General features: G+C 42.0%; 1 protein-coding gene across 2 annotated transcripts; it reads left to right on the top strand.

Annotated features, from left to right (window-relative positions):
- Positions 1 to 19191: 19191 nt before the first annotated feature.
- On the top strand, positions 19192 to 83367 carry LOC116431886 (uncharacterized). 2 transcript variants are annotated; one of them, XM_076372598.1, is made up of 19 exons: positions 19192 to 19958; positions 37103 to 37163; positions 38222 to 38339; positions 39703 to 40196; positions 44088 to 44381; positions 45863 to 46227; positions 47693 to 47817; positions 53036 to 53162; positions 57921 to 58072; positions 60735 to 60933; positions 61536 to 61688; positions 69909 to 70196; positions 70870 to 71011; positions 71517 to 71668; positions 72112 to 72301; positions 72426 to 72579; positions 72989 to 73112; positions 73174 to 73322; positions 74157 to 83367. In XM_076372598.1, the coding sequence occupies exons 2-19, from the start codon at positions 37111 to 37113 to the stop codon at positions 74343 to 74345; spliced, it is 3468 nt and encodes a 1155-aa protein (XP_076228713.1). In that variant the 5' UTR covers positions 19192 to 19958; positions 37103 to 37110; the 3' UTR covers positions 74346 to 83367. The 2 variants fall into 2 exon arrangements, with proteins under 2 accessions (XP_076228713.1, XP_076228712.1); XM_076372597.1 differs by having other exon boundaries at positions 45863 to 46272.
- The last annotated feature ends 38529 nt before the right edge of the window (positions 83368 to 121896 follow it).

Below are 121896 nucleotides of genomic sequence, written 5' to 3'. Positions count from 1 at the left end.
GTCGAGTACTCGAAATCAATATTTCCATGAAATCGGTCGAGTCAACATTTTTATCTATAGATAAATACTTATTCGCGCAGTTTCCAAGAAACAAGCACGGCGCGACGAGCAGAACTATTCCATCGTTTTTATGGTACGAGATGCCTGACAAAAGGGGATTCCGAGGACAGTCCGAGGCACAGTTGAACAACCCGACGGAACGCCGACGTTCGGTGGTCGTTTTTTATCCGCGCGTCTGATGGCCGGAATTTTTAGATCCAGTTTGTCGGCACGTACCACTTAAAGGGATAAATTTCGCGGAGTCGGTGCCGCGAATCGGAAGGAAAAGACAGGAGCCGGATCCCCGCGAACGACACGCTTAAAATCCACGCCACGTGCGACCCTTCGAGGTCGTCCGAGGTGGCGGCAGACGGGGCGGAGAATAAAACAGAGAGAGATGAAGGAGAGAGAGCGCGGGAGAATCGATCGAGCGTATTTTTCAGTAGTCGTTTACTTATTTATTTCAGTTAATTTAACACTCGAACCACCGAGCACTCGAACCTTTTAAAAATTCCTTTGTAACAGCTAAAAGCGAATTTATCGAGTTTTTTATTACTAAACTTCTTTAACCCCTTGTCCTAGCAACGAGTTAGACTCGTGGTGAAGATTTTCAACATGATTCAACAAATATATGTATTACTGAGTTCATTCGAAATCAAAGTAAATATTATTCCTCTGAAATCAACTATTACACTTAAAAGGAAATATAGGCATGACATACGCTTAGAATTTTTCTCTTTTTACAATATATTATTAATGAGAAAGTAGCCGTATCGACCAGAGTTGAGAAATATATCATAGGCCAAGGGGTTAATTATTATTAACATATTGCGCACCGGTAATTTTCGAAAAACTGAGTTGTGCGGATGGCGATTTTCAGTGAGATCAATTTATATCTTATATGTTGTGTATATATTTTAAATAGATAATGAATTTGAATCAAATTTAATATTTTTTTAAATACTGTGGTAATTAGCAAAGTTGTATGTTGATGTTATCTTATATAAAAACGGAGTGTCTGTGCCTTGGTAAAAGAAGACATTAGGAATTGATCATTTTGACACACTTGACAGTTCTAGTGTCAACATGGTAACAGTAACGATAATGTTATCATTGGTAAACAGTTAGGTACATAATTAATTCCTCCATAATAACATGATTGCTACATAATTAATAATTAAATAATTCTGACGAGATATTAGAATCAATTGCAGTGAATTTAAGTTCGTCGTAGTGATACACGTCAGAGTATGGTCAGACACGATGTATCTTACAGTACAGAGATCTTCTGATAGATTTTGGTGATTTTTCAAGGGTTTCTAGAGTACATTAGAATGCTGGGGAAATTTTAAAGATTTTTAGAATCTATTAATACACTCTGAGATCTTTTTAAAGTCTTTAAGGTGCATTTATGGATTTTGAGGGACTTTTCAAAGGTCTTGAATAACTTCTGTCGCTCATTTCTGGACTTTCGCTCCTCGAAGAATTAAAAGAACTTTTCAAATTTCTACTGTCATTTATAGACTATAGATTTCCTAAAAATGTCTCATAATTGAATATTATTAAAAAATAACATCCGAGAGGTGTGTGACCAAAGGATTCAGGCCAAATTATCTTGAAATTCATCACAGAAATAAGGCTAACCGATTTTTGACATTATTAATAGCTCAACGGACACTTGACGCCAGCTTAATTAATAATGGCCAACGAAGACAGTGTCCGATGGTAGCAAATTAAAATTAATATCCTCGCGTTGCTCTGGATTAACGAGGAAGAACTCCGGAGACCCGCGCCGCGTCCTCTCACAGTCGTGTATACAGGCATCGTAATTGCCAATGAGACTTACGATTAAAAGTTTCGGCGAAATCAATGGGAAAAGTTGGAGATCGTTCCCGAACGATTCGGATACCCCGTCGACGGGCGAAGGGGACAAACGATCGGAATTCATTATACGGAGTTCCCGGGAGATGTTCTTACGGATCGATCTAAAGCTGCAGACACACCGGCAAGAAGCTTGCGATATTTTCTTCAGCTCGACATTAACACTGAAACCATCGAGCAGTTCAATTAACTTTCCGAAATTTCTCTATAGAAACTCCAAGACTGCATCCATCGAGATCTCCATTGATTTACAATTCAGTTTGCGTATTGTTGAATCAATTTCTTGAATTTCTCAAAGATACATATGTTATTCTTTTAATAATTGCAAAAAGAAATCAGGAATGGGTCATTTTGACCCGTCTGGTAGGTTTAGTGTTAAAATACTAATTATTCAACTTTGTAGTTCTACTGTATCAAAGTGGCGATTGAGAATCACCTTTCGAGTGCAAAAGGTTAATATTCCGAAACAATTTACGAGAATCTCAGAGTAAACTGTTTATTATTTATCTATTCTTCCGAGAAATTTTATTTTAGTATCATATAATAATTATCTACTAATGACACGGAGAACTGTGAAGATTAATAATATCTAATACCGTGTCCTACAAATACAGAGGAACAATTTCTCAAAGAAACATCTATTATCTTCTTAATAATTTCAAAATGAGGACACCAGGAATTAATCGTTTTGACCTGTCTCGTAGTCTTACTGTAAAAAATCTAACGAATCTCTCGATAATCAACGCTGGGACTACCACATGATACTAAACACTTCACATTCATCCCTCTCTACAGTCCGAAAACACGAGAGAAATCTTCAAAGAATTATCAAAGCTAGAATCAGTGAAATCTCGACGAATCCACGCTTAAAATTCGTTGCCATTCGAAATCCGAATACTCCCCGACAATCCAGAAGCCTCTGGTTCCCTTGTCGTTCTGTGGCATCGTTTCTGGTCCCCTTTTCCCTTGTCGCGCTCGTTCCTCGCGATATTTGCATATCAAAGCGCCCGATCGGCGGATAGAGGGCGGAGGGCGGAGTCGGCCGACGGAAGAATAGGAAAAAGAAAATCGTAGAGAATCCTCGAACGAGCCGGCCCGGCGTTTTTCCGTTCGCCGCGTGTAAATTATGCCGGCGTCGGTGGTTTTACGCGGGACAGGCCGGAAATTAGAGAAATATCGCGATAGAAATTAAAAGCTGAGCGGGAGTGGGTCGGCGGGGGAAACGATCGTCGATTCCCAACCTCCCGCGACGGGTTTTCCAATAAACGGCCGCCGGTCCGGGCATCGATAACACGAACGGGCCGCGTGCTAATGAACCGTCCTCGCACGTGCGCAAACACACAGGCCCGTTCAGCTTCCGATTATTTTTTCCGCGACGGTTCTCGCCGCTGAACGCTCGAATTCGATTTTAACCGTTCGCGTTATAATTGTTTCCCTTACTCCAACTCTGATTTATTTCTTTCTGCTTCCGATACTTCGTGTCCGGCACGGAGAAGTGTATTTAACGCTACCGCGAGCAGTCAAATGACTGTTTTTAAAATTTCGATTAGAATTTTCTATAGAGAACGTAATTGAATCGCCTTTATACTTCACGACTTTTCCCTAAATATATGTGTAAAACATTTTTCAATATTCACACACTCGTATCGAACAATAATATTAATTTAATATTATATTATAACATTAATAATATTAATTTAATATTATATTACACTATTAATAATATTAATTTAATATTATATTATACTGCTAATAATATTAATTTAATATTATATTATATTAATAATATTATATTAATATTATTGTTCGATATGAGTGTGTAATATGAAAAAGTGCGAACGTTTAGTTTGCTAATGCTGTTGTAAATCTGAAGAGTTAGTACTGTGCTCCAGTAGCTTCTGACATAAATTGTATTACTAATTTTTTATTGTTACATTAATTTATTTTGTTCTGTAAACTATTCGCAGAGATTTTGATTCATCCAGTTGTATATGAGTTGCTCAGAAGCCAATGCGGTTTCCAGAAAAGGAAGATCGAGAGAATTAACGATTCGGCTTCTGATATTACGCAATATATTCAGAAGTTATAGAAAAGGGGCTTTCTGAACAAAAAAGGAACGAAGTGTAAATTCTTAATAACTAAAAAGAATATTATTAATTCCATTAAAATTTACAGAAATCAGAATGCATCAAAAAATCGACTTAACATTGGCTTCCGAATCTATCTTCAAACCTCTAATTTCCAGGATCTAAATGAAAGAACACCAAGTTTCGTAGGAACTGATAGAATTTAGTAGCCAATGAAATATCCCGCACAGGCAGGAAAATATTTCATAGGCAACGGAGATCGCGATCAGCGACGTGCGTCGACGCGACGATTTACGAGGGACGCTTTTTCGAGAGCAATAAGTTCCTTCGGGCTTATTAGACGCGCGGCGGTTCGCTCGATATCGGTTTAGGCTTGTAATTCTCGACGATCGGAAACGTTGGGAATAAATTGCGTTAGCTTAACGAGGTACGTTACACCGTCGGCCCCTGGGGAGCGGCGGGAACGGGTATCCGTTTCTCCTGGCGGGCTCGTATTTTACGTCGGCGTGTCCTGCGACCAGTCCTCAACGATCTGTTCGCGCGACTTTTCTCGTTTCTTCAGCTTTCTTCGCCCTTCGTGGCTCACGAAAATGTACCAATAAGGTAACTGATCAAATTGCTGCTGTCGATAGGCTTTAATGAAGACAGAGACCTTTATAACATCGGAATTAACCATCATCTGTAAAATTTTAGAATTTCTTCGTTTCTTACTTTGCACTCCAAGAGTTTCTCAGAAGAACAAATATAGTTTCTAATGAAACAGTCAACATTTGCTGAAATTAATTTAAACCCTTACAATATCGTGACGAGGCGAAGATTTCTAATATGGTTCAACAAACATAAATGTCGAGTTGCGTTAAGTTTAAATGAAACATTATTGTTGTTGTTAGCAGTTTCTATGGTTTATACTAAATCTAGACATAGAAAGGGAAGAGAATGTTCTCTTTTACTAGAGAATTATTAACGATAAATAGTTCTAACAAATGCTCTTACGAAATGAAATCATATGGCCTGCACTTAACGAGTATACACTTCATTATTTGATTTTATTGCGCGCACAATGAGAGATTTTTCAAATTAAACTCCACACTTGACTGGTTAATATAAGATGCTCGAGATTCTCGTGGCGGTGGACGTGTTAACACAAGAAAGAAAGAAAAGAAAGCAAGAATGGCGAGGGTGGCGAAGAATGGGAGGAAATATCGAAAGGGAGGAAATTCGAGCCGAATTAACCTGAGGTCACGAGGGGACAGGGATTGTTCTTGCATCGCAAGGGATGAGATTCGGCCCTTGGGGCGGTTAGGCGGCGGTGCGAGTGACTTTTGATTGTTTTCCGATATCACGGCTAACCGACTTCGAATGTCGAGCCCCGGGGCTCGAAGCGAAAAATAACGAGCAGCCAATTAACGTTCGTGGCGCGGCGTGGCCGGGGATTTAACGCTCGTTCGCGGTGCGGCGACGCCGGCCTTCCGATCCCTCGCATGATCGATACGATCGTACTTGGTCGTCTTTGATAATTATCCTTTGGCTCCTTTCGTTCGATGCTTCAGGATTCATTTTTAATAATAATATAGCGAGTGGTTGGGGTCGGAGTTGAAAATTGTGTGCTTGGTATATTTCGTTAATATAATATAAATATAATATAAATATAATATAAAGATAGTAATATATAAAAATAAAACAAGAACAGTAATTATTTGCACTCGAAAGTCTTTCACTGGAAATACTCAACATTTTTCGAAGAGATACAGACGACATTGTTTGAAACTAATTTAACTATATAAACTAATATAAAACTATATAAAACTATCCAGAACTGTATGAAACCATATAAAAAGGTGTAATACTATATAAAACTATATAAAACTATCCAGAACTGTATGAAACCATATAAAAAGGTGTAATACTATATAAAACTATATAAAACTGTATAAAATTGTACAAAGCTGTAAAAACTATATAAAACTATATAAAATGGTGTAATACTATATAAACCTATACAAAAAGGTGTAATGCTATACTATCTAATGCGAAAATTGTTACTACCTTCGAAACCAGTTAGAAATCCTGACATTGTTCAGCCAGCCGAGAATATTCGGCGAAAAATTTTCCAGGGTGGATTTTAAAGCGCCCACGAAGATGGCCGGTTCCCTGGGAGGAGATCGGTGTGATGTATGCTTGCCAGATATCCTCGCGAGTGTGTAGACATCGTAATTTCCGGGGCTCAGGGTGGATTCGCTGCTGTAATAACAGGACCTTTCTCGGCCGTCCACTCGGCCGGGCACCGCAACTTTATCCCCCGTGTTTGCGGAACGTTCGCGGTAATGGATTATATTCTACAGATGACAGTGCAATTATCGTAATTAAATATCTGCACTCGAGACGGCAGCAGAGAGTCCCTCGCGAGAAGAATTAAAAGAATCTTGAATCAGGAACGAAAGATTTTTCTTTGGAGTATTAAAGCCTGACAGCTGCATTATTTCAGTTGAATAATTATTGTATCTTAACCCTTTCGGTAAGACAGTCATTATTCTGGCGAGATCAAGGTTTTATATTGGGAATACTGCGAATAGATAATTGAATTATTCAAATAGCAAGATAGCACTCTTTTTCTCTAGCATATAAAGGTTCAATGTACATTCCAGGTTTATTGCGAAGGGTTCAGTGTTCAAAGGGTTAATATCATTAATCTCTTCAAAATAGTATATCACGAGAAAAGTAGACTGAAAGCTCAACCCTTAGCACTCCACATAGTTTTGTGATGTGTCAGCAACTCCTACTAATTTTGATAGTAGTCCTACTGAAAATTAGCAATGTTATAACATTTCTTAGACCTTTAATTCCCTTCTCAGTAGAAACTTTGTATATTTGGAAGATCTGATAATCTTAAGGTAGTTTTCTTAAAATTCATTAAAATATTTAATATTAGAACTGGTGCAATATTGGAGCCTACAGATTTGAAAGGGTTAAATGAAAAATTTTCGTGAAACCACTGTGAATGCCAAAATAGAAAATTTTCTATGTTTATCTTATAGTGTACAATTGAAATAAAATTTTTCTTCTGTAAATAGTCGAAAACAGCAGTCACTGTTACGCTGATAGTACTGAAAGACATCATTGAAACATAACGTTAGATAACTTAATTCTTCCTCTGAGAAATTGTCACTTATAACCGTTCCTACAAGTATTCTATAAATTTTCCACATTACGCTATCATTCTACGTATATTATTTCATTAATAATCGTTAAACGTCGCTTTTGGCGTTACTTCAAAGCAAACGCCTGCGCCATAAAAGGGAAGCGCCTTATTCCCACTCTTACTTTCAACGGTTTCCAGAAAAACGAACTCAAGGGGTTGAATTTAGATGTAGATTTAATTCGCTAACGGAAGCGGCACGTGGCGCGAACGGTTTCTTTAGCGGGATGCGCAGCGCCGGCGGCCGTATCGTTCAGTTTTATGCTGTTAAGTTAACCCGGCCGGCTGGCCCCCGTTGATCTCGTAAGCGTCGGCGTATCCATTCGAAATTTGCATTTCAAGTCGCGAGCTCCTTATCCCTCGGCCGCCAGGCCGCAACTTGATGAAATAAACCGGCGGGTTGCTTTCCCGCATACCGCTCGCGTCTTCGAATTCCTTGTACACCGGGTGGCTGTCGCAAAACTCTTAGCACGCCTCGATGAGCACGGGAACATTTGTCGATGCAGGATTAACGTTGGCTTTAACCTCTTGTCTTACACTCGTGACTAAGATGTCGAGCAGAATTCGGTAGACATACGTGCCACTCGATTTCCCGTGAATTCGAATTAATGGGAGTTAATAGAGTTGAATACATGTGTTAATTTATTTTGAACTGAAATTTAATTAATAGAATTTCATGAGTATGTAGTGCTTGATTCTTTTGAGGACAAGTTGGAGTAGGGAATACGAAGGAATATTGACAGGAAAACTACCAGTTCGGTCAAAATTAGACATTCCTGATGTCTTGTAATTATTAAAAAGATAGATGCTTCTCTGAGAAATTATTAGACACTATTCAGCAATGCGCAGTGTGAATTATAAATTAGGTAAAGTTTTGATAGACACAGTTTTGAAGTTTTTATAGAGGAATTTTAAGAAGTCAGTTTAGCTGCTCATAGTTTTAGTGTTAATTTCTTTGAATGTTTGATTGATATGAATGGATCATGTATTGTGTAAATAATACGTTTCCGAGTTACTAACTTTTGAAGCGCTCGGTTTATCATTGCGCCACGCAGACAGAAGCAGTTTGCATTCTGTTTGCAGAATTAAATTGAATTCGAGCGTAATCCGGCCACCGGTGATCATCGTTATTCCTAACGACCGAGGATATCAGTTCGAAACCAGGTCGCGGCAAGTAAATATCCCGAGTTTTCCGGCTTCGGGCCTTAATTGTGCCTCCCGTTATGCTTCCACCGATTTATCTTGAGATTAAGTTGTCTCCAGACGAAGAGGCGATCGCTGTTTTGGACGGAAGTCCCCCGGGTCCGCGAGTTTATCGAGCTATCGAGCGATCGGGGATACTGGGAACGCTCAAACGAGTTTTCTAACTCGATCTCCGGCTTGCTTCGACCGATAGCCACCTGTTGCGCAAAAATGTGCGTGCACCGCGCATTTGCATGGCGCCTTTGTCTCGTCCGCTGCACCGTTGCTGTTAGTCGGTTGCTTTTTATCGACTGCGCCGCCAGCGAAACGCGAATTCCGTCGATATTTTTAACGCATCGGTGGTCTTTGAATTTTAGATCTTCGCGGATCCAAGGTGCTTCGATGTTTGAATTAAGATTTTAGTGTATGGCCGGGTAGCTCAGGTTTTCTTATTAAAGTGAATTTGATTTGGAGATTTGAAGGTTTGAAGGTTTGAAGGTTTGAAGGTTTGAAGGTTTGGAGGTTTGGAATTTGGAGGTTTGAAGGTTTGAAAGTTTGAAAGTCTGAAGATTTGAAGATTTGAAGATTTGAAAATTTGAAGATTTGAAAGTTTGAAAGCTTGAAAGTTTGAAGGTTTGTAGATTTGAAGATTTGAAGATTAGAAGATTTGAAGATTAGAAGATTTGAAGATTTGAAGATTAGAAGATTTGAAGATTTGAAGATTTCAAGATTTCAAGATTTCAAGATTTCAAGATTTCAAGATTTCAAGATTTTAAGATTTGAAGATTTGAAGATTTGAAGATTTGAAGATTTGAAGATTTGAAGATTTCAAGATTTGAAGATTTCAAGATTTCAAGATTTCAAGATTTCAAGGTTTGTAGGTTTGCAGATTTGAAGATTTGAAGATTTGAAAGTTTGAAGGTTTGAATATTTGAAGACTGGAAGATTCGAGAATCTGAACATATAAAATCTCTATCGTCTCAATTAGAATTCCATCACTTCCACTATAAACCTTAATGTTTTTGGGAACTAATAGACTTCGAAATGACATAATTCAAGGCGCAAAAGACGAAAGTAGGCTACAGAACTTTGAAAGATGAAACTTTCTCTAGAGAGCCGACCAACGCCAGTTCTCCTTTGAAGGCAACGAACAAATTTTCAAGTTCATCCAAGTAAACCGAAATGGCAGTTTTTCCCCGACTGTATCCTCAATTTCCTTATTCCTTTCATTGAAATGAGTCCTCTAAGGGTTAACCAGCCACAAGCGGACTGTCGCGCGTTGTCCTCGGGGTTTAATCTCGCGTGTAATGCCGTCTCTAATTAGTGCACCACAGAATGACTAATCCCGGGAATCGCGCAGGGTATTGAGAGAGCGTGTGCGACGTGTCGGCGAAGGACGGCCGAGTTCACGGTCCTGCTCTCGAAATTCTCCGGACGAGCTTGCGACTCTATAGACGAACGACGAGTAATTTCCCGACGAATCGAAGACCTTGGCCGTACCTCCCAGTCATTTTCCAATAGAGAATTTCATCTCAGATCTTTAAAAACTGGCGAAACGTTCTTAATAACGTGCAAAAATTCCTCATCGAATATCGGAAAATGTAGAAGGAAGAATTTAAATCTACTCATTAATTCTTACCACTCGAACAATTCTTATGCTTCGAGTAATGAAACTTTCACCAATTATCTGGAAACAATTGAAACCAATCGCAATAGTATTTAACAATAAAATTCGAATTAATTTTTCTTAATAGCGATCGAGATTTGTTCAAACTACTACAAACTTTTTCAGAGGTTGGATTATTCATCAGTAAATACTAGGAAAGAAGGAATATGTATTAATCTATTATTATTCGAATAATTAAGTTATCCATTAACAGCTTTCCAGTTTAGATATTACTATTAAAGTGACGTTTGATGGTAAAGGATTAATTGTTGCTCAATATTATGTCAGATACGTTTCTCCTTCTGTCAGCAGTTTTTTCATCGAACATTCGAAAGAAAGGTTCGTTTCCACTGTGGTATATTGCGCCGTTGTCGATGGCGAACGTATCGACCCTCGAGCCCTCGCGAAAATTTATAATTCCACGGGGATGGCCCTCCTCCCGTGACGTTTATTAAATCCTTTATCGGGAACGTTGGCCCCTCACCCTCCGGCAACCGCGTTCGTTCCGTTATATTATTTTATGTGTCTGGAAAAGTGACGTAACTTTGTTGGTACATTGTGCTCCACCTAGCGCGCGGGCCATTTGTTAGAGGACACGCTCGAGTTGGGAATCGTGGGAATGTTCGTGAGACATTCCACGTTCGAATGACGGGGAAACGTTTGCGGGAAACCTGATACGATATATTTTCGATATTTTCATTCTTCGAGCTCTGGTTTCCCAGCGTTCGATGTACCACCGAGTGATTTACAATGTTTTGGGCTGTGTAATGTTCCTGGTTTAATAATTCTTCTTTAAAGAAAATTATATATTTTGGAAACTTTCAATGTTAATTATAATGTTTTGGTGAGTGCGATATTTATGATTTAAGGACAATTTCATTGAATTTTTTGGAACCAAGTTTCTATTTCAAATAGGAATTTCTAATTGATAATCTGAAGTTGAAATCCGCAGATGGGAAGCACTGTCTTCAAGAATTCCAGAAGTACAACATTGAAAATTGCAATCGAAGAAATTAGTTAGATCTTTGCTGCTCGAAAGTGCTTCGATGTTTGAATTAGGATTTTAAGGTGTGCGGGATAGTTCAGGTTTTCTTATTAAAGTGAATTCCATTCGGAGATTTGGAGATTTGAAGGTTTCGAGGCCCGAAGGTTTGAAGATTTGAAGATTTGAAGATTTGAAGACTTGACGATTTGAAGATTTGAAAGTTTGAAAGCTTGAAAGTTTGAAGGTTTGAAGGTTTGCAAATTTGAAAATTTGAAAATTTGAAAATTTGAATATTTGAAAGTTTTAAAGCTTGAAAGCTTAAAAGCTTGAAAGTTTGAAAGTTCGCAGATTTGAAGATTTGAAGATTTGAAGGTTTGAAGATTTGAAGATTTGAAGATTTGAAGGTTTGCAGATTTGAAGATTTGAAGAATTTCTAATTGATAATCTGAAGTTGAAAGATAAATCCACAGATGGGAAGCACAGTCTTCAAGAATTCCAGAAATACAACATTGAAAATTGCAATTGAAGAAATTAGTTACCTAACCAATGGAACATCGATACTTAGGTTTTCTATTTTCCAGCTTTCGGAAATCTAATATCTAGTTCACTTTCTCAAAAGAATTCCAACGCTCCAAAAAATCCTCGTTCGTGAAGGATTAATATACATAAACGCCATTTGCTCGATCCGCGCAGTGTCCCGAAGCGTCCGTCGCGCGATGGCGAGGAACATGCTCGCCGATCGGATCGAATCAACGAATCAATTAACGAGACCAGCGGGGGAAACTCGTTAAGCGATCGCGGCGAAACACGCACGCTCAATTAACCAACTTAATGGGGTTGACGTAAAATTATCATCCCAGCCGGATCGCGAACAAACGGACGAAAGTTCGTTCCTTGTTTATCGATCACGCGTGCCGCTGACACGAGCGCGGCCCTTAAATTACCGGTCGCCCGATAGTTCTGCGGACGATCGCGTTCCCCGAAAACTTTTCCGCAGCTCCGCGTCTGCGGGAACGATCGTCGCCGCATTCAGAGTCAAAACTAAAACCAATTTCCATCGGGCGACCCTTTTTCCGCCAATTGCAGCATAACCTCCGAACCTTTTTCATCGTCTTTGACGTTTCTGACGGGAAATTCTAGAAACTCGGATTACGATATGCTTTCGTGGGAACTTTCTTGTACCAGAAGATCGAATATATTGAAATTAAAGAACGAATGTTGGGAAAATTGAAAATAGTACTGTCTGACCAATGACTCTTGATTCTACTTGTGACCACGAATCCATACTAAACATCCTCTCTCACATATTCCAGCTTTAATTCGTTAAAGTGATTGTTTGGTCATTGATATTCACGTGAATATAATATAATATTTAATAATTAAATTAAGTTAATAGTATCTACAGCAAACAGATGAGATTTCTAATGAATAATCTATGTTCATAGAAACTAAGAGAATCTAGATCTTTGTCTTCGATTGTTATAACCAGAATGTTTCAGTAAAGAACAACCTTCTCTCTGATTACACAATACGATCACCGTGTTCCGGTGATTTTCAATAAACTATTCGGAACTCGGTAACTGCGAGACAAAGGGAACGGAAAATGAAATCAAGCGATAATCCATCGATGGACGGCTGACCGAGCGCGGACATAAGGACGGCAAGAGGAAATTGTCTTTAATCCGCGCGGATGTTTCCCGAAAGCGGTCACGTAGAGGATGGGAGACAATAAGGAATAGAATTAAAGGGAATGGGAGCGGGTTTCGCTGGTGATTTTCGGCGAGAGCCGGTGCTCCGCGCATCGATCCGCGAACGGGGGGAATTCCCTTTTCCGATAGGTTGGCTCAATTTATAGCGATTCGAGGCACAAAAGCATCGTCGAATTATCTCTCCCGTTGGAAACTGCGACAGCCTCGATATATACCTATCCGTTCCGGTCGAGGCTGTGGATGTATCCAGGCTTCCGTCTGGATGCGAGGCTCGCGAGAAAAATCGCCTCGTGTTTGTTCGCGCTCTAATCCGCCGACAAAGGAGAACGGCGCCTTTGAGAACGATCTCTGAGGATCTCTGAGAGCATAAAGTCGATTCAACTGATTTGTAATTTTATAGATCACGATATTTCATTCGTTTTGATAGATGCGATATTCAAATGATTTCTTCAACCTTTGCACTCACGACTTGGTTTCATACAGAACTATAAAATATATTTAATTTTATACTGCGTACATCAATTTGTAAAATATTGAAATAAAATAGCTTTGTTCCTCGATGTACGTTCTTCGAGTTAATTTCACGAAGCAACATTTTTATCTCACCATCGAATATTAAAATCTTTCTCTTGAAAAACTGTCGAGTGCAAAGGATTAATATTCTCCATGAGTCGAAACTGAGGAATATTTATGGAGTCAACAAATTTTACTCAATAAGATACATCATTCTAATTTCGTGTGAATACAAAGTTTCTTTAATTACATTACTACAGCATTATTTACTTACATTCTTATCTACCTGTTCAACCATTTCTTCATTCATTCAGTAACATCACTATTAAACCCGCACAATCGAGCAACAAATTTATTAAAAAATCATACTCAGAGAAGATCGTCCCTTTCTCCACTGAACAGAAACGACGAATATATCATTTCGAATTCGAATCCAAAAGGGACCTGAATTCTTTTAATGAATTTTAAAATACTCGACCACGACTACCTCTGCACTTGTTCGTCAGTGTGAACGAAGCCTAAGCTCGAGTCAGGCCTGACACGACGATGCGTCGCGGAATACGCTCGGCCACGCGTTGTCGAGCCGTAAAACGGAGTGTTATTGAAAACGTACGACGGGAACGAGCCGTCGCGTCGCGTATTCGGCAACAATACGCGAAACCCGGAACGGTTCTGCGCGCTCGCGGGTTCCGCGAGCGAGCGGAACGGCTCCGGCCATTTGTCATCGGGCCATCCTCGCTAATCCGTTCCGGACAGCATGACATCGAGCCCCCGCCGTTTCTGTTCGTTTTAAACGAGCGTTCCCTCGTCGATGCGCCGCCGCTCGGTACACGGGACGCCGTTTAACGTCGGCCCCGGCCCTTGGACTCCAATGAAATACACGCCCGGGCTGGTCCAGGCGTTATGTAACACCGTAAAGGCCCCTACACATTATGACGCATGTTGCCGATACTGCGGAGCCTCGATTATCCCACGCTAATTGCGTTTAGAAGTGTTGTGATGATCGAATTTCCCTGATAATCGAATGGCTTGTGTTGTAAGCGCATTATACGTGAATAATTCGAGTTTGCCACGGTATATGAACGCGTATTGCGTACGCATTTATCGGGGTTCGTATTATCAACGTTTCTGTAATGCCAGACCACGTATTTTTGATAGTTCTGTGCGAGTTCTATAGGTTTGAACTGTGTGCAGTGTAACTGTAGATGTTTTTTAAAGGTGAGTGTTTTAAAATTCTGTTTGGCGAACGTTAGGTGTTTTTACATTTTACGTTGTATAGTATTACGATAATGTTTTTAGGATAGTTTTTGGTGTATTGGCCTCCGTGGCATTGAGTTGTACTTTTTACGTGTTGTCCGTGTTGTTTCCATATTTTATTAAAATCATATATTTATTTCTAGTTCTCGATTACTCAAGATTCACTGTTTCATTATCTATAATATAGTAACACTACAATATATTTAACCCCTTGCCCTATAATAACGAGTGACACTCGTGGTGAAGATTTTCAACACGATTCAACAAATATATATATATTGCTCGGTTTATTCGAATTCAAAGTAAATATTATTCCTCTCTAAACAACCATTATACTTGAAAGGAAACATAGGCATAACACATGCTTAGGATTTTTCTCTTTTTCCAATAAATTATTAATGACAAAGTAGCCGTATCGATAAGAGTTGAGAAAGAAATCATATGCCCGTTTAAAGTTGTACGTGTTGTGTACGCGTTTTCTATTCGAAAATCTTATAGTGAAACCCGTACGTCGCACGCCGACTTAACTTTGTGCGAACTGTTTGGAAAGTGGACTGTATCTAATTACTTCAGTGAAAAATACTTTAGTGTTTATTTTTGGTTAGTTCAATAATAATCGTCAGCGGCGAGAGTATACAACGACGTCTACGTTCCGTCTCGTGTCTAGTTCAAAATTTTTCTTGTGTCTCTGTACCTTGCGTGGGTTTTATAAACCTTTTTTGGTAGGGGAGTACAAAATTTGTCCGAGTGGGACTCAACCGGTGATCCTGGAGGGGGTTGCCGATTGCAGCCCCCGGGTGACCCACGCAAGGGTCTTGAACGTTCTTGACACTGACCATAGCGAGTAATAAAACCAAGGATCGCCTCGACTTCTGGCAAACAGATGTAAGTTAAAGTTACGGTAAATCTAGAAACTGGCAAAACGTGCCGAAGCAGATACGACTAAATTATTGAAGTAATGGTACCTTGGGCTTTTATTTCTGCTATGGTAAAAAATATTCAGGGCTCCGATGTGCCTCGCAGAAGGTGTCGTCAATAACCCTCCTAAAGAGATTTAGTGACGCAACAGTACGTTTTCCGGAAACGCAGTGCTCGAAGCGTTGACGGTCACCGTGAATCAGAGAATAGTCCCTAGACTCGCGATGCTCCTCACTGATCGAGGTAGTCGAACGGCAGTTTCCCGGTTGCCGGAGACCAGACGTCGGCAGCGAAGTTTTATTTGGCTAGACTGGATGGCGCCCCGGCGCTCCGGCTTTTGGCCGTTATCGCGGAAGGGAGACGCTCTCTCGGCGAGCAACCGACAGAATTATTGGCAGCGTCGAGAGAGGGTGGCGGTTGGAAACATCGACGGAAGCAGCCGAGAAGGGATCAAGTCGGACAGATAAAACATTTATTGTTCAAAGGGGACGCGAAAGCGGCGAGCGACAGGGAAACGTCCTGCCAAGTATAATTGGACTCGAGGATTAAATCCATGATTGCCGAAGATTGAAACTGTCCTCGCGAACCGAGACGCCGATGCCTCCGAGAGGAGGGAACGAAGAAATGTTATTACACGAACGTCGGTTATGAATAATGAGTTATTCTTTCTTGGCACTCGAGTGTCAACACTTGGGCAACGGCTTAAAATGAACTAGTAAAACTGTAGCATGTTTCATTGACTCTGATTAATCATTTAATCGATTTCGTTGAAAACTTTGCTTTATGGAAGCAAGAAAAGTATTTGATGAATTGCGAATGAGTGTATTTTAACACTAGGTTTACGGAACGCGTCGAATTGACGCATATTGGATTTTAGAAATATTATTTTTTAAATGTTTACGCCGATTTTGATCAAATCTCCAGTTTCCACAATCTAAATAAACGAGCATCAATTCTTTTAGGAATAATAGAATGAAGTGTACAATAAATGCCCGTAAACCTAGTGTTAAGACTTGTTAAATAAGAATAGAAAACATTAATAAGATAGAAAGTTTCTGAGAGGAAAGTGGTAAGTCTCAATCAGTTCGCTAAATCAAGAGGAAATTCAAGTTTCGCCTCAGGTTTCAATTGTCGAGACTCGGCAAACTCGAAATTGATAAATCGGAATAATTAGCTAAGCATCTGCGATATAAGTAGTTCTCTACAAGTATTACATTATAGTCGCAACACCCTTCATAAGTGTTTCTCGAAAAGCAGTAATCTCACGGAAGGAGACAAAGAGGCGAGGGACAAAAAAGAATTACCCGCCCCACGGTTTCGTTCTGTCGCGTTTCAATGCGAGCGCCGCATCGTCGAGTGGTTCGCTGGAAATAGTGGCAAAGTGATTTCGCAGCGGCCAAACAAGGTCTATTTGACACCGGAAGGAGGACAGACTGACTGCGGAACAGAGGCAGGGAAAGAGAGACGCGAAAGACTTCCGTAAACTTGAACAATTTCTCAGCGCGTCCCAGTTTTCGCGTCTTCGTTTGTATTCGGGAACCCGCCGCGGAACTTGCGCCCGTTTTCAATGGGATTTCGATTGGTAGGTTCGTTTGCGAAAATCGATCCCCCTTCGAATTACCCCGCAGCATCGTACCTGATTTTTGTTCCTCGAAGTGTCGCGGATTCGTTCGATCGAACCTCGCGCCAGACGAATCGCCGACCGGTTTCGCCGGGAAAATCTTCCCGCGGGACGTTTCGTCTGCCGAGGAAAAGCGATCCATAATTCTGGTATATTTATCGCCGGATAATATTTATCATTCTCCCGCTCCGCAGACCGCGATCGTTTGTCCGCGTCCCTCCGTCCTCCCGCTACGCTCGTTTATCTTAACATTCGGTCCTCGACTTTCACCGCCGCGAGACTTCATTTTTCTCTCCTAATTTTCCTCCATTGTACCGGGACTTATCGCTGGGAGCCAACGGGACTTTCCACGGTGCTCCTCGTCTCCGGGGATTATTGTAGTTTTTCATCGGCTGGGAGGACCGATCGGGCTCTTTGACACTGGGTTTATTTATTGGAACTTTGTCAAGAACGTGCAACGTCGAAGGAATATTTAGCTTAAGACGTTCGCTGGCGTCGTTTATTTCGGCGACGGTCTCCTCGATTGCATCTTCGATCGAATAAATCTAAAGAAAATATTAGAAAAATGGAACTGAAACGAGTCGTTGAGTTCCTAAGTAGAATGTCGTAGTTTGTAATTTCGAATGACAATATCTATAGGATGAATTACGTTTCTATTATGTAAAATATAGTGACGCTGGTAGAGAATGTGTTAACTTCATGCAGTCTGATTTTTAATATGACCTTTCAGTGACTGATTCAGTTTCACTTAAATTTTTCAAATCGGAGCCAGTTTAGAATCGTCGAAACGAAACGGAGACCATTCGAAATCCAACTGAATTCGTCGAGGACTCTGTGATTTATTCTTCTGTTCGATAAGCTTATCGACGACCGATCTTACCGATGAATCGAAGGGGGCGAGAAGTGGCTGGAGGACACGGACGATTGATTCGAGAAAGGACCTCGTTAAGGGAGAGCCTCGAACCTCCTCGGGAAGGGATTTCCCGGCTAAGAACCGAGGAGTTTCCCGGATACACGGGGAAAGATTGTCGGAGAGAATCTCTCGGAGCATCGGGAACCAAAAACTGTCGCTGGAAGCAACAATTTGATCCGCGAGGGATTGTAGACGCGACTCCGAGCGGCGACAAGAAAAGAACGCTTTCGAAAGATGGGGGAGAGAAATCTCTGGAAGCAAAGATCTTTGTAGCATTCCACTTCATGTTGATGAGAAAAGAGAGATCGTCGATGAACCACTTTAGTTCTATTGACAGTTGAAGGAACAGAAGTGAACGGGGTAGTGATTATTAGATTTATAGATCACAAGTGCATCTCTGGACTAAAATAAATAAAGCAATTTTTCAGAGACAAAAGGATGAAACGCATGAAACCAACGATGATACTCTAAAGCAAAAACGTTTCCTTATGTTCTTCCTCCATCGTTATTTTTAAAATAAAAAACAGAAAAACTAAAGATTGCCTCGCTAGTTTCTTTCTATCCTCTCGATTCTGGAAACACAAAGACGATCTCCGTCTCAAACCAGATAAAAATCTCAGTCACTCAATCGAGGAGCAAACCTGGAAGCAAGGATGCTACCTGCGTCCTCTCAATGAAAACCAAAAAATGAAGAACAAAGAACCAATCGCCGAGAGCAAAAATCAGACGCCCGGAACATCGCGAAACTGTCGCGCATCGGCCGACAAGAAACTCGGTCCGCCCGGCAAGAAGTAAGAGCAGGATCCCAATAGAAAAAAAGGAGTCAGTCTAAATTCCGCGGATGCTCCCGAAACTCGAAACACAGGGACGATCGTCGAGAGCGTTAGCTGTTGGACGGAATCGTCGTCGTGTGGGTGCCGCGAGGAACACATCGTAGGAAATCAGGGAAAGAAAGCGTCGCCGAGGGTTGGCGACGGGCGGACAGGGTGGAAGGGTAGGCGGAGAGGGGCAGAGCGGAGCCGTTGGCGAAAGTCTGGCAGGAGCGCAAACTCGTTTTGAGGAGAGGAGGAAGAGAGAGGGAGAGACGGCGCCTCGATCCAGCTGGAAGAGGAAGAGGGGTGGACAGGCTAGGGGCTGGAAGGAGGCTCGGATGCGTCGCGAGTGGGGGTGGAATCGGGATTGGCTTTTCGCGAGCGTGAAACTCAGTAGTACGCTACCACCCACGCACGTAGTACGCACGTTCGCTCCACGTGTGCTCCGAGCCGACCGCCGATTTTCGATTTCCCAGCGAACGCAGTGGAGGAGGGGGCGAGAGAAGATCAAGGAGGATCTAGGCTAGTCCTGGTGCCAGGTGTCCTGTCGAGGCGAGGCGAGCTTCGGCGCGGATCCTCTTCGGAAAGTGACACTTCGAGTGTCTGAGTATCGTTTGAAGAGATCTGGAGATCTGGAGATCGCGACTGGATTCTGCAGGATCGGAAGACAACATCATAAGATACGATATTCCTTCGAGATCTATTTTTCGTCGCCCTTTTGCCGAGTGGGTTGCTATCCCCGGTGAGATCTGGTTGGTCGGTGGCCATTTCCGGTGGATGATCGATGGGCGACGCGAGGATCGACAGGGTGGCGCGGTAGATCTCTCGCGGCGATACGCCGCTGGGCCGTCGACGGAGGATCATCGCCTGGCACCAGGACGATCACCCGTGATCGAGGGGACAGGACGCGCGAGGCCCGCGCTCGATGAAGATCGAACCTGCGCCGTGCCGCGCCGGGCGAATGGATCGACGGGCTGCTCTCGATTAGTCCGCTCGCCGATACGACGCGCGTTTCGTCGACGGGATCGAAAATGAAGGTACAGTCCGGACGGGAAGCTTCGTGGACCGCGCTGGCGACGCTTGGTCGAGGGATCATCGCGACCGCGTGCTCCCGTGACTTCTGGCTGCTGTAAGGGCCACAGCCGGTGGATCCAGGTTCGGGACGTCTTCGACGAACACGTGAGTTCATTTCAATTCAAGCCTCTTCATTCGTGTACGCCGATTTGACGATGGTCTTTGCGGTTCGAAGGTTGCGCATTGAAATTTTGTAAGGACGCTTGGATGGTGGAGGGAGAATGTTAGATCTGTGTTTGAAGTAAATATTTTACAATTGCGAATATATACTTGTTTGAATATTACTTCCATAGTAACTCGTTTGTTACAATTTAGAATTGAAAGAATTAAGGGTAATGATAAACGCGTGTATACTGAATCAGTAGAACTTCGATGAGCTCTACTTTCATTTACTAACAATCGTAATAGCCGAATCGATTGTTCAAAAATTCATTGAATTTAATTAAATACGTCTAAACATGATTTAACTAAACGCAAGGTAGAAGATCTCGATGCAGTAATCACCAAGAACCCACGAGCGACGAGTTAACTCGTCTCCCCGGTTTACGGGTCAATAGGTCACCGCGTTTTAGTCGGCACGTTTCGATCGCGCGAATCAACGCGATTGTCCGTCAGCCGTGGAACCATCGAAAACCGTTGGCAGCTGGCAGCGGAGATTCCCCGGTTTATCTCCGGGCAGCGTTCAGCCCATTGAAAACGGGAAATTATGTATCGCGGTGCGTTGGATCGGCCCTCGACGCCGGATCGACCACTTTTGTTCGGTTAACGAGCGATTTTACGTGTAACCCGCCGCTCGGACGGATCGAGCACAAGCAGATTAACGGTATCGCGTTCGGCAACAATGGCGATTGAAGCATGCCCGCTAAATATGTCGAAGCGGAAGATGCTCGGCCGCGCAACAACAAATACGCTCGTTTCCCTCGTGTTTCCAAGCTGATAACCGATCCCGCGTGAACGCGGCTAATTAAATTAGCGATTTCAATTCGGTCGGATCAGTTATTCATCGTTGCTTCTCTCGCGTTTTTATATTCGCAACGCGGAAACATCGAATCGATCCCGAACGAACGGTGAAATGTAGATTTCGTGTTCCGCCGTTCGAAGAAAGAGGATTCGCGCGGATTCGGAGCATCTTCCCCTCGATCTCTCCTGCGCTTCCCTTCCGTACGCTGACCGTCGAAGCGGAAACGCGAGGAACTTCTCTTTCGGACACGTTTCACCGAGTGTTCCGGGCAAACTCGAGATACAAATGCGTTTTTAAACGGTACCTTCGACGTTTCGAGATCCCTCAGACGAACGGCACTTCCGCGAATCCCGGCTGAACGGAAGATAAACGGAACGCGAGCGTTTGTTACGTAAATCGAGCGAGTGTTGCTTGTTTTATCCACGAGTTAACTGCATATTGATGTTTAAACAGAACCGAGGGGAAGCACTCGAGGCTGCGAACGGATATTATTGAAACAGCTCGCGTCTTCGGTTTGCTTTTGAAATAAACTGTCGATGATAAATCGAGGAGTGTTTGTGTTTATTTATTACAGTTGGAATATTTGCTTTCATTTGCTGTTTTAATGTTTTATTAGAGTTCTTTGGGAAGGCGAAAAATCTGATGGAAACGCCGAGGCGAAGATCGGGATGATAGGATTCTAATAGTTCTCGGCAGTAGTCGTTACTGCGATTGCAACCGGAGAAAGCTCGCGTCTCCGCTCGAGAATTAATCTTATTATTACGTTCGCAGCACGACTAGACGGTATCCGACATAATCTATCGGTAACGAGAGAAACGTTGTGTGCGCGGCTCTCGCATCCTGCGAGTTCCGCAAACCTACCGATTAATTAATTCGCGGGCTTTGATATCGGCCAGAGATTGCTCCGGAGAAGCTCTCTAACTCCGCGCAAATAGCCTTTCGTCTAATGCGAAGTAGGGAAACGGCTCTAGTTTATCCTCGTTTATCCTTAAAATCAGGAAACGTTTCTCGATTGCTGGACCGGAAATTGTTTCTTCTATAATTGCTAAATTTATCTCTCAAACAGAATTCGATCGACTCTGAAACGAATATTTTTCAGATAATTAAAGAGGTTTTTCTTATCTTGCTATCGAAATGACGACGTTAATCTTTGATTTATATATTTGTTTCATTTATGTTGATCACCAATGTTTAAAATTGATCGACACGTTTCGTTAGAACAGAATTCGTTAGAATTCTTCGTTATATTCGCGTGTTCAATAGAATTTATTGCAATCTTCTACTATATTCGGATATCCAATAATTCATTGCAATTTTCCACTACATTCGCGTAATCAATAATTCATTACAATTTCCCAGTGCTCAGCCGTTCCTCCTAACGAACAAAAAATAGGTTAAGGCTCGAGCCGTATGAATATCGTGCCGCCTGAAAGTCGCTGGGAATTATGTAATACCCGCGGCTGGCAGGGATTCACGAACAATCGGAGCAAGGAACATCCGAGGACCCAGCGTTTCACTCTTCAGGAATGTAATCGAACGGAACGGCCGGAATGTCAGGTGCAAGACCGACACGGCCGGATATCGTGCGGTCGGGATGACGGGACGATTTTTGATAATTTTTCTTCGGTCGACGGAGACGTCGATCACGCAACACGAATAATGAAAAATGAGAGAGGGAAAGGAAGTGTCCGATTATCAATTCCCTTTCTATAGTCAACGTTTCTGTATCACTCTACAAATCAATTTTGCAATCATTTTTTAAATATTTTAGAAAACATTTTAGTATTTCCCTTGTGTATATAGTAAACATAATAAAGTCTAAATATAATGACTATGTACTACATTGCAAAATTAAGGAATCAGTGGATTAAAAGATTTCATTAAAAAATGTTTGATCTTAGAAACTGTAGAACTTTGTATTAAAAAGTTCCACAACTTTCTGTCTAGACTCATTGTAAAGCGTGAAGCTTCCACTTTCGTCATTTGTAAGTCATTTTTTCCTACGATGTTTGTCTTGTGTAACAACTGTAAAAGTGAGGATACTGTTTCATTGTCTAGATTACGTTCTACGTTTGACACTGAAAGTGTTAATTTTCATTCGAAACGAACGTCTCGAGACGAGAGGTCCGATTCAAAGGGCGATCCCTTCTCTCCTTTCAATCTTATCGCGTTTAATTGCGTTACGTTTCCGAGAGGCACGCTTCGAGTCGTTATTTCGTTACTCGAGAAGCAGAAACTTCTACGGAACCATCTGGTGAGCTACCTTCAAGGGTTGAAGTTGAAGTTACGGATCCGTAGAGCGCTCGAGTTCCTTTTAGAAATTAACTTCGGGCATAATATTGTCAATCTTCGGGTTTCCCGGTACGTACACCGTCGCCCTGAAGTTTCGAGACGGCACGGTATAATCGTGGAAAGACTTGCTGGCTGCTGAAGGAAGTGTGTTCCTCTGTCTGACCAATGCGCGGTATTTCCACTTACATTACTCTGGAAAGTTCATCCCTAAATTGCCATTATTAGAATTAGATCAAAGTTTGTGGGAGCTTACGTGCATTGTTTTCTGATGATGTTACCGTTGTTGATAGTTGAACTAATAATCCAATAATATATTGTTATCGCTGAAAGGTTATGTTATCTAAGATGACAAATGATTACTAGATTCTTGCTTCATATAAGTCGGATGCGGGTAGTATGTTTTGAAGTTAACACGTTGACTGCCACGAGAATCTAAAGTGTTTCGTATGTTACTTATCGTATTATGACAGAGCCTTTCATTATTTATACTACAGTAACACTATACAAACATTTCGTAACCAGTTTCGTTTCCTTCACCCGATTCCCGCGCGACAGTGCAAAAACTGAAGCAACCTAAGGGAAGAACGTTGTTCGAACCCTCGTCGGTGTGACGCGAAATCACGCGGACAGCGGGTTCCGTCGTTTCCTCGACAGCGTGAAACGACGGGAGTCAAAGGAGAGAAGGGTCGCGCGTTTTAAAGGGACGCCGCGAGTTCCGAAGCTCGACGGTTCGCCTTCTTCGGGGCTTTCTATCGAGAAATGTCGGTCGAACGGGGCTGAAAAGGTTGGCGGCGGCTGGGCTGATGTGGGTCGCATTATAAAACGGCCGCGGCCAGATACGGGCGACGGATATTACAGGCTTTCTGAGGGATGCGCGCCCTCTTCCCTCTCCTTTTTTCGATCGGACTCGATCGAATGTATCGGACGCACCCTTTTCGCGCCGATCGGTTGAATCACAGATGCATTCGAGGCGACATTAGCGTCATTTGTATTACGAACACGGTGACGTGCAATGTGTCAACCCTCTTCGTAGTACAAAATTCTCGAAATGGGAAATCTATAAGATTAACCCCTTGCACTTCAGAGGCGCCTCTAAGTTACCTAATGATTTGACACAGCAAAACTGTAAACTTTGATATTTAATAAACTTTGTATAATGCATCAATGTACGAAATATTGAAAGAATAGTTCTCGATGCATGTGAGATTTCTTAATTCAATCTAAGAAAATCTCTCTATCTCATTAGAAAATATTGAATGTTTCCGGTGAAAAATTTCTGGAGTGCAAAGGATGAAAATATTTCATTGAATTGCATTGTTATTATTGCACGTTCATAATCATGATTTAACCCTTTAAGATCTGCACATTTTTCTGGTGACAGTACTAGTTATAGAGCTATAGAGCAAAATACACCGAATGGATGAAAAACAATTTATTGAATCGTTTGATTGGATCATTTGATGTCACCGCATTGGTACGATAGTTTGTAAATTGTTAACAGAAGAGCATCTTGACCTTGAAAATGAGCTAGAATCCACATACGAATCACGAGCATCCATTAAAGACGCTTCCTCCTCAATGACGACGTCCGAAATCAAGTAAATAACGCCACTGCACGCGAACTCGCAAGGTCGTCGATGCAAATTTCCGCAATATTCAGGCTGGGTGGCGAAAATAGGCTGTCAGGGAACACGGGCCGCCCACGTGTCGCGATATCTACGCATGGCCGATCGCTAAGCGCGAAATAAATATGAAAGTTGTAGCCTGATTTATGACCGCCGAATTTCTTCGGTGATTTATGATCGGTCGGTCGGGCGAGGTTTATTCTCTATCTGGCGCGCGGCATGACGCGCGCACAGTGGTCGAGATTGTCGGAATAGGAAAAAGGAATCCGAAAATCATTCTTTTCCATTCATCGCGATACCATTTCCCAGATATAACTGTTTTCGAAACTGATATCGAATCGAAACGATAACGGTTATCAAAGTGATATGTAGGCGATGCAAGAACCACAATTGGAATTTATACGATTTAAATGTCTATTCTTCACGTTAAACGAGAATAAAATCGAATTGTTACAGTTGGATATTGAAATATTCCGGAATTTACATACAGAATAATCGTGGATTGTTCGTACGTAAGTTTCGATTTAATTTCGATTTATTCCGTTCTCGATTAATCCGATGTCAGGGGTCACCGTGCATTCGAGCAGAGCGCATTCGTTAATACCCGTATCCTTTTACCTTTAATCTTCGAGTTTTTCCACCTAATTGCGCAATCCGCGCCACTGTGTGACGCGGCGCGGCCCCTGTGTCCAGCTCCCGATGAAATTGTCAGTCGCGAACGGGGAATGGGGCTCGCTCGGATTAAATTTCTGCGAGCGATCTGCTACGGCCTTTTCCATCGGGATGGCCGCGCGTGGCTGCCCTCTCCGAGCTGAGTAAATATTTTGCAGGGCGTTCCGCGAAATGTCACGTTGAAATATCCATAAATGATTCCTCGAGTCGGCACGTGGCACGAATAATTCCTTCCATTGTTTCCCCTCGATGCTCGTTAATAGGTATTTATGATAATGTAATCGATATTTTCGTGCGCTCTCTATTACCCCCGTGACTATGCAAATTTATAGAGAAAACTGTCTGGCGAACGTTCGAATATTCGTGGCAAGTCGAAGGTATCGAACAATGGCCGGATGATTGTTACCGTTCTAATTAAAAATACCTATAATTCAAATTACATTCGCATATGTTTAAGCTGAATTCTAATTACATTTTATTTGACAATTTCTTCCACAATTTTATTATTAATACCAACCTTCAATATTATCAATTTTTAATCTTCAGTATTATTCATTTTCAATCATCAATATTTATATTCGATCTTCACTGTTAATAATTTTCAATCTTTGATAATATTAATTATGATCAATGATATTATTTCATCAAATATCGTCAGTATTGTCAATTTTCAATCTTCAGTGTTAATAATTTTCAGTGTTCGATATTAATTTTAAGAAATGAAATTACTTCATCGAGTCTCATGTATGAAACTGTAATATAAGTTCATAGTTTATTGCTTCCCAGTGAATTATTTACGGAAGAAAACGCATCGCGACGATGTTTATTCCTTCCAGCGGTGGAAACAATTTCCGCCGTGCCACGCTAGACATTGTTAAGTAGCTTGATTACCGTCCCGCCAGCCATTGTCAAGAAGCTCGATCCGTGTTCCCGACAATGCTTGGCGCAGCACCCGACGAAACGTCGGAAACTGTTCCCAGAGCAAATAAACTCGCGAGCTGCGTCGATAGGGGGAACAGGCGAACTCCAGAGCAACCTCGTCCACCCTTACGCGGGGGTTATTAACCGAATTACCGGCTATTTTCGTAATAAACAACCTCTGCTCGTTCGCTCGGTCCTAATTGGTGCTTGCAGAGATGGAGATCATTATGTATATGAGATTACCCTTGAAAAAACTGCATCTACTATCCGGCGATTCATAATTTCAATTTCGGATAAACGTTTACTGAGGCTTAAATCGTGGAGTACTTCACAATTAGATTATAGTGATTCCAAAATAAAACAATTTCAGGTTAAACGATAATCCACTCGCTTCATTAGGGGTACAATAAGTCTTCAAATTAACTAATTCGAGTTTCTCGTCTTTTCTCGGTGATTTTTATACTTGGTGTCTATAAATCCAAGATGGTAGAAGCTATACTTTTCAGTAATTACTACAGAAACAAACATATTCACATACAATATCATTTCACATACAAACTACCCTTAACAAGGCCATATAAAACGATGTAAAAGTATATAAAACAAGATATAGCGCCAAATAAAATCATGTAAATATAGACGAAACTGTACAAAACTATTCAAAACTGTATGCAACTATCTGAAACAATGTATAAAACCAAATGGAACCACATTCCCCTATTCAATATAAACAACCACAATTTTCCATCAACTCTATAACAAAACTGCTCGAAATTATACATAACTATCTAAAACAATGTATAAAACCAAATGGAACCACATTCCCCCATTCAATATCAAACAACCACAATTTTCCACCAACTCTATAACAAAATTGCTCGAAACTATACATAATTATCTAAAACGATGAATAAACCAAATGGAACCACATTCCCCCATTCAATATCAAACAACCACAATTTTCCATCAACTCTATAATAAATCTGCTCGAAACTATGCGCAACTATCTAAAACAATGTATAAAACCAAATGGAACCACATTCCCCAATTAAACATTAAACGACAATTTCCCATCGTCAACTCTACAACAAAACTGCTAGAAACTATACACAACTATCTAAAACAATGTATAAAACCAAATAGAACCACATTCCCCCATTCAATATCAAACACCCACAATTTTCCATCGACTCTATAACAAAACTGCTCGAAACTATACGCAACTATCTAACTATCTATCTATCTAAAACAATATATAAAACCAAATGGAACCACATTCCCCATTCAATATCAAACGGCAATTTCCCATCGTCAGCTCCATCAAATCCACTTCCCAGGATCGATATCCGAAAAGATAAATCTCCAAAGATCCATCGTGATCGGGATCTCGATTAAACAACAGCCCCCGCGTCCCCGGCCGATCGATATTTCCCATTTTACCGATTCGCCACGGTTATCCATTGTAGTTCCCCGAATACTGGCGTGGCTAGGAGGATTTACAGGATATCCACCGGTACACCGTTACGCGGACTCTATACAGCTCGCGCGGGGATTTGTGTTCGGTGGATAGTAGGTTGAAGGAAAGCCGGCCGAAGAAAAGCCGCCGGGAAAATGGCGAAAGCAGCCTCTCCGAGTGTGTGTGCGCGCGCGTGAATGCGAGCGTGTGTGCGATTCGACCGGCGCTACGGATAAGATCGAAGGAGCAGGATCGGCCGGCTCGGCCCCGATACGCTCTATATGCCTAATCGTATGCAAATCGCGGACTTTACGCTGTCGGCCCGCGGCCAGGATGCAGATAACGTCGATCCCACGGCCGGATAGAATCTGTCTGCGGATGGAAACGGGGTAAACAAGTCGGCGAAACGGAGGCGGACAGTGAATTTCCATGAAAATAGCCGGGAACGTCTTGATCCGACACGAGAACCTCGTCACGATTCGCTGAGACCGAGTCTCCTCGAAATTCGAGGCGCCTCCGAGATCCAGATCGAGATCTGGGAATAGACCCCGCTAATCGAAATTTGAATAACGTTGATACCTAACTTTAGGATACCGATTTTGTTGCTTCTTTCATGGGAGATGGAAATTTCTGCGGGTGAGATTGACATGAATTGGGTATGATGTTGTTTATTATTTTATGTTTGATATTTAATATATTATTTAGTATAACGTTTAGTATGTTTAGATCGAGATCTGGGAATAGACCCCGCTAATCGAAATTTAAATAACGTTGATACCTAACTTTAGGATACCGATTTTGTTGCTTCTTTCATGAGAAATGGAAGTTTCTGCGGGTAAGATTGAAATGAATTGGGATATGGTATTGTTTATTATTTTATGTTTGATATTTACTTTTGTTTAACGTAGTATTTAATGTGTTATTTAATATAACGTTTAGTATGTTTAGTGTTCGATATTATTTAATATTATTCAATACAAGTTTGCACGATTAAATTCATCGGAGCCAACGGAGATTGCAATGTAAATGTACACTGTAGGGTTTTTTTTTTATTTTTACACGTTTTAAACATGAAATCGGTAATCCGTCGAATTAACGGGCTCCGTGAATCCGGCAACGATTACTCTTTTCCATTCGGGACATTTGAATAGCCCTTTGAACGATTTAACGAATCGAATATTCCCCGTGGGATGCGTTCAGAGAAAGCTGGCTGTTCAATCGGGGAAAATCGCGGAACGATCCGCGATGCGTCTAATTAAGAGGAAGACGAGCATTTTGAAGCGGCGCGGAGTGGGTCGGGATCGATTGCGCAAACGTTGAACCTGCGGCGCGGCGCAAATACGAATATTATACAGAGGCGGAGTGGAGTTTAATATTGAAAGAGGAAGATTCGCTTGCCGGACACGTACCGGGTTTAGCGTCTGAGAATTTTCATGGGTGCCAGAGTGCCGCGATAAACGGCGGATTTTATTATCTGAGTCGGCGGCCCTCGATGTTATTGAAACTTTAATCAGATTCGGCTAATTAACGGCGACTGTCCCGTTAAATACGTTCAACAGGTACGCCGGACGATTCTTCTCCTCGTTGTTTAAGCCGGTTTTCTTTCACGGGAATATTCAAAAGGTGTGCCTTTATCAGGAATTGGCACGAACAAAATCTTTCGTTAACATTCATTTAGTCAACGCTATTTACGTTCAATGCAAAGCATTAGTATTAACACTTTCGCTGATATGGTTCAATGGACTGGAGTTTCGAAATGACTTGATTCTGGTTTTCTGTCATCGGCAAGGAGGTCGTTACACGAAACACACGCCTCCAACGTAACGGTCATCTTTAGTCGTGGCGTGATTCGGGAATTCCAAAAGATCCTGTTTTTGGCGCTGTTTTAAAATTATTACAATAAACTAAGACTACACCTATACCTGTCTGCACGTTAAGGTTTACAATTTTGAACGGTTGTATTTATTACAGCAATTTACCTGCCACAATCCGACTAGCAGTAAACCCCTAAATAAAGTCTAAACACACGGCAAAGGGTTAAAGAACGATCCTGTCACTAACAAGCTGTCGGTAGATTCGACAATCGAATCGACAGAATCCTATGGAATCGAAGCTCTTCCTGTCTAGGGTCGAGGACACTCAGGGTTCGAAAGGGCGAAATCGCCATGGGGGACTACCGGCTTCTTCCGACCCTTGTCTCCGAGATTTCACCGGTGAGATACGCCAATTATCAGACAATGGGATTCTGAAGCGTCTTTTCGGGATCCCCCTTCGACATTCCTGTTGCCATACGCGTGCCTGCGGTCGGTATTTGTCGGCCGAATCGACGAGACTCCGAAACCTCGACTCCCGAGATATTTCCAACCTGTCCTCGACGATACATATCGCGAATGAACGAAATTACGGCTCGACGTTTGCGTATCGTTTGCAGGGCCACGTTCGACCTTGAAATTCTCGGCTAGATAGTCGAAATTGTCGATTGATTATCAATATCGAGCTAATACACCTTCGTTACATTCACTGGAAAGTTCTATTGTTTTATTATAGGACAGTTTTTTTTTAACTATTGGTTGATTAGTATTTAGTGTAAAGTATGTTATTACCTTCTATTCGACATTATTACTCACGTTCGTATTAATATTTAGAGAAATTATTCTGTTAGGAATATTCTATCAATTTTTTGTGGTTTATATTTGGAAGCTTTGGATTAGTATTCGTTAACACTAAAACTACCAGACGGGTCAAAATGCTTTTTCTTGCAATTATTAAAAAGATAGACGTTTCTCTAAGAAATTATTAGAGAATTGAGTTGTAAATCGATTGATGTCTCGATATATGGAGATTCTATAGAGGAATTTCAAAAAGTCGATTTAACTGCTCGGTAGTTTCAGTGTTAACGAGTAATTATTCGTTTAATAATTTGCCGTAGCTCAGAAGCGAAGAAATAAACGACCGTTCGAGTTACACGATTCTTTTGTCGTTTGTTTCTCTGTTTTATCTCACCTTTAAATATTCGAGGGACCGTTCGACGCGCCAGAATTTGATTACATCGATAAACGAGCCAGGCCATCGCCACGTAAAATCGAGCGCGTTGTCGATCGACAGCGTATTTTCCGGGCCATCGATATTTCCTTCGGGACTCGGTCGATCGATCGACCGCAACGATGAGAGGCGTAACCGGCCGATACACCGAAGTTTCGCCCGGATATCTAATCCGAAAACTGTTTCGGCGGCGCGACGCTGATAATCCAAGTTCGACGAGCTGACAATCGAGCGTCGTGCCAACCGTGTTTCGATGTAACGCGGGATTTCTGTTCGACAACAGTGTCCCTGGGAATTAACTCTAAGTACACCCCTCCGGGGGAATTAAAGAATTCAAATCGTTAGTGTGACGTCGAATTAGATCGCATAGAAATTCTTTATCAAATCCCTTTTTGACCCTTTGCGGACGAATGTCGACATCTCCGCGAGATGAAAATTTCATATTTGAAAAACTAAGTCGCGGGCGAATGACTTGATTACTCGAACAAGAGATCAGTACGTAATTACCTTTTTTTTGTATATTAATCAAGCAATTGATAGGTAATTCAACTTCATCTGATGAAGGTTTCGTATATTTTATAGAATCTTTATAGAAAAGAAATTAGAAGAATCTTTATTTTTCTAAAGACAGTAAATTGGAAGACTTAGAACGGAAGTTCCTGCGTTAACTTTATGAAAATACTTTTTGTACCTTAATTTTTAAATAGATATATATTATGATATTTCTTTGTAACTGTAGATATGTTTACAAATTTGAATCTGTATGACATTTTGACAATAACGAAGCACTGTTTCATGCGGAATATCACATTAGTGACTTACACCACTGATTCTCAGTTCTCCAATTGACCATCGCCGAGCCCATAGTACTCTGCGGTCAGTTTTCAGTTTCAGGGCAGAGGGTGGCGGTCAAGCTGGCAGTGTACCCCTTCCTTCGCGATACATTAATACGCGAAAAGGGAAAGCATGCTCGGTCGCCGCTCTCTCTCCAGACCGCAAATTATATGATTTACCTCGAACTTCTAATTGGAGAGTTATTAACGAATAGTACAGTACGAGAACGTTGCTGCACCTGCTCGCGGAGGAATTTCTATCGGAGAGATAATTAATGAGTCTAACGGAATTTTCCTAATAGTTACAAACAAAATTTACAGATTCACGATCTAAATAAAAATCTTAATGAATCTATAATACGGTGGAAAAAGAAAAATAATGATAAAACTCGAGAAGCACTGATAATTAAATATACAACGTTATTTATTCAACTTATCGCTTAATAAAAGCCTTAACACATCGCGTATCGGCTACTTTTCAGAAAACTGAATTGCTTGGATGGAAATTTTCAGTGAGATCAACTTATATTGCTATACATACAAAAACTCAAATATCATATTGTTATGTAATGAATTTGTAATAGACAATCAATTTGAATTAAATTTCATATTCTTCTAAGTACTATAATAATTAGCAAAATTGCATAGCTATGTGTCTTTACCCTTTGTACTCGAAAGTTTTTCACTAGAGATATATTCAATATTCTCCGATAAGAATTCAATATTTCATATATTGATGCATCATACAAAGTTCAATATTATACAATATATAAGACTTTATAATTTTTCAAATAAAATCAAGTGGTGACTGAGTCTCCTGAGAGACTTTGAAACTAATTAATGGAAATCATGTATAAATTAAGGAAAGTTATTTTATTTCAATATTCCATGTACCGATGCATCATACAAAGCTTAATATTATATATAAGACTATAATTTTGCAAGTCAAATCAAGTGGTGACTGAGAGTCATCTCTCGAGTGCAAAGAGTGAACAATCATAACTTACCTATCCAAAAACTGTCGAATAAACCAATCACATTTTCGGAGAGTCCTCCCACTAAATTCACGATGCCTATATTTCATGCAAATCCGCAGCCATCTTCAACCGCTAAGAAATTTCATTTCGCCGCTCCGCCGTTGGAATAATATCGCTTTATTCCTTTGCCATTGAAATTCGCGTTTTTTATTCTTACCGACTCAGCCCCGTGGAATTTCGTCCAAGCTGTTCGCGGGAATTATTAGAATTCGATATCACGAATGGCGAGGGTCGCGGGGGCGGGGGTGGAATTTACATTTCATCCTCGCCGGTGTATTTTCGCCGAGAAAAGTGTCGCCCGCTCGGCCAGACGTCGCGTCGGCCCGGCATTAATTGAGTTTGCGGCGTCGGTACACGGGGACTTTCGCGTAACGCTCGCAGCAATATAAATTGATTCAATTTGCGTGCCACCACGGCTTCTCCCATTGCCGAAGAAAACGGCCGTCGAGCGTAATTTCGCGGCGGCCCCCGTGTATTTCCCCTCGAGGCTTTCCCGTGATTCCCCCTTCCGCTTCCCACGACGCGGACGCGTGGCCGAGCTTCGGTTACCAGCGAGTAAACCTCCGATCGTACGATTCTTGCCGGATGCAACGGCGTTTCCTGTAAATTACGCTCGATATCGCGGTTTTTCTAATTGGCACTATCTACCCTTTGCACTTGGATGTTTTTCATTAGAAATATTTTAACACTAGGTTCACGGAACGCGTCGAATTGACGCATATTGGATTTTAGAAATATTATTTTGTAAATGTTTACGCCGATTTTGATTGATGCGATCACACTGACGTGTACCCCAATCACCTACTATCGAATCTCCAGTTTCCACAATCTAAATAAACGAGCATCAATTCTTTTAGGAATAATAGAACGAAGTGTACAATAAATGCACGTAAATCTAATGTTTGTTAAGGCCACTTACAGCCTTAACGTTTCGTCCGACCCCTTAAAACCATCGTACCTTTTAGTTTGTATACACTTTTTATGTTTTCTAAGGCTTATTGTACATTTGCTAGTTTTTTCGGAATAATAGGAGTCTTCGTCCCGTTCACAACTTGCAATCGTCCTTACGGTATTACGAGAAGGGACCGTGGCAGCCATAAATCCCTGAACCCATAAGGCCCGCGATTATTGCTGTAGATTTTCTTTGCCTATTGTTTACATCTGGTGTCCAGTCACCAGTATTTTTAACTCTCTTGCCCGTCCGTTAGCATGTGTTTCTAAGGCCAAGCGTTTCTTGCTTTTTACCTGCCACGGTCGGCGATTGCAAACGGGACGAATTAGTTATTAACTTTAGCAACTAGGAAGACTAGAAGGGAAGGGACTGTGTCTCCCTTCCACAACCATTTCAGATCGAAAAGGGCCAACCAGAACGTCTTCACCCCCGCGAAGACGACATTGCGGAGGTGTCGTCGAAGACGATTCTGGGAGGCCCAGCGAGTGGAGAATAGCGAGTGGAGAATAGGGAGTCGAGAATAGCGAGTCGAGAATAGCGAGTCGAGAATAGCGAGTCGAGAATAGCGAGTCGAGAACAGCGAGTCGAGAATAGCGAGTCGAGAACAGCGAGTCGAGAATAGCGAGTCGAGAATAGCGAGTCGAGAATCATAGTTGAAAACAAATAGTCAACCAAGCAAATAGAAACATCGAACATATTTCGAGTCACTACACTGATTTTCACAAGTAAATACAGTCCACTTCACAAACCTAAAAATTCGCACAAAGTTAATTCGGCGTGCGAAGTACTAGTTTAACTACCGAACATAGTCGGTGGAAAACAAGGTACACGACAATGTTAACGTCTTCCGATGAGGTAGAGAGGATATTTTGTGAAACTAACACGATGAGAAATCACACTTAAATTGAGGGATAAAGCTATTTTGTTTAAATATTTCTCAAATTGATGCACTATACGAAGTTTAATATTAACCATTTGCACTCGAGAGGTGATTCTCGGTCACCATTTGATTTGATACAGCAAAACTATGAAGTTAAATATTTAGTATTTTAAATTAAACTTTGTATTGTTACGTGAAATATTCAAGTAAAATATATTTGTTGCTTAATTTATCTGTTAGATTAGGTTCAAACAACGTCGTCTGTATCTCGTCGGAAAATCTTGAATATTTTTAGTAAAAAACTTTCGAGTGCGAAGGGTTAAGTATCAAATTTTAGTTTTGCAATCTGTGAAACTATAAAATTTGATATTTAATATTGAACTGTGTATAATGCGGTGTATCAAATATTAGGATAGAAAAGCTTTGTTCCTCAATTTACTCGCGATTTCTCTTTGAGTTCGTTTAAAAGAATATCGTCTGTGTCCAGTTAGAAAATGTGGAATATTTCGTACGAAATACTTCCGGGAGCAACGGGTTAACAGACCGCACGATTTCATAGAGCAAAGTACACGAAATGGAGGAAACATAATATTGAATCGTTTGATTGGATCATTTAATGTCACCGCATTAGATAGTAGTATATATAATATAGAAATGTTTTCGGATAATCATCGATTAACCGAATGAACTATAGTAATTCGATTTGATTGGGAATCACCGGTGACCTCTATGGCAATCAACCTGTTAACCTTCGTATCACGCCTTCGTTCGTATAATGAACTGATGATAATTATTTATACAATCTTCGCATTCTTCAATTATCGAATACATTCTTCATAATAAAATAAGTAAAATAAAACGTAAGTTTGAAACTTTTATTCGACAAACCTGTTCTGCATAGATGCTAGAATTTCAAGTAGAGTTAGGATTAAAGTTCAGCATGATCTAAGTATTGTACTTATACTTTCTTGGAGAAGTTCAAGGATTTCACTGAATTATCACAAAAGAAATTCCAAAAGCATTGCATGGAATCGATGAGGCTTCCGTCGATCGCAGATGAATGTTCATAACTCGTTGCTCATTTGGTCGTTGGATCGACGGGAAAATTACGATGATGCTAGACGCCGCAACAAAAGAAAGTTCAACATGATCTAAGTATTGTATTTATACTTTCTTGGAGAAGTTCAAGGATTTCACTGAATTATCACAAAAGAAATTCCAAAAGAATTGCATGGAATCGATGAGGCTTCCGTCGATCGTAGATGAATGTTCATAACTCGTTGCTCATTTAGTCGTTGGATGGGCGGAAAAATTACGATGACTGGTGCTAGACGCCGGAACAAAAGGAGAACAGGAATATGGCGGGTATTTAAAACGGAAGTGTTAGAGAGAGGCGCCGAGTGCTTTTGTCGAGTACAGCGGGGGCGGTTGCCGGCACATCGATCCTCCGGTTGCAGTCTGGTAGGGCCGACCCTCGTGGTAGGGTGCACGCCGATGAGATAGCAGGAAATTGAATAGTGCTTTCACTTGATAGTGAGCCGAAGTGGCACTGTCACTACTATGCGCGAACGGTCCGTTCGGTTAAACGTCACGGGCCTCGCCGCGTCTGTGAACGATCTCCCACGTCGTTTGATCTTCATTTCCCTTCGCGCGATTCGCGCGACGCATTTCCGCCTCTTCTCCCTCGTGAATCGGAGAGTTCTCGTAGAAAACACTGTAAGTGCCAAATCTCACAAATGTTCTGCTAAACGTTGTATTGTAGCATTCGATTTAACGTTTTCTTTTCTAATGTATCGATGATACATGGAAATTGTGTTGCTGATAATTAGATTGTGGACCTTTATGCACATTGAAGTCTTTGAATAGACGATTGAGAAAGCAGAGAATTGTGATTGGAAATAATCTTTTCTATTGTGTACTACAGATACTACACATTGGAGATTTTATGTATGTCTTCGTGTTGCGTGGGATCTGTAACTGAGAATACTTGTATCGATAGTATTGGAGAATGACATGGTTACGACATAACCTTCAATTAAGTTAGGTAACCTTCTCCGTTCCGGAAAATTTGATGGCACTTATAAGGTTCTCTACGAACACCGTTCAACTATTTCACACGTGAAACGTTTCGTAATTTGTAAATAGGTAGTTTTAATATTCGATATTATGTACACGCGCTGCAATAAATGACGGTGTAAAGTTCCGTAGTTTGGTTAGCAATTTTTCAGCTAGTTAAATAGATATCAACATCACTGAATAAACCATCAAGTAACTTCAAGAACAGCGAAACAGCACTTATCTAAAAAAATGCCCAAAAATTCAAGTGCGCAACGTTCGAATCGCAAATTCTTCGCTCGCGAGCCGCGCACGAAACGATTCGAAAGCGGCTCCATTGGGCGCAATTACTCGGCGTAATTAACTCGCGCGTAGCGGCGAGTGTTTGCCGAAACTACTTTGTCAGGTCTGTTTCAACTGGCTCTCACTCGAGCCTCGTTGCAGTCGTTTCAAGCAACGCCATTAACCAGACTGCTTATCAACGGCGAACGAATCGCTTCTTTTTGCCTGTTATTGATTGCAGAGGTTAAAATGTCCGGGACGGAGGCTCATGGCGGCGATACGAGTCCCACGCGTCAGCCGAGGTAATTAAAAATTAATCCCTTTCAATTTACGCGTAGCTGGTCGTGCTTCTCGACGAGAAAAAAAAACGGAAACAAATTTTTAATTCTATCTCCCGCGAAATGTACACCGGCCGCGCACACCGGTAACTTCCCTCCGAACTTTCCGCGTTTCTTAATCCGTTTAGCACCTCTCGCTTTACCCCAGCGTCCGCCATTTTTCCTTCTCCGCTTCTCCTTTTTCGCGTTAACGCAGCGGGATATTTAATCGCGGCTAGACGTCTCTCTCGAGTTTCCCTGTTGCGCGTTCGCGCGGTTGACAAAGGACCGCGTTAATTAGAGTAACGAGATTGCCCGATGAAGCTTCGCTCTCGTTTCTTCTTCCCGATGTCGCGTTCCAGTTGTAATTCACGTCGGTGCCAAGTGAAACGGAAGTTGAAGAGTATTCGTGGGAAAGATTGTGAGTGCTAGTATCAGTATATTACGTTGAACGTTAAGTAATTATGTTATTTCTCAATGTTATCTGCATTATGGATGACTGCTGTTAATGACTATTTGCAAGAGAAAAAGTGCAATTGAATTGTATCTTATAGAATGAAACTAGAAACAGGTTTCTCAGTTTTGGCACTTAGTGTTAGGTGCTTGTGGACTATCTTTGAAGCAGAATATTATATATAATAAATAATACATTGTAATATTAAGTAAATACTAACATATTTGCGAGAAGAAAGTTGCATTTGAATTATATACTGCAGGAATGGGAAAAGGAAATTTCTCAGTTTTGGCACTGACAGCGTTTCCTGTGGAAGCTATTCAATTATCCAGGATTCGCGGAGACGATCTCTGCTCTGAAAGAACGCGCTAGTTGAATCGAGCTATTTAATTGGACAGCCAGATCCCTCAGAGACTCGGGGATATTAAGCAATCGACGCATGCTCGCCAATTATCGGCAATCCCGCTATTCAAAAACTACTTTTCGCGACGGAAACGACGCTCGCGACGATTTCTTTTTGCTTTCGAGCGAGCGACGAGTCGTTCTCTCGGCGATTTATCTTTGCATACCCTTTTAACTGCGATTCCAGGCAGACCAGAATTCACAGCGTCGGGTTGCCCGCACGAACGTCCCTGCTTCCGGAACCACCACCCACCGGAAGCGGCGCTCCGCCGCCGATACCGCGACGCCATTCCGCCGCACCTGCGGTAAGTCAACTCGATACAGCTTTTTCCTTGAACAAGGAATTTCTGTCGTCGAGGGAAAAGTGGGAACTTTCTGCGCCTTCTAATTTAATCAGAGTAATATAATAGAAAAATTGTAGTTCACCTGTGCGATGAAATTAGCGTTGTCTCGAATCGTCGCTGGAAAATTGAGTTATCTTCGTGATTCGTTTCGCAAATGTGATATCTTTAGTTTCTTGTACCAAACGATTTTATTTCTTTAAAATTGGCCTTTCGAATTACTGTTAGCGGCAAGTTGAAACTTTGCTAATCTATTTCCTTCGGCAGATTCTTTTGTCTTCTCTTATCGAGCGGTTCGGAAGTATTTGAAAAGCACAGCACCGTGATCCTTCAACCGTAGAACGTTGTTGATTTATTGTTACGCTGGATTATTGTGTATTAGATTAGCTTGGAAATTGTTCGCGACGGAACCGATAGTTCGCGCGGCGGAAGTTGCAAAGTATTCTCAGTGAAAGGGCACTCGGGTATCTCTTTGAGCCGCTCTCCTTCAGAAGCTGGTTTCTTTGGGAAGTTCGAGTAATCTCTGGCGTCTAAATCATAGGATGGTAAGGTCGGCCGGTGGTTAGCGGCGAACGGCGACACATCGCGAATTAACAACGACAGAGCGAGAAGCGATGGCGTAATCCTGGCAGGCACACTATTCATGGCTGCGAACGCGAGTAGATATTAAATCGAGCAGAAGCGACGAAATATGCTCATACGTGGACTCGGTCTAGTACGCGCGTAATTATCGAATAAATGAGGATCTAATTGGTCAACCGGTTGATTTTTAAAATACTGAACGCGTTCCGAGGACAAAGTGATTTTATAGAGAAGAAATTAACGTTGAAAGAGAACTATGTGATAAACAATATTTATATAACTACAATAAGGAAGAAAGTTTGCGATTGTAACAGAAGAGAATCAGCCTATAGAATTTGATTACTAATAAATTAGTAATTAGTAGTATTCAACTTAATAGATGTTAGCAACAGTACAGTAATATGGAAATATTGATGGACTATCCATTACCGTATATTACTATTCATTACTATAGAAACAAGAAAGTTTGCGATTGTAACAGGAGAGAATCAGCCTATAGAATTTGATTACTAATAAATTAGTAATTAGTAATATTCAACTTAATAGATGTTAGTAACAGTACAGTAATATGGAAATATCGATGGACTATCCATTACCGTATATTACTATTCATTGCTATAGAAACATCATAATAATAACATGCCATTATTAGATTATTCATTGTAATTCATTATTATTCATTCATAACAGCAACATCATCACACCACATCAACGCACTGAATCAAGGACTAACTTGTTGATGTAGGTAGCTCCTCCGCCAATCCCGCTGCGCCCCCCAGCGATCCCTAAGAGGCGGAAGAACGAGAAACCGATACCGATACAGCTGCCAGCGACACGCCAAGAGAGCCAATCGAACGGCGAACAGAAATCGACCGAGCCGAAGCCGATCAATTCTTCCTCGATCGGCGGCTGGGCCGACGACAACGAGAAGCTGGTCGACCTGGGTCCGTTCCGGTCTCAAGATCATCAGCGCACCCCCGATTACTCGCTGAGCTTCACCGGAAAGGAGGATACAGGCGAGTCGAGTGATTTCGTCGCGGACTTCGACAAGGCGAACTTCGAGGAGGGCTGCAAGCTCAGCCAGAAGTCGAGCTTCGAGGAGCTACAGAAGGCTTCCCGCGACCTCGAGAAGAGGCTGCACGAGAGGATCGTGAAGAGCGCCGAGACGAAGTTCAAAGATCATCAGGCCGCCAGGGACGAGCGTCAGAGGCAGGCCGAAACTGTGCACAGCGACACGAGGTAAGGGCGCGTTTATAATCCGACGGCGAAATTCGGTCAATATTTGGTCGACGCGGGCTTCCCGGCGGCACTCGATTCTCGATGATTCCTACCGAGTTGTCCGAGTCGGAACCGTGCGACGGCAGTCGCAAATTAACCCTGTTGTGTTGTAACGGCGAAGCCGTAACGGAGACTTCGCGCTGAGGTCGATTAACGATTGTTTGCTTCGTGATTGCAGATGTTGTTGGTTGTATATACAATTTAGCTTTTCTCTTGGGAATCTATCGAGGATAATGATTCTTGAGTTAATCTTAAGATGTTGAATGCCATGGTGACCCGAATCAGATCGGTATAATTCACTCGATTAAACGGTGATTATTTGGAAACATTTATATAAATAATATTACCTAGTGCAGTGATGTTCAATAAGATAAACGTGCAGTAATAATTGCATATCTCAATCCAATACTTTAAAATTGTATCTTCTATCATTTAGTGGAGTTTGCTCCGTGAAATCGTGCGGCATTCAACGTATTAAGAACAATGGACTGTCGAGATTTATGAAACTTGTTACTTTATATTGATTATTCGTGTGTCCTCGATTTCTGGATAGATGAGAGATTATAAGTGAAACTATAGGTGAATAAGCAACAAGATATTAGAGTTCCTGAAACTCATGTCTCTGTCGCTCGACAGAGATTCTATAGACAACATCAGCGGATATTAGGGCTATTCTGGAACATCCAGATGGCAAAGCAATCTCCTCGATGTCGTTGCAGGTTTAAAGTACTCCGGGAATAATTGATAAAAGCTGAAAGGCTGCGAGGTGCGCTGGCAGTTATCAATTCGGCGGCGAGTGAATTGATAAAGGGGGAAAGGGACCGACGGAGGGCGAGAAAGAAGTGAGATAAAAGAGCGATAGCGCGAACCTCGTCGACGTCAAAGCGCGCGGCACAGATTTCGCGCGTATTACCTAGCTCGCAGCCATTCATCGATCGTTGGCACTTTTTTTGACAGAGCCAAGGAGAGGAAGGGAGAAAAATCGACCGTGCGTCGATCGCCCGTAAAATGCATCCACGTCGCCGCTCGGCGGACCGAGCATTTTTTATTCGACCCTCGACCGCGTGTAATATTGTTCCTCTCCGGGGCCATTATACGTGACGAGGTTACGTCATCGGACCGTTGCTGGTAATTTCATTCCAGGCTCGCGGAACGACGCGGCAGCCGGAAATTTTTCCCATGAAAATCTGTCGTGTGAATCACGAGGGAATGCCAGGGAATCTTCGTTTTCTATTTCGATGCTCGTTTCCGGAATGTCGAGACATTTTTCATTGACTTTCCAGTGTTCTGGACCTTTTTGATTTCGACGATTAGAATCTTTTGTTTTGTAGATTGAAGGGGAAAGGAGAAACGCGTACGTTTAGGAGAAATATTATTCTCGCCTTTTCGAAGTACTTTGTTGAATATTTAAGGACTGAAGTCATTGATTGAGATTTGAACTACAAATAGATCAATAGAACATCACTAATAGTAATTTAAATAGAGTAAACCTCCACTTTCTTCGGCGACGAATAAATCTCGAATAAAATGGCCCGCGAAGAACAAAGATAAAATGGATTCTGAAGTAGGACAGAATTTGCATCGCATGTTTCTTTCGACAAAACGAAATTTCGGGTGAAATGATTCCATGGGAAGCTGAAGATAGAAAAGAGTCAGAATTGGTAGAACGAATTTCGTTCGCAGGGTAATTTGTTAAAACGCGTTCCCCGAGGAAATTAGCGTCGAGTTGAAGATCCTCGGGTAGTCGGAGGGTGCTTGAGCGCAGGTCGCGAGCGTGTTCCACGCTTGCCTCGAATTAGTAGCGTGATGCTGTTAGCTTGTTAAACGAAGCGTGAGTTTCGACTTTATCTAGACCGCTCGGCCGGGGGCGCGCCGTTCCGCTCTCGAAGTGGCCTGGCCCGGCAACCTGTTTTAATTCCCCGACGTTTACGTGCCCGTGTGCTTTAGTGCACGCCGAAGAAAGCGCCGAGATAAAAGCTCGTCTTCCGCGCGACGCGGGACTCCTGGGACTCTTTGCGAATCAGCGAAGCGGACGCGGAAACGTCGCGTCGCTTAGAAGCCGTCGAAATTATCGACGCATCAATCCGTGGGAAATTTATTTCAGTGGATATTTGGCACGGGAATTCTGTTGAACAGCGAAAATCGCAGTTGGGTTTGTTGTAGATTGATTAAATAATATTTTAACGCGCCGTTGAAGGGAAATGACAATTGTCTCGGGAATTGGTCGCTATTATTGAATATCATGAAACTCTTTCAGAATAATTCATAAGCGAAATTCTATCGAAATGATTCATGTATCAAATTCCTTCAAATGATAATTCATATGTGAAATTCTGCCGAAACGATAATTCATGTAACTAATTAAATTCTTCCAAATAATTTATATAATCAGTCAAATTCTTTTGAAGTGATTATTTCGGTACGAAATCTCACGAGAGATTTCGTTTAGTAATGCAGTTATATTCTTCTGTGTATGTTGATATAAACGAAAATATTTCTTCAGGTTCCAATGGAATTCCCGTTACCCTGTTTATCGAAGAGCCGACGAAACCATTCGGACCGTGAATCCACGGTCTAAAGATAATGTAATTTCGATCGCGGAGCAGGCTTCCAATCTCTTTGACAATTACCTCGATCAGTCCCCAGTACCAAAGAACACAAGAATCCGTTCGAGACCTTTATACAGAAGTTTCTGCTCTATTTCGTATGCAATTACCGGTGCCTGGCAAAAGTTCCCGGTAATGGAGAATATCAGGAGGGTAAAGGTAATTTAGTTACCGGGATTCTTCAGTCTCGTGTTATGTCGAAGTAACGTGCCTCCGGAATTCGAGACGCGTTCGGCGTTCTTCGTGCCCACGGAATTTATTCGCCGGAGGAATATTTCAAGAGAGCGGCATGGCTACGGGCTCCTCATCTTCCGACAATATTACAAAACCGTATTACACGTCTGCTGAAACTGTTGAAACAATCTCCGAGAAGATTAGGATCGCTCAACTGAGACACCAAGAACGTTACGATAAAATCGTACCATTTAAAGCTAAACCTAGCAGTTCAATCGACTTTCTGGAATTTTTCAATAGCAACTTCAAGAGCATCTATCGAGACTTCAATCGATTTATAATTCAGTGTACTGCTAAATCAATTTCTTCAATTCTCCGACAAACATCCGTTATCTTGTTAACGCAGTGAGTACCTTGAGAATTTCTAACGGAGAGATAATTAATGAACCTAACGGAATTTCCCTAACAGTTACAAATAAAATTCACAAATTCATGATCTAAATAAAAATCTTAATGAATCTATAACATGGTGAAAGAAGAAAAAGAATGATAAAACTCGAGAAGCACTAATAATTAAATATACGACCATGTACTCGAAACAGTTCTCTCCATTAACCAGAAACTGAGAAATCAAGATTCTTCTTAATAATTGCTCCACTATCTTTCTTATATCTCGTACATCCAACAAAATTCGGTTCGTTGGAAACGTCATGAAAGAAATCCACGTTTCTATAAAAAATAATGTCACCCGAGTTCGGATGACGTGGCAGTCGAAATGTTAATAAACACTTACTCCTTCCCTTAGATACCAATGCCACTTACGAAATAATTTCAAGAAAACTAGGCCATCTGCGATGTGCCCTATCAACGAAACTTCCAGCAATTTGGTAGCGCCGTCTCCTCTCGGTGGATACTTTTTTAATAAATCAGCTGACGCGGCGAGAGACGAACGGGGTTGTCAGGAGGTTAATTCGATCTGTGCGTCGTTCTTCCTCCGTTTCCCCTTCCCTCCGCCCCCGCTTCTTCCAAACTTCTTTTATCTGTCGTTACGACACCTGGCCCCGTTCGACAGGCTTCCATCGTCGAAGCTCGGCAAGCAGCAGCAGCAGCAGCAGCAGCAGCGAGACGGGTCGGAGGGCAATGAGGAGGCTGCGGACGGCGGAAAGTCTCGGGAAAAATTAGCCCCGTCCCGGAGGGAGGCCACGCACGAGGACGAGACGAAGTTCGCGGCGCTGCTGAGGTCGCGCCGCGAGGCGGAGAGGAGGTGCAAGTTTGAGGAGCTGCAGGCGGCCTCGAGGAAACTCGAGAGAAGGCTGCACGAGGAGGACGACAATAACCGGGCGATCAAGGAGAGGCCAGCTACCAGGTAGACGATTCACCGATAAGCGAGATAACGGCCCTTCAGACGATGAACCGGCGTAATTGAGCGCCGCATCGACGACGCTCCGCCGCGATCGTTATTTTCGATATTAACCCTTTGCGCGACGGCTATCAGTGCTCCCGGCGCAGCCGGCGAAAGGGTGCTTCAACTAGTTACACTGTCAACGGATTATCTCCTTTTGCTTTAGAGCAATCAATGTAGAGCTGACGCTTTCTATTACTATCATTATCGTGTAGATTATCTGATAGTCGACGCATTGTACGCCGGATAAATTTCAGCTACTAGACACGTGAAATATTGACACTTTCATCGATCAAACCGAAATTTGTAAGCTACGAGAAGGAATTTGATTTTGTAATTTCAGTTTGGATTGTGTTATTCATATATAATATGTTGCATTCATGAGAATTAGCAATTAAACGATAGAAAAATCCTGGATTATCGCAGGTCGGTGTGTTAACCCCACTCGAAAGTTTTTTGCTGGAAATATTCAAAATTTTTCGACGAGATACAGACGACGTTGTTTGAACCTAATCTAACGATTCACAGATAAATTAAGCAATAAAGATATTTTATTTGAATATTTCACGTAACAATGCAAAGTTTAATTTAATGTACTGATTATTTAACTTCATAGCTTTGCTGTATCAAATCAAATGGTGACTGAGAGTTACCTGTCGAGTGCAAAGGGTTAATATTATTGCCTTTTTAATAGAAAATGGTTTTCGTGGAGTATTGAGATTTATAAAGCATCGAAGATTCTTGGAGTAGACTACTGTTGCCAAAAATGCATACAGCGCAGAGGGTTATCCTCGTCCATCCCCGTTTCCGTAATGAGTTCGTCTAATAGATACAATACTAAAGTAATTAGCAAGAAGTAATTTTAAAGAACAACTTCTCTTCACGTGTTACCCGACTTGTCTTAGAAAGTATCTTGAAGCTCAAAGTCAGCAATCTCTATCGAAGAACATACCCTAACCTAACTTGCTACCGCAAACATGTTCCAAGTTAGAAGTACAATATCGGACAAAAGAAAGAACTTATACAGGTTGGAAATTATAAAGCGTTACAATCGAATATCTCCAAAAATATTGGAGATATATATAACTTTCATTTTTCCTGGTGAACACTCCAAGGTGAGGTGAAGGTCAACTTTCTGTTTTCAAATAGAATGATACCTTTTTTTATCCACAATCAAATAGTGCGTTTTAAGACGAATTCAACGACTATGACTCAAGGTGATGCAAGGTCGAACTTGCCGGGAAATGAAGAAAAGGTGTGATCGTTTTATTTGTACTTTAATTCGTGCCTTCGAACATTCACACCAAAACATAACATGTGTCAATGTATAATCAATATTTTCGGAGATATTCGACTGTAACGCTTTATAATCTCCACTCTGTACAACTATTTACTCCAGTTCGCGACGTTTGCGAGCGAGATAAGGGATATTTTCGATGATTCAGATATGAGGAGCTGCAGAGAGCCTCCCAGGATCTCGAAAGACGACTGCACGCGGATCACAAGTCCCAGGAGGCTGCGTCCCGCGGCAAATACGAGGCGGAGATGGACCGAGCGAGGTGCATTCTGCAGCACAACTTCAGGAAAGAGAAGAACTGCGCCGAGAAACTGGAGAAACTGCCGAAGGCAACGCAGACGAACCTTCCGCCGCCGCTCTGCGCGATCGCGCAGAGCCCCGTGCCGAAGCCGATCAGCGTCAGGCAGGACAGCAACGTGTCCTCGGACAGCTTCAGCCAGACCAGCTCGCCCAGCTACACCAGCAAGACAATGGAGGCACCCCTGTTGCCCCATAAATACGGCAAGGTTCCAGGTAAACGGTACTTCGGGAATTATCGATCAACGATCGACTCTCGTGGTAATTGCGAATACTCTCCTTTGTCAATTCGTAGCGTTTACTCTTCTTATTTGACTTTTCGTTTCGTTCGTGTAATACTTAGAAGAGATTAGACACTGCTTGAGTCTTGCTGCTGGTAGAGGTATAGACTGTTTCTCTTCGATGATCTTTGATATCGGAACGTTCGAATGTCTCGCGACGATATTGTACTTTGCATGTAGAACGCTGAATTGCTAGAGATCTTTAGATCTTATTTCGTAGAGACGATGTAGATTGTTGATTTAACACGTTGAGTGCCAACTAAATCGAATTACTATAGTTCGCTGAAACTATGATACGATGAAACGATGATTATTTGAAAGAATTTCTATATTATAAATAATGCTAACGCGGTGACGTTCAGCTAGAACGTGCGGTAATAATGAAGTGATTAAATATTCTTTTTCCATTTCGTGTAGTTTGCTATATGAAACCGCGCGGCATTTAACGTGTTAATGAGATAGTAGATTATTAGAGTAGCTTGTGAGAAGTAGATGATTTCAAGGATCGATCGATGGGAATAGTGACTGCACTAAAGGCTTGAGTTGATGGCTCTACGAAGAATAATGCAATGCGATGTTTGATGCTGTTTGAATCTCGATTTCACTGTAATATTAGGTGGAACCTTTGAGTTTGTTAACAAGCTGAATTTCGTTCGATATTCAGTTAGAATTTCCAAAGTGTGCCGATACTTCTCATAGTCATTGGAATATTCGGATCGTATTCAGTCCTGCTCTTCGATTATTCCCGTCGCCGAGGCGCGAGGCCGGTATCCATCAAAGATCGAATCGCGCCGCGTGAAAAGGAGCAAAGATTAAACTGGTTCCGCGAGAAATTGACACGTCAGCGGGCGATTAATCATCGCCCACGGCTATTCAGATTAATACGTTCCATTTAAAATCGACCGGGTTCATTACATGAACGAGAACGGCGCGAGAACTAGCGCGACGCAGATACCCAGGCGAATTTGTTTAAACCGTCGTCCGCTGTTCGTTTTACAAACGGTCAGCCGTCGGTGTTTATTTTCTTCGAGCTGCGAGCATTGTGATTGATGGATCCCCTTTTTTACTGAGCGTCCGGAAATAATCAGAAATAACAGAAACGTTTATGAAAGAGAGAAAAGGAACACTGTTAAAATTGAAGTCAAATATCTGATAATTTATTAACTGATAATATTAGAACGCTTTCAAAGTGATTGCATGAAATCGATTTTAAACGATTTCCTTCGGGATCAAACAATATCAGAAATCGCGCACGTTTGACAATGCACAGAGGTGAAATGCATGTTCTTTAATCTTAATTTTAATCCACCTCTGATCTTCGTGGGGCGTATAATTTTCGCGTGCCAGCTGCCAATCTAGTTGGGAGAACGTCTAATGAAATTCTTGGCGTGAATTATCAGACAGGGCGCTGGTGTCCGAGCCAGAGACGTCTGGCAGAACGATAACGAAGTCGACCAGCACGCCGGCCAGTCTTCAAGCCATCGTCAGGGTTCACGGGGGCAACAATGGCTCTCTGCATCATAAGGTAAATAGGAACGACCACTTAACCCTTTTGTACGTTACGTCGTTTACGCTTGATGTGCAACTGTTCAGGCTATGGTCACAACCTGTAGCTCCTTTGTGAATGCAATTAGGAAATAATATTAGGTAGATAGTAGATCTGATAATTTGAAACTGAAAATAAATTAAATAAACAAATGTTTAAATTGAAAATATTCATAGATTTATAGTAGATAGTATAGATGTACATTTAACCCTTAGCACTCCAGATGATTTTGTAATCTACTAACAACTCCAAGCCGTTTTTATAGTATCTCTAGCACAAATGAAAAATGTTATATTGTAACATCTCTTAGATTTCTTTATTTTCCTTCTTAGTACAAAATTTGGATGTGTAGAAGATCCAGCAATTTTAGGGGAGTTCTAAATTTATTCGTTAAAATATTTAATAGTATAAATGGTGTCATAATGGAGCCTACAGAGTGCAAAGGGTTAATATGCTGAAGATCTCTAAAGATCAAATTTATATTTATTAATTATAGCTTCAATATCTACAGATAATTGTAGATCTAATAATTTGGAACTGAAAATAAACTAAATAAGCAAATGTTTAAATTGAAAATATTTATAGATGCATAGTAGATAGTAGATATGTAGATTTAATATGCTGAAGATCTCTAAAGATCAAATTAATATTTACTAATTATAGCTTCTATATCTATTGATAATTGTAGATCTAATAATTTGGAACTGAAAATAAACTAAATAAACAAATGTTTAAATTGAAAATATTTATATATTCATAGTAGATAGTAGATGTGTAGATTTAATATGCTGAAGACTTCTAAAGACCAAATTTATATTTATTAATTGTAGCTTCAATATCTATTAATAATTAAAAATCTATGATCCAATAGATATTCATCTAAAGTTCTTCTCGAGATATTCACAGAACTGCATATTATTTGCAACTACAATAATGTGTCTGCATTTATCGATTATAAGTTTTCTCTTTTATTAACAAATACCCTTACGGTTAGAACGATCGAAAAGCTGTTCGTTCGCGGAATATCCGAAGTAAATGCCAGCAACAAAACGGAGGATACAGTATATAATCGCTGACTTCGACTTTATATCTCGATGATTCGTACCGGGTCCGATATTTTCGTTCTCCGAATCGCGACGACTATTCGCCGTTGCGGGACGGATTACGCGAACGCGCGCGTAAACACGGACGACGATTAATTCTTCTCGTTCGCCGGTATCGATTCCCCGTTCCTTTCTTCCGGCCACGTGGTTACGTAACACCGGTGCTGGCGGTATACAGGGCGTGTGCTGAACAAAGATTAACCCTTTGCGGACGAGAATTTCTAGAATCATTAAAAGTCTTTCTTACAGAACACTGAATTAAACGTCGAAATCTTATTAACCAGTTAACTGTGGAATTTAGTTGGAAGAATCTCTCGTTCTGCGCGCAATAAAATAAAAAAATTATGTCTTTCACACATTGACGATCTTGCTGCATTACGCCTATTAGATTGTTTCAAAATGTATCACTCTATACAGAACGATTAACAAACAAAATTGATGTACGTGTCAGCGTAAAATAGGTAAAAACAAAATTCATCGCGTGAGACATTGCCAAATCTCTGAATTCATTTCCAGCGCAAGTGGTTAAATGAACGAAGGAAAACGCAGAATTTTAACCAGTTAACTGTGGAATTTAGTTGGAAAAATCTCTCGTTCCGCGCGCAATAAAATGAAAAAACGGAGCGTGTACTCGTCGAACGCAGGACGAATGCGCGTAGAGTATATTTTAATGAAAGATCAAAGCGAGACAAAGAAGAATTACATGTTTATGTGAAAAAAATAAAGAATTCATCGCTGAAAGAATCAGTATCGTGTCAAGCTTTACGATGACGTGTATACTCGTCAAACACAGTTGACTGGTTAAAGTATATATAAAGTGTACATTATACTATCAAATAAGAACATTACATGCTTATTTAACACTAACCATACCGGCACTTTTCCCACCGCAACCAGTCAAATAACTTGCTACAGAATAAATAAATTGCTACATAATGAATACTTCAGGTGATCAATCATTTTTAGTGGAAATAGAAGCAAAAGGGAAGACAAATATTGAAATATAGGTTTATAGGATAATATAGAATTTGATATATAATTAAATGAACGAAAGGAAACGTATAATACTTCATAACTCGAACTACCGAGCACTGAAATTAATTTTGATACTTCTCTATAGAAACTTCAAGAGTGCATCTATTAAAACTTTAATTGATTCATTATTCAATTTGCATATTACCAAATCAATTTCTTTAATAACCCCCCGAGAATCTGCTATTTTTTTAATAATCGCGAAAAGAAGAAATCAGGAGTGGATCATTTTGTCAACACATTGCGTACCGTCTAATTTTCAGAAAACTGAATTGTCCGGCAATTTTCACTGAGGTCAACTTATATCACTGTACATAGAAAAACTCAGATATCATATTGTTATGTAATATATTTTAAATAGACAATCAATTGGAATTAAATTTTATATTTCTTCAATGTGGTAATTAACGAAGTTGCATAGCTAAGTGTCCTTATATAAAAACGAGATTTCTCGTTAGCGGTACGCAACGTGTTAAATGACTCACCCTGTACATGGACCTCGCGAGAAACGAGGATCAAGCGGTTTCCGCAAGGCTCGCATGCTCGGCCGAGCGGGGACGATTCCGAAGGCCAACATTGGCCGCGGAGCTTGTTGACACACGGCACACCGGGTTGAAACGAGATCCTCCGGCCGCCCACGAAATCACACGGAAGCCTTCGTTTATGCTTCCAGCTCTCGTACACATGGTCCGATGCTGGGACGATTGGGTTCCTCGTCGTGAACACTTCGGGCAACAATTAACTCTTCGAGGACGAATGTCGCAATATGGGCGGCACCAAAATAACATCCCTGGAATAGAGATTTTCAAGTAAATAGTCTGACCATGTGAACAACAACAGATCAGTGTAATTTTCCTGCGCACAGATTCAAAACTTCAATCATATTTATGGAAAATCTTAAAAATACTTTGAAAGATCTTCGTTCCAATAACAATTTTAAAATAAATATTCTAATCGTTTCAATCATGAAATATTGTTACAATTTTGTCTATATTTAAGACTTCAATTGAAAATTCAGATATCCAGGGAAAATATTCAAAATATTTTGAACAACCTTCGCCCGAATGAGAATTTTAAAATAAATATTCTAATCATTTCAATCATGAAATATTATTACAAACTTGTCTATGTTTAAGACTTTAATTGATAATTCAGATATCCAGGGAAAATATTCAAAATATTTTGAACAATCCCCGTCCGAATGAGAATTTAAAAAAATAAATAAAGTAATCATTTCAATAATAAAATATTATTACACACTTGAAAATTCAGATCTCTAGGAAAAATGTTCAAAATACTTTAAAAAATCTGTTCAATCGTTGGCAGTTTAAACCAGGAACCATCGAATCGATGGAAGTGTTCCTATTTCCTTATCGATACAGCCATGAACACGTTACGATTATGTTGTCGATTCCCCGGCATTCCTGGCGTATGAAAATATTTTCACGACGAATGAACTATAAATCCGCCGTTGTCAATGAAATATACAGTAGTCTCGTTTCGTTTGCAGTTTATTGAAAGCGTTCTGGCAACGATGGGGATAAAATTCCACTCGGTTTTCATTTCCACCGTGGAAACATGAATTTCCAAGCTGCCGCGAGCGCGCAGCCCCCTTAGCTGCTATCGCGGCTCCGTTGTAAACGTGCCTTTACGCGCTCGATATCAGCTCGACAACGGGAGCCCGTGTCGACCGATATCGTTGCGCCCGCGAACGCGTCCCGTTATTAACGTTAAAAATAGACCGCGATAATACGGAACGCCGGCCGGATGTAAACGGTTATGTCTCCCCGTTCGTTTAATTGCACCGCTTTTCCACGTTCCAGGCCGATTGCCCCGCGTCATTCGGAACGACTCTACCGTGCGATCGAACTAATTTATCCCGTATCACGGACCCGATTGTTCGGATATGTTTATTTGTTTTTTTTTTTTAAATAAATGCCGTGTATTTTCAGTGTATTAACACGTTGAACGCCATGAGGGTCACCGGTGACTTCCAACCAAATCGAGTTACTATGGTACATTCAACCGAACGATGATTATTTGAAAAGATTTTTATATTATAAATAATACTGCATAATACGGTGACGTTCGGCTAGATGAACGTGCAATAATAAGAATGCAATGCAATCGTAATGATTTAATATTGTATTTTTCCATTTTGTGTATTTTGCTTTGTGAAAAGGTGGCATTCAACGTGTTAACCCTTTGCACTTGAATGTTTTTCAGTGGAAATATTCAATATTTCGCGATGAGATGTAGACGATGTTCTTTGAAATTAATTAGTGAGGGAAGATATGTAAATTAAGGAGGAAAGTTATTTTATTTCAATATTCCACATATTGATGCATCGTACAAAGTTCAATATTATACAATATATAAGACTTGATGGAGTAATAATAATAGTAAAATTATTATATTAATGAAGATGCTAGAGGTAATGATTGATATCAATCATGTTTCTCGATTTTAATGATAAGACTGTTTAATAATCGGGTTGAAGCTGTTGCAAGTTGACGTCGAACGAAAATACGAGAAGTCGGTCTGATTAATCGTTGATTATTCTACTTGAAGTTTATGGGAGTTACGTTTTATGGAAATACGATGAGAACTTGATGTAATAAATCAGACGCTTGTTTTATTTTGTGAGAATATGTATGTTTTCGTGTTGATTTTCATCTCGTCTGACCAATCGTTGACTATTCTACTTGCACTTTGCTTTTATACTTACAAGAGACATGCAATCAGTTAATTTCCCTGGTGTACATCATGGAAACTAGTAAGATCAAACGATTTACTATACTGAAGTTTCACGTGAAGAATTATCGTCGCGTCTGATCAGTCGTTGGCTATTCTACTCGCAGTCTCGAGTTTTGTCTTGCAGGGAACACGTCGGAACATCAGTCGATTTTGATGGTACTTCGGTGAAAAGCAATTCTTACAAGAATATTTGTCACGTACTTGCTTAATAGGTTGTCGTTCATATTAGAGAGAATTGCTCTCGAAATTGAGAGATGGAAACATATGTATTTAATATCTCACGAGATTCTTAATATGATTTTCAGATCATCAGGGACATGACCGGCAGCCATTACGTTACCAATGGCAGACTGAGGTTCAGGTTCGTCCAGCTGTTCTTCAACGCGGTCGCGCTGTTGATCATTGCTGGTGGTCTCGCAGTGTACTTCAAATGTGAGTGGAAATTTTCTTCGAACAGTAAAGTCGTTTGAATCTATAGCTCCATCTGGAACCTGGCGTCTTACATAATCAAGACGATTTAACTTAACTTATAACTCATATCAGTCGTAACTCAAATTGAAGAAACAACTTTAACTACAACATTTCAAATTTCCTATTTCTGTAATCCTGCGTTCATCAAAACCACAATCTGTTCTAGTACAATCAATTTTCACAATTGTCTCGAATAAATTACAAATTCTTATCCACTAGAAATTTTTTGCTTCTTTATTTTCAAACTTGAAACTTGAAACCAGTAACTAGAACATTTCAAAGTTCCAATTTCCCATTTCTATAAATCTGCGTTCATCAAAACCACAATCTGTTCCATTACAATCAATCTTCACAATAGTCTCGAATAAATTCTCGCATAAATTACAAACTCTAGTTCACTAGAAACTCTTCCCTTCTTTATTTTCAACCTTATAACTTGAAACTAGTAACTAGAACATTTCAATTTTCCCATTTCCATAAACCTGTGTCCATGAAAAATCACAATCCATTCCAGGACAATTAATCTTCACAGTAGTCTCGAATAAATTCTCGAATAAAGTGCAAACTCTAGTCCACTAGAAATTCTTCCCTTCTTTATTTTCAAACTTGGAACTTGCAACCAGTAACTAGAACATTTTGAATTTCCCATTTCTATAAACCTGTGTCCATGAAAAACCACAATCTGTCCCAGTACAATTAATCTTCACAGCAGTCTCGAATAAATTCTCGAATAAATCAGAAATTCTTTCCGTCTTCGTTTTCAATATCCAAAAGCAAAGCGCGAATTAACCAAAATCATAGCAGAATTCATACTGTAAACACGAGTACTACAAACGACTGAATAACACTCGACGGAACTGAGACGTGACCGATACCGCGTACCCGTCTACAGCTATTCATTTTTGCCGCACGCGGTATTACTCGTCACCGAGGAAACGTGAACGCCGGTGACGTTAGGCGATGAGCAATGCACGAGCACGTAGAACCAGGAGCTTTGTGGTAGCGAAAGATCAATAGAGCTCCCCGGTGGTGGCCCGTGTGCTACTCGGTTTCAAACATCAACACCGACTTCGCGGCGATACGCGACACTCGTTGCCAGCAACTTCTCTCTCTTCAGGTTGCACTTTCGCGGCGGATCACCGTCGGATACACGTCGACCGATATAATTGCTTTCGTGATCGCGTTTTAATCGGTTTCGCTGCTCGTACTTATCGATAATTGCTACTCGACGGATCATTATTATCAGAGAAACGGACGACGCGACGGGAACCGGGAAGAGATCGGTCGCGAGAGATTACTGGTAATCATGGATTTTCGAAGATGATCTGGAAATTAATTTAATCGGTCCTGCAAATGTATCAGAACTGATGTAGACGCTGGAGGATAACAGTTACAGTGTTAATATGCAAAGTGATACAGGAACCTCAAATCTTATACTATTAATCTATTTTTTATTTCAATTTCAGACAAAATTGGATATAGTGTATAACAGAAAATACTAATTAGACGTAAATTGTAACGAGACACTCAAATGGTAGAATTGTCTTCATCCCTGAACCAAATGACTAATTTATTTTGTAAATTAGATTTCAAACTGATGAAATAGAGAACTATTTTTTATTTCAATTTCAGACGAAATTGAATATAGTGTATAACAGAAAATAATAATTAGACGTAAATTGTAACGAGACACTCAAATGGTAGAATTGTCTTCATCCCTGAACCAAATGACTAATTTATTTTGTAAATTAGATTTCAAACTGATGAAATAGAGAACTATTTTTTATTTCAATTTCAGACGAAATTGAATATAGTGTATAACAGAAAATAATAATTAGACGTAAATTGTAACGAGACACTCAAATGGTAGAATTGTCTTCATCCCTGAACCAAATGACTAATTTATTGTATAAATTAGATCTGGAACTAATGAAATGGACAACGATGCAATTCTACATAATGATAATGATTAATTTATATGATATGAAGTTTCGTATTTTCATGATAGTTACTGAGAATACAAATTTTGTACAATTATTATACTCCAGACAATAGGAAGGAGTCGTAGGCTCAGGATGAATTGGTAGCACCGGCAACGCGCAACCCTGTCGACAGGGGCTCGCCCGCAGAATTATTATTCGCGGCGCGGCGCGATCGTTAAGAGAGAAAATGTGGCTCGTTCGGTTGATTTAATGCCGGCGAATCGTTTTCACTCGGCGCTGCTCTACAGACCGTATTAGATAATCCGTGGACTAATTCTCGGACCATGGCCGACGTGTGTGCCCGTGTTACATAGTTGCACTGTAATTTATAGGTGTGAGTTGACCCCTTACATTACGAGGTCACCACTGGCGCGACTGTTTACAACGTTATTTTTAAACTAAATATTCGCACTTTAGTATTGTATACTTTTTACGAGCAGTCGTTTTATTAACACGCTCAAAATATTACAATTTTATTCGGTCCAATGAGTTTTCTAAGCGAAGTATCGAAAAAACTGGAACAAGTCATTAAGTTCCTAAATATAGCGTCGAAGCTTGTAACTTTAAATAACAATATCTATTAATAAGAATAAGATTAACCCTTTACACTCGAAAGTTTCTCACTAAAAGTATTCAACATTCTCCGATGAGAGACGATGTGCTTTGAAACTAATTAATGAGAAAACATATATAAATTAAGAACGAAAGTTACTTTATTTCAATATTTCATATATTGATGCATCATACAAAGTTCAGTATTATATAATATATGACTTTATAATTTTGCAAATCAAATCAAGTGGTGACTCAGAGTCACCTGAGAGACTTTGAAACTAATTAATGAGAAAACATATGAATTAAGAACGAAAGTTATTTTATTTCAATATTTCATATATTGATACACCATGTAAAGTTCAATATTATGTAATATATAAGATTTTATAATTTTTTAAATCAAATCTCTCGAGTGCAAAGGGTTAATTTAATTCGCTTTATGGAAAATATAATATTAATAGCGAACGTGTTAATAAAAGTGTAAACAACAAGTTCAATGAACCGCAAGTGATTCGTTTAAATTCAACGTAGTTTAAGATATCGAGGCATCGGTAGAAAAATCCAATCGAAGAACTGAGAAAACAATTATACCGCGAAGGGTTAATAGCCGAAGAAATCGTCGACAAGGAATTTTCCGAGCTTTCTCTTTCCTCATTCAATTGCTATTCTCGATTTCCAACGCTCGACCTTATTGCAGGACCGTTTAATTCCACTGCACCGTTGGAACAATTGTTACGATATTAACCCTTTGACTTATAACCTCGGAAGCCGGGCTCGGCGTTACACGTGGAGGTTTCAAATTGAATTTAATAGATATGAGAATGTAACTCGGCTCGCATCGATCGGTGGCAAATAGTATTTTGTAGTTACGAACGTCCCAACGTTTGCGCTGTGCGTATCCACGGTGAACAAGGAATTTACGATGCTGGGGAATTATTAGAAATAAAAGTATTGTAGTTCTTACTGGGAGAAGGAAACGCTGAGGTTCGTAAGAAAGATTTCACAATGTATTAAGCAAATAAAATCATTTTGTTCTCGGTTGAAATAAAGTACCTCTTGCTTATTAATTATACTTCAGTTCCATAATGAACCTAAACTGAGAGACAGATGGAATTTAATTTTCTAGCTAAATACAATTAAGTATTTTCTATGAGCATGATTGTGAAAGAGATAATTAGACAAGAGACTAATTTATTTATAGGAATTTTTGGTAGACAGTTTGGTACATTTAAAATCTTCAAGTAATTACATTAAAATAAGTTAAAATACATTAAAAGAGGCCTTGATCTTTTTATATAAAGGAAGGAAAGGAAATGAGGATTTTTAGTCCATACGTAAATTAAAAAACAAAGCTATTTTATATAAATGTTTCACATATTGATGCATTATACGAAACTTAATATTATATACAACACTTTGTAATTTTGTTATATCGAATCAAATCGTGACTGATAGTCACCTCCCGAGTGCAAAGGATTAAATATTTGTAGTGAGAAACTTCCGAGTGCAAAGGGTTAATAGGAACCTCAATCGGTTCGCAACGAAACGCGAGCACCGCTGCTCAGCTAAACGACAATTCCTTAATCGTGACCGCGAAACGACACCGAAAACGTTGAATAATTGGTCGCCGTGTATCCGAGGAGTCGCACCTGCGGCTGACACGTGGATTTCGAAAACACGTAGCGACAATGTCAAGCGCAGGTGGATGTTTCGCGCGTCTGAATCGCTCGAGGTCGGTCGCGCGCTTCTTGGGGACTGGTTATCTAATTGATCGGGTTATCTATTGTTATCTAAGTGACTCAGCGGATTAAATTTCCAATAATTCAGAAATAGATAGGACGCTTCGGGAACCCGTGCCTCGGAGTCTGATTTATCGCGCAGTATTCTACTTTCAATGATTTTTATTTAGATCATGAATTTCTGAATTTTGTTTGTAATTGTTAGGGAAATTCCGTTAGGTTAACTATCTCTCCGATAGAAATTCTCAAGGTATTCACTGTGTTAACAAGATAACGGATATTTGTCTGAGAATCGAAGAAATTGATTCAGTACACTGAATTACAAATCGATTGAAGTCTCGATAGATGCACTCTCGAAGTTGCTACGGAGAAATTTCGGAAAGTCTGTTAGGTTCAGTGTTAAATGGTACGATTTCATTGTAACGTTCACATTCTGAATGCAGCGTATCCGGTGACGGTGATACGGCTGGAGAACAAAACGATCTACACGAACATGATCACGATGACTGAACGTGCCCCTCGGGTGATCGAGGAGAAGAACCCGGCGCCTGGTGTCTGTCTGCCTATCATAGTAACCTTTTGCAAGTACCACAAGGTAAACTCCTCCCCCGCTTTCTATCGTAGTTCGGCTCCTTCGGAGCGATTCCCAATAAACTTGCGAGGAATTCGTTCACGAGATTCCCGAGATTCGTCGAATCGGGTTAAAACAGTTCCCGCGTCGCGGTTGTCGATGCTCTAAGAGTCGGACCGTCGCATACCAGACGGAGAACGTATATCGGTGAGCAATCCGTGGATTTAATATAATAAAACTGTACCTCGAAACTTTTGTCATCCTCGATCGCTTCTCGCGGTACTCGCGTTATCCGGTGTAATGTCACTCGATGGTGCTGTCTCGAAATAGATTAGTAATCTCCATTTAATCGATAATTTTAGAGTTTCGAATTTTTAATCATTGGTTCCGGAAAATTATTAACATGTTCTGTGCTACGGAAATTCTTGTTGTATTTTCTTTATGAACTGTATTGATTTTTTAACACGTTAAGCGCCAAAATCTTGATCGTTTTTCTATGGAGTTATTCTTTTGTAGTAAAAGGAACAGTTAATTATTTGGCGTTACAATCCTTGCATTAGACTATTATCAACTTAGTTTCGTTATTAACCATTTTCATTCGATATTAGTTATCTTGAATGTTACGATTGTTATCAAGTAATTTGGACATGTCAGTCATTGATGACATGGTCCTTAACGTGTTAAGTAAAATATTAATTTAAATATTAATTTTTATATATTTTGATATAGTTTCTTTGCTTTCGATGCTTTGTAACGTATACCGGTATTCTTGAGCATGTGTCTCTTGAAAATATTTTCTTACAATAATTGGTGTGTACCATATATGGCACACGTGACATTCAATGTTTTAAATAATTGTCGGTTGATAAAGAGCTAATGGTGAATGTGCGATCGTTGATTGGAGATAAGAGTAGGTAATCGTTTTTATTGAGAGGTTTCAGTTATTAGAATTTAAAGAATTTATAGATTTTGAAGAAGACTGCTTTTATTGGTGACCTAACATTCTAATGCGTTTGTATATACAAGTTTCGAGGAAGTCACAGAGATACTTCTCGTAAGAAACACGAGGGGAAAGTTATGAAGTACAGCGACAAGGATGAGGATGCCGGGAAAGGCTAATTGAAATTACCTTTAACATTAAGTAATCATAACTTCGGAAGAAACGTACAAAGAAGATCGTTATCTATGTAGAGATCGCTATTAGCCGGTGAATAGTTTAATAATATTTGAGAAGATCAAATACCGAAGTTAACGGTGAAATCGTTATGGAAATGTTCCAGCAGAGATTTCATTTATTTAATAATCGTATTAAAAGTTCAACCCTGTGGACTCTTTATCTCGACGTTAATATTATTGTCTTCTCAATCAATTATCCCTAGAAATTTTGTATTAAATATCAAATATTAAAATAAACAACTTTCATTCATAATTTAATAAAAAGCAAGGGTTAGCATGTTCACCGGCATGGTGACATTGTCCAGTCCTTTCAAACTAGTTGAAAACAATTGGAATAAAAATATTGATATCAAATGAATATGTTTAATAACACGAATACCTATATAAAATTATATCGTCAGAATTATACCAAATGGTTAAGAAAAATTCTTTCTACTCACCTGTGCTACAAAATAATAATTAATATAAAACATATAAGATTCTCATAAGAATTAGCTCGTGAAAAATATCAAAACTCTGCGAATTTTATGATCTTCCATGCTCCTCGTTTCGAAAGCAAAATATTCAAAATTATATTTCAATTGATTATACAGGGTGGAAATTATAAAGCGTTACAGTCGAATATCTCCGAAAATATTGATTATACGCAAAAATGTTTCAGACGAAAGTTATTCAATACCGAGGGCGGCATCATGTGGTGAAATTTTATTTTTCCTGGTGGACACCCCAAGCTGAGATGAAGGTCAAATTTCTTTTTTTAAATAGAATAATACATATTTTTTATCCGCCATCAAATAGTGCGTTTTAAGACGAATTCAACGACCTATTACTCAAGGTCATTCAAGGTCAAACATGCAGGGAAATGGAGAAAAGGTGTGATTCTCTTATTTCCTATCCATCCATTTAAAAAAAGAAAGTTGACCTTCACCTCACCTTGGAAAAATAAAAGTTCCACTACATGATGTCCCCCTCGGTATTGAACAACTTTCGTCTGAAACATTTTTGCGTATAATCAATATTTTCGGAGATATTCGACTGTAACGCTTTGTAATTTCCACCCTGTGTAAATAAAGTATATTGATGTTTATTTGGATCGTTTCACTTCCATATTTAACCGTTTGAGTGCTGAGAAGCGCTTTTCTTGTGTTGTGCCAAAATTGCGGAGTTTATTTAAGAAACTGTTTATCAGTATCAATTATAATTTTTTTACTATATTCTTCAAGAACTAAATCAAAGTAAATTTATTCAAATAAATGTTACTTTTTGATACTTTTTTGTAACAACACAGTATTTGTGATCTCATTAGATAACTACTCTTATTAATGTTTTTTACACACCCAATCACTTCCGCATTTTTGGTAAATATCCACAAAAGTTGTTCAGCATCCAAACGGTTAATTACGAAACAACAACCGGTGACACGAGATAGCTGCATGGAATTGCCGGTCAACAGTGCGTTAATTGAAGACCGGTCCCATTCACGTGTGTCGTCTGTTGTCAATCGCTTCAGATACCGTATAATTTCACCGTTTTCCCGAACTACCTGGGCGATTGCGGGCAACGTGACGCTCAACGCGAGCTCGAGCATTACGATTCCGTGATAGACGTCAGATGCTACGAATTGGCGGCCCTCTTCCTCTGTAGCGTTTTCGTGCCGAAATGCGGATCCCAGGGCCAGCTCGTGCGACCCTGTCGCAGCCTCTGTTTCCGTAAGTAATCATCGTGCAACGGTAATCGATCCACAGGACCTTTGATCAACCGTCCCGCGCATAGAGCGAATCATAATTGAGCAAACATGATTTATTTGTGAACCGTTTATACCGTGCAAAGGTGTTTGATGCCAACAGCTGAAACCACAGATGAATATTCAGTCGAACAAAATGAAATTTACGATGAAAATTCAGTTGATCTGCTTAACACTAATCGTACCGGATTTAACCAGTTAACTGTATAGTGATAAAGTATTATACGTTTTCTTCCTTTATTAAAACAATTCGGTGTTCTGAAAATTAGCCGGTACGCGATGTGTTGACACTAGAACTACCGAACGAATCAAAATGACCCGTTCCAGATTTCTTCTTTTCGCGATTATTAAAAAACTAGCAGATTCTCTGGGGAGTTATTAAAGAAATTGATTTGACAATATGCAAATTTGACAATATCAAATTTAAAAAGAAGACACTCAATCATAAATAAAAGATTGTAATAAACGTAACCTTCCGTCTCCAAGGAATATTAATCAATCTTTTATTTATGAATGTAGCTACCTGGAATTTCAAAGACAATGAAACTTTCCTCTGAATTTACCCAGAAACCAAGAGACGCTGCGGCTTTTTCTTGGACGTGTTCGGACTGAGTCTCCCTGAGTATCTGGAGTGCGAGCTGTTCCCTGAGAACTCGAATCCCGACGAGTGCGTGGGTCACCAGGAAGTTCTGGATGCTGCCCGGAGAGCGGAGAAGCCCGGTAAGTGGAACGACGGTCTCGATCTTGTCTTCTTCGATCGGTGGAACTGGAATTCTACTCGCATCGTTTGGTTTCCCTGACGCACGCTGATTCCTTCGCCGACACGTTATCCTGTGATGCTATTCACATTTCTCTGGTACTAGAAATTTGAAGGGTTCTATTGATTGCAATTGGAAACTTGTAAGGTTTATTTAATGCAGCTGCAGAATTTGAAATATTTAAGTCATTAAAGTTTGTAACGGCAAAGTTTGGATAGTTCTGTTTATTGCGAGTGCAAGATTTGAAGGGTTCTATTGATTGCAATTGGAAACTTGTAAGGTTTATTTAATGCAGCTGCAGAACTTGAAATATTTAAGTCATTAGAAGTTTGTAACGGCAAAGTTTGGATAGTTCTGTTTATTGCGAGTGCAAGATTTGAAGGGTTCACAATTCTCTAGTACTACTGTTTTGTCTTTCAAATAAAGAAAATTGAAAATCGATACTCGAGAATAACCTAATAACCAGTATCGACCTCCTAATTTGTGTATCTTTGAAATATTATTACCGTCACTTTTAAATTAATCAACTTTATCAAAAAAGTCAGAAATTATAGTGTAACATCCACTCTAATTATCGTTAAATTCAACGAACTGAGAATATTCACACTAAAACTACCGAACAGTGATTTATTTCTAACTTCTGATAGAAGTTAGAACAATAGGTTTCTTGAGATTCGAAAGGTCTCCCAGTTTTGTTTCTTCGCGATCTAATTTAAAATCTTCCGCGAGAACACCTAATTTAAATAAGCAGAATAAAAATTCTCAGGTGACTCGATTTTACGTGAACAGTATTTTTAACGTTAACGATTCTATTGAAATCGAGATAGTGTTGTTGAGATATTGTTCTTCCAAATTTTATAACGAATCTGGTTGTTAATTTTGAAAGCGGCTTAACTCTATTCTTGGTAAGAAAACTATTATTCACTTAATAATTGCCATTACTTTAATAGAAACTATAAATTCAACTCCTTTAGGTACACTTAAGCAGTATGACTCATTGGTATCCTGTACGTACATTTTTAATTGCATCGAAACACAAACCCTTAAATATCTCAATTCAAGTATAAACGAACATAGGCCACTTTCAAAATAAACTGCTCATACAATCATTTAAAAGAAGTAATAAAATCGGCGATCTGAGAATAAAACTAGCTCCCAAGTATTCACCTCGAAACATTTAATTCCTCGGTAAAACCGTGAAAATGTCTTCTTCCATTAAACGCTTAATTCACTCTAATCACTGCAATATATAGAGCTGCTAGTTTATTTCTATAGAAATTCGAGTCTGATTCTAAAAATGCTGTAAAAGGAAGAACATTTTCAGAGACGCTCGTATTCCTAAAAACTTTTCGACCATCCCGCGAAGGAAGCAGGAGCTTCGAGGAAACGATTGACCGACGTAGAAAGAACGCGACGGAAACGAAGAGCGTGTCATTCGAACGAATCGACCGAGCGCCGCGAATCAGTCATTACGATACGAGGCGATCGGTTCGAGACGAACGCGGCTCTTTGTCCGCCGGTCACGGGCGCTTCGTCATTCTCGTTCAAGGACTCGGCTGCCATTTATCCGGCTCCTTCAGCGGGGATAAGCCTACTGGATAAAGTCCGGGCATTTGATAAAGAGCTGGATAATCGTGGGATTAAAATAATCTCACCGGGACAGCCGGACGACGCGCGATGGAATACTTGCGCCCGAAAGCTGGCGAAACGTCGATTACGACGATTTCGTCTGACATTTTTGCTCCCCGGAATAGCTGAGTGTACGAAAACCGATGTACCAAGGTTTCTTTCGTTCGCAAAACGCTGCGGTTCGCTAAAAGGGAACATAACGTAACGACTTTCTCTCAGTTTTCCAAGTTATCTTGCGCTTATTAACCCTGCGGCTCTAGCGAGAAAGCATGCGCGGAAAATACGAACGAGCTGCATGCGTTCGGATGACTCCAATGATTAATCGCCGCGTTCGATGCACTTTCTCTTGCCGACGATGAATTCGATCAATCGAGAACCCCGTGCTGAACACTTTGTTACTCTTATGGTTGTCGGAACTGTCTTCGGTTTAAACGAACATTCGCTCCATTTAATTTACAACTAGAATCATTATTGTGGTATTAGTGGCATTTGAATATGTTTTATTTAAAAAATAACATAGATTGAATAAAATACAAATAAATAGAAACGATATAGCTCGCAGTGTACGGGTCTTTTCTCTTCTCAGGTCAACGCGACTCTCTACAAAATCTCTCGCCATCCGCATTTAACCCTTTGCACTCGAGAGGTGACTCAGTCACCACTTGATTTGATGCAGTGAAACTATAAAATTTGATATTTAATATTGAACTATGTATAATTCATCGGTGTGTGAAATATTGGGAAAAAGAGCTTTGTTTCTCAATTCACTCGTGATTTCTCTTTGAGTTCCTTTGACACTAGAACTACGTACCAATCAAAATGACTGGTTTCGATTCTTTTGTTTAGCAATTATTGATATCTTCGAAGCATTGAATATTCGAAATGAGTTTGAAAATAAATAGCTGCATTTGAGTACTATGAGTGTCTGAAGAAACTGAAAATAATCTATTGTTACAATTTTTGTGGCAGTTGCATATTGATCGTATTAAATGCTCGGTAGTTCTAGTGTTAAAGGACATCGTCTTTCTCTAGTTAGAAAATGTTAAATATAGCGAAATACTTCCTAGTGCAAATGGTTGATCGTTCACTCCACTACACTATTTATAATATTAAATATTTTCATGAGCAAAGTGCAATGATCTTATAGTTTCTTCAACTTGACTCATTCTTAATGAAGATTGCTCGAGTTGTTAGTTAATCAGTTTATGAAGTTCTAAGGATTAACGATTTCTATATACATTCATTTCAGAATTAAAGTAAAATTTATGAAATTGAATGGTTGAGTAAAGAATGTAAGACAGTGGAAGACATTTTATAAATTCATTAGATCTTCGGGAGTCGAAGATCGTCGAAGACGTAGGAGTGCGGAACAATCGGTTGGATGACTCTCCGTACGAGGGAAATAAATCTTCGTGGAATTCTAAAGGGGTGGAGTGGAAAAACGAAGGACCAAGGACTAGGGCTGCCGGAACAATGGGAACCGGAAATATTTATACGACTTCGACGATGATCTTTTGTTTAACCGCACTGCCAACGCCTTCGTCAGTTATACCGATTCACCGGAGCGAACCAGACCAATTGCCGACTAACCTCCTCCAAACCCGATATCCATTGTTTGCCTTCCCATCGGCGTTCACGACTCTTTTGTTCCGTTCGTTTGTTCCTCCCTCTTCGCGGAACGGTTTTTCCCCCTCATTGTTGACCGGCCTCCGCGATTCGGTTCTAACGCGGAATCAAGCCGTGTCGATTTCCCGATCGTTCCGAATCTAATGGCTGCGTTAAGGCACCCAGTTGCTGCACGAGCTTCTTCGCGATGATCGCCTGATTTATATGAATAATTTTCGAGAGAACCGAAGAATTCTTTCGTCGTCGCAAGTGAAGGACTTTGAAGGGTTTGTTCATTGCAAGTGGAAATCTTGGAACGATCTGTTTATTGCGAGTGCGAGATTTGAAGGGTTCTATTGACTGCAGTTGGAGACTTGGAAGGTTTATTCATTGCAGGTGCAGAACTTGAAATATTTAAGTCATTAGAAATTTTTAATGGCAAAATTTGGATGGGTTTGTTTATTACGAGTGCAAGATTTGAAGGGTTCTATTGGTTACAATTGGAGACTTGGAAGGTTTATTTATTGCAGGTGCAGAACTTGAAACATTTAAATCATTAGAAATTTTTAATGGCAAAATTTGGATCGTTTTGTTTATTGCGAGTGCGAGATTTGAAGGATTCTATTGGTTACAATTGGAGACTTGGAAGGTTTATTCAGTGCAGGTGCATAACTTGAAACATTTAAATCATTAGAAATTTTTAATGGCAAAATTTGGATCGTTCTGTTTATTGCGAGTGCGAGATTTGAAGGATTCTATTGGTTACAATTGGAGACTTGGAAGGTTTATTCAGTGCAGGTGCATAACTTGAAACATTTAAATCATTAGAAATTTTTAATGGCAAAATTTGGATCGTTCTGTTTATTGCGAGTGCGAGATTTGAAGGATTCTATTGGTTACAATTGGAGACTTGGAAGGTTTATTCAGTGCAGGTGCATAACTTGAAATATTTAAGTCATTAGAAATTTTTAATGGCAAAATTTGAATGTTTCTGTTTATTGCGAGTGCAAGATTTGAAGGGTTCTATTGATTGCAATTGGAGACTTGGAAGGTTTATTTATTGCAGGTGCAGAACTTGAAACATTTAAGTCATTAGAAATTTGTAATGGCAAAATTTGCATGGTCCTGTTCATTAGAATTACAAAATTTAGAAAGATCTCTTCATTGCAAAATAAGAAGCTAAAAACATGGGCAATAACGAAATAGTCTTCCAATTCTCCCTGTGTACAGCAAGTAACATTGATTTCCATTAAATTGTTCTAATTGCTATTATACGACGAGGGGTTAATTGTCCCGGTCCTGTTTATTGCTTCGTTCTCCCGGCTCCCCGGGACTCTCCGAGAGTGCTCGATTCGGTCATCGGAACCGTTGCGATATTATTCGCGATTGATCGGACCGATGACCGTAATTCGATACGTTTGTCCGTGTCGTTCGCTATCGATAGACTGGCTCGACCAAAAGAAAATTTTATACGGAATTAATTATTAAAACAGATTTCTAATGCAATTAATTACGAATCATTATTTGCACGAAACCAATAATGTTATAAAGCGATAATATCGCCCGGATAACAGATCGTGCGATTGCATTATCCAAACGTTTAATGGTTTCCTTTGGTTCCACTCGACAGATAAATCAGTAATTATGATTTCGCTGCTGGAATCAATCAACAGAAAACAATGTCCTTTTAATAACATTCACTTCAATAAAAAGTATTCCACTCTAAAGTCAGAGTTCAAATTTCATTGTCCTAATCGAATTAATTCGCTGAAACCCCTAATTCTCTTTGATTTCGTTCGTACAGTAGTATAGGTCCGGTTTGGTCAGACACACTGGTAAATTTATTACACCGAATACCAGGCGATTTATGCTTAACTCACACTGTTTAGTCAATCAAATACGCGATTCAAATATAATTCCAACCCTGAACTCTAATCTATAAGTTGAATACACTTCGAATGTGTCCTGATTACGCGTTCACTATTTTCGAAAGAAACTAACTTCTTCCAATCAACTTTTTCGTTTCACTATTCAACGTGTTAAACGATTAGCAGTCGAATCACGGGCGCAATTAACCGCGGAAAGTGTCGGCATCGATCCCGGCCAGTGCGGGCGACGCAATCGAGGATCGATCGGTGGCTAATAAACCGATTCATTTACGCTCGCGGTTAATTAAGAGTAAATTGCGCGCTGATTACGTGCTCGCTGCGATCGATACTACCTGGCTTCGACGAAAACGCCGCGTTGCCCCCTCGTTTCCGCGTGTTCGGCCTCGCTCCTCGCGTTCCGCCGACGATATTTTAAAAGCTGCTCCGCTTCTGAAACTCCCGCGCCGCCCAAGCCGAATTTACCGGCGCAGCGGCGGCCGAAAACGACACGGCCGACACGTTCCTCGGAGTTAATGGCCACTTCGACTCACGAATTTAGTACCACGCCGAGTGTTACCTTAACTCTTTCACTAAGTCGCCGTTTTCTGGTTTACATTCGAGCCGCTTTCTTCGGTTTAACGCTGCTCCCGGAGACGCATTACAAGCGCGTTTCCCTTTTAACAGTCAGAACTAGCTTCGAGGTTGGCATTTGGTAGTTATGAATTCACGAAGCTAGGGGAAAACGGAGACGTATTTGAACTAGTCAGTTTTTAATATGGAATTCAACTATGCGATCGAATAATGGAAGTGTTTGTCGTTTGACTGGGGTGTTACTTTTAGTTGCTCTCATTAGAAATTTGAAAGCCTCCGAAGTTAAATGCGAGAATATTTCATCCAATATTTTGTGAATTCAGTAAACTAGGAGGAATACGACGTGACAATTGCTCATGTTTACATATAGAATTCAATTATATGACTAAATACCAAAAAACTATGTTCTTTTAAATATACTATATTTTATTACAATCTTACTTGAACGAAAATTGTCTAAAGAAAATGAAAAACGAGAAACATATTTTTTCCAATATTTTGTGAATTCAGGAAACTAGAAGGAACAATACGCCCTGACAATTGCTCGTGTTTAAATATAGAATTCAATTATATGATTAAATACCAAACAATTTTGTTCCTTTAACTATACTATATTTTATTGCAATCTTACTTGAACGAAGATTGTCTAAAGAAAATGAAAAACGAGAAACATATTTCATCCAATATTTTGTGAATTGAAATACCAAAAAACTTCGTTCCATTAATGCCACTATTCTCAATTAAAATATTGCTCGAGCGAGAATTGACTAAGTAAAATAATTTTCCGTTGTTGCGCCGTTGTTGCAAAGGAACACCGATGTTATTAAAATTTCTCGAGTAGAAGAGTGCTGCCCATGAGGTCCGTACGAAATTTCAATGAAGAGAATGCCTCGGAATTATGTAAACGACCGGCATCGAGCGTGTGACGCCGGTACGCGAACGCGTATTGGTGTGCGCATCAGCTTACATTACGATTCCGCGTACCTGCGTGATACATCGCACGTGCCGCCGCTGATGGGACCTTAATTGCAAAATCTATATTAAATGATCAGGCGACGGGCAATTTTCCGCGCCGGGACGCTTTATGGAGCTCACCATCGACCGGCTGCACGTCTCGCACCGACGTCGTTAGACGTTTCCACACGTTCAGGCATTTATCAAACACGTGTGAACACGGGAACGATAACTTCGCGGCCGGAGAAGTTGATTCAGCGCGCGTGCAGTGACTTACTTCCAGTTCTTCGAACATTCTTTCATAAATTCTTGGGAATTCTCGAAATTTCTCTGTTAAGAAGGTTTACTGTCATGTAGGTTTAACGATGTTAGTAATATTATACTTTTTAGTCGATTTAATATGAGTGAATTATAGTAGTAAATGATAAATTTACGAATTAAGTGTCTGATATTAGTAAATTATCAATTTAACAATTAAATTTTTGATATTAGTAAACTATAAATTTACCAATTAAATGATCAATTTATCAATTAAATTTCTGATATTAGTAAACTATAGATTTAGCAATTAAATTTGTGATGTCAGTAAGTTATAGATTTACCAATTAAATTTCTGATATTAGTAAATTATAGATTTACCAATTGAGTTTCTGATATTAGTAAATTATAGATTTACCAATTAAATTTCTGATATTAGTAAATTATAGATTTACCAATTGAATTTCTGATATTAGTGAATTATAGATTTACCAATTAAATTTCTGATATTATTAAATTATAAATGTACCAATTAAATTTCTGATATTAGTAAATTATCAATTTACCAATTAAATTTCTGATATTAGCAAATTTGATACTTATATTGCATATCTAGCAATACTTTAACATTACTTTCATATTTATTTGTTATTTAACATGTGTATATACTTCACCAAGGTTCTCAACGAGTCTCGACGATATTTAATTCATTATCAGCGTATTCCCTGGTGCCGTTCTCCATAAAAAATTCCCTATTTAATTTTGGATATTTATCCCGCAATTATTTCGCACGTTCAAAGGGACACATGCGTGCCGCAGGCGGTCATAAAACGCGTTTGAGCTGCGCTAAATACTAAATGATCATAAACAATGCGGTTTAAATTCTCTTTTCGCCAGCGTGCGTTAACGAACCGATATTTATACGAATCTGTGACAAAATGCATATCTAAAATAAAAATGATTTATTTTAATCGTTGATTTTCTACGAAAAGCAACCACGAGACATAGATTTCGATTTAAATAACATTAACCAATACAAAAATCCAATGAAATATTTAATTTAATATAAATTTTCAAGAAAAACCTTATTCTCTCCTTTCCGACTTACTTTTTCTCATAGAATCGTTTTATATTCGATTGTATCGTTAGTTATGATTCACCCTGTATAAATCTTGTAGATAGTTCGAGAAAACTGCGAACGAACGGAAATTCGCGCGAAACGGATAGGAGTTTGAGCGTTAGGTGCGTCTGATACCTGTTTTCTTTACGCTGCGCAGTATGCACCAGCGGTTTCCAATGCGACAGCAACAGATGCATTCCGGTCGACTGGCGATGCGACGGTCATTTGGACTGTGCCGATCACAGCGACGAGATGGGCTGCGGGGACTGCAGCAACTCGTCGACGAGCACGGTGCTGAACACGAAAATCGTGAAGAAACCTATCCTCGCGAAGAGCAACGTCTCGAAGTCGCCTTGGTACTGCGGCGAGAGACGGTGCATGTCGTCCAGCCATTACTGCGATGGCGTGATGGATTGTCCGTGGGGCCAGGACGAACGTTTCTGCTGTAAGCGGAGCTTTGGACATATCCTATTCATTCACCAAATGAACTTCGCGAAGTGAAAAAGAAAGAGGAATAGAAATAATTAGGAAGAGTAAAAAGAAGAATAGAAGTAATTAGGAGAAGTATAAGATAAATAGAAGTAATTAGGAAAAGTAGAAAAAGGAATAGGAATAATTAGGGACAGTAGAAAAAGAAATAGAAATAATTGGGAAGAGTAGAAAGAGGAATAAAAATAATTAGGAAAAGTATAAAATAAATAGAAATAATTAAAGAAAGGTAGAAAAATAAATAGAAATAATTAGGAAAGGTAGGAAAATAAATAGAAATAATTAGGAAAAATAGAAAAGGGAATAAAAATATTTAGGAGAAGTATAAAATAAATAGAAATGATTAAAGAAAGGTAGAAAAATAAATAGAAATAATTTGAAAGAGTAGAAAAATAAATAGAAATAATTGAGAAGAGTAGAAAGAAGAATAGAAATAATTAGGAAAAGTAGAAAAATAAATAGAAATAATTAAAGAAAAAGGAAAAATATAAAGTGCGTTGAAATGATATGGGTACCTATATAAAAGAGCAATTAACGTTTTGCTACTACTATCTGAAAATATTTAATAAAAATCTGGTTACTGACTTTGACGTATGAACCGTTCTTACATTTTTCTCTTCACGTTCCAGTGAGGCTTAGCCAAAAGAATGGGGACGTAGGTGAGGGACGTCTGGAAGTTTTCCACGCGGAGGTCGGAAAGTTCATGCCGGCTTGCATCTCGCACTGGGAGCCGAACTCCGCCAAAACGATTTGCTCTATGCTGGGATACACGTAAGGATTTCTTCCTCGCATTTGCAACGATTCATCTTCCTTCTGAACATCACTTCCCTAAAATAAATCTTCAGGGACGTCGTCTCTCGTTTTCTTTATTCAAAGCGGGACGATGCATAATTCTGCATACATTTCCTCTTGAGCACGCCAAATCGATTAGTCGACACTAAAAATTCCAAAATGAAAACTTCCTTAATTTCAAGATCAAACTGCTGACAGAAAAATGTTTAAAACTAAATTCTCCAATAATGAACATCTTATACAAGGTGTCGGAACGAATATTTCCTAGTTAAAAAGTTAAACAGCTGAACTGGTATCATAAAACGAAAGCTTTCCGGCCACTGAACCATGAAGCAAAGTTCGAGCTGTCAGAGGCAGACAACCTGCTCGCGATATCAAATATCTGTTCTCCATTCTTCGAAGATCAAGTGTCCAACGCAGGACTTTCTGAAAGTGTATCTCCGAAACTGGTGTCGCGAGCAAGCCTTTCCTCTGTTTGTTCCAGAGTGACGAACTCGTCGACGTTGAAGACGCACGACATCAACATCACGCAGAGGGACAGCAACACGCCCCAGTCGAATCTGTTGAAGGAATTTCAGGAATGCATCACTGATCAGGCAGCTTATCCTACAGTCGAGCTCACGTGCTCGGAATACGGTAACATATTGTAGCATCTAGAATATTTATTGTAGGATGAATGGTTTGTTGTGCGTGCGTAAGGGCGACCATTTCTTAAAAGACATCTACAAAACAATGGAAAGTTTAGAACATTAAAATCGATTTATTTGTTTCTTGCAAAATATATGAAAACAAAGCTACTTACCACTTGTGTCTTCAATAATGGCATTGGTGAATTTTAACTTAAAATGAATTTTATATATTAATAGATTGTTATCAAAAATAGGAAATAATATTTTTGAATTCTTATAAGTATGAATTATTATTACAAATATGATTAGTTCATAAGAAATTCACCAGAATGAATGGCCACACAGGCAGAGAATTTAGTTCAATAATGACTCGATTAATAATTAAATAAGATGAAAATATAGATAAAATAATGAATCGAATGATTAAACGCATACTCGTTAATGACACAGCTTGTGGACGAAGGAAACCAGTTTATGGGAACTCAAAAGTGCAGACGAGGATCGTAGGCGGCGTCGAATCGGCGCCAGGTGATTGGCCATTTCTGGCTGCCTTATTAGGCGGACCTGAACAGATCTTCTACTGTGCTGGAGTCTTGATAGCCGATCAATGGGTTTTGACAGCGTCTCACTGCGTCGGGAAGTGAGTCCAACTTATTTTTATTATCCTTCGAACTCGTCCACTGAATAGATCGACTATGTATTTCGAAAATAGAAAGCAATTTTACGTATATATCCACCGGACTGTTCGAGCTTCTTGTTCCCAGCCACTCCGACGTAACTGGCTGGATGATTCAGTTGGGAATAACTAGGAGACACTCTCATACCTATTTTGGACAGAAGTTGAAGGTGAAGAGAGTGGTGCCTCACCCAAATTACAATATGGGCATCGCTAACGACAACGATGTGGCTCTATTTCAGGTAAACAATTTTTCTGTTCAACCTTTTGGAATCGAGAATCACTCTTGTTTGAGGAAGTACTACAGTATTATAAATAGCGAATAAAGTGAATAGACAGTGAAGTAAAGAGAATTAACCCTTTGCGGACGAGGATTCTCTAAAGTGTACAAAACCTTTTGTAGATTCTACCAAATCGCACATCGAATGCCTAAATAATATAGAATAAGGAAATTATGTACTGGATTGTTACTGTTTGAGTATTTGAATCATTTGTTTGCAACTTAATATTACAAACATGACAGTTTGATCTCGACAAAGTGTCGACATTCGTCTGCAAAGGGTTAAAGAGAAGTAATCTCTTACTAGCTGATTTAATTAATTCTGATTGATTATGTTTTTTAAAAAATATTATTTCCTTGGTGTTTGTCAGTTGGAGAAACCAGTTCAGTTTCACGATGACTTGAGACCAGTCTGTTTGCCATCGGCCGACACTCATCTCGTACCTGGAACGCTCTGCACTGTTATTGGCTGGGGCAAGAAGAATGACACCGATGGTACGTACTGTGCTTGTAGTCTTGGGTTCAACAGGATTTGAGTGATAGTTGAACCTTATAGCGTCCGAATACGAGCCTGCAGTGAACGAGGTACAGGTTCCAGTCTTGAACAGAGAGATCTGCAATTCCTGGTTCGCCTCCAGGGAGTCCAACGTGACCGATGGAATGATTTGCGCTGGGTATCCGGACGGTGGTAAAGACGCGTGTCAGGTATATTTTTGGAATTTTGTCTAGAAATTTGGCACTGTTTCAGTCTTGAACATCTTGAGTTCGAAGCTTGTTTAACCCTGAAGTTGTCAATATTTGAAATTTAATTTTAATTTAATAAAACGTTTTCATATCTTGAAGTAACTAAATTTGAAGCCTTTTATCATCACAAGCATTCCAAAAGTGATATATTTTCACATTTTTAAACATACAAACCTACAAACTTCTAAACCTCCAAACCTTGAAACTTTCAAACCTTCAAACCTTTAAAGTTTTAAACCTTCAAATTTTCAAATTTTCAAACTTTGTAACCTTGAAACCTTGAAACCTTGAAACTTTCAAACCTTCAAACCTTTAAACCTTCAAATTTAAAAATGTTCAAACTTTGAAACCTTGAAAGTTTGAAACCTTGAAGCTTTGAAACCTTGAAACCTTGAAACTTTCAAACCTCCAAACTTTCAAACCTTCAAACTTTCAATCCTTCAAACTTTGAGCCCTCTAAACCTTCAAACCTCCAAACCTTCAAACCTTTAAACTTTCAAATTTAAGAATTTTCAAACTTTGAAACCTTGAGACTTTGAAACTTTGAAACCTTGAAACTTTGAAACTTTGAAACTTTGAAACTTTGAAACCTTGAAACCTTGAAACTTTGAAACCTTGAAACCTTGAAAGTTTGAAACTTTCAAACCTCCAAACCTCCAAATCTGCAAACTTTCAAACTTTCACAACTCAATCGTCAACTACTTGTAAAATCTGTTGTTTCTTTCTCCAGACTGTTTACATCTAATGACCCTAAAAGCTATCACCTTCAATTCTATGCACCTTTCTAATCAACAGGGCGACTCTGGAGGTCCGTTGCTCTGCCCAGACGAGAACGACAGAGACAGATGGATCGTAGGTGGCATCGTAAGCTGGGGAATAAGGTGCGCCCACCCTAAATTGCCAGGAGTCTACGCCTATGTCCCGAAATACGTGCCATGGATTCGCAACGAAATGGCAACGCACTCCGACACAATTATGGGCTAATTGGCCCATCGAAAACCAGGTTGACATCGACCGGAAAGATTTGTAAAATCATCCGATCACTTGCTAATGACTAACTGAACGTAAGACTCGCAGATGCGTTAACTTAAGACAATAACTTTAACGACAATAACGTATGATATATATGTGCTAATTAAGCCGTACCGATATTTACGAAACTAATGACAATACGAATTGATCGAGATTCCAGCGGACGTGAACAAGAGAATTTTTCAACTCTCGGTTCTTAGTTAAGATAGAGATTCTGGGTCAGGTTTCTTCCTATCCGAGGATGTGTACCTTTTTACTATTCTTACTGAGACTACTGCAATCTTGTTGCAACGACAATAATACGACAATATCGAGAACAGTGTGCTCCAAAGATTCTTATACTATAGTCCGCAAGAAAGAATACTGATCTCCAGAATATACAGAAGCCTAGCTGCAAACAAGAATATCAAAGATTATGAAACATAATCAGAGAAATCAATTGTTCGGTCCTACGATCGCTAAAATAGCGATTGATCGATGTGATCGTAAGATCGACGCAAGACGGTCGACATAGAATTTAATAAAATCAAGATTCACCAGATTCAAGTACAATAACTACTGCAACAAGTATATAGATTCTTATGTTCAACTACCAGGCACCCATTTTGTAATGATTAATCAAATAGAATAAATCTGTGTCGATCGACTTACAAGAATCTTACGATAAGATCGAAGATTTTATTGATAGCAGAAATACAATAAAGTCGATGGGAATTGTAAGTTTTTAACCAGTCATTGAAAACTTCTAAAGGAGGCTCGAATGATTCGGATCTGCATAATCCCTGGTCCGATTAGTAAGAAACTTAATTAAGCGCTAATAAGCAGAGATGAATTAAGAGAGGACGCATTAAAATACTGTTAAACGGAAGTCGGGGCCCGCGGGTCGGACGAAAACCCGTCGAACAGTTCGCCCTCGCCGCCATTTTGTAGAAAGTCCGTTCACGCGAACGGGGGAAGCAGAAAACGATAGAAAACGGGACAAAAAAAAAATGAAAAAGAAATTGTCGTACCCACTGTTGGTAGCGAGACTTCCGAGGAAGCGGAGAACGGGAATTACTGCTGCGTACGTGGGTTTCCGCGAACAAAACGAAAATTCCGCATTTGATGCGACAAAAAACAATTTTTGTATCGCCGTCGGTTTTTTGGGGGAGTCGCGTACATGTGCCACCAAGTGGTCGAACAATCACGGTTCAAACGTTGTGCGTTCGATACTCATCGGCGTCGATGAGTTTTTCATTGTTTAAACGAACTCGTTAGCGGTTGGACAGAGGTCGAATGTATTTTCGGAGACGCCGACGAACACTTTAACACTTTCTTTCGCAACTCCGTTCGAATTGTTTTATCGTTGACAATTTACCAGAAGCGACAGAGAATTCTATGTTCTTTTCGCGTGTACGTTTACTGGAGGGATGAAGAATTCATGATAGAAAAATAATATTTGACGTCGACTCGAAGGAATAAATATTTGCTAATCTCTGGAGTCTTTGTCACGAGTCTGATACGATGTTACAATAGAAGGGATTAAAGAATTAAAATTTACTGAGATACGTTACAGTTCCGACGATTCGTTTTTGCAGAGGAAAATGTGGAAGTGACAGATTTTGTTGATCGACTAGAGAACAGTGAATTCTGTACGTGATTCAACGAACGCACACCCGGTGTAGGTGAAATGTGCATGTAATGCATCAGATGTATTTGTGTACTAATCGTAGGAGTTTTGAATAAGGATAGGTACGTAAGGGTTTACAGTGTTAAGAGTAATCGAGGTGTAACTAAGAATACCTGTGTGTTTCTTAATGTAATTGTAATTCTATGTCTAGAATATTCGTGTGTCAATTGTATACTGACACGAGGCACGTGGTGTGCGTATTTGTAAGCAGGGATATATATACCTACATATACATACGTATATTAATATTCATTGCGACAATACTTAACCGTATATAGCTAATTACTGGGCTGAGCAAACAGTATTACATCTTTCAATTAAAGAGACATTAATAGTAATTGTTTCCAAGAGAAACTTCGAATTATTTCATTCTATCTTGATTGCAATGATTATTTCACTGAAAATTTAATATGTACGTTAGCAGTAATTCGACAATTGATATACAGATAGAGAATTTTAACTCCATTTTGATTTTGTGAAAATTGCTCGGCTCTTAGGAGAGTTCGAAAAATATACGTACTAGCATGGTAATCACACGTTCGTGTCTCGATCACTTTCGTCGGAAGCGAACGACGGAAGTGCACGGGACACGATCGTTAGCATTAATCGAGCACTACGCTGCTTGTAGTTTCTCATTAGCGCACCTGCAAACCCTAGCTTAGGATTAGGAACATGTTGACTGAATTCTAGGGACAATACTCTGCACCAGCACTTTTTTGATCTGCACAGAAATGGTAATAGTTTTTAATGGGACGAGTATACTTTGTACGATGTATATTGTTTACGGGAACTAGGAGCCTTACTAATTGACTTAGACTTTTTCTAAGGGGTAAGAATAGCGGTATTGTTGGTCCAGACAATAATCTCTATCGTTTCCTGTCGCAGACGTTCTTCTTAGATTTCCGTCTCGGAGGCCGTTCTCCAGGTGAAAAATCGTTTTTCAACCCGAAACGATCGAACTCGATAATTATTCTTCGTAAAAGATCCTTCGCAGACTCGAGAATATTTTTCGAAGCCTTAGCAGCTTACGAACAAGAGTTTTTCTTTCTCCTCAAACCGCTTCGCAGAAGCTCGAAGCTTGTTAACCGTGAAACAATTAATTTCCTTCGAAGTGGGAGTTCTCCATGAAAAATGCTAGACGACAAATGTCTTCCTTAGTATCCAGACAACAGATAGTCGTAATCGAGGCGTAATGTAACTAATAATAACCGACAATACTGTGTGAACAGACAATAAATAATTTTAGGAAATGTTCCAAGACGGACAATAAAGGTAGCCAATAAGGTCTTAGAGTTAATCGATTAGCCGGTAAGGACTAACGTTTGCATGTGATTGTTACATAGTTCTCGTGCAATGATCGCTATCGTCGTTCTAAGTAGGAGTCCATGATTTGTGCGTGATTCTCGCGGAAAAGCGACGCGGGGAACATCTTCAGCCAGGTTACGTTACGATGCTCTAGGTTCTCCTTATATAGATGAGAAGAACGAGAACAATGATGCAAGCTTTCGAATACAGTTCGATCGATGCGATATTTTCCGTAGGTTCGGTTAGGTCGAGGGAAGCTTAGTCGAACGATCGAGAGAAAAACGAAATAAGGAGAGAGGTGTAGCCACAGCAAATCGGACAATCAGGAAAGCTAGAACGTTTCCGAGCGAGATATTTTTCTAAAGCGTTGAAATAACTTCAGAACAAAGCTGCTGATTCTGATTTCCCTTGAAAAATCACTTCTTCGCGACTGTTCCCGAACGTTTCGATTTTCCACTCGAAGCAGACGATGATTCTTGGATAGAGTGTACAAAATATGTACAAGGTGTCCCACTAACTCTATAAAAATAAGATATATATCTCCATTATTTTTCACAGTATTCAGATCTTGAAGAATAGTTAAAGGAAGAATTATTTACATAATATCCCTTCTAAATAACACCTCTAACATTTTACGTAGCGGGACACCTTGTATATATGTAATCCTGTGGAACGTAATTATAACGATAAAATAATGTTGAAACGATTCGTACGTTTCGTAGAGGGTTTCGTTCGTGCTTTCGTTGTCGAGGGAGGTTTCATTTTCCACGCGATAGACTTTTCTATATTTTTTTACGACGATCGATTTTAGGTACGCGTAGGGGAGAACGTTCTCGAGGTACGAGCACGGGTCTTTCGTTGTTTAGCAGATTATTTTCGGGAGTGTTTTTCTAACGCGAGACCGAGTTTACGAGTCAATACTTGTAGTCAATTTAGGAGTAGGCATTATTTCGCGTCTAGGGCTCGAGGGCTGTAATGTTTGTACATGTAAGTACGCGGAACCCTCGGGTTACCCGCTGCCATTCACTTTTCCCTGATTGGATTCTCGGTTTCGTTTCTCCTTCCTTTTCTTCCGATTCGATTCGTCAAAGAGCCGCGATACTGGCACAAGTCGACGGGAACTTTTAATTAATTTTCACGAGATCCCTTTGTCTCCTATTTTCTACACTCTTTTCACTCTTTCAGTTGTTTGATTTCTTCAGTTTCTTTAATGTAATCATTGTTTTTAACCCTCTGCACTCGGAAATTTTTCACTGGGTATATTTTAACATTTTCTGACGAGATACAGACAATATTTTGTGAAAGTCGAAGTCACATCGAGGAACGAAGTTATTTTATTTCAACATTTCTCAAATTGATGCATTGTTCAAAGTATAATATTAAATATCAAATTTTATGGTTTCACTGTATGAAGTCAAGGGGTGAGTCCCCTCGAGTGCAGAGGGTTAATTTAATTTGTTTCATTTCATTCATTTCTAAAATTTTCTTTTATTATCTGTCTTATTGGAAGAGTAACTGTTCTGTTAATCCCCTTAAAAAATCTAATCAATTCGAAGGTTCAATTAATCCATCGGCTTTCTCGTTTGACTCGAGGGCGACGCGAAAAGCTGCGCACAAAATAAAGGTGTCCCCAAGGGAGTCGCTCCTCTTCGGAAGATACTTGGTAACCGCATACCTACTCCTGTGAAGTCAATGTTGATTAGCGAGATAATAAGCTACGTGTATTCATTAAAACAGAGAACCTAACGATAAGAACGTTACACCGTAAGTTGTTTAAAAAATAGCGTGTATCACCGTAAAACGCGTTCGGATTCTGATCTCGAACGATTTATATAGGAATTTACGTGGATTCGAGGCGGAAGTTCGAAAGGGTAGAGTTCGGACATTAAAGACACCGCAATGTCGAGTGCGAACGAATCGAAGGTGAATTCGATTCGGAGATAATTCTACGGATCAAACAAATGATACTGAAACGTCGCCAGAGCATCAATACAATCTCCACTGAGCTTGATGAACGATTATCAATTATTTATCGATCGTGCTAGATCCAGAGCCGACGAAATTGTACGTCAATTCAGAGTCTAACGTTAGGGCTAGGTTCCTGTTCGCGCGTACGCGGGTTGGGGGTGAAACAAAAGTATTTTATTCAGTCTAACGATAAACGATTAGAGAGGGAAGGATTAAGCTTAATGTAATCTAGGTATACGTGTTCTGTGGTCCGGAATATAAATTCTCATCAGTTTCCCCTTGCTCTCTATAGACAGATTTCTACCTGAAACAGACAAACATTTTCAAACTTTAATTATTCCATCGAAAAGTTCGTTGTCCATCGATACTCCATCGAATAGCATCGGTTCGATTGAAATTTCTCAAATGATTTCCTTTTTCGTTCAAGATGCGACGCACGGTCGCGCGATTACTAATTAATCGAATAACCAAGATGAATGTGCGCACGCATAATTAGCCGCGTGTCGACGACGCATTTATACGCTACGTGTTTCGCTCCGCGTCCTATTCGACTGAACGGAATAATAGACAGAATATAAAGCGAGCAATCGATCCCGAGGGGACGAGAGGGAGTCTTTTCTTTCTCCTTCGCGGAGCTGTTGGTTCGTTTTGATTAATCGTGGAGTCGAATAAAACGCGGGGCCATTAAATGTGATTGCTTGTCGTGCCCGGCACAAATCCTAATCGTACAATCAGTGGTCGAGATACTATATCGTATATACATATACATATATACATATATTTAAAAAAAAACGAATAAAAAGAAAAAAACGAAGGGAAAAGGGATCGCTGATGTTTCAAGGGGGCGTCGATCGATCGATAATTGCGAGGTACATGTTATTCAGCGATCGAAGGTGTAGCCTGTACCGAAGTAAACCGTAAGCCGATGTTTGTATGTTGTATATGTTATGTATATGTACATATAATACGCGTAAACTGCAAATCTAGAGTAACTATTCGCTATTAAACGTAGGCACGTTCCAAAGACGTTCTGTGTCGCTGTGATTGGTACATAGACTCTAGGCAGTGTTCCACCGTTAGACGCGTAAATTAATTGTTAATCAGAGACGGGGACAGTCATCGCTGTCGAACGCGACATCGCACTCGTAATTCCACGTTTCTTCTTCGGTTCACTCTTTGGACTTCGTTCACACTGAAACTACCGAGCAGTTCGATTGACTTGAAATTCCTTTATAGAAACTCCAAGAGCGCATCTATTGAGACTCTAATTGATTTACAGTATTCGTGTTGGTTAATACTAGAATTACCAGGGTCAAAATGACTAATTCCTGAGTTCTTCTTTTAGAATTACAGCAAAGGTACAGATACTTCTTTAAGAAACGATTAAACGAGCTGATTTGGTAATAACTAAATTAAAATCTGAATAAATTCACGCTTATAGCTTTTATCAAATTTTGCGAGTACGGTTTAGGTTCTCGGTGGTTCTAGTGTTAATCAATTTCATAGAGAATCTATTGTCTTTCTGATGATTGCAAAGAGGAGACATTAAGAACGAGTGATTTTGTTGTATTTGATAGTTTTAGTGTTGAAGGTATAAAATACAGCGATGGTAATTACTAGACTGTGGACACGGATCTATAGAATACAAGAGAGTCTGTATTTTCAGAATAATGATTAGTATTTGTACTTTACATTCACCAGAACGAATCTTGTGGTTAACCAAAGAAACTTTTATTTTTTTATGATTTTTATAAAGTGGGAATTCGCAAAAAGATTCATAGTCTAGTATTTACTAAGGAGAGTCTTTGGTTATTATGATTTTCAAAGATTGCTGGAGATGAGAGAGGAAGGAGGTTGATTAAAGAGCTAGACTGAGATGTTGATAATTAGGTCACTGGAAGATTAGAGCAGAGAGAAATGAGAATTGTAGGTTGTCCAGGAGTTGAGAAGGGTCGTTAGAAGATAATAATCACTGAGACTTTAGAATACCGAATGAAGAAATCACTGGAAGCTTAGAATGCTGAAGTGTTCAGAGATTGATGCGGTTTGATAAAGGATTTGATTGGCATACTTTACGTTGAACGATCGGATTAGTTACGTGTTGAAATATTCAAGCATTCAGTTACTTGGTGTCTGAAAATAGAGGATCAAAACGTGATACGAAACAGCATGAAAAGATGTTTAATTCGTTGTCGATCGCATTGAACTCATGGTCAATTAAGAAGACACTGCTTTCGTGCTTAAGAAGCTTTAGAAAAACTTACGTTCTCTGATGTATAGGCGAGAGATAGCGACGTGGCCTCGAAGCTGATCTTAATCTAACGAAACACTTCGAAATCCAAGTAATCGATTAATCGATTAATTATTCATCCAATCCACTGGACCCGTGCACTCAATTTCTCCCCGACGCTCGGCTGTTTTAACAAAAGATCATCTTCGAGGCGACGCGGTAGATCTTCAATGCTTGCACTGCCTTTCCCATTTGTTGTCGTGACATATTAAACGGAGAAAAAGAAAGAGAAAACTCAAAAAATGACTGTCTCGCCTCTAGCACGGGACACCGCGACAAACAAACTGATGTAATTAACGAAACGATGTTGTTGCCCATACACGCATACAATGTATCGCTATCAACTATCCAGAGATACCTAACAAAGAGAGAATCGAGAATGAGAGTGGATGCGAGAGAGGGAGAAAGGGTGTGTGTGTGTGTGTGTGTGTGTGTGAGTGAGTGTCTACGTCTGTGAGAAAGAAAATCGAGGAGAAAAAAATATTCTCTATGTATATGGTAGTAATACGGGGAGGAAAATAATTTAAAACGAAACTCGCTCTTGCTGGCCGAGAGTTGTAGCGTGTCGATTAGCTGTATATCGAAATAAATATAAAAGTATATCTACCTGCGTGGTGTGTCGCGCGTACCCCAACGAAACAAAGAAAGAGAGAGAAAGGGAGAAATAGGGAGAGAGGGAAAAGAAGATAGTGAGAGAGAAAAATGTAAAAAAAGAGCGATTTAAAAAATTTATGGTGTCGAGATGTTCCGAGTGTGTTGCACGATAGAGAATTTATACTAGGAACGAGTATCGATCCTTTTTCGCGAACGACGTCTCTATAATGACGCCGCGAGAGAGCAAATTGAATTTCGATCTCGATGTTACGTTCAACTTGTTAATCGGATGCTAAAGGATCGAATATATACAGATTTGAATCGTGAGAGTTACTTAAATTGGTAAGCGAATTTGTCTTTGTCCATTGCTAAGAAATTCTGCATTGAACGGATCGTGGACGAATGAGAAGGAAATTAATGATTAGATTGTGAAGTAATATTGATAATACAATAATGGAATGATTAATGTTGATGATGAAGCTATGAGATAGAATGATATAATCGTGGATACGTGTAACGATGAAAAGAACGTTAATTAGAAGGTAACAGAGAAAATCGGGTATTAATGATGAGTTAATTTATTTAACCGATTAACAGGTTGACAGGAGAATATTCGTGTTAAGTTTGACTGTGTCGTGGACGAGTTTCTTCATTGCGCATCGATCCGAAGCGATCGACGTTTAGATAAACGGATCTTGTGCGTTTGTTCCGGGAGATTGGATACTGAGAGCCTGTCAGAGAAATATATTTTTGCAGATTGAAAGTTCGGCGACAGAGGAACAATAAAGTACAAAGGGACACACGAGACGGGTGGCAATAATTGGCGGAACTCGCACGAGACATATCCGGACATATCGTAGGGGGAAGAAAAAAACGAACAAGTAAATCGATGTAAGAGATCAGTGGCACAGTTGCAATCTGCAAAAATAATTTTTCGAGTGATTCCGGCACGGGATGCGAGAGCTGTGAGTTCGGGGGCGCGACAGAGAAGGTTCGGTACAAAGAACTATATTAAGAGATTTAAAAAGGGATTAAAAACTATGGATAAAGATGTGTCTGCTGTAAGAAGATATTATTATACGCAAGCAAAAACTATATATGATGAATATTGATATATGATATATTTATGGAAAATTCGTGTTGACAAATAAATTATGTATTGACAGTAACAAGCTGGTATGTTAATCTCCTAGTCTGTTCCAACTTCCGTCGTGCCGTTCCTTGTTGGTAATGTCTAAGAAATTTTGCGACTCGCGATGAACTGATAGTCAAATTTCAGAATCATTATTGTTCGCTGACATTCCCCATTTTTTGTTTCTTAACCGTTCGAGTGCTAGAAGCGCTATAGCGCTATGTTTTCCAAGAAATAAATCAAAGTAAATTTATTTGAATAAATGTTATTTTTTGCTATTTTTTTGTAATAACACAATATTTGTGATCTCATTGGAAAAGTACTCTTATTAATTTTTTTTGCATACACACCCAATCACTTCCGAATTTTTGGTAAATATCCACAAAAGTTATTTAGCATCCCAACGGTTATGTTCCCGTTACCACTGGTTACACGATGTATAAACATTTTACATTAACGATGAATTGCAAAAGTAGAAACTTCATGTCTTAAATTAGCTAGGATTTCAGTAAGCACAAACAGACTACCTCAAAGTTCTTCCATAAATTAAATGAGTTACTTAATTTTGTCTTAAATTTATGATAATACCTTCCACGCGATCGGTATTTACGAAGTCGATTCCATCCTCAGTGGGTAAGCTCGCCATGAAGTTAACGCCAGACGCGCCAGATGTCTCACAGTGCGTTATACCGATATCCCTATTTTCCAGGATGCGATAAAAAATGAAAATTATAATTACTAATTATAAACTAGGAGAATATAAATCTAACAAACTTCCAAAGGAATAAATATATCATCGTTTCAAGAGGCATTAAATAATAATCTCCATCCAAAGATGGCGTACATCGCGTAAAACTATCCTAATCCCTATTTTAACACAGTATAATAAAACATTCTTTAATTATTCCAACTATATCACAATTTCCTTCCAAAGTCTAACAGAATTTAAAGCCGGTACCTTCTCCGATCTCTCGATCCGCTAATCCAGTTTCCCCGGCCTCTAACTTACATCTCAATCGGATTCCAAGCGGAGAAAACCAAAGCCGAGCGTATCAATGTCGCTGCGAGTTTCGGTAATCCCGTCGCAAGTGAAAAAAGGGGAAAGGGGCTCTTGCAGGGTGTCGTTCTTCGAAAAAAACAGTATCACTGTAATCCAGGCCGGTGATTACACACCGTTCTGCCTTCGTATTCGAGGCGACGTCGATCTAGGGTGCCGGGATAAAGGGTTCCTTTCATCGTCCTTCGTGGACCGGGATAATGGAGCGAATCTCCGAGCGAACGATGCGAGCAGATCGGATTTGTCGCGATTCGAAACTTATCCGCGTAAAATCCTCGGGCCCGGACGAACTTCTCGCGTCGTTTCCACGATGAGGAGCCCGCTTTAAACTTCGCTTGGATAATTCTTCCTAATTGCGAACAAGTATTCAGTCTATAAAACTCGTGAACTAATTGTCTTTTATATACATACAGAGAACACGATTGTCTCCAATTCTACTGACCTTCTTTATTTTCCTTCGAATCTTCAACTCAGGACACAGCATTTCTGGAATCTTCAATATATTACATACAACTTCAAAAAATCGAATACATCTTACAAACCATCCACGATCCATAATTCAATAGAAACTACCAATCCCTTTCTTCCATCCCTCGGACAATAAATTCAAACGCTACGCATAAAATCATTTCACGCGTATTATTGCTGAATTCCTCGCAGAAAGACGAATAATCAGCGGACGAAGTCACGGGCGGGACATCGGATCGCGAAAAGCAACCCCTCGAGGCGTAGCCGATCGAGAAAGCGCCTCGGCCGGCGAGGAAAAAAGAAAACCGCCTCGCACGGTATCCAAAAACTCGTCGGGGAAACGCGCGGAAACAAGAAGAGAACGTACGCAGATTTATTCGTGCGAGCTCGGCCGCTTCCCCGAAGCGAGATCGGTGGTTGATTTAGTGTGCAGTAAAGGCGCGGCGGAAAATGCGTCGGAACCGAGAAATAAATGTTCTTAAGGAGCGTGCCAATAAATAACGGTTTATTAACGTACTAATGCCTCACGTGAAATTAACGGGAGTCGAGGCTCGAGCTGTCTCTCTCCCCCTCGCCCTTCCTCTCTCTCCGACCGTCTTCGTCGCTCTCTTTCTCTCTCTCCGTCTTTTTCATGCCTCCACCGGCTGCAAACCGGCGGCTTTTGGGGGGCAGGGGCGACGAAGCCGAGCGAAACAGGGGCCCCGCAAACTCCGAGTCTTAAATGAACGAACCGCACGCTGCGGTTCTAATTAAAACAAACACGATTATAAGTTTCAACTTGAATTTATAATCGCCGCTGCTCGCGCCCCCCCCCCCCCCTGTCCCCACGCCCCCTTCGTCAGCTCATGCCACGGCGGACCGTGTCTTTTAACGAGTTCGCGTCGACATTCGGCTGCGTTTTCTGCGACTTCGACCGCTAATATAATCTTAATTTTAGTTCGAACTCCGCGGGAACGTCCGGGCACGGAAAGATACGATATTAACGAGCGATTATAACTGAAATAGAGACTGAGGGGCCTTTGAAAATATTTTTCCGCTGTTGAAGACCGCGTGGATGTTTCCTGACGTTCGATTTGTTGCGAGATTACTTTAAACGTTTCTAGATGAGATGACACTTTGAAGTGTAAGGGACAAACTTTGGTCTGTTTTCTTGTTTCTTGTTTGTTGAAATTTTCTTTTTATGGCGTATGCATGTTGGAACTTGAAGGAATAAGACATTCTTGTTGAATTTTCTTGTATTCTTTGCTTCAACCCTTTGCGGACGAAAATTCTTCGAAACATGCAAAAGCTAAATTACATATGAGTCGCTTAATTAATAGAAGAAAAGGAAACTACGGTCTGATCTCTTGCTGTTCGACTAATTAAATCGTTTGTTCGCGAGTTAGTCTTCCAAATATGAATATTTCATCTTATCGAAATGCCGACATCCGTCCGCAAAGGGTTAATTCCCGAAAACTGTTGTCAAAGGATCGGTTAAAGGATCTTCTATCGCGCGAGCTGATCTGAAACGCATCGACCGTGTTGCCCCAGTGAATTATAATATTTTTATAAGGTCTAATGGCCGGAGAATGCAGTGCGGATATCAGCGAGGCTACTACCGAAGCCAGGAGCGATCCTACGATTATATCGATGTTTAGGCACCCGCTGGGTGATCCGTCTAATCCGGATTTAAACTCGCGCGCATACAGCTCGCAGCATCCACGTGCACGTATCTTGCCCTTCAATCGCGTGTCCCGTTGAATTTTCGACGAATATTCGATGCAAACTACGAGCCACCGTTTCTTTTTTCTCTCTCAGCGTCGCTACCAGTTCGACGAATAAAATAGAATAAATATCGCTGCCTTTTCCCGGCGAAAATAAAAAGAATTCAACATCGAAACTATTAACGAAACGATCGAAATCCTCAATTTCGATGTATCCGAATAAAATTGTTCGCCAACGAAAACGAACGAAGATTCCTGCATTTCATAGAAAAAGTAAAGAATTCAGCACCAGAAGTGTTAATAAAACGATCACAGCTTTTTCTCTCTGAATTTTGATGCAACGTCGTCGAATAAAATCGTTTTACGTGAGAAAAGGATAGAAATTGCGTTTCATTGCAAAGGTAAAAAGAATTCAGTATCGAAATGATTAATAAAACGAACGGAGGAATGTTCGTTCATTTGAACGGTGTTTCGTGTTCGAATGAATCGTCCTGTGGCAAAAAGCGGCGCTCTTTAATTACAAACTTATTATCGCCGGACAAACTTCCGCGCAAACGGGCCACGGTTTATTAATTTATCGCCGGGACGAGAAACGCCGGAAGGAAAGTTGCTCCTTTTAATTATTCCTTAATTAAAAGTCCACCGTTTCGTACCGGCCGCCCGGCCTCGCCGGATTAAGCGCCGCCCCGGTCCCGCTTGCGGACGTCGACGCCTCTTTCCTCGGGCCCTAGTCTCTCACTGTCTCTTTGTGCTTGCGGATTCTTCATTTCGCACCGCGCGAATTTCGTTAATCGGGTTAAGAGGCTCTCCAGGGATAAACCGAATTAAGACGTCGAAGGTCCTAGCATCTGTGCTACCGAATACTCGGTGTTACCAGTGCATTCTGTGATCCTAATGATTCAAAGGGTTCCCTTGGTCATAACTAGCCTAGCAGTAAGCTGATTTTCAGGCGACAATAATGGACGATGAAGTGGACGGGGAAAGGATTTGAAAGTGATGACAAAATGGAAAGAGTTTTTCAGAAATCGTCGACGACCACTCGTTGCTGGTTTCTACAGTAACGAAACATGCAGATTAAACGAATAATAACAACTACGATGTTCGATAAACGAAACAAACTAGAATATGCAATGGAAATAATAACAAACATTATATGAATATAAAAGCTGTTATTCATTTATTTTAATTGCGACAAATATTTGTATAAGAAAAATTTTAACCCTTCGAGGTGCCTCTCACTCGCTAATTGATTTCATACAGTAAAACTATAAAATTTGACACTTAATAAACTTCGTATAATGCATCGATTTGAGAAATATTCAAACAAAATAGCTTTGCCCCCCAATTTAAGTGTGATTTCTCGTCGAGTTTCACAAAATATCCTCTCTATCTCATCAGACGTTAAAATATTTCTAACGAAAAACTTGCGAGTACAAAGGGTTAATAACCATATACTTTGATTATTATATACAATCTACAGGATGAACTTCCAAAGGACAAATTAATTTGATTAACCCTACGTACCATGTCTAATTTCAGACACCTCTTTCGGCCACGCTATAAACAACGATCAATTTTACCGACACATCCACGTAAGTAGGTTGCCCGTTTCTTCGTGGCTGAAAATCAATAAACATTAGCGATACACATTGTGCCGTGACGAAGAGTTAAGAAAGAGGAGAGGATATCCTAGCGTGAATTCGATGACGGGGGATGCCGGCCGCAATTCGATTTTATCTAATGGCGGCACTTCCACGCGCCGGGGTTAATTGTTTCGACCTCAATGCCCGGCGTAACGAGTTCCGTTACAATACACCTAATTCCCGGCATCTAGATAAGGCTGTTATCCGGGATGATCGAGTTTGCCCGGGGTATATACTCGATTACCAGTCAATTGCCGCGATCGCTTCATCCAGCCCCGTGCTTCTCGTTTAATGCGCGCGGGGTGAATTCGCCGGCGCGCGTAAGGGGAGCCCGCATGAGTCGGCCCACGGAAAGTCTGTTTTGGAAACAGAATTATCAACGAAGCAAGCTGGTCATGAATTATTTATCAATTGTTCGGCGCTGCTCGCCATTTTTTTATTCTCTGTTAAACGAAAACTTGTCGAAGGGTTCCTTGATAGGGGTGCGAGGTGTAGACAAATGGCGCCTCTTGTATTTAATACTCTTGTTCTGATTCTCGAGTGGTCTTAAAACGAATGGAAATGGAAAGGAGGTTGAATATTTTGTTAAGTTAGGAGACTGGAACTCGAGAGGCTTCTAATAAATTCAATTTTTACAGTTTCGAGGGAGTGTTTCAAATTTTAAATGGGTTTTATATTGAGAGATTTTGATTTTTGAAGAATACTTTGGAGAATTTTGAAGGGTTTAGTTTATTTTTATGGAAGATTCTATGAAGTTTGGTGGGATGATTCTGTTCTGTTTACAACTGGTCGACGTGTGTTACGCGTAAATGCGGCGATGGTGGTTCGAGATCTTGTGTTTTCGTTTCGAAAATGGCCGTGAGATCGTTGCTTTCCTTTGCCCGGCTGATTGCCGTGGGAAGAGCGTGGGTTCGGCCGTGTCATGGAAAAACAATGGAGGCAAACGAGGCGAGACGGCGTCTCATCGTTTCACCGTGGAACGGCGGTGCGGAAAATTGCCTCGGAGAAGAAATCATCGCGATTCCACGGTGAAAACGACGGAGAGTGTTCAGTGGATCGAAGGAATCATCCGCAATCCTCGGCGCCTCGTTAGGCGATTGTTATTCTTGGGGGAATCTAGATGATTGCCGCGAATGCGGTCGATCTTTGTGGAATGACGCTTGACGTTGCATTACAAACACCAATACGAAACTTCCATTTAATAACGTACCTATCACTAACATCAGTGCTTTCCGCAATAAACACGTTGACGTATCTAAACATCATCTATAGCCAATACTCGTAAATGAATGTAAATGACGACAATGTCCTACATTCTTATAATAAATAAAATAATATAATAATCTTATTCTAAAAGTATGAAATCTTCGAACTCGCACAGAATAATTAACCAACTAATTAACAAAAAAGAAAAATTACCTCAACGTGGTCTACTTTGTCCTACTTTTATCTCAACAATAACTTAATAAAACTCTCCTACATTACTTCATATAGTAATTAATTTCTGCGTGTACCTTCTTTAAATATCATATACAATAACATCATTAGAACTAAATGAACAAGCTAGCTAAAAGGATAACAACGAAGTCAGCGATGACAGTAGCGACAGTTTCACCAAGACACCCTTTGAAATGGCACAATTTCAGGGCAATAACGTCTCCGCTGTTCTTTCACCGCAAAGTAGATACAGCCGGGCGATAAATTAAGAGCGTATCGATGCACGGGTGCAAGGCGAGGGTCAGCCTTAAAACAAACGTGTAATTTACCAGTGGCTAACCTGCTTTACCGGGGGCCAACCTCCGCAACTATAATACCTCGGAGGGTAATGGGTCGGCGGCGAAGGAGCCCTCGAGGATTATGATGGGTTATACTTCGGTAGGCGGAGAGGACTCCCGTTTAAGCAGTAATTAAGCCTCGCTCCGCCCTCGGTCACGCTTCTCCTGGACCGCGAAACTGGTCGGCGATGCTTCGACCCGTAAATTATCAGGAAACCCGAAACTCGGCCGTCGAGTCGACTCTGTCCGCGGGTAGGACCCTCCGTGAACCCTATCGCCGGAACGTTTCGTCGGGTTCGAGAAAGGAATTGCCAAGGAATTTACGCTATTATCGAGGATACCGGCCGATGGTACCATTAATCACACCTTGAACTAGATCTCCCGGTTCTCTGGATCTCGGAATAAAATGAGAAGCGTAGCGAACTATTCTCGGACGATTAAGATAAATGTTCCAACCTGAAACCTACGATCGCGAAATTTGTCGACGCTAATATTGCGAGGTGGTTTGAAATAATACTGGAGAAAGAATTGACTATCGAGATTATCATTTCCTTCTGTTCTAGAATAATACAGTTATTAATAACAGCTACAGTCTCAAATTCATTTTCATATCTATCGAATCAAATTACTTTACAATTCACAAGCAGAAGTATCAAAGAAACAATCATAGTGGATCCTAACCTCTCATCGTTCTAAACAAATTCGATTTAACTTGCGCTGGAAAGACATGCCAAAATTCTCAATTATGTCTTTCACACATTGACAATCCTGCTGCATTACGCCTATTAGATTGTTTCGAAATGTGTCACTCTACACAGAATGATCAACAAACAAAATTGGTGTACATAGCGTAAGATAGGTAAAAATGAAATTCATCGCGCGAGACATTGCCAAATCTCTGAGTTCATTTCCAGCGCAAGTGGTTGAAACGCGACAAATTCGAATCTTCGGATACGGTAAACGCAATCTCCGTTTCCTCGGAGCAAGGGACCGACCACTCAGCCGGAGAAATAAATCGCAGGCCCCGAATGACGAGAACGGAGCGAAACCGCCGCAGCCGAAAATGAAGCTCGGTTCCCCGAAAGTGTACCACGGGGCCCCGCGATTCGCCCGCTAATAAATTTATAATTCATTCAACGCCGCAGACCAACAAATTACGCGCGTCAACACAGAGGACGCCGGGAGGAGCCAGAAGAAGGAGTTAACGGGCCGGGGATCGGGGGTAGCGCGCTCGGTTCGATCGTATAAATCTCGCGTATTCGGCTGCGTGGCACGCCGTGACGGCCTCTAACGATATATTCTGATATAATTAAAACAATAAATAAGATGGCGTCCCACCGCGAGCGACGGGGGTCGAACTCTAGGCTACGTTTCTGCGTTCCGTCGCCAACCCCCGCGCCGCTCCTCGCCAGATCTCTTTCTCCCGCTCGTGCTTTCCAGAAATTACTTTTGCGCCCGAGGAGCCGTGGCTGTCGCGCACTTCCGGTCTAACTGGAGCGTCCCCCGGGACCCCTCGCGGAATTCGATGGTCGCTGGATACCGTCACGGTCGTTAACGGTTGACCGACAAACTTTTTCTGAGCTTCCATGTGCTCGATCGGTAAAGGTTGATGCGCTTCGGAAGGCGTTTCTTAACCCTTGTTTCTATAGAACAGAGAATAGTAATATAATTCAAGTTATACATAGTAAATGGAATTAGCTTCGTTTCAAGGTTTAGAGAAATTTAAGACGAAGGTGGAGTTACATTTTTGTAAAGGAAGTTCGTGTTTTCTAAATGCTCGTTGTGTTGTATTTCACTGATGTAATAAAGAAACTAGCGAAGAGAATGCACGGCTTTAACCCCTTCTCCTTTATTCCCTTCCTCCAGTCTGCCATTATTTTTTCGAACACCGTCTGGGCGCGCGTCCGTTGGTATGCCTGGTATTTTCTGTGGGATCGTAGGTCGCGGAGAAACAGTTGTCCTACGTGTAGATCCTCGAACACCTTGTCTTCGTATTTCATCCCCTATAATCCTTGCGCTTCGGACGAAATATTTGTAGAACAAGAAACTAGAGTATCCTTAAGAAATGCAATGTCGAATCTACTATTTTAATTCCACCCCCTTGATCATTAATCAATCCATACACCTCTTTCTCACTGTTAAAATTAAGTTTCTACTATCTACGTTCACATTACGTTTACTCATTATTTTTCAAAGATTCTTTATCCCCTATATTTCTCCTGATAGAACTCGTGACGATTAATTCTATTTTAATTCCACCCTCCTACTCAACCAATCAACCCATGCACCTCTTTCTCACTATTGAAATTAACTTTATACTATCTACGTTCACACTACGTTTACTCATTATTTTTCAAAGATTCTTTATCCCCTATCCTTCTCCCAATAGAACTCGTGACGATTCTCAAGGAACACGATATCAATTCCATTTTAATTCCACCCTCCTACTCCACCATTAATCAGCCCGTGCACCTCTTTCTCACTGTTGAAATTAACTTTATACTATCTACGTTCACTTTACGTTCGGTTCACTATTTTTCAAAGATTCTTTATTGTCCTATATTCTTCCTCTAATGGAGGAGCCTGGCTGGACGATACTTTACCTGTTCGGCACACGCGACCGTGGAGATTCCTATCTGGTCTTGATAAATTGCTGTCCCTACTCGTGGGCCCCACCTCCGTGCCCTCGGCCTCCCCCGCCCCCGTTCCTCGGGTGTTCCCCTGATCCGTGGTGTTCCCGCGCAGCGGCCGGCGCCCCCGAGCACCCGGTCTCACCTTAATATTAATTTGCCCCACCATTGTCCACTTTTATTACTCACATATCTTACCGGGTTCCTTGGTTTTGTTGCGCCACGGTTCCACCACGGTGTCCCGCTCGCGCGCGTCCTGTTTTCGGGGGTGCGCGCCCGCGCCTTTTCAACCTGCCAGAATGAATGGGCCATCCCGGGGGCGGGGGAGCGGCGGTGTTTCCTGCGGGGTTGTGTTTGGACTCGCTCCTTTCTATTTACCAACAACAAATATTTTCTGTTTCTGATCGCGCGGAGCAAATGGCCGTTCGTTCATCATTCGGGGTCCGCGTGATGGAATGGTGGAGGAAGGGAAGATAAATTCGCCGGCGAAGAAACTGGACGTCGAAGTTGGAAGGAATCTCGAGTCACCAAAGGCTTGATCCATTATTATGTCATTGTAATTTCTATTACTAAAACGAGACGAATTTGAAACAGTTTGTTAGAAATTATACTAAAACTTAGAAACTTTGCTTTTCATTGTACCAATCGACCATCTATTTATTATATCTTCATTACGCAGTCGACTGCTACCAACAATATTTAGCAAATTCAATAGAACGAAGATGACACGTCGAGTTGTCAAAAGCTTCCAAAGTATCTCGTGAAACTGACGTTCGAGTAACTATTACGCTTGCCCTTCCTGGAGGAATATCAAGAAAGAACTGGCTCCCTGAAGGCTGCCACGCAAACATTGAAATATAGCGGCATCCGTTCGGCCGAGAATTCCCCGGAAAATTGAAAAGGATGGCCCGGTCGTATCGGCCCTGCGGTCCAAAACGAAGCGCGCCGAAGGAGAATCTGCATCGAGCGCGCGATTCATAAATCATTCCGCGTAAGACCGCCGCGCGGCGTAGCAACATTCGACAGTGTCGGGGCTACCTGTTGCTGGGTCCCCGGTCGAGTCGCAATTTTTCATCGGATGCAAAACGGGGGTGGGAAGCTGGAGAACGGCGAAGGAGGAAGAATCTCGGCCACGCCTCGCCCCGGAGCGCGGCTCGATGACAAATTCTTCCGTGCACGGACAATCGCCGCGCAAATTGCGCCCGATTGTGCGCCGTGTCTCTCGAGTACGGAACGGCCGCCGCTCGAGGGTGGCTACCACGCCCGGCTACGTTCTCGAAGGATCTCGAGAGGGTGGCGATCTCTTTCGCGCGCCGTCCCCCAGAGACTCGTTAAAGCGTCGCCGTTTCGATTGTGCCCGCGGCGGAATCGAGCGACGAGTCACGGTGCGCTTCTCGGTAATTAACCCTTTCGCCGGGGCTCCGAAGGGGTGGACGGTCCACGCCCCGCGCAGGTAAAGAGTCTTGTAATGAGTTTTGGGGAATAGTTGGAGAAGTCGAATGTAAATGGAGAATAGAGCGAGGAGGTTCTTTTGTAGGTGTACTTCGGGGTTGCGGAGGAATTGAATAGGCTGTGGATCCTCGAGCGAATTTCTGTTTCCTTGGATCGTCGTTTATTTATTACAATTGCTGAGGCATCAGTTGTAAATGTTGTAAGAGGGTGTAATTGGAAGAGGATCGTCACAGGAAAGGCTAAGAATTATTGAATCTGCGAATGAGTCGTATTTCTAGGATTCTAAGCGAAAAGGAATTGCTCTCAGTTAAATTCATTCTGTACAGAAGTACCTACTTACGAACTTTTCGTCATGCGAACTGTATTCGTACCATGTTAACTTTTAGACAAACTTAATCTCGAACGAGCCGTGATGCTTTTATAATCTCGAGTTATACTATAACGGAAGCCTGGAACTAACGAAGTTCGCAAGTCGAGGTAGCACTGTATCTCGGAAACCATTAATTCCGCAAGAATATCTATAATTTGTCTGCCGATCCTAATGAGACATCGATTCCCTCTTCGAAGCAAGCGGTGTCTCTCCCCGAAGCAATAAGATCATATCAAAAAGGAATCCGGCCGGTAGCTTTAATGAACAACGCGTAGCGCGGAGTCCCTCCCGAAAGCTCGCAAAAAGCGAGCGCGTCCCGTAAGGTCCGTTACGGCCGGGACGTCTTTGAAAGCGGCGCCGACAAAAGGTAATACGACGTTATTAGGCTGTACGCGTCACGGTCGTCTGTTTTGCACCCCGTAAGCCGTGGAGTGGTGCGCGGCCCGTGGAATGGAGGGAGAACGTGTTGGAAGCTGATGGAGTACGAGGGGAGGGGAGGTTACGGTGTCCCATGGAGTGCGGCACCGGTGTGTCCTCCAAGGGTTTTCAGCACGGTGGGCCAACACCACGCCTTGACAAGTATATCGTGGAATTTAATATACCCGGCGGCCCTCGGGCCGAAAGGTGGTTCGCCGGAGGAGGAATACGCGGCGCCGACAAAAGCCGAATTCTTCCGGGGCCACGGAGCGGGAGAACGATAGTTCCGCGCTTTGTGCACGGGGGACAATGTTATCGTTTCGGTATTAACGGCGGGTCGCGCGCGGAATTCGTTACTAGGAGCTGGAGCCTGGGATTGGAGTATTAGATTCGGGGGATGACCTTTGACGCAGAGTTTCATGACTGTGAAACGAGATGTAGAATGGAATTTGATTTGAACTGATTAACCCTTTCGTTACGAACGCCGGATATAGACGGCATCCACTCGGTGACCTCTGTGTACCTCAGCGTGGTACAACGTGGTCAACGTGGTAATTGTATTTTTATTTATGATAACTGCAAAATCTCCAAATATGTTGTTATGTAACACTTAAAGAAGAGTACGATCCGGACACAATGCACCGTTCAGTGGCGTCACTCCAGCGGAGCGGACTGCCGAAACGAAAGGGTTAAAAATCTGTAGCTAACCAAAGGACATGAAACATGTTAACTGATTTTCTGTCTAATGCGCGAGGAAATTTAATTCCAGATCTTGAAGGCTATAGCTACTCCACAATTATTACTATGAGACTCCTATGTCTATAACTATCTAACTCTATCCGAGATTCCCAGTTCGGTTATCATTAACCAGAAAAGGTGATCGCGTGTAACGTCGAGAGGGCAGAAGAAGCTAAGTCCTCGATCGGAGCACGCGCGCAGAAGTGCCGTTGGAGTGGCGAAAACAGTCGTTGAGTTCGGAGGTGCGAGCAGAGTCGTTCTCCCCGGGCGGAAAGAAAGAACGACCGGATCAAAGGCGAGGAGAAGTCGAAGCGGCGAGGTCGAGGGGGTCGCCGGTCGTCCCCTCGCAAAAGGAACGCTCCACGAGCCGGGATCCCGTGAAAGTCGCCCCGTTCCGCGACTCTTAAACGCTCTTTCCCTCGATTGTTCCGGGGACTGGAACAATCGGAGGAGGCACCTGCGCCCGGCATCGAATTACTCCCCTTTCTGCACGGTAGCCGGGGCCGAAAAGTCGAACACCTGAGAAATAAGTCCGCTGGGGGGCAACAACGCCGGACCGACGGTGCCCGCCCCCTGTCTTCGGCCGGCGAGCGTTCATTGTGCCGCGCACCGGTATGAGAACGGAAGTGCAAATTATAGGTCCCCGGCCGGCGGAAGATTTTTCTCACGATCGGGCGACGCCGCGGGACAGCCAGCTCGCGTCGCCGTCGTGTTCAGCGTCGTCGTTTGCGCCGTCACGAGCAACCGGAGAATGAAATCGCGGATGAATGGAGGAAGTCCGTTCCTTTTTCCGTGCGACGTTCGCGCACGGACGCCGGTTGTTCGAGCCGCGAGACAATCGCGACGCGACCGTTGCGCTCGTTGGATGCCAAAGACCCCCCCGAACACCGGGGTTCTTCGAACCGTTGGAGTTCCGCGAGGAGCGGGCCGTTGCTCGACGAAGAAACGTGAACGCACGTGAACAGAATCGAACCGAGCCCCATTAGAGGCCGCGAATTAAGAGGCTACCGAGCTTGACGGGAGGATCGAGTTTTTGCACCGGGATCTAGGTGACGGGCTGTGATCGCTTGATCACCTGGCACGCTGGTCGCTGATGATCTTGTTAGGGTACGGTTGCGGAGCAGAGTCGGAGCGTCGAATAATAGCGATAAGGTGTTTGAACTTGCGTGAGTCGAAGATTAGCTTGCGAGGTTTCTTCGGTCGGTTCGGATTCGTTTGGAAACTTCTATGACTGGAAACGATAGGATTCTATGATTCGAATCGTTTGTGACGTAACTAGTATCCCGGTTGTCTTTGCAAGTTGAATTTGGGGCAAGCTGAACTACAAGCTGAAATTCAGTTACCTATAGGTTAGAAGCTTCACAAGATTTGTATAAGTCTAATTGTTCTCTGTTAGATTTCTTTTAGTCAAGAAATGATGAGATGAAGTTTCTATAACCGGAAGATCTTATGTTTCGTAAAGAAAGTTTGCATTCAAGGAAATGTTGAAGCTATGAAGATTGCCGATGGCAAGTGGTGCTAACGAGTTAATGGAGTCCTCTAAGGTTTCTTCGAACAATTAAAATCCACTTCAAGGCAGAAGTGGAGCTCTGAAGAGGTTGCGCCTGTAGGCGTCAAGTACTCAAGGGCCAGCCGTTAAGGCACTTGTTTCGACCGGGATACACTTATAACTAAGGAAACTCTGCAGGTGTAAAACGGTAGCCATAAACACGCTCGTCTCCGCTCGCGGTCGCCGTGAGATTCATGAAGATATCTCGGGTTACCCCGGCATTCCTCGGATATTATAAAGTATCCGATACGATCTCGAAGAGGAGCAATTATTCACGGTGAAGTATTTACTCGGCGACCACCGCGGAACGCTCGTCGCCCCGCTTTCTTTCAGCTCCATTGTCCTAAGACCCTGTTAGACCAATTTCCATTGAGCCTCGGCTAAAGCAGCTGCTCTTAGCCGTCACTCGAGCGTTGTTGCCCCACGTTTCGCCTATAAATTTGTAAATCTACGTCTACGCGGTGGCAGCGTATCGATTGTTCGCCATGAGAAGTGGCTCAACTTTCGTCTCTCAAAATCGAACACGTCAATCATTGGCTACAGCGGAGTATTGTTTCTTTCGAGAACTTTGATTTTCAATGATTGATTTCAGTATTGAAGTTCAAAAGAGAAAGAAGATATAAAATTAATCGAAGCATTCCGCGAAATTGTTACGTTCGCCGAGAGTTCTCAAAGTATATTTTTCGTATCGAATTAATGATCCTACCGCAGGATTACCTACTCCAAAAAAGTCAATTTTGAATAATTTATTTTAATACTGAAGGGTTAAGACAGAATGGAAAGCTAAGAGGAAGCGGCGAATACTACGAGAAAGCTTTGATCGTCATGGATCTCACCTTCGTCCTTCAAAACCGAATGCAAGGATTAACAATTAAGGAGAAAGATTCCTCATTTCGAGGATTGCAATGTTTATTAATTAATTTTAATATTGGTAAGCGTCGAGGCATTGAAAATAGAACGAGGAAACGAGGAACGAAGGTCCGTTGGGTCGCAACGAAACACGGTGAAGGATAATCAATGAGAGCGGACGATAATGTCCGGCCGACTAAGATGGCGTTGAGACAAGAAAACTACTCGGTGTAACGACCGTTAAAGAGGAAAAAAGGAAGCGGCTGGGAGTAGCTGGGCTTCCGATTGGCTGGCTCACCGCTGGGCGGGAACTCGACAATCGACTTTTGCAGTCTCGTGCTCTTTCACCCGTGGCCCAAGGATCAACTGCGAGGATGAACTAACTGGATCCTGCGGCAAGACATTCCGCGTGAACGGACGTACCTTGACGTCTCGTCTTAGCCGTTCCTCTCTATCGATGCGATTTAACTTGTCCAGTACATTGCATCCTTTCAGAAACAATCCTGCATCTATTCACCGAACGCAACGTTTTCCTTTCACAAATGACAAGAAACATTTACCAGACTACTGTCACCCTTTCCTCGAACATCACCTTTTACAACATTCAATAATTCAACGTTCAAAGGTAATAGTATCAGTTGAAATGAAATTCTAAAACTTACAAAACAGAAATACACAATTCCTCGTGAGAAGCGTTAGATCAACGATCGAAGCAGATCGTCGAAACCAGTTGGAAAGTGTATCGCAGTCACGATGAGCGCTATTCGACAGAATTTCAACGTTCGCAGCGGGTACCGGTAGATAACAAACAGCCGAATCAAGGATTTACGGGAGAGCCGAGTGTCTGGGTAACAGGGGCCGTCCGAAAATCGTATTGAATTCCCAGAAGGAATAATGGAATTCCATTGACGAGCGACTGGAATCGAAGCGGCCGGGCTAACGATACCGGGGACACACGCGGAACGAAACTGTCGATTATGACGACGATGATGGGACAAGCGGGAAGAAAATGGGGAAGAAAAAAGGGAGAGGATTGCGTGGAGCCCGTCCTGCGTCATCGACGATGCCGATTCGTCGCGACGATGCGATCCGCCGCGGCCGGTCCACTTTCGGCCTCCTTTGATGATACCTGGATTTCGGGCGTGGGGCACCGGAGAAAGAGGATCGATCCGTTGCACACGCGTGTGCGTGATCATTGCGTGATTGCGGGTACCGACAATGACAACAAGCGCCACGGGAGGCGTGACTTGGCGCGGCGAGGACGCGGTCCCCGGGCTCTTTAATGCGGACCCGCCGACAGGCCCAACGAGAGGAGACGGGGCCGCGCGTGGATCACGAAGACGCGACGCGACGCGACGGAACGTTATCGTCGACTTCGGGGACTGATGACAGCTGGTTGCGTAATGGGTCGGTGACTTTGATAGTTCGGATATCAACGCGAAACAGGAGGGAAAGAGTAAGTTGGTGAATGCATCAACCCTTTGCGAGCGAAGATTCTTCGAAACAGAAAATCTTTAACGTATGAATCTAAATTATGTATCAATTGCTTAATTAATAGAAAAAGAGGAAACTACGTGCCGATCTCTTGCTGTTCGAGTAATTGGATCATTTGACAACGACTTAGTACTCCAAATCTGAACATTTCATCTCACCGAAATGCCGATATCCGTCCGCAGAGGGTTAAAAGAATTGTGGAAAGAATATAATTGTGAGAATGATTAGATGACGTATGTGAATACTTTGGTGAGAAGTTATTAAAGATATTGGCGGTATGCGTTATGTAGTTGATTGATATTTTATTAAAGATAGCCTTGCAGTTTGTATGGAGAAATGAATTTAGTTGATTGGTGGTTTAAGCAGTGTTGGAGATTTAATTTGGTAATATATTGAGGTGAGACTTTTTATTTGATTCAAGTTATTATTCGCTTGTGATTATTCTTAGAAGGTATTGTAATTATTTGGTGAGAGGTTATTTGAGTTTGAATTGAACCATCTCGATTAGGATCGATGAGAAGACGATTAATCCGATTAGCGGTAGCAATTTCTGGAATTCAGTTTGATCACTTGATCCAATGTTCACGACATGAAAAATAGGTTATGGGAAGATTTAAGCTTCGAGCTCGTTTTGCTCGGTATCCACGGAACACAGCCAAGAATTTACGGTCTCCTTTATTGCCTCCCAACCGTGTTTCCTCCTCGACGAGACACACGTGGGAGGAAGGAGACAAAATAGTAAATTATTATCGAGCCTAGGCCGCAGTATCTCTTCTGCAACAATAATGTTAGACGTACGGCGCAGTATATAAGAAATTGCCACGTTGTTCGCCGTATATAACTCCCAATCCGGGAAAGATTGTACGAGCCTTTAAAATCTGGAAGGCTCCTCGCCGCTTGTTACGAAACACAAAGGAATATCTTAATCAAACGAATTATTCCTTACACCTCGCTCCTTCGAACTGTTGTTAAAGAACCGTTATCACGTTCTCGAAGATATTACTCCTTAAAAGAACACAGGTTTCTGATTCTCTTTTAAATTTTTTAATTCAATCTAGTAATTACTTTTCATTGTATCAACCCTTCGCGGACGAAGATACTTTGAAATATACGAAATATTCAGCGGATGAAGCTAAATTATATATCAATTACTTAAATGGCAGGAAAAACAAAAACTACGTGCTGATCTCTTGGCGTTTGAGTAATTAAATTATTTGTTTATGACTTAATCTTCGAAACTTGAAAACTTCATCTCGTTGAAGTGTCGACATTCGTCCGCAAAGGGTTAACATCGAAGAGATTGTTTTTATTCAATACTTTATTAGTGAAGTAACTTGTTGAATGAAGAAGAACTGCTAGATTGTTAATTACAATTGAGCCTTTCGATGCACGATAATCTAAGGAATTCTTAAGTAAATTGCTGTGCACGATCCGAGGTATTTTGAAGTAGACCACGTCCACGTTTCTACGGGAAATCGATTCTGGCCGGGACCACGATCCGTGATCGAGTGTCGATATTTCGACGGTTGAATGGGCGGCGCCGTTTGTGATCCTCATTAGCGGAGGGAATACCTACGGTGTATTTCTTCGAGCGGGTACGATGGAAAGAGAGAAAAAGAACGAAGGAGTCGCGGGCGGAGGGAGCGTATCAATTGTATCGGATCATTGTTGCTCGATGAAGGAGCAGATGAGTTTCGCTGAAAGATGCTTTTAGTCATTGTAGCCCACAGGGGGATGGATCGAAATGGGCCGGCCACGATCAATTCGGCGTTAGATAGAGACGGCCGTCTGGATCGCGAGGATCATTCTCCTTTCGATCGGGCGTCGATCGATTCGATAGAAAAACGAGCCGGCCGATGGGAGTTCTGTGTACCTTATCCTGGGTGACTCGTCAGGATAAGGAGTTGCTTGAAGATGAAAGAAAAATAGCGAGAAGACAGATGTGTTAATAGAACGTCAGAAACTTTAATGAATTCAGGGAATCATGGCTCTGTTTTATATTCGTAATCATGACAATTCTTTCGATTGAGTTATCGTATTAATGGATTCCAAGGAATCAACCCCTTGACGCTGCTCGTATAATATTCGACTATCGATAATTTAGAAGAAAAGCAGAAAAATTGTCCACTTTACTTCAAGTGGAAATTTCATTTGAAGATAATACACTGATAATAGCGAAATAGTTGCTTGCTTTGATCCGTCAATGAACATTGACTTTTGTTCGATTAATCTAGAAATCTTCATCACGAGTCTCACTCGTCATTGTGCAAGGGGTTAAGGAATATTCTGCTGACTACGATAAGTATCAGTTACACAGAAATTTGATACACCGATCCTAATGATCACTGACAACGAAGGAAAGAATTGCAATTTCCAATTCGCTTCGAAATCGATTTTCCCATTGTATGCAACAATAGAGTCGAGTGTTCCGCGTGGAACGACAGACTATTTCCACGTGTCAATCGGTGGCCGTGTTTCTGAAGTGAACTAGGTGTTGTCGCCAGTTGACGAAGCTTTCCTCTTCGAGTTGCACGCGCGAGGCAGCGCGTGCTGAGCGCGAGCAGGCGAGCGACCGCTTCAAGGAGTGTCCCGGGCCCCAGGAAACATCTGGCCTCGCACTCGGCCCGGAGTCGAGTAGATTCTCGAGCGAAGTGCCACTCGACGCGAGCGAACCGTCGAAATAAAGCGTTTTACGCGCTTTTGAGCTTCCTCGCGTATCCGACGACACGGAAGAGTCGAATCGTAGGAATGGCTGCGCCCGTTGTTCGCCGCCTCTCCACCGTGCACGCTTCACCCCGACGTTCCATCAACTTCGAGATGCCTAATAAACGTTTCACGGCTGCTCCGTGATTATTACTCGTCCCCGGAGTGATTAATCGTCGACACGCTCGGATATCGTGGCTAATGAAATTTTCGGTGTTCGCGGGGGAATCGTGTCTGAATATTGATTAGCGAAAATTGCGAGGGATCTATCGGCTAATCGTTTACGGTGAACCGTCCGCTCGCGGAGGATACGCTGATGATCGGAACCGTGAGACCGGCGTTCATGATTAATGGAAGATGTTAAGATTACTTCATGACGATTCAACGGAACATGTGTTCCATCTTGGTAAATCACTTCATTAGAATATTCCCCGGTATGTCATTAAACTCTCTATCCACGTGGAATCCCTTTTTCTTTTCGTTCCGGCGAATGCCTGTTGCAACGTCGAAATTGCAGTATGGAGAATTACCAAAGGAATGATTGCTTGACAAGCAGTGAGCTTCTAATATTTCATTGTAACAGAAACTTCGCTTCGTCGAACGTTTAGCGATCGAATGGATCTTGTTGGATCGAATATTCTTCGCAGAACCGAGAGGAACGAACACGCGTCGGGACGTTCCCGGTGCAGAAACCGTTCCTCGCCGGATCATGAAACCGTGCCGTGCCTGGATACCGGTGGGTTTATCGCGTGCGACGTTTTTCGGGGTGGCACGCGTGTCGGAGCCGTGTTTCGCGCGCGTGTGCGTGTGCCGACGCCAAGTGAATCGCAGCGACGTACAGAAGGGACCCCCCGCGAATGGGCGTTCATTGTCGCGGTTGCTTACGGGGGTTCGCGCCGTTTCAATGCGTCTACCCGGCCGTCTCGAGCGTGCCTCTCGCCGTGTTCTCCCTGTAATCCTCGCCGGCGATCCGGAAAAGGTTGGCGTCGAGCTCGTTCATTCGTTTCCCTTTTCGAACCGAATTCCTGGCTGAATCAACAACGTCTCGGGTCTGTTCGATCCAAGGAAGAATCATGATACGTACTCCCTTGTAACGGGTAAACAGAATTCTCGTGTGATGTTCAACAATCTTCGACATCACCATTTGCCACTGAGTAATGAAACATATTCGAGATCGGTAGTAAAACGAATCTATCGGGATTTTCGTTAATAAGATCGACTTTAAGACTCTTTCATTCCTTCTCGATCTGAATTCCTAGTAGAATTAAGAATATTATACTTTTGTATGTTCAAGGCGCATTCTATTGATTCTATAAGAGAATCTCAAAGTGTAGACTCTCGTAATCAGTAGATAGAACCGTGCAATTTGTCGCTCAGAGATCCAACGTTCTCTACATCGACGGTAAAGCGAAATTATCGAAAGTTTGGCGGACGAGAATTCATCCGAGCTTGGCGTATCGTGGCACGAAGAATCACGAGCGGAGGGCATATAAATCCATAGGGAAAGGCCGCGTCAATCAAATGACCAGTAGCAGACAGAGAGACCCCCCGCGAAGGGGGTACACGGTGGCCGTGGAGGAGGGAGGGGGCTCGTGGCGGGCGCCATTGTCGCGGTTCCTCGCGGGGGTTCCTCGCGATTGAATACCCTGTCGCCCTGGGAGGCACCGCGACGCCCGTTTTCGCTCTATAATTTTAACAGCCGAGTCGATGATTTCGTCTCTCCGTGAGCCCGCTCGCTCGCTCGCTCGCTCGCGCCGAATCTCTCTGTTATTTTCCTCTTTTTTTCTTCCACTTCTTTCCCCCCTGGCCGCGCTTTTTCGCTTTGCAACCGGGCACCGTTGCTCGCCAAACAACTGCCGGTCGGGCCACCTGGTTTGTTCTAAGCCGATCGAACAGAAAATCTCTTGGCGTTTCTTGGCCTCCGCTACTCCGCCAGCCAGAGTAGCCGAATTCAGCCGCTCCGTCGATCAAATTTTAACGAATGTCCCGTTTAACAGTACGCTTACACCGGAGCCGTGATACGCTCAAAGAGAAAGTAGCCGAGAGAGCTGTTTGTCGATCAGAAAACCGATAAAGTGTCTTTATTTCACGATTATACAGCAGAGCTACTATAGTCGCGTTATTTCAGTGAGTTGAACCTTTATAAATTGATCGATCATTGTCGAGGAGAATTAAGAATTCATTGCATTATCTGTATTGTCAATCTCTGAATGTATATCCATGGATCATTATCCTAACGCGACGTACCTAACGCAACCTAACCTAAAACTCGTACCCGGCGCGTAGCGTCCCAGTTCGCCGCGGTATCGCCGACAAGATGGCGGTGCGGCGAGCGCTCCACCCTCGCCGGCCGGCTGCCGATTAATTAGGGGTTAGTCCGTGCAGCGGCAGTATTGGCGGTAGGTTCGGTCGATCCGCGCACCGTCTCGAGAACCGTGAGCTTAGGGAGTCAGGGAGGTTTCGTTTAGCGATCATTACGCGTTTAGCACTCGTGTTTCCGCCCAGAGTCTGGGGCGCCCCCCTAGCGTGGCTGGAATAAAGTAAGGGAGCCGGAGGACCCCCCATCTCGCCTTTATACGCCACGGTGAACCAATGGGGCACCCGGTGTCGGGGCACTGTGCAATGGGACGCACAGAGAGTATGTGGGACACGGTGTTCTCCGTATGTCGTCCGGTCTACCCCCCACGTGCTCGATTCCGTAACTCACCCCCCTGATCCTGCGTGCTCCGCGTTCTGGATCTCGTCGGGCCGTGGCCTCTGTCGTTGGATCGACGGACTCGATCGTCGAAGTCAGGAATCGAAGTCGGAGAAGAATCGTTTTTCTGTGGACAGCGAATCGCGTGATCATGATCAACATGTTGAATGCCATGGGGGTCACCGGTCAACCCCGACCAAATCGAATTACTATTCAACCGACTAGACTATGATTATTTGTAAACATTTTTATATTATAGAAAATCCTACCTAATGCGCTGACATTCGATAAGGTAAACGTGTAATGAGAATAAAAGTATTTTGCTACGTGAAAGCATGCGGCATTCAACGTGTTAAATGAAATATTTGTGGTGGCATGTGCATTAGAGGGTTGCGTACTCGGGTTTCTTGTATTTGGCATTGGTATACAGTGTGACAAGGAAATATTCTGAATTTCTAGGATAGATGGTAGTCTGAAGCGTTGGAAAATTTTTAATGTCTTTAGAATTTATAGCGATCGATTGTCTCGCTTCTAGAGCTGTCGCATTGTACTTGGACATTCGTCGGAACTTTGTTTCGAGTTTTTCATTTAAAAGTTAATTCAGCAAGCTTGAAGTTTCTCGTTGCTTCGGGTTTTAATTCAAGTTACCCCGACGTCGCGTTTAACTCGAGAAACGCGGTGCAGTAAGACGAAGACAGCTAGGGAAAAGTTTCTGACAAACTAAGTCGGAGGACACAGTGTTTTTTAATTGAGAGATCGAAAATGAGGGGAAAAGGGATAGAAATGGTAGATACACACCGGACTCACGGGTGAAAGATAACCATTGTTTGACCGCACGCGGCGCAAACGCGGGCCGCTCGTAATCCCAAACAAATTTGCGGATTACACTCCCAGCATGAATTATTTAATCCCAGCACGGTCTCATTGGTTTAGTTAGTGACCCGTGGGGTTTTACAGAAGAGATCGCGCACGCCCGCTCACCACGAGGCCCTGTCTCATCCCTCCCATCCTTTCCGGCCGCTCTCCCGCCCTTCCGCTGAATTTCGCGTTCGTTCAGACGTTCTCGCGATAACGCGAGTTCGATTCGCTTCAGTTCACTGTAAACAAATGGAAGTAGAAAGATAAGACAGTACAAGTAGAAGTAGAGCAGAATAGTAGAAGAAATAAAAGTAATACAGTACAAGCAGAAGCAAATCGTAAGACCCGCGTTCCGACTTTCCAACGATTTATTATAGCGATCATTGGAATGATACAGAGCGAACTTGGCGTCAAGTAGCAAAATTACTGATTAACATTCATTGACTCCGTTGAACGTTAATCACCGTCTCATTTCGAACAAGCCTGGCCATTCGTTTGTCTTTACGCGAAACGATCGTTAACTCGTTCATCCGATTTCTACGAATCCAACGAATTCCATTGAACCGGAACGGTTCTCGTACCGGGTCCGCCGTGCGTCGTCGATGTTCCAGCCGCTCGCCGGGTCGTTCTTTCTCGAGGGGCCAGCCATTACTTCCCGTGGAACGTACGCGGTGCCTAGCCATTAAATTTTCGCCCCACATAATACGCGGGCCGATCATAAAATTCAGCGAAAAAAAGAGCGAGGCGACGGTTATTATTTACAGCGCGAGGACCCGCGAATCAAGATGTAAGCGTGGGCGACACGACGAGACACCGTCGCTCGAGAGGAAGCGAAAAAATGTCCCGGTCCACGGGAGTGAGCTCGTGCCTTTTTATACGTCCGCTGGTTAAACCTGCTAAAAGAGCGTCGCCATAAACGCCGATAAACGCGATCCCCGGAGATCGCGATCGAGCTGCGGGTATTTTCTCTTGGATCGATGATCTAACAACACCTGGCGGGAAGTGCCATTTCACTTCGATAATGATGTGTCCTTTTGGTAGCGATTAAACGAAGGAATACAGAGTTTAGCGGATGGGACTCGAGGAGAATTGATAGTGATAGAAAATTACTACTGTTCGATCAATTATTGGGCACCATGCTGTTCGCTAGTACCTAACTTTAATTATTTCCTTGAATCAAGAAGAATCAGTTTAGCAAGATTCAAGTGTTATCAATTGGAACATCGATGAGAAATTTTATTTCTATAATAAAATGTGAAGATTCATGGTTTCTTGAATTGAAATTCAATAGTTCGCCGTGAGTTTAACTCGTTATTGTAAGGCGAGAAGTTTTATGGTTTAAATTACTGTCGCAGTAATTTGTTTAATGGATACCGATAATGGTAGGCGAGGAAGAAGATCGGAGGTAACGTTTCAAAATAAGAACTGATAGTTTTTACCGAGGAATTTTTAGCTCGGGCGGAACACGTGCAGAAAAAGAGAGAAAGGGAGAGGGAGAGGATCGTTACGGTAATACGGACATATTCCTGGCGCCATTCGCTCGTAGCCAGGTTGGTTCGTCGTAACCGGTACGGCAGTTCATAATTTTCACGTCCCACGCCCTTATCTCGCGAAATAATCACACGCATCATGCCGATGCATAAATTATCGAACGGTGAAATATAACCCGGCCGGGAATGCGCGGGTATTTTGTCGATGTCGAGGGAAGGGGGACACCAATAACGCGACCTTTGATCTCTTGCCCGGCTGACACACCGAAACGAGACTAAATAAAAATTTAATAATAACAGAATACCGAAGACATTGATACCGAAAACAAGAAACCATCCAGCGTTGATATTTTCAAATAAATTAAAATCTATAACTACCCCTTCACCCTTCGCGGTCCGAAGTGCTGTTAGTTTCTCACTTTGAGGTTCACGTTGACGTTAGTTCATTCAATTACAGCGTAACGCTCTATTTATTTATTCAAGAATATTTGGGTGTCACTGAAATGTTACGTTTAAATGGTACAATTGTGATACTACAAATAAATATAGAAAAAATTGAAACAGGTAGAGGTCGCAATAAAATAGAATGTCGAGTCTAAGGGTTAACGATCAATATTCCAATAATACTCGTCTCATCGATAAGACACCGGAACTAACCACTAAAACTTTCAATATAATAAAACATTCAAATAAATACGAGTCTCCCAACTCTCAATGGTGACTCTCCAAATTCTATACAAATCCGTCCAATCCTAATTTCCCATCTAATTACTACCCCTTCATAAAACGTCCCTGCCAAGCGAATTCTCTGAAATTGAATTTCCCTCTGTCAAGTGAACCCTGTAAGAGACACTTCGGAGCGATAGGGTTGTCGAGAGGGAAAAGAGGCCAGAAAAAGGAACGGCAGGAAGCGCGCGGAGGACTGGAGGAAGGGTCAGGAGGAGGAGGATCGAATCGACAGCATTCCTCTGTCCGCGTACGCCACACCTTCGTCTCCCTCTACGGTGCGCGGCACGATCCCGTCCAGGATTTCGAGCCGGGGAATAAAAAGTGTAAGGTGGACGGTGGCCGAGGGCACGCGGAGTTATCAATGAACGAGATAAGGATCGTCGATGAACCGGCGGCGGCGGCTGGGCCACGGCGACACGGCGAGCGTGTCCGTGGAAGTGGCGAGGTAACCCGGCCCCCGACAACCCCCGTCCCTCATCGCCGCCGTCTAGACATTCTAAATTTGAATAATATTTTTATGAATGAGTGGACGCGCCATAAATCCCCGCGTGAATACTGTGGGACCGGCGTATGGTTCCTCGCAGCCACACAACGCACACTCCGCAGATGAAGGAAGAGAGGGACAGAGATCTGGAGAGAGAGAGAGAGAGAGAAAGGTGGTTGGAGACTGTTTATTAATGTCCCGGGATTAAATCCTCCTGGATCGAGCGTGTAACGGAATGACAAACAATGGGACGATAATCGAAGGGACGGAATTCGTGAAACGGAATCAGACTACGTGGACCTGCCTGTTGACACGAAGTTTTTGCGAGTTACCTTGGGAGAGTTAATTCCGTTTCAATGGGTGAGTAATTTAATTAGGTATTCGTGGTATTGGGATTGTGTTGTGTAAGTATAGCAGTGGTTGCGAAGTGTTTGTAAGTGAATTAGTGAAGTGTTGGAGTATGATTGAACTGAATGAGGTTGATGCAGGTTTCTAGGGAGAGGAATTCTTGAGGCTGCAAAGGGTTTATTATTCTTCTATAGGAAAGATGAGAGCTAGTAGAAGTAATTGTTAGTAATTACAGTTCTTTGTTACAGATCGTAACTTACTGTATTACCTCGTTACTATTGCACATTTTAACCTTCGAAAGTAAGAAGTCAGAGAAACTCTGACTTTATTCAAATTCGATCGACGGAAGCGGTCTCGCGCTGTTCGGGTAGAGATTCATTCGCGATGATTCATGGAAAGAGGCGCCATAAATATTCAAGCGCAATGATGGATTCGAGGCCGGACACGCGTGCTCTGTGTTCACCCCACAATGGTGGATCCCCGCGATCCGTGACTAATAGGCTTATTATTTTATATCGCCTCGCATTTGTTACCGATACCCGTGTATTTACCGGCCGCCTCTCGCCCGTGTGACGTGAATCGCCGTCTAAGTTTCCTTAATCGCGCGGAGAATGGGATTAGATATCTCGCGGTGATCGGTGAAACCCTCACCCCTAAGCGGCTTCCTCGTTTTCTACGGTGGCTGCCACACCCTGCGGATTTTCTACCGACAATGACCATTATCCCCTTATCGTAAAAGTTTCGATCCTGAAATCGATTCTTCCGACGTGCCTCCGGTGATCTTTAACCCTCCTGCTCTTTTTATTACTGTGTCGTATATCAAGAAACCAGCATACAAGATTATTTGACGGATTATTCGGGGTGAAATGCAGTTGGTTCTCTCGGCTAGTGAAATAAGATATTGGAACTTGTGTATAAATAATAATGCGTTTTTAATATAATGTGAATAACAATAGAATCTTATCGGGGACAAATATAACACTAGAACTACCGATCACTTAAGCTGATTACTTAAGCTAAGCCGATCGCTTAAGCTTTTACAAATTTCTTTATGAAAACCATAAGCGTTCATTGAGATTTCAACTGACCTGCACTTCAGTTTTGCTATTACTGAATTGGTTCCGTTAATAATTTTTCGTGGAAGTATCTGTACCTTTTCAGTAACTGTAAAAGAGGAAATCAGAAATAATCATTCTGGCTGATTTGGTAGTTCCAGTGATAAGGAGGTACGAAGTTTTCTCTAAAATATTGTTAAAATTATACTACTAGGTTCTTTATTTATTACTGCTTATGTTAATAAGCTCATGCTCCGAAAAGCTGTAAATTGGGTGTTTTTCAAATACAATCAAGTAGAAGAAACTAGATAACCAAAGGTAGTCGTCCAGACAGAACCAAAAGGAGCCAATTCTCAACAAACGCACCCCTTGCGAGCAGAGACCGTTGATCGCATTGAAATCCTGCGCCGTAACACGTTCCACGAAAAGCGGAGCAATTTTCGCGGTCCGGCCAAATTGGATTTTCCTTTTCCCACGTGTTCGCCATTGTCTCCGCTCGTTCCACGGCAACCGGAACGAAAGCCGCGCGCCCGTTGCGCCCGGAGAACCCGTGCCGGCCAAATGTTGCTCGCACGTTCGCTTTCGCCGGCTGCGAGTTACCTTCGAGGACGCTTCCTCCGAATCACCTCTGTGTTACTAACACTGTTCCCTCTAATACCGATGTCAACTCGTTCATTCAAACCTGCAGAAAATTTTCAAACATTCAACGTTTCACCTCGCAACAACAAAACCTACATAAACCAAGAACCTTTATTCCAAAACTTCACACATCGCATTACACAGTCCAACATTACACATAACCTCCAAATTCCCCTGCATCAACCCAATCGGTGAGAATCTAAGTTAGCAAACCGAGTGCAAAAAAACTCAAGGTGCGATCGAAATCAGTCTAAGCCGCCAATTTTCAAAAAGAACGCTGGCGGGAACACGGCGGACAGAGTTGACAGGGTGCAAGAGCAACGGAGGACGAAGGATCGCTGCGCCTGGTACAGAAAGACACAGAAGGACGAGCGCACAGAACGAGCGAGAAAGAGAGAGAGAGGCGAACGCGCAGGGAAAGAGCGAAGAGGACCGAGAAGGAGCGAGAAAGAGGGAGAGGGTTGGAGAACGGCGAGACAGAAGAAAGCAAGAGGAGAGGAACACATGTCGTTCGCTGTACCCCGCGGTGCCACGGGGTTCGATGCGTGGGATTCATATATTAAGCGCGAGGCACCGGGCCGAAACCCGGCGATGCGAACGGGAGGATAAGAAAAGGTCCGTGGCCGGGGCCGCGCCGGTGCCGCGCACGGGGTGGGACGGAGACGGAGACGTTCGCCGTGGCATGAGGACCCGGAGCCTCCGTCGGCCGGGAAGGAGGACGGCTGGCGAGGCGAACCAGAGACAGATGAACTAATGCTCGAAACCGCGGGGGGCGCGTGCTTTCGAGCGTCTAATGATTTAGCCGGTGCAACGACGCGCCGCGCCGGTGGTGCCACGGCACCGCTGATACACCCTGCCCGTAGGTACCCGGTGCCCCGGCCCGGGCGGCGCGTCGCCGCCACGCCGCCCGGTTATATCCCGGTGCCAGCGGAACGATCGCGAACGAGATTTTCAGCCCGGACGCCATTTATTTCGGGGAACTCGTGGATTAAGTACTACCGATTTCGGTGATCTCCGAGGGCTCGCGCTGGGGAGCGGCCCGTTTCCTCTTTGGAGCTGCCAGTGGAAGTTCAACTGTCGGGAGTTTGATGGAAGTTGAATAATTTGGAAATATTGGGAAGCAGTTTGATGTGGTATTGAGTTATGGACGATTGCAGTGGTAGTATGGAAGTTGAGCTTGAAGATAGGTTGATTGAGAGAATTAGGTGTCTATGGTATTGAGACGTTGGTGGCTGGGTTCGGTAGAAAGTGGGTATACAGAAGTCTCAGTTTTTGATTTTGTTGAGTTGCATTTTGGTAGATTGTAGTAGTCTTCGTAGCAAAAGGGGGAAAGGTCAGGTTGAAGGCAGACGGAGGATATTTTTCAAGTTCCTTTGAGACTGTTCCCTACAACCCCCTGTGATCGATGAACGACGCGGATCGATCGGACACGCCTCGATACGCGATCTCCTCACGATCGCCGGCGTGATCCTTGGATTATCCTCGAATCCACGGACGGACACGATACGATCGTGTCTGAAAGTAACAAGGTCACCAATCATCCCCTCCCGAGACTTCCGTGTGCTTTATGATCGCGGTCCGCGGCGAGCACGCGGTTATGCCCGTGTAAACGCGTTTCAATCTCGTGAGAAGATGTCATCGGCGTTTTACGCGGATGTCACATAAATTTCGGGATTATTTTCGTCGTTAGCAACCACCGCGCCGGCCGGTGCTGTACTCGGCTCACGATCTTATCGCGCTCGATCGCGTCGAGTTCGAAGGGCGTATCACGGTGCTGGGAATATTTCTTATTCGAGGAGAATGTTTCGACGACGGTGAAACGGACTTTTTTCCATTGCCATTGAGCTTCGATCGTTAAGACTCTGTAGAAGGGAAGATAAAGCGATTAGGGGATGCGATTGTAATTTTTTAGACGATCAACCTCTTTACTGTCCATAGAAATGTTCTCAGGATCCTCGAATTTTTCGATTGGTTCTCAGTGTTCGACATTTATTGATCAATCATTCTTCCTCTCATTATTTCCTCTCATTTTATTACTTCTCAATCTTCTCCTAAAATTACACCATCCAAATCATGCTATCAGCAGCATCAACGCGCAATCAGTTTCATTCCTGATCGCTTTCTGAATCTACTTCCCACGTTTCCCCCGTTCCCTCAACGAACATTCAACGTTGCCTCGCCCCCAAGCTCGGTGTCCACACTGAATAATTGAAACAACGAACCGTTTGACAAAAGGCGGTAAATTCCCCTGAAAAACATAATTAATACCCGGAGCACTCGGTCGCGTGAGCCGGCGTCGACGAGCCGCAAACAGAGCATTGAGATTTACAGGCGATTCCGAGGGTAAAAACGCGCGATCGCGATCGCGTGTGGTCGCCGCGGCGCGATCGCGGGGATCGAGAACGTTGATACGGGGTTCCTGACCCCGGCGCGCGCGATAAACCCCCACGAAAATCGTCGCGAGGGGGCGTGATCGCGAGCGGATCGATGATCGGGCCGCGGACGCGCGGAGGTGTCGGCGGAAAATCGATTTCGGTTTTCGAGTCACCGCTTAACGACTCCTCGATGACGGTGCGCCGCGCTGCCAGCGGAACGAGGAACCCTTTGATGATGAACGACCGCCGTGAAATTGAAATTTTTGGTGGCATCCCGCTGGAACACCGGGATGATCTTAATCATCGGACAATTATATCGTGGCCGGTTGTATTTACGTTTCGAGTTCGCCGATCGCTGGAAGAATGGAAAAAAGGATCGGTGATAATGCGATACTCCGCTGCGAAGGAGGGGTGGGGGGGGGGTGGGGGTAAAAAAAAAGAGGAAAGAGACTGCGCGATGTCCGGTTAAGTGTACGTGACTCGCGTCAATGCATCACGGGGGGAAATAATTGTACACGTGGACGCCGGCACGCACGTTCGACGTAAATTCTTCACGTGCGCAACACTCGCCGTAAATCGTCAGCAACACGCGGCTGCGAGCCCCCTTTTTTTCATCCGGCAACGTAAATTTCTTTCTTATCGGGAGTAATTTACGTCCGGCCGGCCGAAAAAAGGTTAACGCGACCGTGCAGCCTGCGCTTTTCCATTCTTCCGCCTCCCGTTCCCGCGAAGAAAAAGCAATTACCTGCCGAGGAGGGGCACCGTTTTTTCTCGTTCGGAATTTCTGCGGTGCAGCTTCTGCTCGTAGACCTCGGACGCTTCGCTTCGGCGAGTGCTGACGGATTTCGTGTTCTCACTGTTCCGCCCTCATCTTATCTAGAATTTCAACTATCTTTCCGAACAATCTCCGAGAATAAACTCTACAACCAACAGTAACAATTCATTTGACGATAGCATCAATATAGACTACTAAAAATTACTACTATTATATATACCCAATACAGTTTTCAGTAAGCGATGAACCATTCTCAAAATCCCTCTAATTTACAAGATTTCAAATCTAGTTGTCACAGGTTTTCGCATCACGGTTATACAGAATGGTAGCTAAATGAACGCAATAAACAATTGAGAGCTCCAGAAAAAAATGACCTTGCCGTCACCGCAAAAGGGGTGACCATATTGCACCGCGAGGGATGCGCGCGGGACCAAGCGAGGACAAAAAGAGGAAATAAAAACGACTCGGAGCCACCACGTGACACAGATCTCTAGACAAGACGGAGAGAGGGACTGTAAATCACGGTCTTGTAATAAGTCGTATATCACGATTTCCCTTTTTCCCTCGTTTTCCAGCGGGCAAGAGTCGCCTCCAGGCCGGAACAATGCGCACGACCAATATTGTTGAAGCACTGATCGAAGGGGCCCCAGTTTTCGCCCTCCTCCGTGCCCGAAGGGGTCCCCGTTGACCTCCCTTCGTCTTCTGTCCGCAAAAGGCCACGACACGCCGTCGAGTTTCACTTCCGCCGAGATATACGGCGCGCACAGTCCTCCGTTGGCGGCCGTAAGGGCCAAACACCATAAACTTTTATAGCCAGTAGTGGTTTCGTTGGATTTCCCTTCGCGATGATTTATGGTCTCGCGCCCAGTTCATTTCTTGCCCGGGGATGAAAATGCTGCTGCGAAAGTGTCCTTCCTCTTACGCGTCTTTTTTTCCCCGTTTCCTTTCTCTCTTCTCGCCCTCCTCCACCCCCTTGTCGCAGGCTATCCGGTTACCGGTACGGTTTCACCTCGAAACTGGGTACTGTGTCTTTTTTCCTTCCTCTGGATTAGAGAGAAATCCGAGCGGCGTGCGGGGGATGAAATCGAGTAAGGAGGGTTTGAATTAAGGGATTCGGTTAGCAGAGAGTTACGAATGTTATGGTTTCATTATTATTTATAGGAATAACTTCGTATTATTTATCTGGAGAACTTCATTTAGTTCTGATTATCCATTACTGTAAGACTAAGCGTTGTTCTCAGCGAATTGCTGTTTGTATAATTTCATTCCTGATTCTGAGTTACTCAACAATAGACACAAAATGTCCTACCAGCTGTTTCTTGACATATCTCTTATCAGAACGGAGGTAACCTCAGCTGACACATGAATTGTTTTATTTTATCCGAGACTAAATTAAAACAACACTCATTACTATTATACGAACATATCTATTGGAATGCTGTTTCCGAAATCTGACTCGATCCTCGTATTCGAATCGCTCACTGTTGTTTCCCGTCTTGTTCGAGTTTTCACGCGAAAATTCTGCAGGCGGGAAATAGATAGAAAATCGATAGGTTGGCGAAAGAGGGTAGAGAGGGTAGAGGTAGAGCGAGACGGAGAGGAGAGTGCCGTTGATGGATTACCCGGCGGTCGAATAAGTTTATTTTGCGGCGATTGCTGTTACGCCGCTTGTCCGCTCGTAATTACGTAGATATTCATGCTGCGATTTAATGGCATTATTCCCCTGCGCGCTTCTGCTTCGATTTACCCTCGCGGTATCTCGGCCTCATTACATCGATAAGTGTCGACCGAACGATATTTTATCCGCTATCGAGTCGGCGGACGTTCGCCCGCAGACGTTCCGCCATTTAATCGCGATCTCCTCGGTCCCGAGCCCGGTGTCGTGCAGACTTCTTCCTCGATTCTACGCTGAATTATAATGAGGCTCGCGCGGCTAATGGGCTAATCATTTCTCGATATAATTTGTTTCTCGTTTCCACCTTCCATTTTACGGTATACGAAGGTAACTTCTGTTCCTTACTATTCCAATCTGGGAGCTTATTACCGAACGATTCCCTTTTTTTCACTAACCCTAATGAGAAGCTAATTTGCAATAACCCTAATAGAAAAATATGCATACCACAGATTCCGTTTTCTTACACTTACTGAAATTTTATCTACAGATACGACTTCTCATTCACCAATCGCTTCACTTTCCCAAATATCTCAACTGATTCACGGTTACAATCCCTTCATGACAACAGTTCATTCAAAAGTCACTTAACCCTAACCTCTTAATTCTTCGCTCTATTCCATCCCTTATACCCCACTCTAACGTTTCTAATCCGGAAAGACTCCAGTCTCGTCGGCAGACTGGAGTGTCCTTAAACACAGACGTCAACGTTAGGAAAACACCTTGAAAAGGTGTTTAGCGACGATTCGGCCGGGAATCCTGCCGGCTAACCGATGAACAAGCGAACAGAGGGCAGGTCTCTCACGCGTGTCTCCAGGGAGTGAGCCTAGGCGTCCCGGTTGCGAGTAACTCGCAATAAATCGACAATGGGATCTTCCTCCTTTGCACGGGCCATTAACGGTGATTCCACGCCGGTGTCGGATGACTTTCGTCGGAGATCATTGTTGGCCAGCATCCTGGGTGGCTTCGTTTCTTGCGATCCGCGGAGGGCTGGCCGAAGTTCTCGCCCGGACAATGATCCTGGCCGTGCCTTTTTCCATCGATCTAGGCCCGGAGATCGTTACCTGGGCCGCCCCCGGTGTCTCTGCACCTCTTTTCACGGGCGACACATGACGCCGTGTTTTGGGTTCGGGTGTCCTGCCTGTTTTCACCGTTTTTCCACCCCGTGACTCGCCCTTTCCGCCGGGCCGGACATCGAACAGCCAGGTTCCTCGAGCTCTTCGCCTATATGTTCGAGACCGCACTGGGGGTTCCGGAGAATTGCACCGAAAGCTGCTCAATTTCTCGTCCTAACAGCCGCATAATGGACCCTCGCGCTCCCCGCGTCGCGATTCCGGATAATGGGGTTCGTGGCCTCGTGAATTTAGACGTTCCGAGGAAAGGAGATGTTTTGTCTGAATCGGACGGCCCTGGGAAATCCTCGAAGCATTCGTGCAGTCGAACATATTATTCCGAGGAAGCAAATTGGAAAATCGAGACTATTGCTGCATCTCTGAGTCTAGAAAAATTCAGTTTCTTCCATGTGGCAAATGAATTTTTAAATCTATGTAAAAGATTACATCAACCGAATCGCTTTATTTAACAAGTTGACATTCGGACATGAAAATTCCCTACAATCAAAACAATTTTCCTATTGGAAGCTGGAAATTCAATGTTCTCCAAAGGAATAGCTTCTCATGTTTACACAGATATAATAAAATTCGAATCCTAATTCAATTCTTAATTTACTAAATCTAATCTAAACAAGTTCCCTGTGTACTACATCTACAACACACACACACACACACACACATTCAGTCTTCCTAATTCGCGTCACGGTCGAATGGAGGCTTGATTTCTGAAACAGTGGTTCCTCGCGTCCGTGAAGGGGCGGCGGGGGAAACCGAAAGAAACTAACGCGCAATGGGTGGCTTGATTATAATAGAGGTATCATTCCGGTGAACGATACGCTTCCTCTTCCCTCGGATAATTGCAAATGGCGTCCCTTTTATGCCGGACGGTCGGCTGATCAAAGCCGCGGATAAATAAAAGATAATCATCTAATTATTCCATTCAAAACGGTCGGCTGCCGGCACTCGGCGCATCCTCGACAGCCGCGATTGCCTCTCTCTCCGGCCGGTCATTAAGATCTCGCCGATCGTATTCCCGATCTTTTCCACTCCCCCGTTTCGTACGAATCATTGTGACCAAGGCCGGCCCGGGGGGGCGCGACGCGTTAACGCCACAATGTGGCCGCACGCTTGTCCGAGTTCAATTGTAATCGAACCCCCTCGCTCGATAATTACCGCCGATCTCGTCTAATTTCTCCGACTGTCCGGATCGATCGCTTTCGCGCCGCCAGTCGCGGCCAATTCCGCCATCTTTCCTCTGATTAGCGCGCCATTGTCGGCGATCGAGAGTATCGCGCCTCGAGATCTTGACGAGGACACTCGGGACGAGATAATGACGCGATAATTAATATCAATTTTATTCTATGAAATATTGCGAACAGTTGTGTCTTAATATTTTTACGAAAGACACGAATTTCGTGAGTCGGATCATGAACATTGATGTTTTCATTCGAATATTTTTCAAACTTTTGTCAATTAGTGTTACTATATGCAGGATATGTTTCATTGAGAACTCGAATGATTCGAATAAATCGAGTAAATTTTTCCTCCGGCGGAACGGAGCAGGTTGTACTCCGGTTGATCCAGATTATCGTCGACGCGAGTTTATCAGTCACGCGTTCGGGAGGCTTATCTCCCGCCTAAAAGGACGCTAATTGGCATCGGGACGTGACATCGTGATTCCGAGACGTGAATGGCGATCTACCGTTCGACTACCTGTCACAAGGATCCGCGGACCGGAGGATCCGGTCACCGCTGGCGGAAAAAGAGGTCGAGAAAAAGGAGCAGAATCGAGAAGGCAGTAACGCGATCCATGGGGATAGGTGTGACCGGGAACGAGCACGGGTGAGACAGCGTGTCTCCTCCGATCCAGATAAGAATCTGTCACCGGCCGAGACTGGCTGGTACACTAATGCCAAACGACAAGATACTTACTACCAGATAAAATGCCGGGAAGTTCGACCAGTCATTCCCGATGCTGGGACACACTGTCGATCCCACTCGATCACCTGCCCACACCCGGCGAATCGGGTTCGACGTGGAACCCGATGAATTAAGTAAATTGTCAGGTGTTTTAGTATCAGTTTCTCCGATACATTGCTAGGTTAGAGTATCTGATACCCTAAAGTGAAAGGATAACATATCTAATAATATAAGAATTGGAAATTGGAGTCGAAGGAATGTATTTCTACGTTAAAATTCGAATTCTTTCAATTTCTAGCTTTGAAGCTTCAAGTTCTTCTCAACTATTCAAATCGAAAGAAATATAAATTATTATCCTTAATAAATTCAATTAATATCTATCTATTATTATAAATAAAATTAGCAATGGTCATCTATAGATTCACTGCATAAAATTCTAATCAAATAGTTAAAAGCAATATGTTTGATACAAGTTAACCTAGTTGTTCATTACGGCCCAATCAATTGTACCCAACAGATTTACTTATTGTCTTACATAAAACTGATTCATTATTCCATTATAAAAATCAACAATCATAATTCTGCATACAATACGATAAATTAAACAGTCCTCTCTTGGGTTTCAACTATAAAATAAACACTTTACTATCTAATGGAAATTAGTCTACCGATAATATAGTAGATCCAGCGGATGTCCCGGCGAATCACGTTCTGTCAGGCGAATATGAAACGAAGGCACAGGAGAGGATTCCATGGAAGCAGCGTGAATCGGGTCTGTTTCAGCGGCAGATTTCGACGGACGCGTCTATATCGAGGTGGGTCCAACTGGGTGAGTGGGTGACTGACTCTGGCATTGTCGTTCGGTAAGATATACGACTCTCCGTTCCCAGAAACAGTTTATATTCCGGCCGGAGGATGAGGCCTCGAGATCGTTACATGCCTACCTGACCCAAAAGATCCTGGTCGCCCGTTCGGAAGCGCTCATTTTTGGGATTCTGCGGCGAGTAGGCACTCGGTCAGGGACGCCTGCCTTCGCCGGATGCCTTCCCGATCAATTTCGAGAACTTACACCTCCTCGACGCGCGCGACTCCGCCCGCTCTCGGAATTTATAGCGTTTCACGATTCGACGGGACTGTTCGCGGGTTATTATTCTCCGAACGTCCGAGCGTCATTTAGGTATTTCTCCGGTCGCGGCGCTGTTCCCGGACGGTGTTCCTACGACTAGACAAACTGGATTTCCGAGGAACAACGAGGAATAAATTTCCTTTCGAACGGATTACTGATTTAATCTTCTTAGACACCTGGCGTGTACCTTGAAGATCGCTCTTGTACGAATGAACTGATGTTTTTGTATGGATAACACTAATAAATCTATTCCCCACGTGTCCTCTGTGTAATTTGAACGTATTCACTGTTACAAAATCAATCATAATTATAAATAATAAAGTAATACGAAAAGCTGTGACGAACATCCCATAAAACGGTTCCTCCATTTCACTAAATAATTAGTCCAAAGGTATCTAATTTTAACAATATTTTATTATCTTGTTATCTTATTTAACAGTTTTTTAATGTTCATTGGAACAGACGAAATTTTGTTGTTCCCTGCTTCCCGCGTCTTTTAGTGCTTCGAACGATTAACCCTGATTTAATATCCGATCGAATGTAAATTGCATCGAGGAATCTGCAGACGCATCGACCGGCCTCGCTCGGGACTCGTCATCGCGATCGGAATTCATCATCGAAGCCTATCGATCCAGCCAATTGCCGGGACAATTATTGCCGCGCCGGCCGCGTCTCGTCACCGTCCGTCTTCGCGATAAAGCCCCTGCTTTATCGCGGCGATCTGGAGGACGAAACGCGCCGCGCCGGGTGACAACGGTGACGCGCCACCCGGGGCGCGTTTTCTCGCGCGTAGGCGCGAACAATGTTAACGAGAGGGACACCGCGCGGTGAAAAAATTTACGCGGGCCCCGCGGCGATCCCTCACGCGGCTCGGCAAATTAATTTCGTCACGGTTCCCGTTTCCGCGAGCACTCTACGGGCGACGCGCAGTGATCTAAGTTGTACAATCAAGGGCAGAACGGTTGAACATTGAAGCTAGACGAGGACAAGTATCAGTGAATGATTCGTTTTTCGAATATATCGAACTTATACTAGTTACATTTCATTTAGAATGTGGCAATTTGTAGAAAATGTTTTAGTTAATAGGAAAGTGATTTAAGGATCTTGTAACTCGGAAAGTTTGTATCGTTAACTCAATAGATCACTTCATTTTTTAGATTTTTTAAAGAAATACAAACATTTCTTAGTATACCAGCTACTCCACGTTACTCTGAACTCGCAATGTGTCCAAATCAAATTTCCTTCTCAAAAAACAGAGCACAGTACCGAAATACTCACGAGCATCCCAGCAAGAGTCCGAGCGCTCAATTAAAAGGTCGAAAAACCGGGGATAATTCAGTGACGGAAAGAACTGCATCATCCGTGAAATAAAATACCGCCGCAGGTTCGAGCGCTCGTGGAATCCTCGAAACCCGGTGTTCCAAATCTTCCGCGTCACTCTCGAGGAAACGGTTTCGCAATCGAGGTGGCCCGAAATGACGGAAGCGTTCTCGACTCTCCGCGTTTCGACAAAACGCCGTGGCAATCGAGGTTTCAGCGAGTCGAGACGCTGCCGAACGAGAGACAGAGATGGAAGAGGCACGATGGGCAGAGGGGGTGGAGGAGAGGGCAACGGAACAGACCGTGAGGAGTTCTTTTGGGAGCATTCGGGACCTCTCGGCCATAAATAATGCCGAATGTTGGGCCCCCATAAGTCAGGTAGACTCGGTCCCCGCACGGAGACTATACGAGTCTATATAGAGAGGAGCTCGTCTCCTATCCGACTCCCCTCCTCTCTGTTCACCGGCGAGAGTCCTCTTTCCTCTTCGTTCTTCTCTTACTCGCGGCGAAAGGCCTGTTTGGGTACGGCGGTTTTCAGAGTCACGCCCTGGAAACAGTCGCGAGGGCGTAAAGGGAAAAGCCTGGCCCCTGTACAGGTGCGACGCGTATAGGTACGCGCATTTCGGAGTCGCGGACACGTCTTCATAATCATTTCAACCCTTACTGCAGGATTTTCTTTGGGAAGTTTAATTAATTTTGGTATTAAGAGATTGACTGCACGAACAACTTCAGAGTTTTGTGTTACTTATTCCTTTGTGGGAAAAATAGAAAGGAACAATTGTCGTCTATTTGATACATAATTATTAGATTACATCTTTATAATCTTTTCAACCCTTACTGCAGGATTTTCTTTGGGAAGTTTAACTTTGGTATTAAAAGATTGACTGCCACGAACAACTTCAGAGTTTTGTGTCACTTATTCCTTTGCGGGAAAAATAGAAAGGAACAATTGTCGTCTATTTAGTATACAATTATTAGATTACATCTTCATAATCTTTTCAACCCTTACTGCAGGATTTTCTTTGGGAAGTTTAACTTTGGTATTAAAAGATTGACTGCCACGAACAACTTCAGAGTTTTGTGTCACTTATTCCTTTGT

This window comes from Nomia melanderi, chromosome 12 (genome assembly GCF_051020985.1).
Source record: "Nomia melanderi isolate GNS246 chromosome 12, iyNomMela1, whole genome shotgun sequence".
Lineage (NCBI taxonomy): Eukaryota > Metazoa > Arthropoda > Insecta > Hymenoptera > Halictidae > Nomia > Nomia melanderi.
This window is presented reverse-complemented; position numbering and strand designations above follow the sequence as displayed.

Coding starts and splice junctions, on each gene's coding strand:
- LOC116431886 (XM_076372597.1), top strand. CDS start 37,111: ATGTCCGGGACGGAGGCTCATGGCGGCGATACGAGTCCCACGCGTCAG. Junction 58,073..60,734: donor CCTTTTGCAAGTACCACAAG/GTAAACTCCTCC, acceptor CAATCGCTTCAG/ATACCGTATAATTTCACCGT. Junction 72,302..72,425: donor GCGTCTCACTGCGTCGGGAA/GTGAGTCCAACT, acceptor TCTTGTTCCCAG/CCACTCCGACGTAACTGGCT.